The sequence below is a fragment of the Thermobia domestica genome, chromosome 12 (assembly GCF_964235325.1).
Source record: "Thermobia domestica chromosome 12, izTheDome1.hap1.1, whole genome shotgun sequence".
Classification (NCBI taxonomy): Eukaryota; Metazoa; Arthropoda; class Insecta; order Zygentoma; family Lepismatidae; genus Thermobia; species Thermobia domestica.
The window spans coordinates 185487532-185631710 of record NC_137465.1 but is presented as its reverse complement, the minus strand read 5'-3'; the positions used below and the strand labels follow the sequence as shown (position 1 = coordinate 185631710).

General features: G+C 35.7%; 1 protein-coding gene across 1 annotated transcript; it reads right to left on the bottom strand.

The window, feature by feature from the left end:
• Positions 1 to 55661: 55661 nt before the first annotated feature.
• LOC145666209 (uncharacterized) lies at positions 55662 to 132374 on the bottom strand. Its single transcript, XM_081733276.1, has 6 exons — positions 132161 to 132374; positions 67059 to 67564; positions 64632 to 64985; positions 63986 to 64163; positions 62348 to 62481; positions 55662 to 56052 (listed from the first exon to the last, which is right to left on the bottom strand). Exons 1-6 carry the CDS (start codon positions 132372 to 132374, stop codon positions 55717 to 55719), a joined length of 1722 nt encoding a protein of 573 aa, XP_081589402.1. The 3' UTR covers positions 55662 to 55716.
• Between the last annotated feature and the right edge of the window lie 11805 nt (positions 132375 to 144179).

Here is a 144179-nt window from a genome sequence, read left to right as displayed (position 1 = left end):
GTTTCTTATGTAATAATAATAGCCGACGATAAATAAAAAGCAAATGGGACATTTTATTGGAAAAGAAAGCTACGAAACTTGAAAGAAAAGGCTCTATAAAGTTTCTTCCGACTTTTGGACAAAATTTCGAAAGTTGATTATCATATATATGTTGAGGTGGGGGAGTTGTGGAAACCAGTTACTGGTAACGAAGCATCTACAAATCGACGAACTTTTGAAACTGTTAAGTTTATTTTACTTGATTTCGGTAATCTAATTGTTAAATTAAAATAGAAGGGATACGGCCTCTTCAGTTACGGGTCTGAGTTAAATTCAATGTGTTTCAATATTTGTTTGAATACAGTTAGTTTTCACGCAGCATATGTGTATATAACTCGAAAGTATAACTAATCGAAATCGAAGCCTTAATATAAAGGTCATTAGGATTTTAAGTAGCGATTTTTTTCCAGAACATTCTCAGCCAATCATAGCAGCGTATACATATGCTTGTATTATAACAGTGTAATAATCATCAATCTACTCTCTCGATGTAGCAAAATTTTTAAGCATTTGGTAATAGTCGTAATACAAGGTAGATTTTCGATTACTAGTTATATGTGTTCAGGGATGCACCAACCGAAGTGGTTTGAGAATCTGGATCCCCAAAAATGTTTAGTTTTTAAGAAAATTAACACAATTTCAAGGGGTAAATATACAAACTTATTTGGATTTTGCAGGCTACTCCGAAGAATCTTGGGTACCAAAAGAGAAATCTTCAGTGCGCTACTGCTTGCGTTATATTGTGTTACTCATTGTTTGATTTCGAATCTCTATGTTGGAAAGAACTGAATTGTTTTATGGACATAAGGGGGCCCTGAAAAAAATGCAAGGGCGGGTTAAGAATATTTGGAATTTCCGTCACTGCATCGAAGACAAATTAAATAAGGCACATACTTTTGTTATTTGTTGTGTAATATACAAGTTCTGCTATAATTAATAAAGAATTAAGATGAATTATATCTCAAGAATGAACTAGCTTCGATGGCCGTAGACTCAATGAAATAGATATGGATGGAATACTAAGAGATTTTACCAGATTGAAAGCCAGAAAAGCGTCTTTATAACATAATTTTTTTCCGTAACAAAGAAAACGAAAAATTAAGCTAATTACCACACTCGTATCCCTAGAAAATGCTGTGTAAATATGCTTTTAATGAAGCATAAGAGCATACCTCTGTCAAAATCAAACCTGTGTTAAAGTTAGAATTGATGCTCATGGGTTTTTATTTTATTTTGATTTTTATATTTCAGTTGAAGGGTAAGGGGAAAAAGAAACAAGGAATGTCACAAAACTGTATTTTCGAGAAAACGACGCTCTAATATTGTAAACCTCGTACAATATGAATAAATAAAAACACGTGTCGATTTATTTTCTGTTTACTGTTGATGTGCAAATTTGAAGCAAATCAGTACGGGACACTTGGGAAACACGAATTGCTTTATTTTACATATACAATATCTACACACAATTTCATTCGCTTCGGTCCACTCCTTCTTGCGCTTCTGCTGTAATATTTACTTTCTTCAGAGGGGCCTTGGCCCCAACACTACATTTCCGCAGAAACTAAAAACGCGTGTTCGCTTTTTTTTTTTTTTTTTTTTTGCCTATTGTCCCTACACAAAGCGTTGTAGTAATTCACCTTATCCTTTAGGCACTTCTAATATATATTTATTCGCACTTTTGATATTTCGTAATCAAAGGTTTGGAATGGTCTGTGCCCCACCCACCTGTTTTATGTTTTTTTGTTTTAAGAAAATACGAAATACGTATTCCCTCGATTTAATTCTACGGTATCTATGCATAATTTCATTTACTTCGGTCCACTTCTTCTTGCTTTCCGAGCGCCAACTTTCAAAATTTTGGGTTGGGGCTTCTGCACCCTAAAACCGTTTTTCCGTAAAAAGAAAATACGTATTCATTTATTTCATGTGTAATATCTACCTGCCAAATTTTATCAAAATCGGAGTGATACACTTGGGAAATGTTACATGTTAGTACTTAAAGAAAGTTATTGCTGTATATGATTTTTAATGACGATGTGATATATATATATATATAAGGTGCTAAGTAATGATTTATAATGTACTCAAGAGCGTTTTCAAAATCAGAAACAGTCAAAGTCTGAGTCTGAAATACGTTGATGGTGATGAGTTTGCTTACTTAATCATGCTTTTCTACCCAATGGGATTAATATTTCTGTGAGAATGAAGATACAAAAATGAAAAGAGTGAAGAGACACGAGAGGACATGCAAGTTGCTGTTTGCGCGGGAATATTAAAAGTGTAGGAAAACAACAATAATAATAATAATAATAATAAGTTGTAAAAAAGAAGTCAGCGAATTTCCTCTTTCTCAAAGACTGATCACTACCAGTGTATTTTTTTATTCCTTTGATAGGCTATATGAAATGCTTCCAATTTAAAGGAATTTGTTGGAATCATTTCTTCATCAACCACTTGTATCGCCAGGATATTTTCTTTTGTGCATACGTATCTAGTTTTGTGGTTTTTCTATCAGCATACATACCAAACGTATACACATATATAATATATATGTGTGTATGTCTGTTAGTGTATTTTTAATGTTAATTAATAATAAGCAGGGTTCGCAAAAACCATGGTTTTTATTGAAAAAACCAAAAAGCCAGGTTTTTTGGTTTAAACCAGGTTTTTTGGTTTAAACCAGTTTTTTTTTTTTTTTTTGGTTTAAATAATTTACTCTATGTATTTATATTAGATATGGACAGAAATGAGTTTGTTTCACCTTGGTGTTATTATGCAACAACAAGGTTATACTGGAAGGGGTTGCATAAGCTTGAAGCGGAATCCAAGCCGCTTCTCGGCTTCATCCAAGAAAAATTGTTCATTTCGACACGAAACCGGGACTAATTGGTCACAAATACGATTGCCGACTCACTCACGGACTCCTGATAAAAATACGTTGTACTGATCTTTACATAGGCCTACTTGTTAATATAATTGTCAAGAGTCATTTCAGAAGGACAAAAAGATAAACAGGTACACAAGTAAAAACAATATACAATTATAAATAAATCGGGAAACTCTCGCCTTAGCCATTGGGAAAATCCTGTTATTACTTTAAGTGTATTTGCATATAAAATTTTAAGGTCAACGTATCATAATCACTACGCTAAAACTGAGGTATTAAATTACAAATTTGGTATGTAAGTATCATTCAATAAAATTAAAACAGTCAAATCCAAGCTGATGTTGGAAAATATGTAGGCAGTTGATAAATTTTGCCAATTTCTATAAATATGTTTAAGCAACCTTGGCTTCTTTATAAAGCAACAGGCATTCATTACAATAGAAATATGTAATTTGGTTTCATTTCGTATGTTTAGGCTTAAAATCCTTATGAAATACCAAAGTTATCACGGAAAAGACTTTCGCTTAAAGGGACACCTCGAATCGCTACTTGGTTTACACTTGAGAGATGGGTTGTGGTTCGACCGAGAATTGAACACGGGACCCCTTGATTAAAAGGTGAAAAGTACATAAACGTAATGCAGATGGTTTGATATTTGGAGACGTCACCATGAAGTTCACACGATTTAAAGCATTTTTCGTTCTTTTTTTGTTTGGTATAAACCAGTTTTTTTTTAAAAAAAAAAAACAGCTGGTTTAAACCAAGGTTTAAACCATAGTTTAAACCATCTTGGTTTAAACCAGCCAACCCTGATAATAAGCAACCTTAAATTCAGAACTTCTATTCATTAAGAGAAGAATTACTATTATTTCAAAATGTTGTAGCGAACTATATTTTGGATTTGAAATACAGCATTAAACATATTCTTTAGCTCCATAGATCAATATTGAGAAATTCGCAAAGAAGTGTAATGTGCCATTACAGTCTAATGAAATTATGTTTTTAATAGGAGGGTGCCCGAAATTTTTTGCACCGACTGTACTTGATGTTTAACAAAAAATTTCTGGCTGTTCATATAATTCGTAATTTTATTTGTTATTCTATTTCAAATTAACATGGAAAAACTGTAAAAAATTCATTGGGAATGATAGTTTTGGGAATCAATATCTTTATTTATATTTTAAATTAGTTATAAGTCTTGCATATGTATATGTAAATGGATTATTACAATTCTTACGGTGTCAGTGCTATCCGAAAATATAGATCCACTATTGGACGAAACTTTCCAGATCAAATAACCAATCTAAAATTCGACAGAATTTTCAGGACCACCCTTCACCTCTCTTTTAGATACCTAGGTCCTTCTAAAATCTAGTTTAATCCAGTTTTTACCAAATTTTATTCGTTTCAAAGCCCCACCGCCAAAATGCTTAGTTTTGATTGGATGATAAACCCACGCTATGATATTAGGGCGCAATTATTCCATTCCAAGCCGGAAAATCTTGCTGACAACAGCCAGATTTCGATCGTCGAGCTTAAAAGGTCGCAACGGAGTGAGAAAAACTGCAGTAAAAGGTAAAACTAATATAATAGTCGAATAACTACCAAGCAGGAAGCTACGGAGCCATAATTTGTTAGTTTTTCATAGTAAAAACCGGACTGAAGAAATAAAAAATAGATGACGCCATGTTGTGCAGATATTGTTAGTTATGGACAGGCTTTGTAAAGTGCATCAGTTTGCGAGTTTTCTTAGGAATCTATAAACAGTTTCGGAGGAGTGGTGTTTTCTCCCTTAAAATATTCTTATCCTTAAAATTATTCCTTTTCTAGTTACGTAAGGCCTGCCTCACTACCGTTTGTGTTCGTGTATGTAGTGGATGTGATTTCTTTTTTGTATTTATTTATTAGTAACATGGCGGTATTTAATTTTGTGGTAGTCAGTCCAGTAATCACAATGCACGTGTAAATTTCAGTAAGGGCTCCTATCTGACTCCCAAATTGGGAGTACGGCTTCCAGCGGGATGAGTTGAACATTCAGTTTGTTCCGGGTTCCTGCCCCTTCAGGGCAGGGGTCCTATTGCTAGCTAATACTCCGATATGTCCCCTCAGGGCATCGATTAAATAGGTCGAGTAAAGAATATGATTTAGTAAATATAAGGGCCAGTTGGCCCTGTTCATTTCTTTCCTTTCGTTACCTTTCATAGAGCCGATTTAACATGGTGAAATCTGAATGATTTCTGTGTATATTTATTAGTATAACATGTATTAATGTAGTGTGTAGTATGAATGTGGCATGATGTGTCTTGTAGTTCGAGTAGTATGTGTATATTTGTAATGTAGTATCAGTGATAGTGATAATTAAGTGATGAAAGAGTGTGTTGGACAGTGTAGTATTTACTATGCGATAAATTTTTATTACTCCGTCATTAAGTGAACGTAATATAGTATAATAATTCCGTGTACAAGGTCACATTCAGTTGTTCAAGGGTTCATTATATCGTCGCTAGCCCTAGTGTCAAAAGTCAGTACTAACCGCCATTCTTCCGTCGAGGTGCTTAGTGATTTAGTTTTCATGAAATTGACCTTTCTTTCCAAAATAAAACCTAGAAGGTATAATTCACAGCCCATATGAATGTACAGTTAGGTCAAGTGACCTAAAATTAATATATTCTGAAAGTTTCAACATTCTGCATAGTCTAGAAATCTAAATATTTAAATAAATAAACAATACGTAAATTTTTAACAGAAGTCGGGCGATATGATGCTAGTTCTTCGCTTTGAAAATATATTAAATGTCCATTTTTCTTCGTGGCTGTAGAATTTCATTGTTGATGCAGAATTTTATAAACATTAGACATTATCGCAGATAATTCTATTTTCAGTGAACATACATAGGATTTTTTTTTTCTTTCGTTCTTAATAAAGCTACCAAGTATTACATAGTATTGTGTGTGTGGTAAAAAATAGAATTATTACCACATTTACCACACACACAATACTATGTAATACTTGGTAGCTTTATTAAGAACGAAAGAAAAAAAAAATCCTATGTATGTTCACTGAAAATAGAATTATCTGCGATAATGTCTAATGTTTATAAAATTCTGCATCAACAATGAAATTCTACAGCCACGAAGAAAAATGGACATTTAATATATTTTCAAAGCGAAGAACTAGCATCATATCGCCCGACTTCTGTTAAAAATTTACGTATTGTTTATTTATTTAAATATTTAGATTTCTAGACTATGCAGAATGTTGAAACTTTCAGAATATATTAATTTTAGGTCACTTGACCTAACTGTACATTCATATGGGCTGTGAATTATACCTTCTAGGTTTTATTTCGGAAAGAAAGGTCAATTTCATGAAAACTAAATCACTAAGCACCTCGACGGAAGAATGGCGGTTAGTACTGACTTTTGACACTAGGGCTAGCGACGATATAATGAACCCTTGAACAACTGAATGTGACCTTGTACACGGAATTATTATACTATATTACGTTCACTTAATGACGGAGTAATAAAAATTTATCGCATAGTAAATACTACACTGTCCAACACACTCTTTCATCACTTAATTATCACTATCACTGATACTACATTACAAATATACACATACTACTCGAACTACAAGACACATCATGCCACATTCATACTACACACTACATTAATACATGTTATACTAATAAATATACACAGAAATCATTCAGATTTCACCATGTTAAATCGGCTCTATGAAAGGTAACGAAAGGAAAGAAATGAACAGGGCCAACTGGCCCTTATATTTACTAAATCATATTCTTTACTCGACCTATTTAATCGATGCCCTGAGGGGACATATCGGAGTATTAGCTAGCAATAGGACCCCTGCCCTGAAGGGGCAGGAACCCGGAACAAACTGAATGTTCAACTCATCCCGCTGGAAGCCGTACTCCCAATTTGGGAGTCAGATAGGAGCCCTTACTGAAATTTACACGTGCATTGTGATTACTGGACTGACTACCACAAAATTAAATACCGCCATGTTACTAATAAATAAATACAAAAAAGAAATCACATCCACTACATACACGAACACAAACGGTAGTGAGGCAGACCTTACGTAACTAGAAAAGGAATAATTTTAAGGATAAGAATATTTTAAGGGAGAAAACACCACTCCTCCGAAACTGTTTATAGATTCCTAAGAAAACTCGCAAACTGATGCACTTTACAAAGCCTGTCCATAACTAACAATATCTGCACAACATGGCGTCATCTATTTTTTATTTCTTCAGTCCGGTTTTTACTATGAAAAACTAACAAATTATGGCTCCGTAGCTTCCTGCTTGGTAGTTATTCGACTATTATATTAGTTTTACCTTTTACTGCAGTTTTTCTCACTCCGTTGCGACCTTTTAAGCTCGACGATCGAAATCTGGCTGTTGTCAGCAAGATTTTCCGGCTTGGAATGGAATAATTGCGCCCTAATATCATAGCGTGGGTTTATCATCCAATCAAAACTAAGCATTTTGGCGGTGGGGCTTTGAAACGAATAAAATTTGGTAAAAACTGGATTAAACTAGATTTTAGAAGGACCTAGGTATCTAAAAGAGAGGTGAAGGGTGGTCCTGAAAATTCTGTCGAATTTTAGATTGGTTATTTGATCTGGAAAGTTTCGTCCAATAGTGGATCTATATTTTCGGATAGCACTGACACCGTAAGAATTGTAATAATCCATTTACATATACATATGCAAGACTTATAACTAATTTAAAATATAAATAAAGATATTGATTCCCAAAACTATCATTCCCAATGAATTTTTTACAGTTTTTCCATGTTAATTTGAAATAGAATAACAAATAAAATTACGAATTATATGAACAGCCAGAAATTTTTTGTTAAACATCAAGTACAGTCGGTGCAAAAAAATTTCGGGCACCCTCCTATTAAAAACATAATTTCATTAGACTGTAATGGCACATTACACTTCTTTGCGAATTTCTCAATATTGATCTATGGAGCTAAAGAATATGTTTAATGCTGTATTTCAAATCCAAAATATAGTTCGCTACAACATTTTGAAATAATAGTAATTCTTCTCTTAATGAATAGAAGTTCTGAATTTAAGGTTGCTTATTATCAGGGTTGGCTGGTTTAAACCAAGATGGTTTAAACTATGGTTTAAACCTTGGTTTAAACCAGCTGTTTTTTTTTTTAAAAAAAAACTGGTTTATACCAAACAAAAAAAGAACGAAAAATGCTTTAAATCGTGTGAACTTCATGGTGACGTCTCCAAATATCAAACCATCTGCATTACGTTTATGTACTTTTCACCTTTTAATCAAGGGGTCCCGTGTTCAATTCTCGGTCGAACCACAACCCATCTCTCAAGTGTAAACCAAGTAGCGATTCGAGGTGTCCCTTTAAGCGAAAGTCTTTTCCGTGATAACTTTGGTATTTCATAAGGATTTTAAGCCTAAACATACGAAATGAAACCAAATTACATATTTCTATTGTAATGAATGCCTGTTGCTTTATAAAGAAGCCAAGGTTGCTTAAACATATTTATAGAAATTGGCAAAATTTATCAACTGCCTACATATTTTCCAACATCAGCTTGGATTTGACTGTTTTAATTTTATTGAATGATACTTACATACCAAATTTGTAATTTAATACCTCAGTTTTAGCGTAGTGATTATGATACGTTGACCTTAAAATTTTATATGCAAATACACTTAAAGTAATAACAGGATTTTCCCAATGGCTAAGGCGAGAGTTTCCCGATTTATTTATAATTGTATATTGTTTTTACTTGTGTACCTGTTTATCTTTTTGTCCTTCTGAAATGACTCTTGACAATTATATTAACAAGTAGGCCTATGTAAAGATCAGTACAACGTATTTTTATCAGGAGTCCGTGAGTGAGTCGGCAATCGTATTTGTGACCAATTAGTCCCGGTTTCGTGTCGAAATGGACAATTTTTCTTGGATGAAGCCGAGAAGCGGCTTGGATTCCGCTTCAAGCTTATGCAACCCCTTCCAGTATAACCTTGTTGTTGCATAATAACACCAAGGTGAAACAAACTCATTTCTGTCCATATCTAATATAAATACATAGAGTAAATTATTTAAACCAAAAAAAAAAAAAAAAAACTGGTTTAAACCAAAAAACCTGGTTTAAACCAAAAAACCTGGCTTTTTGGTTTTTTCAATAAAAACCATGGTTTTTGCGAACCCTGCTTATTATTAATTAACATTAAAAATACACTAACAGACATACACACATATATATTATATATGTGTATACGTTTGGTATGTATGCTGATAGAAAAACCACAAAACTAGATACGTATGCACAAAAGAAAATATCCTGGCGATACAAGTGGTTGATGAAGAAATGATTCCAACAAATTCCTTTAAATTGGAAGCATTTCATATAGCCTATCAAAGGAATAAAAAAATACACTGGTAGTGATCAGTCTTTGAGAAAGAGGAAATTCGCTGACTTCTTTTTTACAACTTATTATTATTATTATTATTATTGTTGTTTTCCTACACTTTTAATATTCCCGCGCAAACAGCAACTTGCATGTCCTCTCGTGTCTCTTCACTCTTTTCATTTTTGTATCTTCATTCTCACAGAAATATTAATCCCATTGGGTAGAAAAGCATGATTAAGTAAGCAAACTCATCACCATCAACGTATTTCAGACTCAGACTTTGACTGTTTCTGATTTTGAAAACGCTCTTGAGTACATTATAAATCATTACTTAGCACCTTATATATATATATATATCACATCGTCATTAAAAATCATATACAGCAATAACTTTCTTTAAGTACTAACATGTAACATTTCCCAAGTGTATCACTCCGATTTTGATAAAATTTGGCAGGTAGATATTACACATGAAATAAATGAATACGTATTTTCTTTTTACGGAAAAACGGTTTTAGGGTGCAGAAGCCCCAACCCAAAATTTTGAAAGTTGGCGCTCGGAAAGCAAGAAGAAGTGGACCGAAGTAAATGAAATTATGCATAGATACCGTAGAATTAAATCGAGGGAATACGTATTTCGTATTTTCTTAAAACAAAAAAACATAAAACAGGTGGGTGGGGCACAGACCATTCCAAACCTTTGATTACGAAATATCAAAAGTGCGAATAAATATATATTAGAAGTGCCTAAAGGATAAGGTGAATTACTACAACGCTTTGTGTAGGGACAATAGGCAAAAAAAAAAAAAAAAAAAAAAGCGAACACGCGTTTTTAGTTTCTGCGGAAATGTAGTGTTGGGGCCAAGGCCCCTCTGAAGAAAGTAAATATTACAGCAGAAGCGCAAGAAGGAGTGGACCGAAGCGAATGAAATTGTGTGTAGATATTGTATATGTAAAATAAAGCAATTCGTGTTTCCCAAGTGTCCCGTACTGATTTGCTTCAAATTTGCACATCAACAGTAAACAGAAAATAAATCGACACGTGTTTTTATTTATGGGAAAAACACTTTAAGGGTTAAAGGCGCACCCCGAAATACTATAAAATACGCTATAGGTAGAAAAAGCTAGTGTGAAAATGGTGAAATTTTACCAATAGATAGATGACCTAAAAGTAGGAATCAATACAGTGAATTTCGAATGTTTCGTGTTTCTGCCCTCAAAGGTTCAATTTCAAAGACTGAAGTTAGCGCCCCCTAGCTACTTGCGAAACACGTATTGCCTTATTTTACATATACAAGATCTATGTATAATTTCATTCGCTTCTGACCACTGCTTCCTGCGCTTCTGCTTTATTATGTACCTTTTTAGGAGAGGACCTTGGCATCCACTCAGTTTTTCCGCACAAACTACAAAACACGGGTTAGCTTATTTTTGTGTATTGTTTCTTAACACAATTTCGTTGAGATTCTCTGTGTAATTTAGGCACTTCGAAAGTTACTCATTAGCACTTTTCATATTTCGTAATCAAATATTTAGAAGGGTCTTTGCCCGACCCATTTATTTCTTTGTTTCAGGAAAATACGAAACAAGTATTCCCTCATTTTACATCTATTAGGTACAATATCTGTGCACAATTTCATCCACTTTGGTCCACTTCATACTGCGTTCGGGCGTCAACTTTCGAAATATTGGGTAGGGGCTTTGGTCCCCAATAATTGTTTCTCCGCAGAAAATTAAAAAAAAAGCACGTATTCGTGTATTTTATGTGTAGTATCTAATTGCAAAATTTTATAAAAATCGGAGTGTTACAGTTGTATCAAATTGTATCAAAACCGACAACAACATTGATTTAACAGGGCGTCAATACTTTTTAAAATCATTTCTAGCACTTTTTCTTTCTTTTTGCTCGTTCGGCGTTTTCCAGCCATCAGCGCCCGGGACGACCGCCCCGCGCGACCCTTTCTAGCTACGGCTCTGCGGGAAACGGATCTGAGATTTAAGGAAACTAGTATAAAACGATTGACAATTTTCTTATAAATGGATATAAAACATTTTTAAACTTCTGCCAGTAACTTTCGGCTTTCATTATGTGAAGGTGGCCCAAAGACGCCCAACACTGCTTGTAAAAATTTTTGACATCCCATACGATCAATATGTATGATAATAGTTGAAACAACGTATTATAATAATTATTTGTAGATAGTCACATGTATTCTATGTACAATCTAAAAAACATTGTTACTTTTTCTTGTTTCAGTTGCTTTTTAATCATTGTTTGATTTCTTCATTCATGTTGTTTCTTCTAGCTTCCGAAAACGTGAGAAATCTCTCTATCTGCAAACAGAACAAAGTGCATGCACGAGCCAATGGTAAGCACAGCTGCCAACTGCGAAATGAGAACTTCCGGTGGTCCAACGCGCCTTGATGTATACAGAACTATACGATCGACAAGCTATACGCTCGCGACTGTCGCGCACCTGCCGATGAAACCCTGAACTGCAGTTATACAAAAAAAAGTTATCTCAGCACCGTTGGGACCACCAACGTCAATTTTTAAAGTTGATTTCTACGCACTAGTGGTGGTGAGAGGAGACCATCTAACACGGTTTCCCACTGGACGACCATATAGTGTCGCCTGATCGACCAGGTCGCGTGATGGAACGCAAATCGCCAATGTATGGTCGTTCCATCGGTATCAGGATAAATATATATATATATATATATATATATATATATATATATATATATATATATATATATATATATATATATATATATATATATGGAATATGGAACCCGGAGGTTCAATGCCGCGTTCACAAAAGCTCTCCACTGACTTCTATCCTTAGCTAACTGCATCCAGTTTCTACTGTGTATTCCAATCTCTACGAGATCCATCTTAATATATATACACCGGGTGTTCAGAAAGTAACTATGCAGTGCCATGTTGTGGTGTGCTAAGTGATGACTGATATGATTGTCAATTAGTAATATAACATTTTCCACTGTTTAACATATTTGAACCCTTTTTGTTCAGGTATTTGTATTTGTTCACAAGTTCGCTTTGATTGAAGACCAACGTCTTGTGTGACATCATTGGGATCCAGGTCACCATGCTGACAATTGAACAAATAGTGTTTCTTGTGGAGCATGTGTTCCGCAATAGAGACAAGTTTACCTCATCAGTAGAAGCTGCATTTGCAGCAAAGATCCCAGGAGTGAAGATGCCTAACCGCAATGCTGTGCGTAACCTCATCTCCAAGTTTCGAAAAAACGGAAGCGTTCATAATGCTCCAAAATCAGGTAAGATATCCATAGCCACATCCGCAGAGAAGGTGGCGGAGGTGCAAGACGTGATGCAACTGTGTCTTCAAGTGCAAGGGGATCACTTCCAGCATCTCTTATAACTTCCATGATATTAAATTTTAGCTTCGAGTTAATTTCAGTTGTTTTAAGTGGTTTATGGTAAATAAAATACGGTAAGTTATGAACTGCATAGCCACTTTCTGAACACCCTATATATATATATATATATATATATATATATATATATATATATATATATATATATATATATATATATATATATATATATATATACAGGGTGTTAATGAACCATACCAATTCTCAAACATGGACTCAACAAAATTCTTAGATATGCTCTGAATTAAAGATGGTTCTAAAGTAGACAAAAGGTAAAACTTGAGAGCAGTGAACAAGGAATGTTTGCGCAAGAAGTCAGAAGTGTTAGGAACTGCAAATTCATGGTACCTCATGTTCGGAATAATGCGTGCTGTTATGATTTGTTAGATTCATATACGTGAAAAAAATATTTAAAAAAAAAAATACTGCGCAAGATATGTATTCCGGATACAAGAAACCGTGGACCTTGTGGTTCTAACACTTGCGACTTCCCACCGAACATTCAGTGTTCACTGTTGAAAAGTGTTAGTTTTTGCTTACTTTGGAACAACCCTGAAATCTTAGCATATCTGACAATTCTGTTGAGAGCATTTCTGGAGATTATACCCTGTGGAGAATCCCTTGCAGACCTATTGCACATTAACGAAATACGAATTTCCAATTGTGTACGTGTGACTTCTTTTACACTGAGTGGACCGCAACTCTGCAGTTTCTCGAATTCGAAATAGCACGTGTTGAAATTTATTTTCCCACAATTTTGGACAAGCTTTGTAAGGAATCGCGTCTTATAGTTTAGCGATATAGTTCATCAACATCATTTATGTAAGTTCGGAAGGTAATGTTACCAAGTCGACAAGCATAAAAAATATATGTACATAATAATAAGAATAAAAATACCTGTACATTAAAATATATTCAAAATACTATCCTGTGCCGACACATTTTTGCCAGCACGATTTTCAATCTGTGAAGGCATCTTGGAAAGCCAGTTCAGGAAGTGCGTTTAAATCCATTGCACAAGCTGTTTTCACGTCGTCAATTGTTCTGTGACGATGTCCTTTCAGGGTGATTTCAAACGGGGAAGCAAAAAGAAGTCTGCGGGAGCCAAATCGGTACTGTAACGTGGCTGGTTCAGCGTTGCCATGCTAGATTTTGCCAGAGACGAAGGCACGTTGTCATAATGAAGTTTCCAGTCACCGTTGATGTCCAGATCCTTGCTCTCAGTCAATTGAGGACTTTTAAGTAAAATTTAGAGTTAACGACTATACCGAGAGGTACAAACTCATTGTGGACGATCTCCCTGATGTTAAGGAAACAGAATACACATGGTCTTGATCTTTGATTTGCTCATTCGAGCGTTCTTGGGGCGATGAAACACCGAATTGTGTCACTTACAACTTTGCCTCTTCGTTTCGTGTTAGTTCTGGAATATTCATATTTCATCACCTGTAATAACATTATCCAAAAAGTAAGGATCATTTTCACGTATTTCCAAAATGTCTTGGCAAATTTCCACTCGGTGAGTTTTTTGGTCGTCGGTCAAAATTCTTGGGACCAGTGTTTCTTTCAGAACTAATGTTCCGGGGGGGGGGGGGGCACTGCTGGTACTATTCTATTTTTGTTATATAATAAACGTATTAATTTGGTCTGCTCCGGGGGGCACTGTCAGAGCTCCGGAGGGGCAGAGCCCCTCCATAAACAGGTCTGGAAGAAACACTGCTTGGGACAAGCTTCGTGCACATTTTTCTCATGCGCAAATCCTTGGTACAATCTCGTGGATGAGAGTTTTTGGAATATTTAACATGCCAGCCATTAAACGAACACTCATTCGGCCATCTGTTTGCAAAAGTTCTTTAATACGAGTTATATTTTCGCGTTTGAGGAAATTGGTGGGCGTTCCTCAAATGTGATATTAGTGGGAATGTGATATTATACAATACATGTGATATTATCATACACTTCAAAAATAAACAGTTTATAAGTCCTTTCATATCTGTCCCAGGAAGAACTTGCTATTGAGAAACGGATCACTCAATAAAAGAGGTTCGTTACGAGAAGTTTTCATAATATCACACTGAGAAAAATCCGTTCTCCGGACAGCGGTATATTGTACAAATATACTGAATCCTCTTGCTTACTACAGAAATCAGTATGGAGCATATGTTATTCATATGGTATACGCACTACCTTTAGATTTTACATCATGCGGTTGCAGGATGTCTGACATTTAACAGTTTTCCGTATAGCACATGCATATACTTATGTTACATTCCTCAGCTATATGTTATATACGCCCATTTGTATGTGAGATCAAGACCACCTATATTATTTCATACGGAAAGGACGTATAGATGGAACACTTGTACGGAAAGTATTATAAAACGTGCGTTTTCAGTTATACGTCCGCTGTACGTTAAGTTCAAAAACTACAGGAATTTCGCAAGTAACCTACCTTTTTAAGTACGCCACCTACAATTTTTTTTTCAGTGCACAAATGCATGTATGATTTATAACATATAGCGTTCATTATTCCTTAAATAATGAGCTACTTGCCTACCAAGGTGTGTTCAGATCGGCCAATAGTTAACGCGAAATAAAGTACCACATACAAGGCTAACCGATTATATCGTTGGCCGAGCTCAGCCACCAAATATTGCTATATTTACTCTTAGGTGATGAGCTGCTTGTCCACTAAATTTGGTTTAGATTTGGCCACTAATCACAGAGAAACTAAGTTCCCAACACACACGCACAAACACATACACATATAGCTAGAGACAAGGGCGCCCATCAGGGGGGCAAGGTGGGGCGCTCGCCCCCTAGAGGAAATCGTACTTCGGAATATCGAAAACCCAATTGAATTTTTACTTTAGTTGAAGCAAAATTTGAACCTATATTTGAAATGTCGCGTATACTTGACCCCCTTGGAAACCACAACATGGGCGCCCTTACCTAGAGAGAATTATAAGATCTAAATCCGTGAGCTAAAAATAGTTAAATTTAGTTGCATCCTTTAAAATCAATTCTTGTTCGAATTGCATTGTCCATTTTTGTCTGAATTTTTAAGTAATAACAATTGTTCCCAAAGTGTCACCTTTGTGTGTTTATTTTCTATTTACCTACTTACTAACATATTTGCCTGACCCTTAAGTTTAATTCGTATTTCGTTCTGGCCCCTCAGTGAATTATAAATGCGCCATTACTGTTCTGGACTTCTGGACGTTCTGGGAAAAGATTAAAAATGGTCAGAAGATGTTCTAGAGTCTTAGTACACTGACAAAAGCCCTAAATCCAGCTCTGGGTAGACGTAAGGCCAAAGTTACCAGAAAGTGCTCACGGTAACCCAACGTAAAACTAAGGATGCAATTTCAGTGTTAAAAAGCAAAGAACTTATCGAGGATTTTTCAACTACTTGATTGAATTGGATTAAGGTTAGGAATTAGATTGCTTGGTTTTCGTCATCTATGGTCACATTAGTTCGTCACGTATGAGCGATGATATTCCTCAGCGAACACACTGCCCAAGGGAGCCAATTCTGGGAAGGAGGCGGGCCCCCCAAAGCTTATGTGGGCTCCCGCATTGTATTTATGAATATACATTATTTGGCATAATTTGAATGCAATTTCTCAAAATCCTCATATATATATGCCTTCTGCATCTGAATGCCCCCCCCTCCAAATTTACAGAAAAATCGGTGCCCTTGATACTGCCCAGGGAATTTGGAAGAAAGAAAGGAAGGGAAAAGTGGTCTGGGATCATGTGTGAGGTACTACCTCAGGATTTACCTGATGCGAAATGAGGAAAGCCCAGAAAAACTTCAATCAGGCTGGCTGGATTTTACTTTTTCGAACAAGTGTATACCCATCGGGAACCGTTCCCGGGATCGCTCGCATCAAAGACGAGAAGGTTAGAGACTTCGCTACTCGGTCCCACTTTGATTGTATTGGAATAACAAGTTTTCGTGATCAAAGTAATTCTAAGTTTAATTACTGTAGAATCCATAAAGAGAACAATAATTGGCAACTTCAATTATTATCAGCGCAATTATCAGCAATTTGTTACGTTACTTTTTAATAAACAAAATAAACATACATAAAAAATATGAGAAGCGAAAGTATAAAAAACAACTTATATGAGCATTTTTATGGTTTAACTTATTAATGATAACATATTTTACTATATAAATAAATAAATTATTCGAATCTTTATATCAGCGATATTTTTACTTTTTATTCTCGCTTTTCTTCTTCTTCTTCTTCTTCTTCTTCTTCTTATTATTATTATTATTATTATTATTATTATTATTATTATTATTATTATTATTATTATTATTATTATTATTATTGACTCTCCCTGTTGGTCTTCTGGCGAGTCCGTGCTTTTGATGTGCGGAGTCCAGGGTTCAATTCCTTGTGCAAGAACATTGAAATTTGAGCTCATTTCGGTGCTTTGGATTGTACCTATATTACTTGGTGCCAACTACTGTGGTACCTGAGTTAACTGTTTCACCATATTGATTACAAGGAGCCACGTAAGGACGTATATATCTAACTTGTAAGTCTAGAATTGCACGAACGTTTTTTTAAGGATCTACTTTCATTGTAGTCCTGAGAAGCTAACTTAGAACATGCTGCTGTTATGGTGGCCGCGATGCTCATTTCTCAACGTTGTACCACCAGCAAGTAATTCACAAGCGTAAAGTACTGTATGCTCCAGTTTGAATTCGTAAAGGAAAATAACTCGTAATTGTGGATTTAGGGTTTAGGTTTTTGGGCTTTCGGCATCTATGGCCATTTTGCCCGTCATGCATGAGGGATGACGTCCCATGGCGAGCACACTATCTGGGGAAAGGGAAGGAAGAAGGGATTGGGGAAGCAAGGAAGCGGCCTGGAACCTATAAGTCAGGTACCAACCTGGCATTTGCCTGGTGTGAACAAGGAAAACCCAGGAAAACCTCATTCAGGATGTAATGAAGCCTGTAAAAGCTTTTTTTTTTTACACTTTTTCGACCGAGTACCCCCACCGGGAATCGAACCCGGGACGACTCGCACTGAAGGCGAGAGCGTTCGCGTCTACGCTACGCGGGGTCACAACTTGAAATTATGTGTTTTTCAAGGGGCAGTTGGACATCAACCTCCTGACAGTGCTTCTTGATTGGGCACAGTACGCATGATCCCGGTTCATTAATTGGTTGCGTGGCAGTGGCAATTTTCCCACCACACTTAAAATAAGACTTGCCAGTCTCTCCAACCCAAAAGATGTTTTTTATACTATGCCACCGCTGAGTGATATGAGTCTATGATTGTTGACTATTTCAGTTACTATAATAGATAAATTACGATTTAAATGTTGGTAATATTGTTTACATTTTGTTTAGAGAACAATCCGCCGGCGCTCCTTGAATGGTCGGATAATTGTATCAAAGATTCAAAATGCCAAACATTGTATTTGTAAGTCCTCTGAACTAGCAAGAACTTTTCACTAGGCGATTATAAATAGTTTGCTTTGAAAACTTATTGTTTTTAAGAGGCAAAAATAAAGTATACTTTTTCAAAAATGAACGAACAACGTTCATACTGTGACGAGACTTTGCCAGCAAAAAACGATGATTCAATAATTCTGTCAGGATAATAAATGATACCACAGAATTTCAATTGTTTTTTCTCGGCCAGTACACACAATGAAAATAAGTAGGTCTGATAATAATCAACATAAGAACTTCAAACTTTTGCAAGTACTAACCAAGAGCAATAATATGAAAATCGCATTAAAACAATATCCATGACCAAAACCTGATTTTGATAACATGAATTTATGAACGAAACAGTGTAATAGAATTAAATTTATGCCAGGTTCTGTGTGAATAAATTATCCTTAATTTTACAGCATAAACTGGTCCTTGCTGGTTAAAAAAAACTTGATAATTTGTCAATAAAATATGACAATATTGCGAAGACAACATTGTTATGCTCTGAATAACAACTGCAAATGATTTTCTCGATACGTACTAAAAGGATATTTTGAAGTCTAAAACGAATTTTAACTTTTTTTTCCTTCGTCAAGGACATGTCCTATATCCGTAAGTGAAGAAGAAATTTCAAGAAATAATAAACACTGCAAAGTTTTATGGAAAACAACAAAATACGTAACTGAAACATGTAGCACAAGACTGATGAGATTGTCATAATTGTTCGCATGATCATTGGATTGTGAAGTTTACAAGTGTCCTAAAGCACGTGCAATAAATAGTGGTGTACCTAGAAAAAGAATTACGCATCAAATGTAAAAATATTTGGTGCATCAAAAGGAGAATGGTGTTTATCTGTTGTAGTCACACCCACTATTGCCACAATTACGTCAACTACATTAATTTGTTCATTAGGGACATTCTTATAACTTTTTTCTCGTTTGCTTCAATAATAGTAATAATAATAATAATACGTGTAGATGATGTAAAATAGAAGGACACGTTCTGCATGGCCATTGTTCCCTTCTGCTCACTGTGACTGAACGAAAAACTATTAACAAGCTGCTATATTGTTGTTATTGTCGTCACAGAATTGTTACTGACCTTACTCACAGCTTATTATTTGAGTGGATTATATATTATTGGACAGTGGACGTCTTCATTGTTTCTGGAAACCAGAAAGTGGAAATTTGGAAGAGTTCAGTTTTTATGACTACTGTGGAACTACCTATGATTCTTGAAACAAACTGGCGATTGAACTGCAGTCTTTCGTAGACTTTCTAACATAAAAAAAAAAATCCCACCAACGACATAAAAATTTCTCTTCTAGGTTAAATTTCCTGTATTATCTGTTCGGCCTTAACTATAAATCGCAATAAACAAACTTATATGCAAATAAAGCACGCTGTAGCTCTAAATCGCAATAAACAAAACTATCTGTAAATAAAACACGGTGTAAGCTCTAAATCGCAATAATCAAAACCATGTGCAAATAAAGCACGCTGTAACTCTAAATCGCAATGAACAAAACTATGTGCAAATAAAGCACGTTGTAACTCTAAATCGCAATGAACAAAACCATGTGCAAATAAAGCACGCTGTAGCTCTAAATTGCAATAAACAAAACTGTGTAAATAAAACACGCTGTAACTCTAAATTGCAATGAACAAAAACATATGCAAATAAAGCACGCTATTTCTTCTGTTGGCCTTGCGACGCTTGTATCTATTCACAAACTAGTTCACCACTTTTAATTATTATTTTTACAATCAAATAAGTATGTGAAACTACGGCATTAAAAAAATATGATACAGATTATCTAATATGAATATAATTGAATATGTTTAATCAAATAATACAAGAGTTATATTTAAGCATGTTCAGTAATTAGAACACCAATTTAACTGTGTATATGCTCTTTTTAAAGTGACAACGATGATTGACATGAAATCTTTACTTAGTGCTAACCTCAGGGGTGTGTCCAGCAAGTTGTTCTAGGTAGCGCCAAGACTTTTTCAGAGAGGTCGAATCTACATGCTTCAGAATGTGAAAGTAATAATAAAAGTCATACACAGACCACATACTAGTATATATTACATATAATTACTATTATTTGCAGTTAAACCATGGATATTGACTGTGCAAAATTAGAATCATAGGTTGTAGGAAATGTACGAATAAATTATTCACAAGAAAATTTTAAAAAAATGTTTTACGAAGTCCATTTATTTGGCTTCGCCTTTATATGTGTAAATAAAAGATACGAAACACTGCAATGAATTATCTCACTCTAAATTCTTAAATTAAATCGTGTTATGCTGCAGTTACTACTGAAACATTTATTTGTGAAATACGAACCAGGGTCAATACAAATTGAAATCGACCAATTTCCAGGTCAAAGATTGCTGAAAAAAATTATTTATTTTTGATTTTTTAAACCTAGGATTGTACTACATTTAGGGAATTGAAAACGGGTATTCATTTATTTTTTTAGCCGCGCAGGCTATTTTGTATAGGCGCATGAGCGTATTTTGCATTTTTCAGAGGCTTCTGTTAAACGCTGTAACTTTGTAGGTTTTAAAGATACTGAGTTCAAACAAAAACCATATGAAAGATAATGAGATGGACAACATTCTCTGTTCTGTGCACATTGAGACGTATTTTAGAATGTCGAGAAAAGAAGCTCTGAACATTGGGATTGGAAACCTAGAAATTGCCATTTTAGAATGTACATTTTGGAACGAAATAAATTAGACTCACCTTCAATTCTTTATCTACAGAGAGACTAGATAGTAAACAACGCCCCAAAGAAGTTTCAGATCTGAGAACCTTATACTTGAATTTTTGGAAATTTTTAAACTTTGCGAATTTTCGAAAATCGTGTATTTTTACCATCAAATATCTCAGGGTCAGAAATGAAAAATCTCAAATTGTATAAATGGCTCCCGACGAGGACTTCTTTATTTGGTTACAATTGAAGAAAGAATCCTGGACCGGAATATATATATTACATACTTGTTTACATTACTTTCACAATAGCCCTCATATATATATATATTAATTACATTTTATATCAGCAATAATCTTACATTTATTTAATAATCAATTATATTTTAATTATATAAATTATCATCGAAGAGGACTTATTCAAAAAATACGATCAACTTGTTAATTATTATGGTCCAAAAATAGATTCTTTAATTCAATATCGTCGGAGCTCATTAACTCATTAAACAAAAATACATTTACATATTAAACAACTTATTCCTTCAATTTGAGTTTAATCAAGATGATTATAAGAGAATTGAAAAGCACAATATTGATAAGTGAAGCGAATTACAAAGAAATCATAGCAATACTCAAAATAAAACGAAACACAAATTAAACAATACCATATTCAAGAGTTAGATTTGATATTGGATTTATCCAGGGAGCAAGGTGGCTCAGTGGTAGATTGCTAACCAGTCGTGCGTGGAGCCCCTGGCTCGATCCTCGGCCTAGTAAGTTCGTAGTGGACAACATCGTGCTCGTGGGGTTCCTCTGGGTACTCCCGTTTCCTACTACTTCCTCATTCCATAAATTCTTCCAATATCATTCACTTGCTTTAACCTAACAGGCATAATCATGGGGCGTTAAACTCAAAGGTGACATTTCATCGAATTTGTCCAACTTGCTACAACATAATAGTCTTCTGTTTTCTTCAGTAGAACAAGAAAAATGGGGTGGATATTTTGCATTTTCTTATTATTTTACAAAGGAGGTTTTGTTATAAAAAGCAAAGAAAGAAAGTAAAAAAACTGCAACACACACGTGCACGTATTTTGCATTAGAAAAGAGAAGTCATGAATGTACTGCTTCATTGGTGGAACCAATTATATTACTTTCTCCAGCTTTTATTCATCCGCTCAAACTAGTAATAGGACACCCAATTATCTAATTTTTTCAGAGAGTAACACGTGGCTGTCCCACTTCATGTCTAGTATTAGTCGGTCAATGTGTGAATCATCACATGCGAGATGCCATGTCTTTTCCACAAGCAAAAATGCCTTTTGTAAAGTTGAATGTGAAAGTGGTTGAAAGATCGTAAATTTGTATGTATTTCTCCTTTGTTTTCACATAAATGCAGGAAGAGTTTGATCATAATTTCATTTTTAAGTTATCACTGTTATTATATGTTATATAGGCTATATATATAGCTTGTTTGTTCAAATTTTCATTTAAAGTAGAAATGCATTTAAAGTGCATCAACAACATAATTTGTAAAAGATTTTTCATTCATGATTCGGAAAATACATGTCGTGTTTACTACAATGCAATTTAGGCAATTGCCTAAGGTGTCATTTTCCACATGCAATAATGGTCACATGCATTTTTTTTATTTATTTATCACGACTTGCTCCACATGTATTTTGAATTAATGTTAAGAAAAAAGAAAATGTAACCGTCTTTCTAAAACTACGTACAGTGGAAAAGAGCAGAATAATATTTGTTATTCGTGATCTCAAAATTTCTAAGTAATTGAAGAAAGATATTTGATTCATAAACTGACTTCCCTTTCCAGTTTATTTATTTATTTATTTTCTTGGAGGGAGAGAGCCGTGGGTGGGTAAAACTTTACAATAATTTTTTAATTCTTTTTTTCTGAATTTTCTTACAATTTTTCAATTTTTATACATTTTTGCACGATTTCTCTATGATACTAACTTTTCTGAGGGTGAAGTTAGTATTAAATGGCGTAAGTCCTATAATTGTGCAGCTAAATAATTTTTAGGACTTGTGCCGTTTAGGACTAGTGCAACTAGTTGATTTTTAGGACTTCTACACACTTGAGGGATTTTTTTCAATGTTCCTTCACTTGTTATAGTTCTGAAATTCTCCACTACCATCCAGGACAGCGGTACAGACCCGCAGCCAGGCCAAAAATGTAGGGTGCGATAGAAGTTAGTGTGTCCCGATCCAACCATATATATTAATGCTCAGATTCATAGCCTTTTTTCATAATCCTTTATTTCAGATAATTGGAAGGAAGAAAGGGAACAAGGAAAAGGGTGGGAAGAACGAGACCACAACACTCAACATCCAAAAACAATGAACAAACAAACAAAACAAAACGAAATTTAAAAAGCAAAAAGAAAAACGAGAACAACACCAAAACGAACTTGAGCTATCTAATCCTATCTAATCAATCATACATATTAATTAACAAAAACTTGATTACTATCTAATTCCTACCTAATTTTATTATCATATTATTTGAACTTTGTGGTGAACAAACACCGTGTGCGTGGGTTTCTTCGGAGTTCTCCCGTTTCCTCCCACTTTCTTCATTCCACCATTTCATTCATTACTCATCATCGTCTTTTTTAGCCTAGCCGGCATAAGCGTGGGACGTAAAACTTAAAAAAAAATGATTTTTATCTAGCTACTACTTAAATTATCATGTACAGTATAGTAAGTTAACAATTATTTAATATTTATCCAATACCTACATTTTTTTACTTTCGTCTTATTGATTTTAAAGAGTTCATTAAAATAACATGGGAAATTTTACCTGTTATTCTCTGATCTCCAGTCAAATAATTTCGGGGGGGGCGGTGGCTCAGTGGTAGAGCGTTCACCTCTGGTGCTTGGGGTCCCGGGCTCGATCCCAGCCCCCACCAAGTGAACTTTGTGGTGGACAAACACCGTGCTCGTGGTTTTCTCGGGGTACTCCCGTTTCCTCCCACTTTCTTCATTCCACCATTCACTCATCTCTCATTATCACCGTCTCCTTTAGCCTAACCGGCATAACCGTGGGACGTAAAACTTACAGATTTCATTTCATTTTCAAATAATTTCGGCATCTCCTTACTGCTTACTCTCTTACCAATTCTTGGTTCTCACATAATGATTTTCACCTCTATGTGTATTCCTCTCCTGTGTCACGGTTTCCCCTGTGCGGTCAATAATCAACACACCACTCACTAAACACTACATTTTTCTATAAAGCACTTAAGTGTCATATCGTTGAAGTTGGTTCATTGATTTTTTTTTTAAATTATGATTATGGCTTTTGTTAATGTAGCTGTATTATTCATTGATCTCGGTTCAGCCTGCACATCAAAAACGGACCGTGAGTATCGGCATAAGGCCCAGAACCCACTCGGAGCACTTAGTGCGGGCTCTGGTAAGTTGTGTCCCGCCGCCGCGTACACACGGAACGGAAGTTGCACGCTTTCGTAACCTAATCACGAAGCGGCTTCGAGATGATGCTCTATTTCCGAGTCTTCATCTCACAATTTGGGATATTATTTTATGTAATTGTTTCTATTACATGATAATGTATATTTTTTTCCCACATCTCCGGATTTGACACTCATTCCTTCACTATTGCTCACAGACACGCTCCCAGAGCATCCGGAGTTCCTTTCCAGTCAAAAGACTGAGAATGCTCTAGGCACTCACACACCATCATTCGAATCCCCCTCCTGGGGGCGTGGAGTCCCTGCATTTCCAGAAGTTTCCTTCGATACAGGAGGGAGAGATACTCATTCATTCCATTTTCCGTATTTCATGTCCATTTAGTTGATGTTTTCTCTGTGAAATGCTTTTCTGCATAGTATTTCTCTGCTACATCTACCAGGATTTTATTTTTGCTTTTAAGGAATTATTATCTATTAACCGCTTAACTTAAGACCACGAATTATTACGTTATTTTTGTTTTGCCCTAAAATTATGAACACGAATATATTCATGCAAAGAAAAAAGATCTAAATATTAATTTAAACGACGAATCCTTACGTTCGCCATACGCAGCTGAGAGAATGGGTGTTCGTTAGATGTCGGAAAGATTCATTTAACTATTTTTGGCGAATATTTTGCACTAAAGGCCAATGCTTATTGACGAAATGACTAAATTGAAATAGCATATTTACATTGTACCGAGAATTCATTTGTTTGTTATTTCTCTTTGAAATAATGGTAGTTTTTGCAAAACTGAATACAATAATTCGTGGTAGATTGATTGGAATATTGACTTATATTGAGCTCATTTTTCCCCACTGAAGTTTTGTCAAGATGGACAGTGAAAGTGACTTCGATTTAGAAGTTTTTCAAGGCCTTCCATACATTTCCGAACATTTCAAACTAACTCAAATGTATAGAGATTTTCTAATATCTGTCATTTTATTGCTATTAGCCTGCGACATTCTATTCAAAAATATTCTAAATAAATAAAAACGTATTAGAATATATACTTCTTTCCCTTTTGCTGAATATGCTAGTGTAATTTTGTAATGTTTATTGTGGAACGTACATATTCGGGATTTTAATATTTTTTGCAGGAAAATTTAAATCTCAATTTGATCAGCTTGAAGTTCAAGTAAATTCAACGAACTGCATAAAATATTTTAAAAGATTCGTTGCAGCTTCTTGTACACAAAAAATGTTCAAAAAATTAAGACTAAGAACAAGATTCATTTGCTTTTATTACGAACCAATATATTCGTGGTTTTAAAATAGGTGATTTTCAAGTGCCTAATTCGGGCCTAAATTTTGGACAGTTTTAGTAATGTTTGCTTCCACATACCTCTACCTTCAACGTAAAATAGAAATAACAAATAAAAAAAATATAAAATTTGGAACGACTTTTGCGAAAAAAATTATAAGTTAAGCGGTTAACCCTTTTAGGATTTTTGGTAACTTTTGTGGTGTAGTATCGTCTTTGACCACTTGTTTGGATTCTATAACAGGTATTTAAGCCGGGGTTTTTATTGGTCAAGTCAAGGATAGACCAAAGAACATCCCAGACGCGCTTTGGAACCGGATGGTCAATTTGGCGGCGCCAAGTGGGGCCGGAGGTGCGTGACTTCTTATTTTTTTTCTTAAGGCAAATATTAAAAAATTTTTCACGCCTTTAGATTTTTCAAGATATCAGATTGAAACTTTGCATATGGATTGTGTGTTCCTTTGTGTACATCTCAAATTTTCTTTGAGATCCCTATACGAAACCGGGGCCGGGCTCGAGGAGCGCAAGTGTTCCGGGGAAAAAATAGGTTTTTCCTTATTTTTCCGGTTCAGGTATATGATACGGACATGTGAGTGATACCGTTGGAAAGAGCTTGCTATGCTGAAGAAAATGGATTTTGAACCATGACTCTGGGTCAAATAGCAATGACGCAGTACATTTTTGAAGTACACACACACACACACACACACACACAAATATATATATTGTGATAAATTTAGTTCTTTTACCCTTTCAATGACGGATGACGTCCATAAATTATCAAACGATCCCTCTATGTCAAAAAAGGGCTAATATATATTTTCTTACATTCTACTTTCCTTAACTTGATATACAAATGCATTTGAGGCATCTTCCGTAGATTTGCCCTTTCTGAAACCTTATATATATGAAAAAACGGGTCAACTTCAGACTTTCAAAAATTTCTCCCGACCATAGTTTTTAAAATAAAATATTGAAATTTTTCATGCGTATTACGTACATAACAAAATATACTTAAAATAAAGATTCCTACATGTGTAACGGTATTGTATAATTTTTATATAATAACTTGTATTTATGGGCAAAATGTGCTTTTAAAATATGCACAAGCTGTTCAAAAGGAAGAAGAAGAAAATATAAAGAGAAATGGATGTAATTTTTTTCTGTTATTATGATTGATGTTCTGTTGGGATAGTGATATGATATGTTTTGTAAGTCGTCATAGCAACAAAAAAATATAATATATAGATAATCCATCTTGTGATATATACATGTACAATATTTAAAAGTGTGTAAATGTTTAATTTATTACGTACTACGAAATGAAGTGTTTAAATGGATTTTGATAAAACAGTAATATAGATTATATAAACATACGGACTGAGGTATATAACGACATATAAAATATGCAAAACAAGCACTAAGCTAATTACAATCTGGTGTTTTCATAGTAATACACATTTAGTGGCCGTTATACATGAGCCCAGGCTTCTGCCAGAGGGGCGCAAACATTTTGAAAAAAATCTTTTTTGAAAAACCTCCCAGTTTTAGTCGATTTTCCCGTTTTTTGGTGTACAATACGGACAAGCAAGTGGTACCGTTGAAAAGTAAGCTCTGTCCTAAAAAAGAGAGGTATGAAGCATGATCCTAAGATAAGTAGTAAGGAAGCAGCAGCTGTTTGAGTGAAAGTCTAAAATTTACCTAAAAAAGTGGAAATCCTAAAAAGGTTAATCGATGTGCCCATATGCTAGAAGCTTAGTTCATCGAGGCGCTTAGGATTACCTCCTAATAATTTTTCATTAATTTTCTCGGTAGTCTATAATTTGTTTGAGCCAATAGAATAAGTTTATTAGTTACTTTATGACCCTTTTGAGTAACATAATTAATATGCACTCCAAAATTCAATTTATAATCTATCATAATCCCTAAATATTTAAATACAGATACCCTCTAAATCTTACCTATTTTAATTATTGGGCCTCTTAATAATTTAGTTTCAAAAATCATGTATTTCTTTATCTTCTCAGAGACTTTTAGCTTAGACTTTCCACGCCAAGAATGAAGTAATTCGTTTATAATTCGTGCTGCTTCTCTTTCCAATTCTGTTCTAGAGTTTACTGAGATTATTACAGCCAAATCATCGGCAAAAGCAATTACTCATTCAGTTTCCTTTAATTGGTTTAATCTTTCTAAACACGACTGGAATTCCAAATCTCACGTCAATGGTTCTAAGATTGATCCTTGCGGATATTCCTTTTCTGCAGGAACTTTGATATTTCCCAGGTTCTCATGGATCTGCGATCAAGAAGCAATCCGTAACTATACTTACTAAATATCGTGATAAATTTAGTTCTTTTACCCTTTCAATGACGGATGGCGTCCATAAATTATCAAACGATCCCTCTATGTCAAAAAAGGGCTAATATATATTTTCTTACATTCTACTTTCCTTAACTTGATATACAAATGCATTTGAGGCATCTTCCGTAGATTTGCCCTTTCTGAAACCTTATTGTAAACTATCATCTTCAATATTCCTATGTCTTTGAATTCTATTTGCTATTATCCTTTCAAATAATTTTGAGATGTTTCTCAGAAGACAGATTGGACGGTAAGAACTCACTTCTGTTAAAATTTTCCATTATAAATTTTAAATGGATCCATGGATCCATTTCTAAATTCTTTTTTTAGAGAATGTTCGCAACTTATTTTCTTGGCCTTAAATATTTCCTCTGTGTATTTTAGTTTGATTTCCCTATATTAATTTAATCTTCTTTGTTTCGAGATTGTAGACCAGGTTGCTTGATAACATTTCCTTTTGGCTTTGACAAATTTTTTAAGCGATCTAATTTTGGTGACCAAAAACCATCATATGCCTTTTTAAGAGCCAAATCTGGAGTAAAAGCCTCTATTGCTTTTTTAAAAATATTTTCTTCAATTAAAGATACCAATTCATTCATATCTTTAAAATTGAACTATAATTGGATTATTGGAAAATAATTGGATTCAATTATTTCAGGCAATTCTACTTTTTTCTCAAATTTGCTCCAATCGATTTTATTTATATTTCTTCTTAATTTGCTCTTCGTTTGATTCATTTGCTATTTCAGTAATTGTATTGTATTAGTGCTATTTCAGTCACTTGTAGTTACTCTATCCTGTACCATCCAATATTTTATCCATATCTCTAATTGTGGAGAGCATAGTGTTATATCAATATGTGATGAATCCATGAGACTCACAATTGTTGGCTTACTACCCTGTTCAATATAACTAATCCATTTTGATTTACAAAAACCTATATTATTTCATCTTTATTGTCAGTTCCAGGGAATCCCCAAAGAACAGATTTTGCGTTAGCGTCCATGGTTTATTTGGGTTTTGTTGAATAATTTCCTGTATTTTATCAATAAAAATTCGAGTGTTCATGCTGAATTAAAAATATGAATTAAAAGCGAAGAAACGTCTTCCATTGTATTTAATTTCGACACAAATCAACCAATTATCATAATACTGGCCAATTTTGAGTATCTCAATTTCATTATTCAATACAGCATTTTCTACTTTTGATTTATTTCCTCCTATTAAAATCCTTGAAAATGCTAGAAAAGTTGTAAGTTTGTTTTTAGCTAACTAAGATTCTTGGGCAACTACGGTATCCACGTTATTTATTTCTGCCTGTCTCCTGAGTTCCATTGTTTCGATTTTTGATCGCTGAGCATTGTTTTACATTATTTTATGCATACCTCGTATGAACTATTGCCTCCTTACCTGATTTGCTGAAATGAAAGTAGACCCTGCCATGTGCGTTTACTAGTTTGTTTATATACATTTCTATACTCCAATAGATCCCTCGCCTTTCATAAACTTCATTCCCCAAATCTATAAGTTCCCAGCCATTAGCCGGAAGATTGTAGATTCTCAATTTCATTCTGTCTACTTCCTCAAGAGAGGATATGTTATTGTTTTGCCTTTTTCCTGCAAATCCCTTACAATTTGCCTAAAAGCTATTGTTAAAATTTGTCTTTCCCCCAATTTCGCTAATTTATACTTTTGATCCAAATTTTCGTATAGAGGTCTAGGGCGCAATATGATTGGATCATCTAGGAATTCTGTAGATGTAGAAGAAACTGCATTGTCCTATATGTTGTTCTCTCTATTTGGTTGAAAAGGTTGCTCGTTGCCTAATATAAAGGATTCATCTATTTTTAGGATATTGTCCAATTTTTCAGTCTTGTTTTTCTTATATATATATTTTTAACCTATTTTCTAAAATGGGTTGAAAATTCGTTATTACCTTGATTTTCCTCCACTTGAGGTTCTGTTTGTATTATTTTATCTCTAGTACTTGTTCATTTACTTTTCCTTCCTAAGAATTGTTCCAGTCTTCTTTTGTCGCTTTCTTTCTTACTTGGTGATTTATTCTTCCAGATTGTTTGTCTAGGAATGTTGTTTCTATCCATAATTGATTTTACTAATAATCATCTCCCTGGTTACCCTGTAAGATACACATTCTTGATTATCGGGAGTCTGGCAAATCTTGTGCCGCAATTTGCACGGAACACATACTTTTTTTAAAAAAAAATCTTTTTCATTACATTCGTCTCTTTTGTGCCCTAGACTACCACAATACCGACATCTCTGTTTTTCCTTATTTATTGCAATATTTTGCAACATGCCCGAACTCTTGGCATATTGAGTCAAACTCTTTACCAAACTTGGCATGGATGTTAATTGCTTAACACACACCTGAAATACTTTCCTGTATGTTCAACCGGGAATCCATGCCGAAAAGACGTATGCCAATCATATAGTCATTAGATAAGTTACCATACTTCACCATATTGTACATGATACTTCAATAATTTATTGACTATATTTTGCTGAAGCATGCAATTCTGAAGTAAAAGGTTTATTGAATATCTTAAATATGTTTATTAAATCTCTTGCTGAAGCATACGACTCTGAGAGAAAACAATACTTTAGGGAATATATCCAGTAATTTTTTATTGAATATCTAATTCCGGGATAATCTTTTATTAAATATCTCCAATAACATTTATTGTTGTATCTCTTGCTGAAGCATATAATTCTGAGACAAGATATTGAATATCTACAATAATTTCTATTCAATGTGAAGGATATAATTATGAAATAAAAATAGTATCCAATATCTCCAATAACTTTTATTGTATATCTCTTGCTGAAGCATAAGATTCTGAGACAATATTTTATATCTCTTACTGAAACATACAATTCTGGGACAATTCAGGAAACAGTTTTATTGAATACCTTCAACAATTTTTGATCTAATATCTCTTTTTAAAAGATGGAATTTTGGTATAAAAGTTTTATTGAATATATATTTCCAACAGTTCATGTTCAATGTCTCATGCTAAAAGATACAATTCTGAGATATATTCAATTCTGAGATGTACAAAGTTTTTTTTTTTCAATTTAACCAGCATCCTTGAACCACATGGACGAAGTTTTTTCTTTGCCCAATGTACTAATTTATTGTTTTATTTTTCATTTCAGGATATTGTTGCTCTCTTTTGTTACGTGTAAATTCATAAAAGATTTTTCTTAAATAGTTTTTTTTTTAAAAAAGCTAGAACATGCGAAAATCCATCATGCAATTTCTTAACATTTTTGATGTTTTCCCTGCATGAGTGCAAGCTGAAGTTATGGTTGAGGGCGCATCTTTTCACGCTCCAAACAATTATCAGACTGTGGTGATAACCTTTGTATCATTTTCCAATAACATACGCGATGTAAGAAAAAAAATTTAAGAAAAGAATAACCTAAAACAACAACAAAAAATTGTTAACAAACTTAGTCAAAATACAACAACAACAATGTAAGAACGGATTAAATGTCACAAATACTTTAAGAAAAGAAACGTACGTGTATTAAGATATGAAAATGATCTTATCACTTTCAAAGAATGGTTGACATATTATACGCTCACACATCATATTAATTTTATTTAGCAAATGCGTTTCCGAAACGGATGTTGCAGAGCAATGTAAAGAACGTTGCCAAATTTATACCTACTTAATAGTTAGAACCCACATAAAAATCCTTTGTTGCCAAATTCGGAGATCAAAATCTTCTTTTTGTAATAATGTATTATACGAATAGGCCCTATCACGGGGTTTAGGGGCCTGCCCTCCTAAATTTTTGCTTCCTCCCTAAAATTTTCATGGTAAGCTTGCAAATGAACTATAATATGGTGATGAACTACAATGTGGTTGGATCGGACCACCCTAACTTCAACCGGCCCACCCCTACATTTTTGGGCTGGCTACCGGCCTGTATACGAATGTGTAACAAACAAATTTATACATTCATAAAACCTTTTTAAGCAAAAAATTGAGTTTGAGGAATGTGTACTTGGAAGATAGTAGAAACGAGTTTAAAATTCTAACTTAAACTAAATCGATAAAACACCATTAGGAAGACCTAGGTGCAGATGGGAGGGTCGGTCGAGATGGAGTTCCACATCGCCATTTATAAAAAATATATATACCAGAGTTTTGTACTGTTTTGTACCAACAATAAAAAACTTTGTACCTGTCCAAAAATGTCCCAAATTTCATCTTTTAATGTAGAACGCCAACAGTCAACTCAGGTTTACTTAATAATTTACAAAAGAATTACACTAGAGTTTTGTACTAGTTTTGTACCAACAATAAAAAGTTTTGTACCTCTCCCAAAATGTCCCAAATTTTAAATTTTACTGTAGAAGTCTAACTAGATCTGTGAGTTTGACACTTGCCGATTTGCATTAAAGTGGTGTTATTAGATAGAAAAAGTTTTATACTGTTCTGTACCAGTCCCTATCTACATTTATCTACTATCTAAAAAAAGTTTCGTACTTCTCCAAAATGTTCTAAATTGCATCTTGTAATTCGGAACGCTAAGGTCAAGTTGAAGTTCCACATACTCCGATTTTTTTTTTCAAAATAGTCTCATTAGATAAAGAAAGTTTTGTACTGTTTTGTACCAACAATAAACAGTTTTGTTCCAAAATGTTCCAAATTTCATTTTTTAATGTAAAACGCCAACAGTCATCTCAGTTTTCCGCGTAACAATTTACCAAAAAAAAAATATATATATATATATACTAGAGTTTTGTACTAGTTTTGTACTGTTTTGTAGCAACAATAAAAAGTTTTGTACCAGTCTCGAAATGTCACTAATTAAAACTTCTAATTTGGAACGCATAAACAAATCTCAGTTCCACACACATCTATTTCACTGGAAATATTTCACTATATCATGATTGTTTTGAACTTTTTTCTAGTATTTGAAAAAGTTTTTACCTGTCCCGAAAAGTCCCAAATTGCATCTTTTAATGCGGAACGCTAAGGTCAAGATGGACTTCCACGTACCTCGATTTCTTTCAAGATAGTCTCATTAGATAAAGAAAGTTTTGTACTGTTTCATACCAACAATAAAAAGAACTTTATACCTGTCCCAAAATCTCAAATTTCATTTTTTCATATATGCTGTTGACTGTTGGCGTTCTACATTAAAAGATGCAATTTGGGACATTTTGGGATAGGTACAAAACTTTTTATTGTTGGTACAAAACAGCATAAAAGTAAAACAGTACTCAGGTGGTGAAACAACTGAGAATCAATATTGTATTGTGGACTGCATTTTCTCTTGACGTACTGTGCTTAGAAGATAAACAACATTGAAACGTGTGTTCTTGTGACTCATAACTTGTGGATCTTTTGTTGTGAACTGGGTAACATTTCAAAACGTTGTTGTGTTTTCTGTTTTATAGTGGTACAATTTTGAAAATGCCTAGGAAGTGTAAAAATGATCCTGACAACTTCTATTATGTGCGTGGACGGATAACTCCAAAACCGAAGGTCACTAAAATAGCACCTGTTGTGGAAAAGCGTATGAATTGTATTTTTCATCGTAAGTCGACGTAAACAAACCCTGGGCACCGAAATTCTGTTGTAAATCCTGTGCAGTAAATCTAAGAGATTGGTTACGTGGCTCTCACAAGTGTATGCCATTTGCTACACCAATGTTATGGTTTGAATTACGTAATCACGAACACGACTGTTACTTTTGTCTGTCAAATGTAAAGGGAATAACCTCCAAGGGTAAACGATCAGCTAGAAGACCGATACCCAGATCTACTATCAGCTAGAAGACCCATCCCACATGGTGAAAGTTTCCCTGTGCCAATGCCGCCAGACGTATGGACAGTAGGCAGCAGTGACGTTGATGAAAGTGAAGATGTTATGGATATTCAGAGTGCTACATACAGTGCACGTACCAGAGAACCACATTTGATAACGCAAGAGGAACTGAACGACCTTATTAGAGACTTGAACCTACGCAAACGACAAGCTGAACTCTTAGCTTCAAGACTTCAAGGTTGGAACCTTCTTGAAAAGGAAACGACTGACATTTTACCATGAGAGACAACATGAATTCCTCAAATTTTACAGCTATAGTGATGATTGCATATATTGTACTGACGTGGAAGGACTGATACAGGCATTACAAATAAAGTATAAAGTCGATGAGTGGCGTTTATTTTTGGACTCGTCAAAGGCAAGTATGGAGTGTGTTCTCCTCCACAACGGTAATACGTACCCTTCCATTCCAATTGGATATTCCTTTCATTTGAAAGAGACATATCACAATGTGAAACTCCTTTTCGACATAGTGAGGTATGCTGAGCATCAGTGGAACATATGTGGCGACTTGAAGGTGATTGGTTTGGTGTTAGGGTTACAGTTGGGCTATACAAAGTATTGTTGTTTCCTGTGTGAGTGGGACAGTAGAGCAAGGGATCTGCACTACACACAAAGAGAATGGCCTACTCGTACATTCCTCACTCCCGGAATTAAGAATGTGAAAGAGAAACTTCTTGTTAATCCCAAGAAAATTTTTATGCCTCCCCTGCACATTGAATTAGGCCTTATGAAGGTGTTCGTGAAAGGGTTGAAAAAGGAAGGACAAGGATTTAAGTATCTCCAGGAAAAGTTCCCAAAAATATCAGATGCTAAACTAAAAGAAGGTGTATTTATTGGACCCCAGATACGTCAATTCATGAAAAATGATATATTCGAATCAAAACTGACCGAGATTGAACGTAAAATCTGAAATTCTTTTAAGAGTGTCTCAGAAAACATTCTAGGAAATAACAAAAGTGCGAACAATGTGCAACTAGTGGAGGAGTTGTTGTCAAACCTGCGCACTATGGGATGCAAAATGTCACTGAAAGTGCATTTTCTGCACAGTCACTTTTTTTTTTCGAAAACCTAGGAGCTGTCTCTGATGAGCACGGTGAGACGTTTCACCAATCCATTCAGACCCTGAAGCAGCGGTACAAAGGAAAATTTGGTGTCAATGCTCGCAGATTTCTGCTGGAACTTGGCATGTGACACGCTCCCCACACAGGCCCATATTCAGGGGGTCTAGGGGGCCGCCACCCTAATTTTTGGCTGCCCCCCTAAACTTTTCACGGTAGACTGGCAAACGAACTATAATATGGTGATGAACTATAATATGGTTGCATCACCCCCCCTAACTTCAGCCAGGCACCCCTCTATATTTTTGAGCTGTCTACAGGCCTGTCCCCACACCACACAAGAGGCAAGCTTCATAAGTGTTTCTTTTCGTTTAAGTGCCCATGTATAAATGCAGTGATTTCAGCCGCGAGTTTTCCTCACTTACACGTAGAAACTTTGTAGTTTTCATTGTTAGGGGCATAGGAGTTTTTCTCAGTTTGACATATAAAATGTCGCATTTGTTTTTTTTTTTACAAATCTCGCATTTTGGGCTATGTAATTGCGCATTTTGTCGCCAAGTATATTAGTTTACAAGATTAAATATACAATGTTATATCAACTCTAATACAGGCTTATTATACGTACTTCATCAAGTTGCGGAAAAAAAAGCCCTTGCCCCTATTCATTGTTTGTCAGTCTAATATGAATGGAAATGCCCACGAAATACAAAGATATACATTTTCATTATATTTCTGAGATCCAGATGTGCAACGTATATAACTTTTTTCAATATCACGTTTTTACATCAAAGTGACAATATTTATTAAAATTCATACATTAGAAAAAACAATTTAATATTTATTTATAAATTTATCAACAACCAGACCTGATACAGCATATCTAACTTCACATTCGTAACCAGAAGGTCAAAAACTCTAAAGAACAACCTACTTTCATTCAGGAAAATTGAAAAAAGTGAAAATTTTGTAAGACAGTGTAATTACTATAAAAATTTAAAGCTATATCATAGTTCAAGGAACTTACATTGAGTTATAATAAAATCAAGATTATTACACATATTCGAATAAATGTTGGTAGATTCCTCAAAGTATTATCGATAGTTTTGTAATTATTTCTCTAGTAACATTAATGAATAAGCCTGATATCTGTTGAACAAATAATAAAGTTTTACACATTTTTTTTTTTGATAATTGAATCTTATCTTTACCAAAACTACGCGAAAAGTGGAATAATAGTTTGTTAGTTCAGTAGCTTCAGCGGTGCTCATCTCCTCAAGTGTTTGGGTACGATTCCCACAAATATATCATCCCCCTCGAAAAAAGTAGTAGAGGAAAACGGAGTTGATGGTGAAAATATTAATCATGCTATTTTTTTCACAGCTAGAATCGTAAAAGCATCATTATCATATAGTTTTAGATTCGATTGTGCAATTTTCAATGGAAAATTCTCCACCCACCATCAAAAAGAATCTGCTAGGCGAAAGCTGTTTTCTAAAACTCACCTGTAATCATTCCTGAGTACATGGCATGCATTTTTTTTTTGTACCAAGAGACTATAGATTTGATTCACAGTAAGATGAAAGCATCACCGTAATACGAATTCCACTTAAACTATAGGTCCATGTCTCATGTAGCCTCGCTGTTCAAAGTGGACGTTAAACTTTGATGAAGAAACAAATAATCTGATCTACTCTATACATCTATGGGAAATCAAATCTCACGTATCGAAGAGGAAACAAAAACTTTTCAGTCAGAGAGACATATCTATACGTATATAAATGAAAGCGACTACGTTTGTGACTTAACAACTCTTGAACCAACCGACCGATCTCGATCAAATTTTCAACAGAAGTGGGGTTTGGGCTGGGATGGTTTTTATTGTTTTACTTTGACGGTGCAAGTGACGGGGAGCGGATGGGGAGATATAAAATATGATCGAAAATAACCGATATTAATGTCGAATCCATAGTTTTCGGGGTGGCTAAGACGAATAGTGTCACTTCCGATCCCGTTCAAATCCAAATTCACCCCTTTATGTCAAAATGAAATATATTCTTCCCGTGCGAAGAACGGGTATTCTGATATATATTCAAGGGATAATTTTGGAACAGGGAGGCCAAAATCAGGTAAAATCACCATGTTTACAGGAGAAATGAGTTGATGTTACGTAAGTATAACTACTAAGTACTAACATAACATAACCTAAATTAAGCTAAACTACCCTAACCTAACCTAGCCTAAACCATCAAAAACACAGAAAATATGGGAAAAAGTACGAATTTTAAGCAAGAATTCTGGTTCCCCAAATCCAAATATACTAACCTAACCTAAACTTAACTAACCCATACTAACCTAACCTATCCAAACCATCAGAAAATACAGAAAATATAGCAAGAAAGCACGAAATTTAAGCAAAATATTCTGGCCTCCCACTTCCGAAAATGTGCCTATATATATATATATATATATAGATAGATAGATAGATAGATAGATACAGGGCCGGATTTAGGGGGTGCACCGGAGCACGTGCACCTCCCCCCCTCCGTTCTGAACATACACAATCTAAAGTGAGAAACTGGCAGTGGAAATAGCTTTACTTTCCTAAAATTTCATGTCATGTTTCCGTTTCTGGCTTAAAAGAAAACGGTTTTGCTACACATAATAGTTTAAGTCAGTTCCTCATACACATTACAGATGCGTAAAGGCATTTTTTAAAAAATAAATTTCATTCAAATGTACTGATAGTTATTGGTGCACCCCTCTAAAACGTTTGCAAAAGTGTGAAAATCATACCTAGTATGGTGTGGGGCCTCCTTTTGCGTCCAAAACAGCTTGGATCCGACGTGGAATGGACGTATACAGCTCCTGAATCGTGGTGTGTGGAATTTTGTACCATTGTTACTGTAAAACATGCTCCAGTCCTTAAGGGATGCTGGTCGAGGGTAATGATACGGAACACGCCTTTCTAACTCAGACCACAATGGCTCAATGATGTTCAGATCTGGTGATTGTGGGACCCAGGGGAGGTGTGATAGCTCCTGGCCATGCTCCTCAAATCATTATTTCACCGTTTTTGCAGCGTGACAGGGTGCCAAATCATCTTGGTAGATGCCATCACCACCAGGGAACAATATTAGGGCAATGGGTAGAACCTGGTACTCCAAAATGGTCTCATACGCCTTAGCATTCATCATTCTATGCAGAGCTATGATGGGACCTGCGGAAAACCACGATATCACTGCCCATACTGTAACAGAACCACCCCATGCTTTACAGTTGGGAGCAGACAGTCTATTTCATAGGCCTGCGGCGGTGTTCTCCATACGTAAACACGACCGGTTGTTGGAAACAAGGTGAAGGTCGATTCATCGGAACACATTACGTGTTTGCACTGCTCATGAGTCCACGCCTTGTGGTCCTTGCACCACTGGATACGCTTCTTCGCATTTAATGCTGTGACCAGGGGTTTGGCGATAGAGGCCCTGCCATGAATTTTCATTTTATGAAGTTTCCGTTGCACTGTTTTCGATGAAAGCGGGTTCTGTAGGTCGGAACTGAGTTCAGACGTAATTTTCATTGCAGTTGTCTTCTTTTTAGCTGCTACAATCAGTTTTAAATGCCCTCCGGTCCCTATCTGAAAGGATTGTCTTTCGACTGTTGTGCTTTGCAGACGTCGTTTGCCCATGAATTGTGTATGCCCTCGTGACATTGGACACAGTGCCTCTGAAGCTCCAACAAGACGGGCACCAACAATCATGCCTCTGTGGAAATCTGTCAGGTCGACCATTTTATCGCACCACTTTCACACCACGACACTCACAGGTGAACTAGTTACTGCTGACGGAAGAGGAAGGTCCACATGACACATTGAAAACAAAAAAACAAAAAACGACAGGCAACCGCAACACGTGTTGTACAGTGGAGGGCCAAACTTAAGTGTCCTATATGAAGTGCTTTTAGATTTTTTTGTTTATCCCCAATATATATATATATATTCAAATACAAGTAGGTGTTATATATTACTTGGAAAATAGTATAACATCTATGATTATAATTAAGGTTCCACTTTCAAAATGCTGTATAAAATGATCAACTGATCAAAATGACTTCAAATTTGAACTGAATACACTTGAAGAAGGGGCAAACGGTATGGCATAAGAAAACATTTTCAATTTTTGTTTTAAGTCGATTGAAGAAGATCGCCCACGCCTTGAGTGTGTCGTCTGTGGGGAGCAATATTCCAATGAAACAATGGTACCAAGAAAGTTAAAACGTCATTTTCATATTAAGCATGTCAATTCAAAAGATAAACCGTTGGTGTATTTTAAAAGAATCATGTCTCAAGAACTCTTCAAGCCAAAATTTTCACTAAACAAGTTAGCAAATCTGATAAAGCACAAGAAGCACGCTATGCTGTGGGTGAAATAGTTGCTTAAAGAAGATGAATCCCCATACAACAGCTGAGTTTGTAATTTTGCCTGTTCCGAAATTGTAAAAATAATGTTTGGGGAAGACTTCAAAAAACAAGTAAAGAAAATTCCTATGTCAAACAATACTGTTAGTGCACATGCATATCTAATAATATTGATCTCAAATTATAGAATTATTCCATTAGGTTGACTTTTTTTCTATGCAGTTGGGTGAGTCAACTGACGTCACAAATCAAGCACAGTTAACACTCATGATGAAAGCATTATTGAACAGTTTTTATTTTGTAAAGCGCACTCCCAAACAACTAAGGGACAAGATCTATTTGATTTAGTAAATGATTATTTTGATGCAGACGATTTGTCATGGAAATCTTGTTTCAGTATTTGCACTGATGGTGCTCCTTCTATGACAGGTTCTGCAAAGGGATAAAGGTATTAGCAAAGCAAAAGAATATGGAAATGATATTTACACATTTTCTCCACAGAGAAGCACTTGTTTCAACATCACTTATTCCTGAACTTGCAAAAGTATTAAATCAAGTGTTAAAAATGGTTAATTACATAAAACCAAGACCTCTAAAAACAAAATTATTTCAGATCTATGTTCTGCAATGGATTCAGAATACAGTCAGTTGCTTATTCACACAGAAGCATTGCTGTAGTCCTAAAATTTGCAGAGGGTATACGCTGTTTTGTGATCATTCGAGCAACCCACATTATGCTTTATTTTTTGTTTAATTATGCTTTATTTTTTTCCAAATTATGCTTTATTATGCTTTATTGTTAATTTCAATCATTGTTTAAAATTAATCGTGTATAATGTATAATATTTACTATACGTTAAATAATCTAAATATTTTGATCTATTTATTAATATGTTATGAAGCAATTTCTTTTATATTTAATGAACTTTCTACTTAATGTACTGTAAAGAGATATGCTTTGCTCGAATCAGTCTTTTCTATCACTTGTGGGCACCTTAGAGGTGCATATATACAGAAAGAGAAAGTATACAGAAAGGTGCACAAAAAATACAGAAAGTGCTCAAGTTCAAGAGGTACACATAACAATATAGTGTGGAGTTCTTCTGTATTATTTATTGTTGGCGGAAAGTTTTCTTCTTTTCTTTTTTCTTTTCTCCACATCAAAGGATTACACCGAAAAATTTAAAGAAATAAAAATAAGCTTTTCATTGCTACATTGTTATGTTCTCAGTGATTTTGCATTGTAAATATTTTTTTAAAAATATTAATATAGTATATGTTAAACTTGCAGCTAAATAGAATTTCCAAGAATTATGCTATATATTTTAAATTACGTTTCATGCTTTATTTTCTAAAATTATGCTTTATTATGTTTTTAAAATTAGTTTCTTCTGGACCCTTAGACAACCACAACCATGTTCAACATACCAACCATATGTATAAATTGCTATTATGCTTTTTATGCTTTTTATGCTTTTGGGTTGCTCTAGTGATCATGTATGATTGTCACCAAAACATAGAAGGCACTTTTTAATGAACAATGTAAAACACATGTATTAATTCAATTAAAATATAAAGGAATATTACTGTTTTATAGTTTAAAAGTATTTCATGGTATTCTCTTGATGACACTTCTTACTTAAATCACCACTTCCCAAAACTTCCATCAACCATTCACGGCACCATTCCATCCATTCCTGCTGAGTGCGCGTGCCCTTCACTCCTCCGTCCTATGGCTCCGGGTCCGTGTGTTTTAAACCACAAACCCATTTATCATAATAGGCATTAGCAAGGTTGGCATCCAAAAAAAGCAGTCCACATCCGAGGGTTATCTTTCTACTGTACTCTATCGTAGGTTTTAAATGTCGGGTGATCGGACCAACACAAACCCCACATAGAGGACCAGCCCTGCTCGCAAGTAAGGTGGTTGTCTCGTGGTCGCATATTGTAAAGATTTTATACACTCAAAGAACAGCTTTTCCTATTCCTTCTGTCAGAAGAAAGTGAATATGCCGATTTTCTCAGTAATGATTCTTGGTGCAACAAAGTTGCTTTTCTTGCCGCCATATTCCAAACATTGAATGCACTGAACAAAAACATACAGGAAAAAAAAACGAAAATATACTAACCTCAAGTAACAAAAAAAGTCAACTCATGCTCATTTAGGAAGCAACTCTCACTTTGGGAGGACAAAATTAGTAAGCAAAACAAATGTGACATTTTTGAGCTTACAAAATGCTGTAAAATTGGCACAAACCTCTCAAAATTCATTTCAAACACATTGTCTGTTGTGTACCAATGTTGAGAAATATTTTCCTACGCTTGAGTGGACTTCACTTGACTAGGTGAGGGACCCGTTTGAGCCTTCTGTCCTACCGTCAGCAGAATTTAATGTCCGGGAAGAAGTGAATTGGTCGATGTGAGGAATGACTGAGGTTTGAAGCTCCAGCACTTACAGCAAGACAGGGCATCATTCTGGATTTCTCTCCGGCAGCCCTATTTTCACAAATGCTGTGAAAGTTCTCATTCCCTTTCTACATCCTACTTAAGTGAAGCTGTATTTTCTGCAATGAACACAATTAAGTGTAAGAAGAGGTCACAACTGTTATCTCCGGAACACGAGTGAGGGTGTATTTAACAACTATCGGTCCACAATTGAAGAAGATTACGAAAGAACATCAAGCTCAAGTTGCACATTAATTTTGCTTCGTGCACCACCTCGTTTTACTTATTTTTATAAAAATTATATTAGACCTATTATTAAACAATTGTAACCTTTAATTAATATTATTGAAAAATTGTTACATTACTAATATTATTGAACAATTCTAACTTTCATATAACATTTAAAAATTGTAATGAATATTAATCATGTTAATAAATTTTAAGTTCCATACTGTGTTACTTTTCTGTACATTTTTAATGTCAATGTAAAAGTATTTGTCATTATTATGACAATTATTGCTGCAGACTATTTCGTAACTTGAAATTTTAAAATATCGCTCAATCCTTTCGACAAAGCAAACATGCATACAAGTTACATACATTTGTGTTAAAGGTAAAAGAGGTTAAAGAGGAAAGGTAAAGGTAAAGGAAAAGGTAAAAAGGTAACGGTAAAAGTTACAAGAGATTTGTTTGTTCGTTCGTTATTTAGTGATCTTCCTTCTTAGTGAAAGGTTGGATGCAGTTTTCGAAAAAGAAAGTGTATTTTTAAAAACCTGAGTTCTATTTCATTGCAATTGTTTCCTATTTTTAAATTACAAGAACAAGTCAAAAATTATCTACAATTTTCATTCTACAGTTTATTTATATGAAGCTAGGATTATACTATGCACATCATTTTCTACATAATCTCCCTCCTTACTAATGCACTTGGCCCAACGGTCAACGTATTCCGTATTCCTTCCCAATAAAAGGTTTTCGGTTGGTCGTGAAGCCACTTTTGCACCGCATTTTGCACGTCTAAATCTGAGGCAACCGAAGCTCGTCGTGGATGATTTGATGGACAGAGTCCTGACTGATGTTCAAAGCAACTGCTACCTCATCAATAGTGATTCGCCTATCCGCCAGAACCATCTCTCGAGCTTTCTGAATGTTGTCATCTGTAGTGGAGGTTGATGGCCGTCCTGCTCCCTTTTCATGCGTTACACTTGTTTGATCATTTTTAAACTTCTCGAACCACAAAAACACAGTTTTACGTGATAGTACACTTCTCCCATATTGCGATGATAGTCTGCGATGAATGTCTGGCCCTTTGACACCCTCCGACCAGAGGAATCGGATCACTGCTCGTTGTTCCTCTTTGGTGCAAACTTCTAATGGAGCAGCCATAATATATCTGCAACAGAAGGAAGAAAAATGGAGAAATTAAGATCACACTTTCACACCATTAAACAGTATAACAATAAAATATGCGAGGACAGAAGTCAAAGTGCGCAATGTAAGAAAAGTTATGACAAAAGTGTAGATAATTTTTGACTCGCCCTCGTAGAATGAAAAATAAGCATAATGATTTAGCACAGGAGAAAAACAGTTATCGAGTTTCTCCTCTGTGAGAAGATCACTAATCACAGAAAAAATACCACGGTATTTTATATTTACAAATAATATTTCCAATAATAATATGTATGAGTATGCCGCGAGAGTTCAAGTTACACCCGTAGTGTGCCTCAAGTTGAAAATGGTTGGGAAGCGCTGTAATAATATATAGAATGAAATAATAACAAAATAAATAAATAAATTGAAACAATAACGAAGATATAACATATCGAGATACTATCGAAACTAAGAATTTAACATAACATATTTGGTAAAATGCGAGCGCGTGGAACATTTCCGACACTTGTCATAACCTAAATATTGCAAAGATGATCACGGCAATTGGCCACAAAAACAGGATTGTAACGAACAAAAACTGATTTCTCAACGCTTAAAGTTGATTTCAGGGCCTCTTGAATTTCATATCCTTGGCAGCGTCCCTAAAATTAGATAAGAAATCACTGACCACTATTATTTTTCTATAAGTATGTCTACGGCGTATCTGCTGGCCATATAACCACACCACTGCCTTTGTAATTAGTACACTAAGCACACAGAGAACAAAGCATAAGTCTAGAATATAATAAAATGTATACTTAGCTAATTATTTTTCTCTGAGTTTGCTCATAAATGATTCAGTATTTTAGTTTCTTCTTCCGAGTTTTATTCGAGTACAATCTTTCTTTGTCTGCTCCTTCATATTTTAGGGGGTGGCTTTTATTCAAGCTACTACGGTATATATTTTCCCATGCTTCTTGACCCCTATAAGAACTCAGTAATTTTCATTGAAGTTTTTGTAACCGTAGTATCAATTTTGTATATACTTCATAACAGAATAGTACAGTCTAATAGATGACATTTTTTTTTCTCCATTTGGTTTTTATGATTGGCTGAGGTATCCTGAAATACCGGTGTTTGCCGTCAAAAAGTTAATGACACGAAATTGACGAACTTATGTAAACGAAAGACAAATCCAAGTTCCTTTTAAGTACAAGAGGAACTCAGTCATTAAGCTATTATCACCATAAAAATGTAAAATTATATCATAGTTCAAGGAAAATACATTGAGTAATAATAAAATCAAGATTACTACATAATTGAATAAATATCGGTAGAATTCTCAAAGCATTCTCGATGGTTTAGTATTATAATTCGTCTAGTAATATTAATGAATAAGCCTGATATCTGTTGGACAAAAAATAAAGTTTTACACTTTTTTTTTGATAGTGATTGGATGTTCTCTCTACCAAAACTACACAAGTAGAATAATACGTACACGTAGTTTGATGGTCCAGTAGCTCCAACGGTACTCATTTTCCCAAGTGCTTGGGTGCAATCCCCAGAAATATATTCTCCCCGTCGAAAAGAAGTATTAGAGAAGAGCGGATAAGACAAAAAGTATAGACCAACTTGGCTGCACAAACGCTTCCTTTCGGAGTTATAGGCTGGAGAAAACATGAAAAAATGAACTTAAAAGGTCCATAACTCCAATACTATGGGACCTACCGTAGTCGGGTCAAGACTTTATTTAGGAACTAGTATGTGCCCTATCCAAATATCCATGTTTCAAAATCCTGCAGCGCATCCGGAACAATTTTTATAGAGGTAGTTGTGAGTACTTCAATTTATAAGCCCGTAATCAAACAGCCTCTACAAAAATTGTTGTGTGAGTACCTTAGGATTCTGAAACATGTATTTTTGAATAGGGATGCGCACGAGACAAGATTTGAGGCTGTCTCGTCTCGAAAATGTGCTGTAAAAGTGATGTATCGAGTCGAAAAACGTAGGTCTATATTTTTCTATTGGAAGAGCTGTGTCTCGACTCGAATTTTCTCAGGAAAATTCTGTCTCTACTCGTCTCGTGCACATCCCTATTTTTGAATAGTGCACATATTAGTTCCTAAGTGAAGTTTTGATCCGATACAGTAAATTCCATAGTTTTGGAGCTATGGACCTTTAAAGTTCATTTTTTCATGTTTTCGGCAACCTATAACTCCGAAAGGAAGCATTTGTGCACCCAGGTTGGTTTATACTTTCGTCTTATCTTGGCGTCAATCGCCTCTCGAATGTAGTCGGTGTTGTTTTGAAACTCCCTGTATAAAAATGATCGAAAATGACTGATATTAATGTCGAATCCATAGTTTTCGGGGTCGCTGAGATGAACAGTGACACTTCTGACGCAGTTTAAATTCAAATTAAGCCCTTTATGTCCAAAATGGAACGTACTCTCCCAGATCGAAAATGAAATGAAATCTTTAAGTTTTACGTCCCACAGTTATGCCGGCTAGGCTAAAGAAGACGGTGGAATGAAGAAAGTGGGAGGAAACGGGAGAAATGATACAGGGTATTTCCTTGTACCAGATGTTTTCCTTTTTCTTTAACATATATACCAAATAATGTGAGAATTGGAATGGTGCTCTCCACATTAAAACAATATGTAAAAAGTCCTAGTAAAGTAGCATGTTTGCAAAAAACCTACGTATCAGGAATCTCTTGAGCTTTATTCGCCATAGTTGTAAGGATTTTAAGGATTGAAGTAAATAGAAATCTAAAGGCATTTAATTATTTACTGAATACTGCGGATAAAGCAGTTATCTCCAGACAAACTGCCAGTTCTTGCAAGATCACCAAAGAAATATGGGATTATGATGGAAGATGAGCTAATTCCGGACGATTTTCGTCCAGAAGAAATCATAACACAGGACGCCTTTTCAATAGTACTAGGAGAAAGTGTTGGCCTTGATTGTGGTTGCTGACTGTTCATTTCTTTTGTCTTACGATCACTAGTGTTGAATAATATAGTATAGTGTCCACTGTTTCTGGCCTCTAAAAAGTTGTTCAAATATTTTGTTGGGTCAACTTTTGTGGTAACCATGTTTCAAAGCGATTGATATAAATGACACGGGTATCATTTGGGGCTCCAGGGAGTGCAATTGACACCTTGAGTGCGAGATTTATATACAGTTGATCAATAGGATAATGATATAACAACGAAAACATGAAGCTCTACCTACATCACAGGATTGTGCCCCTTCCACAACAAAATCTGAAATGACGATGTCTCACTAATCTAAATTATTTTTATCCTTGATTTTTTAGTATGTTGTACTCTACAGATGGTATTCCTGGTAAAACTTGATAAGCCCTATGTAGACTACTAGGTGCCCGAGCTGGAAATTGATAACTGTAAAAGGATTTTTTTAAAAATATTAGCTCAATATTCGTAGTTAAAGTGTATCAACAATTCGTAGTAATTTATTCAACGGTTTTAACAGCGTATTTTCAATCACATTCTTAGTTCTTCATTAAGCCTGTTCATTATTTTGGAAATACATAAGATGTATGGGTTGCCATGGCAATGGTGTGTTAGGGCAAACCCTATACTACATCAGGAGCAGTAGAACTGGAGTTTGCAATAAAGTGGGTAAACGATGGTAGTCAAGTACGCCGATCCTGGGGGGAAGGGGGCAAAGCTCATGTGGGCCTCCCTGTATTTTTATGAATATGTATTTTTCTTCTTATATGTATTTTTTATGAATGGGCCTTCCCAAAGGTACAGAGAAATCGGCGCCCTTGATGGTAGTATAGGGTAAATTAGAGGAAGAATCTGAGTGAATGTCAAAAGGGTGTTCTCGAAATCTGTGTTATGAAGCGGTGAGTACCGCTGTGCACACGGAGTGCTGCATTTTCTTTCGAGACACCTGCAATATGAACAATTTCGGAGCCTGCATCCTTTGTTCATGCAGCGGAAACCCAAGCACAATTTGAAATATTTCTGACTTACGAACCTTAATTTGTTGTGGCACAGACGCCAAACAACTTCATTTCTGTATTGATCTTCTTGTCGATGAATCGGGTGGTATTTCTTCAAAAATTCAATAGTGAATTGTTCAGAATAAAATATTCGAAGAAAGTTGCCCTTTGTTAAATCAACCAATTCAGGTCATATTCCATCGTTAGTTTTCTCTGTTGTGAGCATTGGTTTTTGCCACTGTTTCATTTACTCCTATTTATGTGGCAGTGTTTGCATTAGTTAAAAATAATCTTATCAGATTACCAGCGAGGAAAAGACATAATCCTTCTTTGCAAGGAAGGATAACTAAATCTGTTACCATATTTGAAAAAAAAAAGCCTCATGAAGACATTTGCTTCCAAACAGTACAACTGATCATTTACTTCCGAGCTGTTCATGGAAATTACACTAAGTTCCTACAATTTATTCATTTTCAACTTTAATTATTACAAAGTTGATAAAAGAAGCATTTATGACTCTAAAAGACACTAATAATGAAATAATTTTAGAAAAGGGGATTACAAACCACAGGGCCGGCCTTAGGTAGTGCGGGGCTCAATTGAGAACATTTTGCGGGGCCCCAGGTTTACAATTAACTTGCACCAAGGTCTGTAGAACCAATATATATATATATATATATCTTGGTTCTACAGACAAATGGTCCCAATCGGGCCCCCGCACCACCTATATATATATATATAGGGCGTTTGAAAACAATACCGGCAACGTTTTTTAGGGGATTCCTGACACCAAGATAAGATAAAAGTATTGACCAACCTGGGTTCACAAATACTTCCTTTCGGAGTTATCAGCTGCCGAAAACATGAAAAAAGTGAACTTTAAAGGTCAATAACTCTAAAACTATGGAACCTACCGTAGTCGAGTCAAGACTTCACTTAGGAACCAATATGTGTACTATCCAAAAAATATGGGAATTTGGCTACGGGTATATGATTTGAAGTACTCACCAACTACCTCTATAAAAATTGTTGCGGAAGTACCGCAGGATTCTGAAACTTGGATATTTGGATAGGGCACATACTAGTTCCTAAGTGAAGTTTTGACCCGGCTACGGTAGGTCCCATAGTTTTGGATCTTTAATGTTCATTTTTTCGTGTTTCGGCAGTTTGTAACTCCGAAAGAAAGCATTTGTGCACCCAGGTTGGTATATACTTAATGTTTTATCTTGGTGTCAGAAATCACCTCCGAAATGTTGTCGGTGTTGTTTCGAAACATCCTATATATATGATGTTCGAAGCTGAGCCGGTTCTTTGTGATGTTATGGACAAAGGACCAATTTGAGAAAAGTCTTTCAATTTGCGCTGAAGATGCTAGGATGTTCAGTAACTTCATAGCAAATTCCGACAACTCCTTATGTTGCCGAGTAGCGAAATACCAGAATGTGCGTGGTGTTGTAATTCCCTTCTTCATAAGTTCTTCAAATTTTCCCCGATATTGCTGGTAGCTAGTTATTCCTGAAGGGCCGAGGTTTTCCAACAGAAACTCCTCTACTTGTTCGTGATGCTTTTCTCAGACATTGCAGAAAGTCGTCACAAATGGAGACCACGAAGGTTTACCATTGTTGTATTGCACAATAGTTTCTCCCACGACTTCTCTAGCCTAAAACTTTTCTCGATTACAAAGGGTTTAAAACAGGAAACATGATGAAATGGGTTTTGAACAGTCACGCGTGCAAACCGTATTATACAATGCTACTTTACAAAGCCAATACAAAATTCCCAGTTTATGCTTACGGATTAAGTTTTGCAAAATCCAGCTAGATTCCATACAATTTTAGGAAGATTTTTTTAAAGCTCAGCGCGTAGAACGTTTTCATTTAATTTGTAGACCTGTTTCTAATTTTTTACTTACTATACGTTCCGGTATTTTACGTAAATTACGCGTTTTTACGCGTATTTTACTCATCGATTATTTTACGCGTCACGTAGAAAACCTTTTTTACGCGTAATTACCCAACCCTGGTTGTAGATCTACATATATAGGTCTAATATATATATATATATATATATATATATATATATATATATATATATATGGTGCTTTCTCTGCTGGTCAAGTGGTTAGCGCGTGCGCCTGTGGTGTACATAGTCTCGAACCCGATTGCCGGTGGGAGAGCACACACAATTTAATTTCATAAACACTCCCTTTCATTAGTTTTCCATCTCCTAAGAACAAATCCTGGGACGTCAAAGATAATCGAAATGTGGAACAAGAACACCATAGACAATATTATTTTGCATGGGATGCCATTATCAGAAGTCACCTAGTAGCTTTCCGTTTGCAACCATTTAGAAATACGAAAATATACACGATTTTCAAAATGGCTGGAAACCGAAAGCAGATAGGTGAGTCGTGATAGCGGAATCTCATGTAAAATAATATTGTCTAGGGTCCTCTTGTTCCACATTTCGGTTATCTTTTATCTATTTGAAGGCATCACATAATTACTGTAAAACTAGTGGTATTTTAATTTCACTGTGATTGGGCCTCTTAAATAGTGCGTGAAAGTTAATAGATTAAACACATATAAGGTACATCCTATCCTAATCCTAACTACTGTATATATAAAACTACATGAGCTGACATAAATTATTGAGCACTTCCTGTAGGGATACAATGATTAAATTTGGCATGACTGTAGCTTTCCGGAACTAACCCACAGGAAAATTGTCAAAAGTGAATATTTTTAATTTTTAGGGAGTCTAAAGAGGGGATGAAGAATTTCCCCATGTTATTTAAATGAGACTTTTTCTGGACCTATAATCTCATGTTTTAGGTACTTAGAATTGGAATAAAAACTTCAAATTCGGTATGCTTGTACGTTTTCGTTAGCTTTACCTAAGTGAATCATCAGAAATGAAAATTTCTAAACGTAAAGTGGTTTTATGGGGAACTGAAAAATCTTTCCAATGTTATTTATATGGGATGTCTTCTATACCCCAAAATGTTTAGGCACTTCCGGCAAGATTAGAATGATGAAATTTGGCATGATTGTAGCCTTCCAGGACTAACCGACAGAAAAATTGCCAAAAGTAAAAAATTCCAACTTTAGAGTGGTTTTATAGGGAACTGAAAAATCTTTCCCATGTTATTTATATGGGACACCTTTTACACCCTCAAATTATTGAGCACTTCCTGCAGAGCTACAATGATTAAATTTGACATTATTATAGCTTTTCGGGACAAACCCACAGGAAAATTGCCAAAAGTGAATATTTTTAATTTTTAGGGGGTCTAAAGAGGGAATGAAGAATTTCCCCATTTTATTTAAATGAGACTTTTTCTGGACCTATAATCTCATGTTTTAGGTACTTAGAATTGGAATAAAAACTTCAAATTCGGTATGCTTGTACGTTTTCGTTAGCTTTACCTAAGTGAATAATCAGAAATGAAAATTTCTAAACGTAAAGTGGTTTCATGGGGAACTGAAAAATCTTCCCAATGTTATCTCGTATATGGGACGTCTTCTATACCCCAAAATGTGTAGATACTTCCGGCAAGATTAGAATGATGAAATTTGGCATGATTGTAGCCTTCCAGAACTAACCGACAGAAAAATTGCCAAAAGTAAAAAATTCCAACTTTAGAGTGGTTTTATAGGGAACTGAAAAATCTTTTCCATGTTATTTATATGGGACATATTTTACACCTTCAAATTATTGAGCACTTCCTGTAGGGCTACAATGATTAAATTTGATATGATTGTGGCTTTTCGGGACAAACCCACAGAAAAATGCCAGAAGTGAATATTTTTAATATTTAGGGGCTCTAAAGAGGGAATGAAGAATTTCCCCATGTTATTTAAATGGACCTTTTTTTGAAGTATAAGATAATTACAGCGCTACCGTATTTGACAACGAGGTATTGCTGACCGCTTTTGACCCGCTACATTCACAACAACGCACATTCACCGTATCTGTACGCATCCCTGGCCTGCTCGAGATACCTCTTTCCAGATGGCGTGACAGGCGTAGTGATGGGCAGTGGGAATATTCCCGGTGGGAAGGAATTTAAAAATGGGAATATTCCCGGGTTTTTTCCCTGGCCTATAAATTCCCGGGAAGGAATTTATTTCCATTTCTTTAGTTAATCTTCCAAATTATAAGAACCATATGACTAATTACTTCTTTTAATATATTATGATTTACTTCCAGGTTTTAAAGAGCTTGGATTTTAAAAAAATTAAAATTATTTGACGGTACTTTATATAACTAACAATATGATTTTTTAAGTTCTATTTCCATTTGCACTGAAAAGTAAGGTAATTGTTTAGTATTGGGGGGGCCAAACCTAGCAAAAAGTAGGATGATTTATGGAAGAAATGAGTTGATAGTGATGTTCAAGTAGTCATATCGAAATTTTTTTACGCCAGTAGGGGATTTATACAAAACGGAAAGGTAAGTGGAAGTGATTTATGTGAGAAAAGAAAGTGAATTTTTGGTAACGAATATAGAGAACAACGTGCCATGCGGGGCTCTAACCCGTCTTCATTCGCGAACGCTCGCTCTGCAATGCTGTCTGAATTTAATGTTGGTAACGTAATTTAACGTATGAAACCATAAAACTATCGCATTGGAATAGAATATCGCAAAAAGTAGGTGCAAAAGCTGGCCCCCAATGCTAATGAACAGCCAAAATTAGCAAAGTACTAATTTACAAATGTACTTTGGTAATGAAAAGGAACCATTTTGTAAAGTAATTTAGAATTATATGTAGAAATAGAGATGAAGTATTATTAATAAACCCTGAACCACCATTAGTAATAGACGTCGGTCTGTCTCCTCTCTCTGACTCGAATTTCTGAAGAGGTACTCGGACTTCTTTTACATGTTAATTAACGTATGGAATTACGAAGAATAGGTAGAATGAAAGAACGTGTATGGCAATGTTACGTGCTAAAATATAAAGATAAGTAAGTATCTTGCAAATTTTGTAAACATAAATATGTATGCGCAAATGTTGATAAATTGGTGAGACATGTATCTTCTAGCATTTACCCAATCTAATTGCTTCATAACATTAATAAATGTAATGTGTTCATAACACCAGTAATAGAGTCAAGTTGAGAAAATCCACTTACATATAAATTTAAACTGTTACTATATAATTTACTATATAATTTTTTCACACATATTTAATTGATAGAACATATTATAAATAATATACATTTATGCGTACTTTCTAAATATAATATAGTGTTAATAAAGTAACATAGTACCGTTTAGAATATACATTTTAAAGAATCCTCTGTGGACAACAGTAATAATATGATGTGATATAAAAATTAATTGAACTTTGAAATCATAATATAGTAACGGAATGCAATTTTCTTTCTGAATGAACATAAATTCCCGGATAAATTCCCATTTTGGGAATCTTCCCGAAAAATATCTTCCCGGGAATTTATCCATCACTAGACAGGCGTACCTGACGCACGACGACCTTGGCTTCCTAATCATTTCCTACACACTGCAAATTTCGTACTTTTGCGATTACTCCTTCTGGGTGTTGCAATTTTAATGGCGAGCAGTTTATAATTATTAGTTATCCAGGCGTAGCCAGGATTTCATTTTGGTGTGGATCCAGGGGTTCTCCCACGGAAAGTTTTCGGCAATGGGAAAATTAAAACGCAATTTTAGGGTTTCTTTAACAACTTTACAATTTTCAGGGGTCTGGAGCTCTCAGTGTTTGGTAATGTTTGATAATTTGGGGGCTGAAAACGTAATTTTATGTTTTATTTCAACATTTTTTTTTAAATTTCGGGGTGGAGGTTAATAAAACAAGTAGTATGACTCTGTCGTTTTCAGATATGATATACTAATATTGTAGACAGTGTTGGCAAGGTAATTTACTTGTTACGTATTTTACATAAATTACGCGTAATTTACTAGTAATATACGTCATGTAGAAAATCAGTTTTTTACGCAGACGTAGAAAACTATATTTCTTTCATTAAAACTAAGATAATTTTGAATAATCGGTTACATTGTAAGCTTGGGTTTCTTATTTAAGCATTAAAACATTATTATCTTCTAAAATTATATTGAAAAGTAATGATTTTATGCCAAATCATAGTAATAAAAGATAATTTTGGATAGCCCCCCGCCGGCCCACTACTACTTTCCACCTATTAGCACACACACAAGCACAACCACCCAACATACAAGCACACACATTAAAAATATACGTTGGTTCGGATATGTTTGAAAGTATCAAGTAACCTTTTGATTATAACAATTTATTGCTGTACCTTTGCAGCTTTTAATATAAAACTCGAAACATTTCAGTATACTTTGAAACTAATATTAGAAAAGAAAAAGAGATTGACAATTAGGCTGATTTTACCTTCATATTACACACTAACACACACACATAATTGATACGAAAAATTTTGAACAGAATATTGAAATAATGAAATTTTAGAATAAACTGATTTGTTTTTCTTCCACGTCCCAGCGATACTATATATACCACTTCACTTAGCACTGGGACATATTGAATTTTCGATGTAAAAGTTATTAGATTCTCATTTTAAACACACAACTGAAGAAATATAAAAGCACTCAACAGAACATTATACTACATTTTTCGAAATGAACTCATTTATTTTGCTCTTTTCTTCCAAATCCAACAACAATACTAAATATATTAGTTCCCTTAGCACTTGACTATCATTTGAACTTTTAATGTAGAAATTTTTGATGCTCATAATAAATAGACAAAACTGAAGAAAATACTCAACAGAATATTGAACTACTTGTTTCTTCGTTGTTTTTGGAAAGAAACATTTTTTCTTTCTTCCTAGTTCGAATACTGAATATATTTCACTTGGTTCCAATAACACTGAGTAGGCCTATATCATTTCATTTCACACTGTTAAAAATGGTTTCTTAAATTCGAGAAAAAATTCCGTATTTGAGAACATCCGTTTCTTATCTGTGCACCGAGTAATACATTCTTAAAAGTGAGATTTCGATTTTCTCAAATCAATTCGAGAAATAATGACTCAAATACGAGGAATTATGTCTCATTTCTGAGGGTGCAATTGGTTTCTTAAATTTGAGAAATAATGTACTTTTTCTTAAAATTGAGAAAGGAACATCTCAGTAAATGAGACATATAACCTCAATTTTGAGAAACACATTTCTCAAAAAAATTTGAGAAGTGTCTTTCTCAAAAGTGAGAAACGATGCACAGAAACGGGGTTCTCAAATACGAGAAGAAGGGAAAGGATATAAACAAAATATAAACATGCAAAAAAAAAAACACTTTTAGTACATACAGAATTTATATTAAATGAACATGTTTAAAATATAGCACATTTAAACCTTTGTTTCAACGCAAGAAAATTACCTTCTTTAATAACGAAACATTTGTTTTACAATAAATCAATAAAATAACCAGATAAATTCTAAGAAAATTATATTCTTTGATAACGAAACGTTTGTTTTACAATAAACCAAAAAATAAGCAGATATATTCTAAGAAAATTATACTATTTGATAACGAAACGTATGTTTTACAATAAACCAAAAAATAAGCTGATTTGTGATTATGTTGATTTTTCTTTAAGAAGATGAGTTTCTAAAGCAAGTTATTATTCATGTTACCATCGTATGTTTAAGTTCACACAGATTATAGATCAAATAGAGTAATTCGTAGCTGTAAATTATTAACAATATACAAAAATCACACACACAAAAAGTTACTACTATGTACCAAAAACGACTTCAATCGGTCGATTAGTTTTTAGATTATGAACTTATGAAATAACAGATAAAAGGTATCAACCACTTTTGTTTCTGACTCCACTATGCTTATCTTTGCAAATGAAATAACTTTGTTTACAGCCATCATATGTGCTCTCGACTACATATATCTTAGGAACAAAAGATTATTAGAACTCATTTCATGTTTCAATACTAGTATAAAATACGGTTCACAACCATCATATGCGATTTCGATTACATAATATTACACTATCTTAGAAACAAAAGGTTGTTGGAGCTCATTTCATGTTCTAATCAGAGGCGGCTCGTGAGGGAAGTTATATCGGTAAAAATAAAGTGTTTTATTGTTTCAAACAAAAGAAGGAAAGTTGCCTAGTGTTCTAATTGTTGAGAGCAAGAATGACAACAGGTAACTTTTTTCACTTAGTTCGAAGCGATAAAACATTAAATTTTACCTATGTGATTTCCCTTACAAGCCGCACCTGGTTTCAGTGCAACGTGTAACTTATGGTTCACAACCATAATATGTGATTTTGAATACAGATTTTGAATACCAAATCTTCGATTACAATACTGACATAACATCTTACAAATATACTGACACAACAAGAGAAAAATTCATAAAAAGTATACCTATATTTTGTCAATTACTACAGCGTATTGATTAATCGTCCTTGGTACATGTTTTGTCTCTTACGTACTTCTCTCTTCAATGGTTAGAAACAATCTATGTTTCAACTCCTGAACACAAGAAGGAACTATTCTTTCCCCACACTTGTAGAATGCATCGTCCAAAAATAGCCACACGTTCTTGCAATATGGTGAAAATTCTAAATTCAAAGTGTATGTAAGTTTGAAAACTAAGTCTACAGCTTTCAACACAGAAGTTGCTGGAATGATATGGTCCTCAATGATTACGAACACTTGCTGTGGACGCACAAGATCTCCTATAACAAGAACAAAGGGCTGGGTTCTCTTTCCATTCAAAAGTCTTTCTTCCTCCATGAACCGTTCCAGTCCAGCTCCCACCTACCAAATATCGAATAATAAATGTTAGTATTTTTGTAGGTAAATCTATCGTTAGTTTAAGTTAATAACATTATACAAAATCTGGAATGTTCGATTTTTTTTTCTTTTTGCGTGAGGGCATATTGTGCATGAATTTCTAAAATGTTTTTGATCATAAATTGAACGTAATTAAGGTTATTGCAAACAAATGGAATTCTGTATGGAACATAAGATTTTTTTTTTTTTTAAGTATCATTATTGTCTGATCTTTTCCATCGTCTGATAATGAATGGCAACATTTTAACTTACGGAAATAAAATCGTATTTATTTTGATTTAGGTAAACGTTTCACGTTTATGATCAGAAACAAAGGGACACAGCAATGTTAACAAAATGGTGAAACAAAATTAGTGTGACGAAACGTAAAGACCCCCCCCCCCAAAAAAAAAGACACGCGGTGGACACTATATTCACAACATGAAGTAATATACAGAAAATTATCAGTTTAATGGACACACCTGAAAACTAAAGATCTTTCGTTGGCAGTCGAAGCGTCCAGCTACTGTTGTGGTGTTTTAGTACAAACGCTGTACTACGCAAGGAGCAATAGAAGGGCAGTATGCAATGAATTGAGCAGACGTTCAATGTTGAAAAAATGAAATGAAAAAGAAATCTTTCAGTTTTACATCCCACGGTTATGCCGGTCAGGCTAAAGGAGACGGTGAGTATAAGAAAAGAATGAAATGGTGGAATGAAGAAAGTGGGATGAAACGGGAGAACCCCGAGAAAACCCATGAGCACGGTGTTTGTTCACCACAAAGTCCACACGCCGCGAGCTGGGATCGAACCAGGGAGGTGAACGCTCTACCACTGAGCCACCGCGGCCCTTCATAGTGTTGAAATATGCGACCGTTCCGATTTCCCAAGAGGGCAAACTTTTTTCGCTCCGCTATGTCGTGCAAGCGTAACGAAAGTGGCAAATGTGTGTGTGTGTGTCTCGAGGCAGAATATCCCAGGTAATGGTGGCCTACAAAACTGGATAAACCACATCGGCGAAGAGGAACAGTGGTTAGAAGAAAAACATCAGTGACAGGTACCGGTCCCATCAAGTATTTACGCGGACTATTACTCAGAACCTTTGTACAACTGCGCGGCAAGTGACGAAGGAACTCAAGCAGCCCTTCCTACAGCCTTATCGACAATCACAGTCCGCCATGATTACATTACATGAACATACAAGGTTGGATTTCACTGGCGAAACCATTGATAGAGGACCTAACATTTTAAAACTGCGCCAATGCTGCCGCGAATATACATAGACAGTTGATGACTGGAAACGTATGATATGGTCGGATGAGTCATCGTTTATCTTATTGCAAACTATAGGCTATGTTTATGTCTGGGGACTCCCTCAGAAAAATATGATCCACAGTATCTTCAGCCAATCGTGAAATATGGGAGCAATATGGCTGCATGAAGCTGTGGGTAGCAATATCCTGGTTTTTAGTTGGTCCTGTACTGATGGTTACTGGGTGTGACTATGTCGCCATTTTAGGAGACCACATGCATCCTATAGTCCAAATATTGTTTCCAGGCAATGACACCATATTCCAGGATGATGGTACGCCCATGCACACCTACCCTGGTCCGGTTAATCCCTGAACATAATTGAACATCTGTGGTCAGTTTTGGATACACAGAACCCCGCGCAGATTTCTACCTCCATCCTCTTTCACGGAACTGACTGATGCACTGCACGCGAAATGATCTAATACTCCATTTTTTAAATTTATAATCATTAATGTTTAAACCGAAAATGGCGATTTATACCACTTTTGGTTTAAATAGAAAATAATGAACGAACACTGAACAATGTTTGGGATTCTGAGTCAATTCCCGAAAACCGCTTTTCGATCTCTCTTACCGTTTTCGTCCTATAAAAATTAATATTGAAACCGAAGTAGCAGCGAATTTCTGCCATTACTGGTTTCAGTGGAAATATAGGGATTAAGGTGGGTTACTTCCTTGAGACCATGTGTCGGTTTCCGAAAATCGCTTGTCGCTAGCTAACATGGTTTTTGAGTTATACCTATTACTGTTGAAACCAGAAATGTTCGATTTCAATCACTTCTAGTTTAAGCAGAAGGTTGTTCAACGAGGAACCTATTCCTCGGACGCTGAATCGATTCCCGAAAACCGCTTGTCGATAGCTGTTACCGTTTTTGCTCTGATACCTGTTCAGAGGCAAGCAGACAGAGTAAGTGCGTTTGCACACGACAACGATAATATCGGTGGTCCCACCGATAATGTCGGCGGTGAAATCGACTTCAATGTATTCAAATCGTAGCTTGCACACGCCACCGATATTATCGGCCGTTCCTCCGACACGCAGATGCTGTCGGCCAAGCCCCCGATACTGTCGGCGGTACCGCCGACACCGATTTTGTCGGGGGCAATGTTTTCTTATGATTGGATGCACACGCCACCGATAATGTCGGCCGGCCTGCGGGTTAGATGAAGAGGGTGACAAGGCGCTGTGTATTATTGTTTTTTTCTTTTCTTTGGAATTTTGTTGTTTTTCCATTTTTTCTATTACAATTGTATAATATTATTATTATCTTGTCCTATAAACAACTTTGGAACAGATTATTATTTTTTTACAGTCTCTGTTTTGGAGTAGCTAATTCCCTTTATTAAATAAATATAAAATGTGGGAAGTCTGAAGAGTACTGATTTCCCTCTAAATAGTTATCAAATAGAATATAGGAAATTTACATAACCAATTTCCGTTGATTATTTTCTACTCCCTTTTTTTTCTTTCTCTCTCTGTCTCTTTGATTGTATCTTTTTAAATCTACTAATGCATTTAAGTTTTATTATATTCTGGAAATTAATTCAAGCGTAATTTTCAAAGTTTGATACTCTGTGAACATAAGCATATGGAAAAATCCTGATTATTATTACTTTTTTTTATTTACATCAGAATTGTGTGCACACAATTTTCCCGGTCTCACTCGATAAGCAATGATTGAATAGAATATTTATTGACAAGTAGAATTATTATTATTATTATTTTGAAACGAACCTAGGATAATCAAACGTTCTTTTCAAAGCTCCCGAGGACAAGTGACTCATTTGGCATTCTCTTGATTGTGATCTCAAAAACAGGGATGTGACTCCACGCTTCACTTGTCGCACATCTTTTCTCTAACTTCCAACGCTACCCCCATTTTTAAAAGAATTTGTGGAATGGCAAATGGAAACAAAGACCAAAGCTATGTATGCAAGTTTTCCCTCTTCCCTTTGTACCGGGATCGACCACCTGATAGAGCTCCAGTTTAGCTATAGTGAGTGGGTGAAAAGGTTGTGTGTTCTTACCTTTGTAGTTTTGCTTACAATTTTAGAGATGGCAAAAATTTTTCCGTATGATATTTTAACCCTTATCGAACTTGTGGAATGCAGACCTTGCATATGGGATAAGACAACAGACTCTTTTAAGGACAAAAGCAAAAAGCATGGCGAGAAGTTTATGGAAGCCTTGCCGAGGATTTTGAATTCATAGACAAAAAGAAACGAGAAACTACAGGTATGTATGGACCAAGTAAAACAAAATAACTAATTCAAATCTTATCATTTAATCTACTATAACATTAGTGTTAATTGCATGGAAAACAAAATAATGTACATACAGGTACATACGATATGTAACAGTGTTTCAACAGAAATTAACCTAATATAGTTTGCAATGTCTCACAGCAATAATTCTCATCGAAACGAAAATATTATGTTTACGAAATCTACGTATTTAAACGGCACTGTAAAATCTAAACATGTTTAGGCATATTTTTTATAAGTTTTTGTACCGTCCTTCACACCTCTTCAGAACAGTTTTTGTAGTCCTTGTTTTAAAAAATAATTTTCCCGATTATTAGAACTTTTGGTTTCATATATGGAGAAGATTTTTAGAAACACAGTGCAGAATATATTGTGTGTGTCGATTACTTCGCTCGGTCCCACTCGACAAGGAATGGTAGATAATAGAAAGGGGAAAGGGCGGAAGATTGCATAAATAATACATTATTTATTGTAAAAATCTAACTCAATGCAGGTGAAGAAATCAAAATAGCTGTGAGGCACTACTTGCTTGGGATGTGAAATGGATTATGTGTAGATTGTAAGCAGTACAAAATTAATAATTTCCAGATATAATAATAATAATATATTCCGGTTGTGCTCCTAGTTTATATCTGTATGTTGTAAAATTTAATATGCGTTCAAAAGTTGTATGTGAAAATACATTTCATTTAAATAGTTGTTTGAATAAAAAGCTAAAATTATTCGAATAGTTATATTAAGATAATTATTCAAATATTCTAATATGTGAAAATTACTTGAGTTATGGTTATTCGAATAAATTTCACAGCTCTGGTAGTAACTGAGGTACTCAGAATGCAAGTGCTGGAAGTCCCAAAATTAGAAAAATCGTAAATTTAGTTTCAGAAAATTATCGAGTATGAAGACTTTTGAGAGAACTAGTCAGAAGTCCATAGTCCAATGGCTGCACTATACAAGACCATTTTTTTAAACCTGTAATTAGTATAAGCCTAAATATCTAAAACAGCTAGCTGGACTCATCTTTTCTCTTTCACGTCCTGTCCAATACTAGTCTCAGCGCCGACATTATCGGCCACGTGTGCAAACTATCGCCGACACCGATATTGTCGGGGCTTCCACCGATATTGTCGGCGACGTGTGCAAAGTACGCCGACACCGACACCGATATTATCGGTGGTCCCACCGATATTATCGTTGCCGTGTGCAAACGTCCTAACACAGGCGTTCTGTAAGACTTCCTATATTTATATATACCATAGTTTGGAAGTCAAAATTCGCGGGGAAAGGGGGGGGGGCGTAATGCATCTATGATATTTCACTGATTTTAGCTGTTCCTATAAGTAATGATTTGCTACCCTTAAAGAAAATGTAGGCACTATTGGAGTGTGTGTATGTGTGTGTAAATTCACCCCTTTGTTCTAAGCAAATTTAAATCATCATTGGAATCACATAAAGAAAGTACACAGTAACTTTTGTCTAATAAATTTCACTAATGAATTTCTTTCGTCTAATGAATTTAATAAATTTCACTACGTCATCCTGCAAAGGGCCTAGCGGAATAAGCATGTGAAAACTGCCCCCAAGCATATCTGCACCAAATTTACAGTATCGATTAACATTTATGAGAAACTCAGTTTCCAAAAGTTTCAGCCCCCAAGCATTTTTTCAGGGGTGTTAGGAGGGGGGAAGGAATTTTTTTCCTGAACGCCTCAACCGACTTACATAAAGAAAAAAGCTGTTAGGTGTTCTCCCTTGTTTTTAATGGACTGCCACCCCAAACAATAGGGTAACATGAGAATGTCAAAGGAATCTACATGCCAAATTTCATTAAAATCGGATAAGTTTTACGAGAGTTATCGTGGAGCAGACAGATCGACACTCGAACACACACATAAAAGCCGATCAAGTCGAATGATGCTACATTCATCTATGGCTTGGCATAATTACGAAATGAATTAATGGAATGCATGTTTAGTTATGAAATATTAACCTTGAACTACAATTAAACACTCATTTTAATCGTAAACATTTTGATGGTTTCTTATCATTATCATCTGTACGTGACTCAGAGAATCTTTACTTTGGTTCGTGGACATCGTATAATGGTAAATGTTATTTTCAGTCTTTAGGAAAAACAGATTACACTTCATTAATAGCAGAATCACCCAATTGAGAGTATTACTTCAATTCACCATCTGGAGGGTTGATGATCTGCCACGTCACACAATGTGGCCTATTAAATAACCTTGGTCCTCATATATGAAATTATTTTATTTAACAGGTAAGCAGAGGCCACACATTATGTGACGCTGCAATGTATCAAAACTTCAACTTGTTTTGTTGGAGAAACACATTCTCTGTTGTGTTTACTTTTATTAACGAAGTCCCCTCCCCCCCTATAGACTGAAAGCACTTGCCATAATGTGAATCCACGAACCAGCACAAAAATTATGTAGTTATCGAAGCCTATAACACAAAATTAATACAACAGGTGCTGAGTGTATTTCAAGGTTAGTATTTCATGATATGATAAAGCTTAACATTATAGCAAAAAGCCTGTATGTTCTTGACTGTTAGCTACTTGGGAATGAACTACAAACTACATTATAATCGTTGATGAATAAGAATTGCACATCATTTCAAGGAAGAAACTAATTTTAACATACACGTGTATGACAACGAAAATAACTTAGTTACTTACAGGTATGGTGTTAATAAAATGCTCCAATGAATCCAAAACTGTTGGACGTTCTTTCACATGTTTTCGTCCCTTTCGTCTGGAAATCACTCCTTGAGGTAGAAGATAGGGTAATAATTTTAGTGCAACGTTCGTTTCTTGAAAGAAAGAAAATAAGGAATGTCAATCTCAGATAGCAAATCTTGCTGTATTTTTTTTCTATTTCAACAGACTAGATGTTAGTTCATTTAGAAAAGGTGTACATAAACTTCTGTAACCGCATAGTATTCTATAAACAATTGTTTATGAATATACACCGAAAATAAACAATACAATACAATACAATATTAATTTGGATCGCCATAGAACTGATAAATAGAAATAAATAAATAATAAGCCCAACGAAAGATTTCAATTTAAGGTGGCCTTTTAATGGCCACCCAGTACTAATCAATTGGTTTAAACTAAAATATAGAGAGGAGAGGTTCGAAAGGGTATCGCGCAAAGAAGAAAGTTTGAGAAGCAATTGCCAAAATAAATAAATTAAAATCCTTAAATTTCTCGAAAGCGCAAATGACCAAATAACATCAAAACTAATTCTCCAAATTATATACACTATTCACTAATACACTCAATGTCTTGTCCGAGAACCTATTAGAAACAAAATTGAGCATGACGAAATAAAAATACCCCTCCAGAGACGGCTATTGAGCTTAACAACACAATATAGTATAGGTGATAGTATATATATTCACCAGCTTAATATTGTACAAAATATTTAGGGTCAAATTTCCAAATCAAATATACAAATGTACATTAACAGCTGTCACGCATAAATTACTACCTTCTGAACAAAACATTACAGAATGGACAATGTGCTCTATAGGTTTGGATTTACGAAAATCTAGAAGTGTGGAATAAATTTATCGGATTATTTTTTCACAAGTTTATTATTATTATTCAAAATACTAAAATTCACAGTAGTTTCTGTTCATTCTCTCCTCCAATGGAAAGATAAGTTGGCAAACTTCAAAATTCCGGAACAAACCCTAAAGAATTAAATAATGAAAACAAAGCATGAAAATAATGAAATTAAAAAGGTTTACAATCTCATCGACTAATTTTGATAACTGATTCGAGATTTGTTGCTACTTCTGCTTCTCAATTTACTGAAATTTGTATTTCTGCATTAAATTCATAGGTACTGTATTAGATGTTATACTGTTCGGCGGAACACTGTTATACTGTTAATGACTAGATACTGGAATTAATGAATTGTTACGTGAAATTGTAGATCATCTTGCAGCTGAAATAACAGAAGAAACCATAATACATGGATTGCCTTCTGTAACACTGCTAATCGCTTTACTGCGATGAGTGTAATACACTGCGAACAACTAAGGAATTTATCAACAGTTGTTAAAAGAATACAATTACTTCCTTAGAAACTGGTGTTAAGCGTTGCTAAATTTTTATGTTTCAGAATTCACTGTAACTGGCTTCATGTATTTTACGGAGAGGATATTTTCGCACTTGAGATGTTCTTTAACCCTATTCTTCATGTTGCCGGCCACATGAAGAAACTCGAAAATCCAGTTTCTAAACATGTTCCTATTGTGTACTACTCATGCCAAAACAATTAAAAATACAAATGGTACTTACTTTCTGTAGTAATATCCGTAGTTCGTCCATACTTCGCAAGGAAATCTGAAGCTACGTCTTCTGCTGCTTTCCGACCACAATTTCGGGCTTGTAAAATTAGTTTGTCCGCAATTAGCCCGAAGTCAAGAGTGAGTGCATTAGATCGTCCACCAAATAAACACTCGAATTCACTATCAATCTGAAGAAAAAAAAATCATAAACGAACCAAAAGGAAAACAGATATGCAACAACACATACTTAAAAAATGCATATAAGAATGCTTAATAAAGCTACTTAAAAATGTTGACACACCATTGAAGGGTATATGAATTGTTTCTCAGCATTCTGAACTTCAGAAAATAAATCACAATCTGTATTCCATTTCTTATAAAATTGGTATGATTTTAAGTGTATATTTGCGTTCGTACTTTGTTATTTTTTAATGAACTCCTCTTACAACAAAACTACTATATATTTTAAATTTTGACACCATTTATACCATCCTGCGTTTTCCCTTTAAATACTGATAATCACCTATTCTACTCAACGCAATTCATTCTCATTACACAATTTAGGTTTTGGTGTTTAACCGACGCCAAAGGAAATTGCGGGCCATCGAATTGTATGTCAACATTTTAAGGTACAAACGGAAATTATTTCAACATACCACTGCAGGCAGTAATATCCTTGGCCATGCTGCTATTATTTCTTCTGTACATTTATAGGTGTGAAGAATGTTTTCTCTCCTGTAATTGAAAGTGTCCCTCATATAAGTGACAACTGTTTCTAGGGGTGATTCATTTTCTTTCATCCACTGCTGTTTTTGAATGCATTCCACCGCTGGCGTCTCATTGGACTGAATGTTCATGTATGTAGCTATACTATTCTCTTTTACTTTCCGTGGTATTCCCAGGTCTTCCTTCTCAACAGTCGACAATCGCCGAAACCGGAAGTTCTTCAATCGTTGCTGTATTAATCCTGATGCTGATGTTCCTTTTGTAGCAGGACTAAACCATTGTTCCTGAAATAAAAATATATTACACTGTTCGTCTTATATGACACTTTTCTGGTGAACTTTCTACACATGAATTACAATAATAAATAAATAAAAGCGCCAGTAACATCAACAGTTATAATGCTTTTAAATACTGAGAGGTTGTATTACTTGATTAATACGGTGTTGGGCCACTGTTACCTTGAGAGCAATCTTCCCTTTAGAAATTCAGAAATGTCTTCCATTTTACATCACTGTCATCCACCCCGCTTAATTTACTACATTCGATGATCTGTTACACCACTAGCAACGGCCAGATGCAGGCGCTGCGCACGCTCCTCAATGGTACTTACTTACGTATCTTACATGTCTCAAACTACAGGTGTTTGCATTATTTTGATCAACGTCTATATACTGTTCGTACAAAGTTTAGAACGGAAAAACTCAAAACTCTCCCAGTCAACGTTAAGTTTGTGATAGGCACTATTCTCTTTCTTAGTTTTCTGTGGGTTTCCACTTTCCTCCCACATTCTAAATGCCACTAGTTCTTCATAATCATTCACTTTCATTTGTCAGTTCATTTTTAAACTTATCAGTTGACATTATACACAGCTGGCTTGCCGCGGTGACTCAGTGGTAGAGTGCTCACCTCTGATACGTAGAGCCCCTGCTTTGGTTCCAGTTCCCGCCAAGTGGGTTTTTATGGTTGACAAACACCATGTGCGTGGGTTTCCTCCGGGTCTTCCGTTTCTCCCCACTTTCGTCATTCCACCATTATCATCCACTTCATCATCACCGTCTCCCTTAACCTCGGTACATAATCGTGTAAAATCTCAAAAATTATTATCCCACAACGTATTAAAAAGGATAAAAATACAGGGTGCGGCACGTAAAACCGGCCCGTAAAGTGAACATATAAAATGAAATGTAATGTATTGAATATGATTAACTACAACACATAAATGAAATGTAATGTATTGAATATGACTACTCACCTTCACAGCAGGTGCTGAAAGTGTCCTCCGCCCACTTCAACACACATGCATCTTTAATTCAGGTGTGCAGACAGATGGTCGTCTGTTCCTGGGAGCATTTTGAACCGATCCTGTACGCCGCCATTTTTCAATCAATTCCTGAATGGTGCTTTTTGCTGGCACAGAAAGTCCTGGAAATTTCTCCCGAAACAAATTCTTTGTTTTCACAAAAGATCCAGTGAGAATGAACCCTTCAACAATGGCAACACGCTCGGATATCGAATACGGCATTATCACACACTGACACTCACCCGGCTTAACACAACGAGGCCTTTCTCTCAACTGGTTTCGACAAGTTTCACCGGCTGCAGCTGCACGTGACTGCTGCAGGTCACGTAAGTCGACCCGACCTCGACACGCCATTTCTTGGTAGGAAGGTAGATTATTTAAGTGTTGCCAAAAACACAATATACCAGAATATTACGACGGGCCGGTTTTACGTGCCGCACCCTGTATATTTTATATATATACCGACAATACACAGAAACAGTTACAATATAAATTGGTAAAGGTGGTCCTTGAACGTTTGCCTCTCTCTAATCTACAAGGTAACTCCTGCGCTCCTGTTACTGTAGTTAAACATGTTTTGTGAAGTCGCATGCAAAGTCAACACATTTGAACTTCAAAATAGTTTGAAGAACTCATAATTAATGTTTTCATATGCGGTTCTAAACCAGTGGTTCTCAACGTGGGTGTTACTAATAGCCAGGGAGTGTTCTCGTTTCCAAAGGGAGTTCTGAAACAAAGTTCTAATAGTCTATTTAAGATTGCATGACCTATTAGTCTTTTTTTTCTTCATATTATGCGACAAAAGCTATTATACATTTTAGTAGGCTTTTTACAAATAATAATAATAATTGAAGCGTTTTATGGTTCTTAAACTGCTTTGCCCTAGTCTTACATTCAGCCTTGTGTATGGGTGAACTGGATTAAGATGACAGGAGCATCAAGACAATCGCATTCACCCAAAGAATGCTACGGTCGAAAATGTTAAGAACCACTATTTTAAACTACAATCATCAATACAAAAGATATATTTCTAATAAAAGCCAAGTGTGATACTCACAAATCCACTGCCACTATTTCCCTTCAATATAGGGAACGATCCTATGATCAATTTTGCAAGATTGGTTTTTTGCTTTGTAGTTGGCTGACAGCCGTATTTTTCAATAAAAGCATCTACTTTAACTCGGTTGATACTGTACTTCTCTAGAATATTAATCCCTTGATCATTATCCATCTTCTCAAGCAGATCTGGACATTTCCTTTCCAAAAGTGTTCTTAAGTTTAAATTTAAATCATTGTCTTGCTCCTCAGGGGAATGCGACGGAGTTCGGCTTCCACATGTCGACGTTTCAATACTACTACCCTCATCATCACAAGGAGACGAGGAAACGTCAAAGGTTGAATCTGTGTCTTCGTCTGTCAGTGTTGTAGGTGGTGAAGAACATGATGATGATGTCATTTCCTGCCATTTCTTGCGGAATTTTAAGCGAGGACCTGCTTCAGGAATTAACGCTTTAATTGTTTCTTCATCTAACAAATAAAAGCTTTCGTCGTCTATTTTTTCACCTAAAATGAAAACACATACAGTGAGCACAAATGGAAGCTTCGCAACGTAATACACTGCAACTCAAGAGACTGAATCATTAAATTACACCTGTATATCACTAATATTCACAGCTGCTTTTCCCTAGGAAGGTACGGTGGCTACGCGGTTCAGCGATATTTATTATACTATGAAACGTGATGTAGCAGGTACAATATTTTATTTTACAAAAGAAGAGTGCACTTTCAGGAACTTGTTTATGTAGGACGTGGAGGTACGATCATGAACCGCTTACTTCTGGCGCGAGGAGTCCATGCTACGATCTGGTGGACATCAAGTCCGTGAGTTTTCTGGAGGTTCTGCATTATTTTTAAATATACTAGACAAGCAGAATAGTTGTGCTACAACCTTATTATAACCGCTCCACTCGAAACTAAAACGGTGGTTAGCAAATTTGCAAAGAAAAATACAAGCGCGAGGAAGATGACAAGGGGTCATGAAATGTAGCGTCAAGTTTTTTCTACATTTGGGTACTTAAGTCAGTATAATTTTAAGTAAGAAATAATGCTCCCTTTTGCGTTATTTCTATCCATTAAAATAAACAATGTTATTTCAGACTTTGTTACGAGGAGGTGGGGGGAACCATCTGATATAGGAGTATTTTTATGTTTTTCATTGGTATATTTTTACCCTGCTAACTAAAAGTGTATAAGTTTCAAATTCACGGAGGGGATACAATTTCCCATCAGAAATGCTCCTAAAACAAAATGACACATTCAAATGATCACTCCTGAGAAAAACAACCACCAACCGTACGTGCTGGATGATCAGGAAAAAAAATACCCATCATTCTTTCAAACAGGATGTAGGCCCACTCGCTTCAATAGATAGCATGTATGATACATGCAGAAAAAAACTGATTTCATATCAGATCAATTCGTCTATAGGTACGAAGACATTGATATACAAAAAGCGAAAAATGTATAACTGGACAGAGAATCGAGTGCGCGTCTCCGGTTTATTGTGCTCACGCGTTAATCACTAAGGTAACCGGTTCGCTTCCAGATCACCCTTACACTTTTTGAAATGAAACCCACAAAAACTGCACCAGGAGCTGCGGTGGCTCAAAGGTAGAGCATTCACCCTGGTGCGTGGGGTCCCTGGTTCGATCCCAGCTCACGCCAAGTGGGCTTTGTGGTGAACATCCACCGTGTGCGTGGGTTTTCTCGGGATTCTCACGTTTCCTCCTCACTTTCTTCATTCCACCATTTCATTCATTCTCATCATCAGTCTCTCTTAGTTCCAGGGCATAATCATGGAACGCTGAACTGAAGGATTTCATTTTTCAAAAACTGCCCAGGCGTATTATAATCCTATATTCGTTTAGTGGGTACAAGCCTAAAATATAAAACTGTAGAATCCATTAAGATATTCATTACACCATGAAACGTGACTCAAAACTTTTAAATAATAACTTTTTTTATTTGTAGGTACACTAAAACGAAGAGTGAAGTTTCGGTACCTTATTTACGTAAGAGGAAAGGATATGGGGCAGCTGTCACTCACCTGTCGCGAGAGGTCTATGGTTCGATCTCATGTAAGTCTCTGACAGACAACATTGAATTCCTGGGCTCTCTCGATGTTCTCCAGTTTCCTTCTTTTTTCTACAAACGTAATAATTATTGTCCCATCTGTCCGTTAGCCCAAAGGCAACAATTCCTATTTGAGTGTAACGTCCAACGTTTATGTCCCGATGTTAAATGTTAATAAACAAAGTAGTAAAAATAAAGTGGGAGTGAATGATAGAACCACGGGAAAACCCACCACACACTGTCCACCAGAAAGCTCACTTGGCGCTCAGCCACCGCGGCCCCGAGATAAGCGTCACTCCAAAGAGTAGGTCCCGTCGCTCATTCCCTCGCTGTTATACACGCCTTTACAAACTAAACGAAACCAAGTTGCCTAATCTATCTGTTTGCCTGAATGCCTATTGTTTCATTACAGAAGCCAACGTTAAATTTGATTCAATGTATTAATAACTGTTCGGAAATTTTTTTCGATTACACCTCTAGCTTGCCAGTTGGACTTTTTAATATTTTTGGTTATCTAGCCTATATACTAAATTTCTAATTTAAATTTCATCATTCATTATCCTTTTACGGTTCACTATCTTTTCTGTCTGTTTCCGGCACTGCTTGCAAAATAATATATCAACAGACTACCTTCCGCGTAAAATTTACCAGAGTTGTCACCAGGAGGCAATAGCTTCTCTAGATCGCGGAAAGCATGTACACAAATAACCACAAGTAACAATACCTAAAAATAATAGTCTTCAAACGCAATAGGCAAGATCAAAACATGTGTAACCATATGGTAACAAAAACTCGTTAAGGGTTATTTATATAAACATAATTTGTAGCGTACTGATTATAGTACAGTGCCAATAAAATAAATTTTATATGCATAGCATTTGCTTATGAATAATCACATTGGCATTACTAAGGTGGCAGTTTCCCGAAAAAAAATATATTCCGTCGAACTCGATACTGAAACGAAACTCACTGATTCCATCTCAACGCACGTCAAACGGGTGGGTCTCTCTTAGACTTAGAGCTCAATCTTGGAACGTTAAATTAATTAAAAAAAAAAGCAATCTCTTAAGTTCTACGTCCCACAGTTCTGTAGGGTACGCTAAAGGAGACTATGATGAAAATGAATAAGATAGTGGAATGAAGAAAGTAGGAAGAAGCAGGAGAATCCAGAGGAAACCCACACACACTGTGTTTATCCATCACAAAGCCCACTTGCCGCGAGCTGTGATCGAACTTAGGTCCTCACGCACCAAACGTTCTACCACTGAGCTACCGCGGCCCCTACGTTACATTAAGAACAAATATGCACAGTACTGTATGCAATGTGCAAATTGACGGAAAATGTCAGGGATTTCCCCCCCCTGAAAAAACAAAATTATTCCTGGAGAAGAAAATTGTTATCGTTGGTATTGATAACTTTTCAAATTCTCAATATATAGTATACGTGAGTGATGACTGGGTGCATATATGGGTGAAATTAATCCCGTCCCTGGGAAAAAATGTGCAGATTGATTATACGGATCCACATATTTGTAAAATTTATAGAAGATATTTGTATTAATATTTTAATGGAGCAGTGTGAAAGTAATCGAAATATGACATGCTCTTACTTGTGAAATATGTATTTACGTGTATATATTAATGAACGTGAAACCTAGTATGCACTCATTCGTCCATAAGGTAAGTAGTGGTAGATTAATGAAGGACAACGTAACGTGCAAGGAATGTAACGAGCAAATTACTTTAACAAAAAAGTTATCTTTCCATCGTGAAAGCAATTGTTCTCTAGGGTCCTTGTTCATGTGTATACCCACAATTACTGACGCACCAGTTCCCTACGGATGCATTCGCGCTAGGTACCCTGCTGTGCTCGTGCTTTGAGTCGGTTACATAGCATTCATGCTTTTAGTGGCCACCTAGCACAGGTAAAATTGTTTTTGCACATGACCTCTTAAACTAAATCTGCACCGGGAATGTAAATGCACACTTCAATGTAACAAGCAAATGAATTTAACAAAAATATATCTTTGCATCGTGAAAGCAGTAGTTTTTCAAAATCCTAATTTAAGCGTATATCCACCATCTCTGACGCGCCTGATCCCTACGGACGTAACCTAACGTTACAGCATGGGTTCCCATGCTGTGCTTTTGCCCTGAGTCAGGTAGATAGAACTCGTGCTTTTTAGAGACACCTAGCACAGGTTTGCTGATGTTTTTGCACGAAATTTCTTAAAGTGAATTTGCACCGAGGAATGCAAGTTCACACGTCATGCTGAAGGTAGAGAAAGCGAATGCAGAGAAAAAGTAGTATATATTTCATGAATCTCTGTATGGATTTGTATAATCAATCTGCACGAAATATTCAATTCGCATACTGACCTGCCTATATGCTACAAATAACGGAGTATGTTTAGTACAAGGGATCAAGAAGCACGTAAAAAACACAAAATTTACAGGAGAAATGAATGATGCAAGTACTTAGACGTAACATAACGTAACCAAATCTAACCCAACCTAAGCTAACCTAAACTAACCTAATATTAGAAGAAATAAGCGAAATTCTATATTTTTTTGGAAAATTATGAGGGATCCCTACACTAATATAACAAACTAAACTAACCTAACTCAGGGGCGTATCCAGGGGGCGATCGCCCCCCCCCCAGAAGAGGCAACTTTCTTATTTTATATATATAAATAAAACCCATCCCAAAGTTTGGAGCCCTTAAAAGTAGCAGTATGACAACACACCGCCCCCCCAGAAGTCGGTCCTCGATCCGCCCCTGACCTAACCTATCCTAAACTAACCTAACCTACTCTAAACTAACCGAATGTGAACAGAAAATACCAAAATTGTAACATATTTTTAGAGAAAAAAGCTGGACCCCTTCTGCTAAACATATGCCCAAATAACCTGCATACATTATGTCATTAAAACCATTACTGATACAAAAACAAACAAAAAAAAACGGCGCTAATCTATGTTACGTGATCAGTACAAAGCACCTCCGCATTGCAATTCCATAATTATAAATCACAATTTTTTAAACGCTGCTTCTAACTACACAGATGACATGTGTTCTTTGACTCCGTACATAGCTATTTTGCAACTTATAGCGAAGGGGAAAGGGTGTAAAACATTGACATGCCTCCTCATTCTATTGTAATATAGAAATCAACGTTCCCTACGGGGCTCCATCCCGCCTTTACTTGTTATTACTGCCTCGTTATTATGTGCATTGAATATTTAGCCTGATAAATGTAGGAGCTAACTTGATTACGAACTTATATGAAAGGAATCAGCATTTTACACCCTAACGACTATACACTGTACTTTGTTTACAAAACACTGAATCACATTGATACCAGAACTTCAGGTAAGTAAACAACGAGCTGTGCATTTTGTAGTTACTTAGTATAATTTATACTTACGTTCGAAAGCTGGATAATACAGTTCTAAGTTGAGTGTAACTAGAGCTTCTTCTATGAAGTTCATTTCTTATTTTCACACACTTTATCAACTCTTCACTCTCTTCGCCGCTGTCGTCCATGTCACATGATGTGTACCCATACGCCACCTCAGCCGCATCACCGTACTGCGTACTCATATACATTCGCAGTTTGCTACAACTGAGAACTTTTATCTTGTTTCCTGTATAGTAATTATGCCCTAGCAATATTACACTCTAATAAAACATCGTATTATTATTTCGGTAAGATTGTTGCCGTTACTGTTTAAATATCTATTGATGTTGCAAGTCACGCACTATTCCATTCTCAGTTTTAAGAAATAAGAAAATCTCATAAATGGGAACCAGGAAATTTGCCTTGAGCTCACAAATGAACACACGTTTGAAAATAATGAGACATTTTGTCTCAAATATGAGCAAAAATTACTTATTTTGTTTTGAACACGCATTTTTCTCATTTCTGAGCAAGGAAATTTTTAAGAGTGCAAACTTAGCCATTATTTTAATTGTAAAAAAAGTGTTACATGCCATTTCCATTATAATTTAGTACAATTCGAAAACAATACTCTTAATCACACTAATATTCATAACTTGAGTGGTCTTGTAATTTGAGGGTGTAGTATATTTGAAGTAGTTTCTTCGAACGTTCGAAGCTGAGCCGGTTCCTTGTGATGTTATGGACAGCCCGATATTTGTATTGACTTTGTAAAGTAGCATTGTATAATACGGTTTGCACGCGTGACTGTTCAAAACCCATTTCATCATGTTTCATGTTTTAAACCCTTTGTAATCGAGAAAAGTTTTAGGCTAGAGAAGTCGTGGGAGAAACTATTGTGCAATACAACAATGGTAAACCTTCGTGGTCTCCATTTGTGACGACTTTCTGCAATGTCTGAGAAAAGCATCACGAACAAGTAGAGGAGTTTCTGTTGGAAAACCTCGGCCCTTCAGGAATAACTAGCTACCAGCAATATCGGGGAAAATTTGAAGAACTTATGAAGAAGGGAATTACAACACCACGCACATTCTGGTATTTCGCTACTCGGCAACATAAGGAATTGTCGGAATTTGCTATGAAGTTACTGAACATCCTAGCATCTTCAGCGCAAATTGAAAGATTTTTCTCAAATTGGTCCTTTGTCCATAACATCACAAGGAACCGGCTCAGCTTCGAACGTTCGAAGAAACTACTTCAAATATACTACACCCTCAAATTACAAGACCACTCAAGTTATGAATATTAGTGTGATTAAGAGTATTGTTTTCGAATTGTACTAAACTATAATGGAAATGGCATGTAACACTTTTTTTACAATTAAAATAATGGCTAAGTTTGAAATGAAATGATATAGGCCTACTCAGTGTTATTGGAACCAAGTGAAATATATTCAGTATTCGAACTAGGAAGAAAGAAAAAATGTTTCTTTCCAAAAACAACGAAGAAACAAGTAGTTCAATATTCTGTTGAGTATTTTCTTCAGTTTTGTCTATTTATTATGAGCATCAAAAATTTCTACATTAAAAGTTCAAATGATAGTCAAGTGCTAAGGGAACTAATATATTTAGTATTGTTGTTGGATTTGGAAGAAAAGAGCAAAATAAATGAGTTCATTTCGAAAAATGTAGTATAATGTTCTGTTGAGTGCTTTTATATTTCTTCAGTTGTGTGTTTAAAATGAGAATCTAATAACTTTTACATCGAAAATTCAATATGTCCCAGTGCTAAGTGAAGTGGTATATATAGTATCGCTGGGACGTGGAAGAAAAACAAATCGGTTTATTCTAAAATTTCATTATTTCAATATTCTGTTCAAAATTTTTCGTATCAATTATATGTGTGTGTTAGTGTGTAATATGAAGGTAAAATGAGCCTAATTGTCAATCTCTTTTTCTTTTCTAATATTAGTTTCAAAGTATACTGAAATGTTTCGAGTTTTATATTAAAAGCTGCAAAGGTACAGCAATAAATTGTTATAATCAAAAGGTTACTTGATACTTTCAAACATATCCGAACCAACACTTATATTTTTAATGTGTGTGCTTATATGTTGGGTGGTTGTGCTTGTGCGTGTGCTAATAGATGGAAAGTAGTAGTGGGCCAGCGGGGGGCTATCCAAAATTATCTTTTATTACTATGATTTGGCATAAAATCATTACTTTTCAATATAATTTTAGAAGATAATAATGTTTTAATGCTTAAATAAGAAACCCAAGCTTACAATGTAACCGATTATTCAAAATTATCTTAGTTTTAATGAAAGAAATATAGTTTTCTACGTCTGCGTAAAAAACTGATTTTCTACATGACGTATATTACTAGTAAATTACGCGTAATTTATGTAAAATACGTAACAAGTAAATTACCTTGCCAACACTGTCTACAATATTAGTATATCATATCTAAAAACGACAGAGTCATACTACTTGTTTTATTAACCTCCACCCCGAAATTAAAAAAAAAAAATGTTGAAATAAAACATAAAATTACGTTTTCAGCCCCCAAATTATCGAACATTACCAAACACTGAGAGCTCCAGACCCCTGAAAATTGTAAAGTTGTTAAAGAAACCCTAAAATTGCGTTTTAATTTTCCCATTGCCGAAAACTTTCCGTGGGAGAACCCCTGGATCCACACCAAAATGAAATCCTGGCTACGCCTGGATAACTAATAATTATAAACTGCTCGCCATTAAAATTGCAACACCCAGAAGGAGTAATCGCAAAAGTACGAAATTTGCAGTGTGTAGGAAATGATTAGGAAGCCAAGGTCGTCGTGCGTCAGGTATGCCTGTCACGCCATCTGGAAAGAGGTATCTCGAGCAGGCCAGGGATGCGCACAGGTACGGTGAATGTGCGTTGTTGTGAATGTAGCGGGTCAAAAGCGGTCAGCAATACCTCGTTGTCAAATACGGTAGCGCTTCCAGCAGGTTTCGCAGTTCGATCGGGATCGAATTGTTGCATACCGTGATTGGGGTTTATTGTATCGAGAAATCAGTGCCAGAGTAGACAGAATCCGTGTACTGTTGTACGTGTGTGGAACCAGTGGTACAGGAAGGCACAATAAAGCGACATAGAGATGCTCAACGTCGACTTGAGACTACAGACCGCGAGGACAGACGCCTAACCGCATTGCCCTAACAGACGGTACGGCCACATGAAGACGTTGACGCAGGAACTAGGGGGATTTTACGACGTCCAGTGTCTCCACGAACCATGCTGTGTCGTTTGGTGGAGCGGGGAAACTTTTCTCGCCGCCCATTGCGGATTCCTAAGCGGGTACAACATAGGCGTGCGCGCCTGACATGGTACGAGCACCATCATGCATGGCGTGTAAAATGGAATGCCGTACTCTTCTCCGATAAATCCCGCTTTGTGTACAGCATTATGGTCGACGTATACGTATCTGGCGGCAGCGTGGCACTAGACTTATGGACACCTGCATCATGCACCCCCACACAGGCCCTTCACTGGGCATCATGTTGTGGGATGCCGTCGCCTTAGGTGTTCGTTCGCGTCTTGTACACATTTTAGGGACATTGAACAGCCAACGGTATATCACAGAAATGCTCACCTATGTTGCTGTCCCATTAATCCACGGACTGCGTCACGTCATTTTCCAACAGAATAACGTGCGACCCATGTTGAAAGGAATATGCTCGCAATCCTGGAAGCTAAGTTTGTACCCCTGCTTCCGTGGCTCGCACGTTCGCCAGATCTCTCGCCGATTGAACATGTCTGATCCATGGTGGGTCATCGGTTGGCTCAACACAGATTTCCTCCTCCTAATGTTTAGGAGCTTTGGCGCCGAGTGGAGGCCGCTTGGGACGCCATACTTCAAGGAAAAATCGATGGGCTTATTCTCTCCATGCCTTGACGTGTTGCAGCAACCGCCCGTAGAGGCTGTACTAGCCACTAGCTTCAGGAGGTTCTGCAACCCTTCTACGCACGTCAGATGTCACAGTGCCGACCTGTTAGTATTCCAAAGTTTTGCATTTCTACCTCATTTCCTTCTGGGTGTTACAATTTTAATGGCGAGCAGTTTACTGTAAGACGTGTTTCAAAAATTTAGTCAAAGTTACAAACAATCCTTATATTATGGAGAATGACATCTTAATGCGTCATAATAACTATTCATTTACTGGTTAGGGAGAGGTCATACCTTCCCTTGTGGAGTCCACGGATGTACCTGTATTGCAATATGTTGTTGTATGTACTTGGCAAATGGGATAGTAGAGCCAAATTAAAGGTACCATAACCACTTGGCCGGGTGCCCCGCAAGCATTAGGTACCCCAAGAACAGAAAGACATGTATTAATTACATGTATTAGGAGCAAAATTTAGTCATAGGGACTACAACACACTTGTTTACTCTGGGGCCTAATATGCTGTTAAAATGGCATTGTAGAGTAGATTAGACTGGACAGTAGAGTAGACGGCACTTGCGCGAGGCCTCCTTAGGCTCGGGGCCCGATTGAGAGCAATCGGTCCAATCGGCTTAAGGCCGGCCCTGACAAACCACATTCACCGTGAAGCGCAAACAGAATTTACCAAAAACAGTTGTTTCTCTCAGCCATCTATGGAACAAAATTACTTAATACCACGATTTTTTCCTATATTGTATTTGTAGTGTATTAAATTACATTGTTTTCGGATAAGTAAGTTATCCATTACGTTTGTTACACAACTACATAAGACATTATGTTAAATAATAATAATAATATCTCTACGAATAAATTAGATTTTTATTTAAAAATTAAACAGAACAACTCTTGTATTCAGATATCTCGAGATCTGAAAGTCTGATCCTCAGAAATTCCTTCAGATTCATATTCCTCGTCTAATTTACAAAATACATGAAAAATGAGGTGGGGTCCAGTTTGCTTCCCTGCTCAATTTATGTTCGGATATCTCGAGTTCCGAAAGTTTGATTATTAAAATGTCTTCAGAATCATATTTCTCATGGTCTAATTTTAAAAATACAGTGAAACCTGTCTTTAGCGGAATCGAGCGGGACTTGCAAAAATTTCCGTTAAAGTCAGGTTTCCGCTTAGTGGAGGTAGACCTTTCCTTTCTTAAAAAAAATACATGCTTTTAAAGGGGCATTCTGAGAAAATATATTGCTGTACGTACACTGTTCGATTACAGTACTTCTTTCTTCTACGAATAAATACCCAAAAAATTAAAATGAATTCAAAATATGCTATGCACACGTTTTCTTTATTTTTCTAATAGCCAAGCAGGGTTTTCTGTGTACATTGCTCCTTAGCTGCTTGACTTTCCGCATACACTTTAGTCTGAGAAATTATACTAAGCGAATCAGAATAATTTTTTCGTAAGGCAAATTTTTGCAGTTCCTTTAAACTTCTGAGAGAATCTTGATATGTATTTATTCTACACTCCTCTCGGAACTCGATATCATATTCCTCTTCTTCCTCAATCTCGTTTTCTTCTTTCCGACATTCTGTATGATTCTTGATCAAGTTCCGGGGATTAAGGACGATTTGTGGGGGGTGAATATCCCTTAACGAGTTTTCGTAACCATTTGGTTACACATGTTTTGATCTTGCCTATTGCGTTTGAAGACTATTATTTTTAGGTATTGTTCCTTGTGGTTATTTGTGTACATGCTTTCCGCGATCCAGAGAAGCTATTGCTTCCTGGTGACAACTCTGGTAAATTTTACGCGGAAGGTAGTCTGTGGATATATTGTTTTGCAAGCAGTGCCGGAAACAGACAGAAAAAATAGTGAACCGTTAAGGGATATGAGTAGTGGTTGGGGAAGGTCAACACTGTCATTAAATATTTAACAAAAGAAGGAGCATTTTATCGCAAACAGTGTAATGCATATGTCTCACAGAATGTCTAAACATCTTCTAAACGCTGTAGTCTGAAACTCAAAATTTTCCGTTATGTGTTTATTTTTCTTTCCGTTGTCCGCGTAACACAGTTTCCTCTTAATGAAGGGAGTTTTAAATGTTTTGTTCTCCAAAATTCATGGGACCGTGAAATATTTCCGTTTAAGACAGTTTTCCGTTTAATAAAGGGTCGGGGGCGCGGTGGCTCAGTGGTAGAGCGTTCACCTCTGGTGCTTGGGGTCCCGGGTTCGATCCCAGCCCCCGCCAAGTGAACTTTGTGGTGGACAAACACCGTGCTCGTGGGTTTTCTCGGGGTTCTCCCGTTTCCTCCCACTTTCTTCATTCCACCATTTCACTCATCTCTCATAATCACCGTCTCCTTTAGCCTAACCGGCATAACCGTGGGACGTAAAACTTAAAGATTTCATTTTTTCATTTTTAATAAAGGGTCCGCTGAAGACAGGTTTTACTGTATATGTAAATCAGGTGAGGTCCAGTTTGGTTCCTTGCAGACCAAGGATTTTGCTATTTTTGTAGGGCCGATTGGAACTAGTCTATGTGTTGCTTATTGAATTACAATGTCATGTTAAAAGTTTAACTATGGATTATTTATTTAATCTAATTTATTTTGACAAGATGTCAGTAATGTTTGTTGTAACAAAAACTACAAAGCCTAATTAAAACTTTTAAATGGAGAATTGTTGATGTTTTATCGGTTTTTTAAACCATATTACATATTTCTTCGTTTTTCATTGCACAAGAAACAACTTATTCACACTGAAAGCAAGAGCAATTCATGCACACTTCTGACACAAAGCTAGTTTGCTTTAATAAGGAACGAATGAATATCAAACAGAGTTGAAATTTACTCTTTTGTCCATGAACGAAAAGTACATACGTACGTTCTATTGGACCACAACTTTCACGCACGCGGATTGGATACCTTGCCTTAGATTATGTTTCAGCATTAATATTACGTTAAACAATATGCACAAAACAAGAATAACGCAAGGAAGTAAGTTTTGCACTCTACCGGTGAAGGACAAAATTTACAGCTAACGTAAAGCTAACAGGAAACTTGGCAGCTAACGTGATATATATACACAAGGGAACTCACGAATAATTGAAAATGGAATAATCTTTCATTTAGTGGCTTTTTGTGTCAATGTTTTGGCAACTCTGGGTTCTGTACACTTTAATAAAGAGATGCGATGCTGGTGAATCCCAACAATTCACTTCAAATTTTTATTACAAAATTTACCAAAAACTGTTTTATTTCAATTCTAACATGATGTTTGAAGATGACAGAGGTGCTCAGATATAATTGCTAAGACTACTTAGGTAGGCCTATATTTCAGAAAAATATGAGTAGAGGGTCTTGTATTTATTCGGAACTCAACTTTGCCGTAGTGCATTTCGACGTTACCTTCGTCACTTTGATCTTCAAAACTATCAGGGTCACTTCTTTCGCAAATAATATTTCTCATTGCACCCCCAAATTTATCACTTAGGTTTGAGTGATTTATACCAGCTTTAAAAAATGCAGTTATTGCAGAAGTTCAAATACACACTTAGCTATAGGGGTGACTGGTAAGCCCAAAGTGAATACAAGCCGTGATAAAGCAACTAAAAGTTGAATTAAACACAAAAACGTCAATGCACCAATAGATTGTGATTTCAATTAAGATTACAAGAAAACACAGCAAGCCAAAGCGTGTAGTGTGATTTCTGCAGTAAGACAAAGAACTGGTGGAGTAGATATCATAGCGACTTTTTTCTATTCCACGATTAACAAATGCTCGACAAAACTGAAAATTTCGACATAAGACTAACGTTGAAAATTGGCTAGCCACCGTTCCCATTATTAGGACTATTTTTGAGCATATGTTGACATATAAATACCAACAACGTGTATCGGCCGTTAGGAATATTTTGGCAAATAAATGCCATTAACAGGTATCGGCTGTTAGGGATATTCCGGCAAATAAAAGCCATCAACAGGTATCGGCTGTTAGGTATATTTCGGTATATAAATGCCATCAACAGGTATGCATATCGGCTGTTAGGGATATTTCGGGAAATAAATGTCATCAACAGTTATCAGTTGTTAGGTATATTTCGGTATATAAATGTCATCAACAGGTATCGGCTGTTAGGGACATTTCGGGAAATAAATGTCATTAACACGCATAAGTTGTTAGGGATATTTCGGCAAATAAATTCCATCAACAGGTATCTGCTATTAGGGATATTTCAGCAAAAATAAATGCTATCGACAGTTATCAGCTGTTAGGGATATTTCGGCAACTAAATTCCATCAAGAATTACCATTGAGAATCGGTTATGTAAACAAAGTAGTTGTTCTATAGTTGAAATATTTTAACTCTGCAGAAACAGGTGTATTGGTTATGAAGAAGTCGGGGAGGTCACATAATCATATCCCTATTGATTTTTTCTACCTCTTGGATTATGCAAACAATGGTTGAAAAGAACACAATGTTCTACCTGACCATTTAAATTGTTCACATATTTGCTGCTGATTTCGGTTCAGTAAAGAATAAACTTAGATTCTTTCATCAAGATGCGAAAGCACCACAGTTTGTGATTTATCCATATTACCAACCGCCCAAAATTTCTAATACAAACCAGAAGTATAACAATTCAAACCCTTCCTTGATACGGATTATAGATTTCACAAGTATCCCGGTCCAATTTTTATTACATCCCAAAATTACATATTTATAAAGCTACTTAGAAGAAAGCGAACATTTTTCTTAACTGGCAAAATAAATTTGTGTTCTACAATGCCGTACCATATAATTTAGACGTCTCGTAGGGGAGATATTGGGATGAAGAATTGTCTATACTTTGAGGAATGGTCTTGCTTGATGGTCTGTGCACTCTGCAACTTCACTGGATTTAAGCCCCGGTCGTTGTCATTTTGATTTTATTCTGAGTTTGGCATCCCCCAACGTAAGCAACCAATGCTAACAATATTACTCACATCCCACAGGTGTATGATGCCATGGGCCCAAAGTTTCTTGGGGTTCTCCAGGATCTGCACCGTTAAAAATTTCCTTGCTCATAAATGAGAAAAACGCATGTTCAAAACAAAATAAGTAATTTTTACTCATATTTGAGGAAACATGTCTCATTATTTTCAAATGTGTTCTCATTTGTGAGCTCAAGGCAAATTTTCAGATTTCCATTTATGAGATTTTCTCATTTCTTAAAAATGAAAATAGAATAGTGCGTTATTTGCAATATTATAGATTATTAAAAAGTAACGGTAATAATCTTACCGAAATAATATTACTGTTTTACTAGGGAGTAATATTGCTAGGGCTCAATTACTATTCAGGAAACGAGATAAAGGATTTCAGGTGTAGCAGAGTGCGAATGAATATGAGTATGCAGTATGGTGATACATCTGTGGTGGCGTATGAGTACACATCACGTGACAGCGGTGAAGGGATGAAGTTAGAAGTTCGATACCACTGGACTTTTACTTTAAAGTGTGAAAAACCGAGTTAAGGGTTGATGAATAGAGAGATTGGACTTCATAGAAGAAATATTAACAAACATGGACATATAAGCATATCAACTTTCGAACGTAAGTATAAATTATGCTAAGAAACCGCAACAAACACAGCTTGTTAGTTTACTTGTTTAGTTCTGGTATAATTGTGCTTGGGTGAATCGTAAACATACTACCATAGATTAAATGATACTGTAATACATTCGTTAGGATGTAGAACGCTGACCTCCATTAGTAGTCAGGTTGGCTTTTTTAAGTACACTCCGCATCAAAAAAATTGCGACAGCTACGCCGTGCAGCTAGGCCACCCAATATACATCTTCTTATCCGATAATCGTGTTTGTTAAAGAGATTCCTTTTCACTCCTCCTTTCTTTTCATCCATACTAAAATCAGCAAACAACAGGAGCGCAATTCTAATTTCAAAATATATACGTATTCGTATCGATAAAATGAAACAATAAAAGTGAGACGAAACAAGATTCATAAGTTGATGTAGAGAGAAACTTAAACACAGACTTAATGAATAATTGAAACCAATGGATGTCTGTTAGATGACGTACAGAAGTAAGTCAGAGAGAGAAAAGAGGAGAGAATAAGAAAAAGAAAATGGACCACAGACAAAAAAAAAAAAAATTGAATTTAAATGTAGTAAGAAAAGAACCTAACATTATCAGTCTCCGTTTCCAGAAATCCAACAGTAATATGGAAACAACATTTGTTTTTTCTATATATATTTGTTCAGGACTATTCGAACGTATATAGAGGATTCTTGAAAAATTCAATAAGTCACTTTCAAAATGAATGAATGAACTTGGTGGTCAAATTAGGTACTCGATTCCCAGTGAAACTATAATACACATCCAGATAATGTCACGAGTTTAGCACACGTGCTTTTCTTTCTACGTGATTCGGTTTGTGATTAAACGTAGTGATCCGAAAAATATTATAATAAACCTAGTAGGTAGCGTAGGCCATACCTTCCATTCCAGACTACTAATGCAAACTGAACAAAAACGAAAGAAAACAAAAGAAACAAGAAAAGAAAAGACAGAAAGAAAAAATGAGTGCAATTTTATTGCTAAATTTCTATCAGAAAGAGTCTATATTAAAAGTCCAAATTGTATCATAATGAAAAAATTACAAATGTTCAAAAGAAAAATTGGATGTTCCTTATAGATGTAGCAAATTCGCATTTCATACACAGATAAAACAAAATGAAATATAGGATGGAAACCAATTTTGTATCAAACTAATATAAATAAAATCTTCTCTTGACATAATCAAAAAGGGGGACCATTTTCTAATCATTTCTGAATATTTATCTGTTCCGAACATCCACTCTTGATTTCACATATTGTGGATATAGCATTGTAATTCGCAATGAAAGAATGAACACGCTAGAGCTCAAAGGGGTCATCATGTCAGTCAGGCGATGTGGATTAGCTTATTGACCACCTCTGGGTCGAGGATTCGAACTCGTAGTGGTCTGATGATTCGATTGAGAGTCTGGGTGGATGAATGAAGAAGCTTTCGTAAAGTTAGAACATTTCATAAGAAATGTGAAAACAGGTGCGAGTATTCCTGTACTCCTTTTGATGGACAATCATTCGTCCCATATTACCTTAGAGGCAGTTAGCGTACTCAGAGGAAATCATATTAGTCTGTTAGGATTTCCCACACACACAAGCCATCGCATTCAGCCTTTAGACTTTGTTGTGTGTGGTTCATTGAAAACTGCCTATAATCGTGCTTGTGATGATTACTTGATTGACATCCAGCAGGATGGTCACAATAAACCACGCAGTACAGGGTTTCAATGCTACAGGGTTAGTGCCATTAAATTGTCAGACTTTCAATAACTCTGATTTCAAGCCTTCGTTGACATTCAAAAGGCAATATGTTCCTGAACTCACAGCGAATGAAGCAAATTAAAGGAATCCTACCGAGCATTTAACAACTAGAGTGTCTAACTCAGTACCTGCATCATTTGTCTCAATCGAGTATTGTTGAACCTAAACCTTCTGTAACAAATCTTGCTCCTTCTTAAAAAAAAGAGAAGAAGAAAGAAAGAAAAAAAGAAAGGAAAGAAAAACTCTGAATCTGTATTAACTCTTGAAAAACTTAAGTCTCCCAGTTTTGAACTCAGTCCATCTCATGGAGATCCTGATACTCATATGCAAAATCATAAGTTTAGTGTATCCTTTTTTTTCCTAGAGCAGTTACGAAAGGAAGGAAGCAGTGAATGCAGATCCTGACCGTCAAATGTAAAAGCATGCATTTGGTCTATTCTTTCTTCCTAGAACAGTTAAGGGAGGAAGGAAACAGAGAAAAAGTAACCTTCGTTGCTTGATGCCAGCACTCCTGCCAAAAAAAGAGAATCTGAAAGAAATAGAAGCTTAGAAAGAACCCAAACTCAATAAAAAGAAGATAGACCTACCAAGAAAAAGGGAGCAGAAACGGAAATTTAAAGAAACTCCTCATAATAAAAAGAAGAAATGGATTAAAGATTTATTTTCTGCTGATTCCTCTGACTCTTCCATATCGATGACTTACTTCGACGAAGACGACGACGATGATGTTATTTGAGAAGAGGTTTGTGTAGTGTGTAATGAATATGGTAAAAGAGTAGCCTAATGTGTGTGAAAATTGGGCTCATGCTGCTTGTACTGGATTGTCTACAAAACAAGCAAAAATCAAAGCATGCATTTGTAACTTTTGTGCTTGAAATGATATTGAGCTTGTGTTCATATTCTTGCATCCTGCAAAATACTGTGTTTGAAATAAAATAACCAGTTCGTTTGTGTTCTTGGATTTGCCTCATCTTACTCACATGAGAGGATAAGATGAAAGCAATCTGAAGGCGATAAAAGGAAATAAAAGTTCTTCGTAATTTTTGAATTTATCACCATCAAATACTTAACAGGGTGAAAGAAAACTCTAACGATTGTCCTAAATAGAAAACCCAAACATTCCATCAATACAAGGATGAGCAAAGTCAATTTGCCCTTTCTTCCATTATGGACTTCTGGAATTGTATTCGTTATAAGCTTTTGCTTTACACTAACTTTAGCTTCTTTCTCTCAATGGACAACACAGACATCGTTGGAAGATGGTGGATCATCTTGGAAGTACATATGTGGAAAATATTTACTGAAAGAAAACCTTTGAGGGATTAAAATCTATAACAAGTATTTTGAAGTGTTGAGCACTTTTCTCATGTATCAGATCAATCAAACCTATCCTCACATTAGCGTAGTAATTAACTGACTATTTAATTCATCACTATCAATTTCTTCGTTGCGCAGTGTCTTTGAAATTTCGTTTGTTTGCTTTCTCATCTCGACTTTTTCTGTCCGAATTTGACAGATATAAGTGAGAAACACCACCAAGTCATTCAAAAATTGATCAGATGTCAATGACGCTGCAATAATGGTTGATTATATTTAGTCATTAATTCGTAATGATAAACAGACTTATCGTAAGAGAAAAGGTACCATACCCATTTATAATGTATGGGTGTTCATGTACAAGAGTCTAAGTATAAATGTAAAATAATCCTGGGTTCGATTCTCGAAGGAAGTTCATATGGTTGGGATTCCAAGTTAAGATGTACACTGTAAAAAGTAAATCCGTAACGTTCATCCAAAACCTGGATGCAGCTGAGCTGCATCACAAAATGGATGAACATAAGTTCATCCACTTTTAGGTTGAATGTGTAACTTTCCTAAAGGATGGAGGTTCATCTGGTTGGTTGAATATTTAGCTGTCCTAAAGGATTGAAGATTATCTAGCTGCTTGAATTCTCATGCAGGACAAAGGTTTATCTGATAAATTGAACGTTCATCCTCGTGAAATTTCTAAGAACGGGTTGAACAATTAGCTATGTTGAAGTTAACACTAAACTACAGAGGATGAATGAAGGTTCATCTGAATATACCCACAGCAGACCCGTTGATTACTCCTAATTTTTCTTCGTTACTTTGACGAATATTAAATAGGTATATAATGCTCGAAACTTTTTCTTCTGACCTAGATTTGATACATATGCCTACATATTTTATCCTTAAATTAGCTAGACACCAGACTCGTATTTCCGGTCGCCATGGAATATATATTATAGGTTCCACGTCTCATAAGACTCGGTGCTGAAAGTTGGGCTAAATCCCAATTCATACAATTAACCTGAATTTTGTATATAATTATATTCCTAAGTAAGCGTGAATATCAAATGGAATCCTTTTCCTTATTTCCATTAAAGTGTCTACTATTAAGACAGCTAGAATTCACTATTTTTTGATTATAAGGATATTTTAATTATGTTCAGTTCAGTGCTAGACCTTAACTTTCTTAATAGGAGCCTTGTGTCACTAGCCACTTCTTTTGTCTCTGGTTAGAAATTGTTGCTTTACGTAGAATTTAACCTATGGAAGCTAAAATTTTGTAAGAAAATAAAACTTAATCTACACCCACAATTATTTAAAGAAACTTCTGTGAGCAACAACAAACTAATTTCATGCCTTTTGGTTTTAAAAAAATAGTGAACATTTAGAATATTTCTTTATTATTATACACTGTACACGATTTTTAAAAGTTATTTACCCTATGTAAGATTAAATTACATTACGAAAGTACTAATTATCACTCGCAAAATTACAGCGGTAATCGCAAAATGGCAAGAACACGCACGCAACTTTTCGTATGATAAAAACTAGAAAGAAAACACTGCCGTTTAGATGGACGATCGTAATGTAGTTTAGCGTCCCAGTCAGTAGTAGTAATGCCTGCGTAAGTTGTCTCATATCAGTAGTTTAACTTAGTGTGTTCTGCAGTGGCTTTCTTTTATTAAATAAATTCAAAGACACTGGAGGGGTCATGTCATAATATAGAAGGGTGTAAGGTTCTTTGGTAAATTGTCACAGGAGGTCATAAAACTTGTATTTTTAATGAAGGTGAACTACATCACGTTTAAAGCGCGACTATGGTCAACATGGGTCTCTGAGAATCAGATGTTGGCCCCACAGCCCCTCAGATGAGATTATGATCCCTGCATCTTAGGGCCCCTGAACCTTTTTGGTTCCAGCAGCCCCTGCACCTTTTGGCCACCTCCGATCCTGAAAAACAGATTTTGGCTCTTGCATCTTTTGGCCCCAGCAGCTCCTGTACTTACGACCCATGAGCTTGTGGTCCCTAAGAAGTAGATTTGAGGTATGTATCTTATGGTCCCTAGCTTCTGAACATTTGTGGCTCCCGTAGCCCGCGAGAAACAGACAATGACCCTTGCATCTTGTTGTCCTCAAGTTTATGGCCGCGATTGTCCCTACATTTTATGCTCCAGCCGCCCCTGCATCTTATGGTGCTTGCCACCCGTGAGAATAGTATTGTTGGAATTTTAACAGCTAGTTATAATAGGATAAAATATTATTAATATTATTCGAATAGGCCAGCGTTTCCCAACCGGTGTGCCGCGAGGAAATGAAAACAAAATTATTAATTATATAGCAACCAAATTACAAGACAGGAAAAATGTGTATTTTTGTTTCACATTACTATGAACCTCTACAATGGAAAAAATACTGTAATTGTAATATATTAATGTATATACATACATTACTACTACACAGACTGTATTTCGAAACATAATTTTATTAATATTTAAAAATTATGACGTATATTAACCATGTTAATAAATCATAAGTTTCACATTGTGTTACTTGTCTGTACATTTTTAATGTTCAAAAATAGTATTTATTATCATTGTTATGACCATTATTACTTCTTTATTGTTACAGGTTATTTCGTAACTTGAAATTTTAAAATCTCATTCTACCCTTTCGACAAAGCAAACACTCATACAAATTACCTCCATCTGTTTTAAAAGTACAAGTGATTTGTTTGTTCGTTTGTTATTTAGTGATCTTCCTTAGTGAAAGGTTGGATACAGTCTTCAAAAAGTAAGTTTATTTTTAAAAGCCTGAGTCCTATATTTCATTGGAATTGTTTTCTATTTTTGAATTAGAGCTTGCTTCAACAATATTATATTACTATTACCATGACACAAATAGATTCCCTTGATATTAAGGAATGTCTAAAGTTTTTTAAAAGTAATATGTTATTTACTTCCTCTTTTAAGGCTCTCAAGTGACAATGTAGGTAAGGATACATACAAAAGCTAAATTTTAAATTGCAGTATCACTGTATAACCGACTACACTTTAGTGCCTTTTTCAGTGGACCGAACACGTAAAAATTGGATAATGACAGGTCTGGATTGTATGGTGAGTGATGCAGCATCTCTTATTTGAACTCTCAGAGCAAATTCTGCGTCTGTCAGGCGAATGAGGACGTGTCTTATCATGTAACACGATAATACCTGACGTCAGCATTTTAGGTCGTTTGCTTTTGTTGAACTCCCGAAGACGAGTCAGTGTAGCACAATAGCATATGGCATTGATGGAGTCTCTCGGCGACTTCAAATCGAGCAGAAATGGTTTGTTGCAGTTAAAAAAAATATGGATACCATAACTTTGCCAGCTGCCGGGATTTGAACTTCTTATAGCACGTTGACAATGGATGGTTCCACTGCATACTGCCGGATTTGGAACTCGGTTCAAAGTGGTAATACGATTATTTATCCGGAGCCACAATATGGTAAGGCTTCAATATTGCAGAGACTCGTTCATACTCTCTTACTCTTGTTCATATTCTCTAAGCATCTATTGCACAAACTGCGCACACATTTTGTGTTTCTCGAGGTGTTTAATTATTCTTTGAATTGGTCCATAGCTCATATTCAGTTCCGGGGATATCGTTCGAATATTCATGTATTTATTTTTTGCCAACACACTCATGCACCCCAGTACGATTGTGATCTGTGGCAGCAACATGCGCCCGGCTCGAACGGTTGAAGATCTCTTGTTTTTCGACCTTCCTGCCTAATCCACGATGATCTTCATCGATACACATGCCTCTCCATAGAGGTCCTTCATCTGATAGAAACCATCAGCCGGTTGACATCCCTCAGGACTCAGAAATTGGATGACTGCTCATTGATCCGACTTGGATGCCTTTGGTAAGGTGAATACCATATTTTAAACCTTATTCCTGCAAGAAAAGGAAACGTTTCACAATGATTACTACATTAATACAACAAGTAGATCTACTGCCACTATAATACGATTCTTTCGTCAATTGTTTCTACCAGAGATGCCGAACGAATTTCATTTGATCACTCCTTATCAATTGAAACAGTAGAGATTTAGTTAAAATTAAATCATCACAGTAGTTTTAAACGAGTAAATTGCCTGCACGCTAGCTACATATATTGGCCCCAGGCTGGCAAAGCGTAGTGCAGGTGATGACATCTCTTAGCGTAACTTTATTATTGGGAATTAGGGCGAGGCACTGAAATGTGAGTCCTTAATAAAAAGGCTTATTTTTATGTCAGTGATCAAGAAGCCACACAATCCATGTCGAGAATATATATATATATATATATATATATATATATATATATATATATATATATATATATATATATATATATATACAAGGCCGGATTTAGGGGGGGGTGCAAAGGTACCCTCGCCCCTTCGTTGTGAATATACACTAGCTAAAGCAAGAAGATAGTAGTGAATGTTGCAAAATCAATAGTTTAAGTCAATTTTCTGAAGGTTGAAGGAAAAGAATTCATCGAGAGCAGACACTTAGCATTTCCAAAGGAAGTCCTCATTCACATCACAGATGCCTAAAGGCATTTTAAAAAATTAAATTCAGTTCAAATATACTGGTAGTGCACCCCTCTCAGAGAATCCTGGATCCGGCCCTGTATATATATATATATATATATATATATATATATATATATATATATATATATATATATGTTTCTTTTGGTTGCAGGTGGTGATAATTGATATGATCAAAAGGGTGCACATTTGTGAAGCAGTCAACGGTGAACACTTTCGACATAGTTTTCAGTGCCCTCATTGGTTGCGTTACTTTGTTATTAACCTTAACTGATCACTTATTTGCAATTAAGTGAATACATTTGTCTTTTTTGGAAATATTATAAGGTAATGAAACTTCGATCAAAGGTTATTTTTGTTTCAGATTTTGCTAGAAGTAAAAGAGAAAAAATTCTAAACCAGGGGATCGAATCAAGGACCGCTTTACCACTGAGTCACCGCGGCCCCAAAAATAAAAAGGAGCATAGCATAATAGTATAAACCCTGGTTTCAGCTTGGCGATATATCTTGAACTTTAAAACAAAATAAAGGCGTATAGAACTTCTTAAACACATACACTGTAGCTATTGTTACTTACATGTTAGTTTCTTGATTCTTATCCAAGTATGCTAAATATAATTTCCTGAGAGCTGGAAACAAATACTAGGGTAGGAATGGTGAAATATTTAGAGATAAGTAAGGCATATTTCATGCTCCTTTCATAGTTACTAAAAGCTTATCATTTGTAAGCAGTAGAAATGTGGACATTACGAAAGAGCAGCACGATATCTGAAAGTTAAATTGAATCTTGTAATCTTTAATGTTTCATGTCAGACAAAAAATGTTTCCCGTGAAGGAATTTGTTTGTATTACGTGATAATCCCTCGATTTATATTGAAAGTGGAAGTGGTAATAGATTTGTACCACTCCCTGTTTTACACTGAGAAAAATCCGCTATCCGGTATGCTATACATATATATGGAATCCAAGTGTTTACTACGGAAATCTGTATGGATTATCCATATGCTACATACGTACTGCCCTTTTACTCGCTTAGATGTTACAACATGCCGCTGCAGGATGTTTGACATCTATCAGTCTTCCGTACATTACATACGTATATACCTCAACTATATGTTAGACCTATATACGTTCATCTGTATGTGAGATATTGACCGCCTATACACTGTTCTTTCATTCGTACGGAAAGTACGTTTATTCAAAACATTTATACGGAAGGTATGTATAAAATATACATTTTCAGTTATACATTTGGTGGAGAATGTTACATAAGAACGTGCGTGAAGTCCGAAAACTACAGTATTTAAGCATGTAACCTACGTTTTTAGTTACGCCACTTACGTTTTTTCTCAATGTAGTTGAGAAATTATAGTGAAGATGTCATAATGTCTTAGCAGGTTTACTGTTTTTACTCTGTAGTGATCAACGTTAAAACCGAAAGTGGTTGAATCCTGTCACTTCTGGCTTGAATAGAGGATTAAGAAAGGATATAGTACTTATTCGTAGAACACTAAATCAATTCTGGAAAACCACTTCCTGCTGTCACCTAACGTTTTCGTTCTGTAAAGATTATATTGGAATCGAAAGTTATAATGGATTTCTGCCACTTCCAGGTTTAGTTGAGAGTTAAGAATTGAGCTGAAATACAGGGTGGCCCAAAAGTAGGTATATATTCCTGTACTGATCAACTCATTGCTTTTTATATCATTTCTTATTGTGATCCATCAGGTAGACTTAGTTTCTTTATTGTTTGTTCTTAATGTGTTTTTTACTTATATCTTAAACTCGGAACAGCCGAAGCAAATAAACCTATAAGCTAGAATGTTATACTTGATCAATGCAGGGGGGGCACGGTGGCTTAGTGGTAGAGCGTTCACCTCCGGTGTTTGGGGTCCCTGGTTCGATCCCAGCTCGCGCCGTGTGGATTTTGTGGTGGACAAACACCGTGCTCGTGGGTTTTCTCGGGGTTCTCCCGTTTCCTCCCTCTTTCTTCATTCCACCATTTCTCTCATCTCTCATCATCACCGTCTCCTTTGGCATAACCGTGGGACGTAAAACTTAAAGATTTCATTTCATTTCATTTTGATCAATGCAGGGGATGTATACCTACTTTTGGGCCACCCTGTATATTCTTGAGACACTTAATCGACTGCAAGAAAGAGCTTTTCGCTATCGATTACCGTTTTTGCTCTATAATGATCAACGTTAAAAACGGAATGGTTGATTTCTATTACTTACAATGGATGGATCACCTTCTTCGACGAAGTCAATTCTTAAGTTTTGACCCTTTACATTTGACCAAAAATAATATTGATTCATCAAGAAGTTCTTGAGATATTTGTCTCTCCCGAACAGACAGATATATGGACAAAGAGGATGAATGGATAAAGCAGTTTTGGTAAATCAAACTTAAACATGAATGTATCTACCTGGAATAAAAAAAGCTAATGAGTATGTTTTAACAATAGTGATTATAGGCACATTTAAACAGGCTCGGACTGGCCAGGGCAGGAGGGCGGGAATCCCTGCCGGGGCCCTCTATATGTATATAATGAATATTGAATAACATGGAAAATAAGATAAAACATGTCTGATGTGTTTCAGCATAGTTACTTGTAGTTTGTTCCGTTCCTATAGTTCGGTGGCCCAGCATTAAATGTAGTCTTGACAACAGTACATTTGTATATTTGTATTTTTGGGCCATAAGATATTCCAAATATGTACTTGGCTGATTTTTACTATCTGAAGAAGAGAAAGAAATGTTTTAAATAATATGATTGTCAATATATATAAAGATATTCAAATGTTTCAAAAAATAATAAGTCTTTGGATACCAGGTTGTCAGGGACAACCAGAAATATAATATAAACAAATGGAATGAAATAAGGAACGGAATGTGTGTTATTTAATGGCTCAAATTTAAATATAAAAAGAACCAGTTATATTTTATCGTTGTATATGATGCCGGAACCCGGGATGGAAGGAAGAAAAAGTTGATATTTTATCGTTGTATCTTGGGGTCCCATTATTGGACTGAAACTGTTAGTATTATAAAGTCCTGTTTGGGGCTCTTTTCTGTGGCCTAGTAAGAATATATTTCAACAATATGGGGCCCCAGCATCATATTGTCTAAATGTGTGTTGTAATACTTTGTGAGGCTCCTAAATGCTACATGGGAAGGGAAGACGGGCCCTCAAGTGACGCTCCTGCCGGGGCCCTATACCCCAGTCCGAGACTGCATTTAAAATGTAGAAGTGGAGCTGTTTGGCCATCATTTGAGACGTCTTAGTAGGTATAATACCAATATTTTATTGCTGCTATTCATATTATTGATATTATTGATATTTCATTACTATTGCTGTGTAGTTTTGTCAAGCTACAGATCTTGTCACGGTTATTTTGCTTAAGCACATAAAAACCTTGGTGTTCATTGGACTGCCAAGTTTTTATACTATTTCCCTTCCTTGTTCTCGGCGGCAATAATAAATACAAGCAAGCTATGTCTTCAGAAATAAGCTTAGAAACTATCTCGGATTGGAGCATTGGTTCTGAAATTGAACTAACATATGTTTCTACCCAGGGGTAAAGGTGAGGGGGAACACGGGGGACGCCGTCTTCTCACTCCCAAAAAATATGTACGGCGTCCCTCCAGTTCCTAAGAAATTACAATGGGCAAAGATAGGCAGGGGGAACGGCGTGGCGTCATGCCGCTACCTACTGTCTTCCTACTTTTTCAAATCCACTTTTACCCCTGTTTCTACCCTAATGTTACAGATTATGTGACAAACTCATGTCTTACAAATTCATGGGAATTAAAACAGAAGCTGCTGTTTGCTCCTTTGTGTTCATCACGTCCACAAGAACTAACCTTGGAAAAGAGTCTCATAATTAAACGAACTAAAATACTGCAATCAGGTTTGAAATTGGTTTTTGTTTAACTACAATTCAATGTTTTTAAAAATTTTTCCAGGGTACTGTCCCAACGTCTCTGGGACGGATAAAGCTAACATTTAGCCCTCTGCAAGAACAGAAATTGGCTCAGCACATAAGGGACTTGGGCTCCATGTTTTACGGTATCACATGCCAGCAATTGATAAACCTTGCATTCGACTATGCAGAGAGAAATCAGATACACTACAACTTCAACAGAGAGAAGAAGAAAGCCGGGAAGAATTGGGTATATGCAGTTTGGAAAAGAAATAATAACTTAACGTCGTACTCACCGGAGGAGTGCAGCCTTGGAAGAATAATTGGCTTCAACAAAACTCAATGCACGATATTAGAATGATTAAGTGTTGCTTGTTCTTGACAACCACACCATACACTGCACTTTGGAGGCAGTACTGTATTGTAGGGATAATTACATTACCTTAATTTCCCTTCCTCCGCATGCAAACCATATGCTGCGGCCTCTTAACAAGGGGTTCGGACCTCCGAAGACTGACTTTGCAGCTGAATGTCATAAATGGATGGTCAACCACCATTGATCACCCGGGGAGAAATAACACAAAGTGACATTTCCGACATCTTCCTCATTGCATACAAAAAGGATTGCAACAATTGAGAAAGCTAGGAGTTCGTGCCAAGCTACAGAGATTCATCCTTTCAATCCTGAAGTCTTGAGCGATACAGACTTCCAACTTTCGGCGGTGACCGATCAACAACTGTGCTCTGCTGACAGCAAAGAGAATGGTGCAACAACATCAGATGTTCCAGATGAACCAGTAGCAGTACATCTTTCAGCATGTCTACCCCTCTCTAAACACTCAGGTGTACAGAAGAGAAAAAGAGCAGGGAGGGAGTCTGAGATTATGAAGTCGCCGATATTCAAAAACAAACTTGTAGCATCCACAGAATGAGCTTGCAGGAGGAATACGCCTAAGGATTAAGTTGATGCCAAGGGTGAAGAAAGATATTGTGTTTCTTCAGATCAACCAAGATCTTCATCCGAGGAGATTTTTTTTTTTTTTTTTTTTTTTTTTTTTTTTGATTGCTCAGACGCGCCTCTTCGGTTTCGGCACCTGAAGATTTAAACCGAAACGGCCTATCATCATTGCAATCTTCTCTTCCTTCTTTCTTTCATCATTCATTTTCCTTTTTTTTTTTTTTAGAGCGGGGACAAGGACAAGGACGAGGGCGAACCACAACACATTGAACAGACTAAACAATCAAAACAAAACAAAATAAAATAAAATTTAAAGAAAAAAAAACAAAAAAAACAGCAAATCCTTAGTACTAACTACTATTCTCTAATGATTATTTAAGTCTTCTTTAACTAACCAAACTAATCTACTCTACATTCTGTCTCAAGTCGAGCTTAACATTGATCCTATCATAAATATCATCATTCATTGCTTTTTGCCTATACTTAGCTCATCCATGTGGTATTCCCTCTTCTTCTTTGTTTCATTTCGTTCAGGTTTTCCCTGTATGATTAGGTTTTTCACCTTTGTATATAATTTGATTCTCTCCTGTATGTTTTTTATTAACTTACCACATTCTCCTACAAAATCACTAAACACACACTTCACTTATCACTATTAAGCACTATCCACACTGGTATTTATAATATTACACTTATACACTATCACACTCCTGTGTGTGAAACACAGTTTAACGTCTAATTTCACTATACACACTACACTTGTTCCGTTCCTTTCGTGCATTCTTCGTTAAATCTTGTCTGTCTCATGTAAGATGATTTTGTTTTTGATATATGTTCCTCGGTTGTTTTACGTATGTCCACGGTCCCCAATACAACGGCTTGGGGTTCAGGACCCACTCGGAGCACTTAGTGCGGGCCGTGGTCAGTTGTGTCCCACCGCCGTGTGCACCGGAACCGAAAGCGGCGCGTACGCAACAAGATCGCGGACGGTCACTGTTTTCTTTTACCCGAGTTCATTTGTCTCATTTCTTAATTCTATGAGATATTAATATGCTGTATGTTAGAATGCACGATGACCCACCACCGAAACACGAAATTCACTCCGGCCCGACGCATCCGGAGTTCCAATCCGGTCTGTCCGGGGATGTGTCGAGCTCACTTTTACTCCCGCGCATCCTTCCGGGGCATGCGGAATACCAGCAATCCTGGAGGAGACCTCCGGTCCGAAAGGAACGCCCCATACACACGTTCACACATTCAAACTAATTCATTTATATATCTGTTAATTTCTTATTGGTTTCTGTTTGCTAGATTCCTGCTTTGTTTTTTTGCTGCGTTCAGAAAATTCAGCCGTAATTCTATTCAGCACTTTAAAGTCTTCCTCTTCGCTAATAATGTCCTCTAATCTTCCTGTTCTTATATTGTTCCTCTCGTTCATTCGGTCTTCTAGTAGGGGACACCACATTACATAGTGTTCCGGAGTTCCAAACTCACCAACCACAGTTCCCTTCTTCTTTTAAGCCAAACCTTTGAAAATATTGGCCATAGGGCCCATGTCCCGTGAGGAAGTGGACAAGGCCTGCAGATGGTTCAAAATGGTTCCATTTTAGTCTTTCACTTATGTTTGGGATTAATTTATGTGTTCTTCTTGCCTTCTCTGATTTATTCCAGTCTTGTTGCCACTTTTCTAATATTACTTGCTCTATGTCTTGTATGTTATCTATTTCTTTCCCTATTAGGTCCTGTACCCTACTTTTGTTTCCTTTTTTAAACCAATACATTGCCGCCCGTTGGATTATTAATAAATGCATTGGTTTTAACCCCAACAATACAGCTAGTGCATTATGGGGAGTAGTACCAAATGCCCCGCTTAGTCTGATCATTATATTTCTTTGGGGTCTTTCTATTTTCAGTTTTAGTGCATTGTTTTCTAACAGCCTGTGAGCCCAAACGCTGGCAGCATAATTCATAGTTGCCCCTAAAATTGAGTCGTGGTATATTTTCATTATTTTTCGTGGAAGCTTATATTTATTACTTGCTATATTTATTAGTTTATTGGTAACTTTTTGTCCTTTATCACTAATGTAATTTATGTGATGTCCAAAATTTAGTTTATCATCTACCTGAATGCCAAGATATTTGAATTCGCTTACTCTTTTTATTTTTTCTTCTCAATTTTGATGGTTGGGTCCCTTGCCAGTTTTGTTCCGAAAATCATATATTTGGTTTTTTTCTTGGATAATTTTAGTTTACTTTCTGAACTCCAATCTTGCAATATTCTTATTATTTCTTTTGATTTTTCTTCTATTTCCCTTCTTGTGTTTGCTGATGTTGTTACTGCTAGGTCATCTGCAAAGGCTATTACTCTATCTACGCATTTATTTTTGTTTAATGCTTCCAGGCATGGCTGGAATTCAATGTCCCACATCAATGGACCTAGAATAGATCCCTGTGGGCATCCTTTTTGTGTATTAATGCTTATATCTCCATTCTCTTCTTTTATTATTATTTTTCTGTCTTGAAAATAATCTTTTATTGTGTTCACTAGGTATTCTGGTATTTTTAGCTCTTTTAGTCTTCGTACCAGCGAGGGGATCCACAGATTGTCGAAAGCCCCTTCTATATCTACAAACAAGGTTAATACGTACTTTTTTGCACTCCTGCGATCCAAAATGTTGTCCACAAAAGCATTTAGAGCGTCCACGGTTGATTTGCCCCTCCTAAAGCCGTATTGCAAGTTATCTCCTTCAATATTCCTATATTTGTGTAATCTGGAAACTATTGTTTTTTCATAAATTTTGGAAATATTACGGAGGAGGCATATTGGTCTGTAGGAGCTTACATCTGTTGGATCTCTGTCTTCACTTTTCATTAATATTATTAATTTTGATTCCTTCCAAGAAAGCGGAAATTTCCTCTTCTTTAGTAGAGTATTGCATAATTTAGTTAGATAATGTATCCATATTTCTTTCTTCTTTTTATAAATTTCATTTTTTATTCCGTCTAATCCAGGGGCTTTTCCTGATTTCAATTTCTTTATTATTTGTTCGATTTCCTCATTTGTTACTAGGTCAATTTGGTCTTCATGTTCTTTTCTGATAATTTGGTTATAGTCTTCTCTTAGTTTTCGTTGTTGATCTGTTTCTTCATTTACGTCATCTCTTGGAAAGAATTTATTTGACAGTTTAAGCATAGTTTCTTCTCTTGTTTTCGTATATGAATTATTATTCTTTAGTGTAGTTAGCGTTATATTGTTAATTTTCTGCATGATTAGTTTGTAGGGAAGCCCCCATTGATCCAGTTCTATATTATTTTTTAGAAATAGTTCCCAACTCTTCTTTTTAGCAGCTAATAATTCCTCTGTATATTTTTGTTTCGCTATCCTATAATTTTCTAGTCTTCTTTCTTTAAGTATAGAAGTTATTGTAGATTGGTAGCTTTTTCTTTTTGCTTTTGCTATCTTCTTTAGTCTTTCTAGTTTTGGGGACCAAAAGTCATTATATTTTTTCTTTGTCTTGACTTCTGGAATTGATTCCTCTATAGATTTCTTTGTTTTATTTTCTATATTCGAGGAGAATTACTTCTGCCCTGGACGTGATGAGCAGTACACGGAATCCATCACCGAGGATTAGGTGCAGTGTCATGCCTGCAGGAAGTGGTGGCATGAGGCCTGTTCAAATTTTGAGAGCCTCGATGTTTTTAAGTGTGACAGCTGCTAATAATCATAAAAATATCAGGTTTTAGATGCATAATTTCATTATAATGTTTCTATTTGTTTCTTTTGCGCATATAAGTTTCTGTTTAGTTTAAAGGCAGTGCCAATTATACTTTGGTATAATTTGGCAATTTTCAATTTTAGTTTATAATTTCACTTTTTAGGTCTAGGTTAATTGTAGGCTATCTCGTGGTTTCCCTCATTACCATGAATTAGTATACTTTTGTTGTTACACTTACATTTGTATCAATTTATTGCAAAACCAAAAACACTTACAAGGGACATGTTTCGGTTCGAACGCGAGGATCAACATAAAACTTGGTAGATATATACAGGACTAAATACTGACCACTGTGTGGTGTGTCATTACCGTGTAAAACACGTTTTTCGCCAACAGCGCAACCTATCCTTTGAAACACTAGCAGTCAGATTCCACGTTATAGGTGGTGAGTGAAGATCAGTCAGGTGCGTCAGTGCGTGGTAGAAAGCCCGAATTAGTGTTAGGTGTGGTAGTCAGTGTGGAAAAAATGGGGCGTGCTGCTGGCATTAACCCCCTTCATGTAGTTGAACTGTTAAAAGACAAACTAAAGCGCAGATTTAAGGATCAAACATCAGTTGGAGCGGGCGATGAGTCATTTGCGACATTTTGGTGCAATTTAATTATCAATGAGTACGAAAATAAATTAGAAATGATACACACATCGACACTCGACAGAGATGATAAAGAAAATGTCACGGCACAGAAAGATATCTATGATAGCAGTTCAGAGCGGAATGAAGACAGCAGTCCAGAGCAGGAAATGAAACTCCAAACAGTGAAATGTAAAATAATCAGATTATTTGATAAAGATCGTAATCGTTCGTGAAATAATGCCTGCTTGTTTCTGAAGATTTTCAATGAAAGTCGGCTCCGTTTTGAAATGCGATAAGCCAACTTCTTTTATCGCTTGGAGAGCCCAGCACTGTAAATACCAGTAATGCACTGATGTTCCATGCTCTCACGCCTCGTCAAATAAGCTGATGATTTCGCACTTCATTGTTTGGAGTTTCATTTTCCCATTCCCTTTAAATGAAGCGGAGTTCGTAGACAGCGCATGTTCATAATCCAAAATAAGTTTGCAGTTACTCAAAGAAATAATTTTCTTGTGTCGTGTCAGAAAGTTCTTGTACGAGTTGTATTCTCCTTCATGATAATCTTTGTGTATATACTTCGAACTTCCTCGTCCGTAAACTGCAATAAAATATCTGTTCTTTTCAGTTTTCATGCTGAAGATACGTCGTATTCGCTTTGACTAATGTCTTGTTCCCGCCCTGGACTGCTGTCTTCTTCCCGCTCTGAACTGCTATCATAGATATCTTGCTGTGCCGTGTCATTTTTTTTTATCATCTCTGGCGAGTGTCGATGTGTGTATCATTTCTAATTCATTTTCGTACTCATTGATAATTAAATTGCACCAAAATGTCGCAAATGACTCATCTTCTGCTCCGACTGATGTTTGATTCTTAAATCTGCGCTTTAGTTTGTCTTTTAACAGTTCAACTACATGAAGGGGGTTAATGCCAGCAGCCCGCCCCATTTTTCCCACACTGACTATCACACCTAACACTAATTCGAGCTTACTACCATACACTGACGCACCTGACTAATCTTCACTCACCACCTATAGTGAAGAATCTAACTGCTAGTGTTTCGAAGGATAGGTGGTGCTGTCGGCGGAAAACGAGTTTCACACGGAAATGACATACCATAAAGTGGTCAGTAGACCAAGTTTTATGTTGATCCTCGCGTTCGAACCGAAACATGTCCATTGTTAGTAGCTCTTTTCGTGCTTCTGTCATAATTTTCTTTAAATTGTGTAATACCATTTTCATTTACTGCTTTGTAATAGTATTATTCTCAGATAGCAAATGCGTACTCTTGAAGGACACACTGCGTACTCTTAGAGGCATAGTACTTCAATAGTGCGCAAATGCACTGTTTTATAATAATGCATTTATTGTTGTAAGTATTGCGTCACTGTTTTTATATTTGCCTTCAATTTTGAACTTAAGGAATGAATAAAGATTTGCGTTAAAAATGTTCACTCTGTTTGACTTCCCTTTTCTTCTTTACGTGTTTAAAGACCAAGTGCGTACTCTTTGGGGAACTTCCCCTACATTATTAAATATAAAACGAAAAATAAAACAAATGATGTAACGCTGTGTTAGTGGGGCGTTACATATTAATTTTAATATTACTTCCATTGAAATTGCGTAATTAAACAAAGCAAAATTAACTATCAAAAGGCCAGAAACAAATTAATAATTGCAACCGGTGGAAAGTCTGAAAAGGAAAGTCATAAAAAAAACTGTTCATTTCCGAGGATTACAAGAATTCAAAGGTCGTTGTTAATTAGCTATCCGCACTGAAATATCAAATACAATCTACGTTGATACAATCTGTATTAATACAAGCTATAAGACGAACAGTAGGAACAAAAGAAAAGGAAACATTAGGTTAAAGTTATTACTTTTATTTTATGTTCTTAAAAAATAACAAAAGCAATAAAATATAGCTAGTGTTAAAACAGTCTATCTTTCATATTCCTAACTTTTGTTAAAAAAAAAAACGAAATATAACAATTTAATAATTGAAGTGTAATATCAAGGTGAAATTATTATTTTAACGATTGAATAAGAGATAAAGGGAAAACTTCCAAAATCTTACGATAGGTGGTGTTACTAGTCTGGAGTCTCTTAAGTATAATAAAGTTATAGTTTCAGCTGCTAGGGTAATTTGGCGCTGCCTTTTGAAGAAAAAAAAACACCCGTATCAAGAAATAAAAATCACTGGTCAAGTAACAGCACAGTAGAAAATAGTTGATCGAATATTATAATTACAATTCAACTATGGTAAAAAAAAACAATAACAATAACAAAGTAACTGATATAATGGGTATGGACAGCCTAAAAAATATTTTTTAAAAGTGAAAAGACAATTTTAAGTCAGTGATTTCTAATACATTGAAGCCAATGGCTGGCTGCCCAAGGTTTCGCAATTGAATTTTGGAAAAGTGTTTTATAATATATTAAAGTCAACGACTGGTTGCGCTAGTTTTTGTAATTTAATTTACTGTAAATAAACGCAAGTAAAGAAAAACTCACTAAATTCGGATAATCTAAAAAGAAAACTCTTATCTTATTTCTCATAAACAACAAAATCTTTGCTAGATTTAATAGATTATTTAATATAATAATTATGTTAATAATCTAGTATTCTTGAATCAGCCATCTTACGATTTATTTGTGTTCAATTTATATTTTATCATCATTAGAATATTTATTTTCCCTAAAAATATTTATGTAATTATAAAAAGATTACCAGTTCATATATATTGTGTACTTTAAACGTGTTAATTCATTTAAATTTAGCACAGAGTTGTAATTTTAATCTACAAACAAAAGGGTTTAAAAATAAATAGAACCAGCAAAGAATCCGATTCAGTACCATTGTTTCTAAAATTAATTATTCCTTCAGTGTTTCGAGCTCCCTCGTCGTTAAGCGGTTAACGTATGTACCTGAGACATGGGAGACCCGAGTTCGATTCCCTGCGGGAGTTCATGTGGTTCGGATTGCACGTTAAGTTGTAGTTCCACGTTTCGTATAGCCTCGCTGCTGAAAGGGATGCTAAACTGAAAATAAAATAAAATCCTTAAGTGTTTTACACTCGTGTTCTTTGCCCCTAATTCCAAGCATTACATAAGGAAGGAATAAAGTATATGGTAGAATCAAAGGAGGTTCTCCTTTCGGGATAGGCCATATGAAGCCAAAAGATTGGTAAGATGTAATAGTTTACAATTTCTAGACATTAGAGTAGACAGTAAATGATGAAGTCAGTACCGTGATTCTTTCTCCTCTAACCTATAGAGTTCTTGATATATTCGTTATACAGAGACTGTATGAACATCTGTGCAGCGTTGGAAATAAAGAAAACAAAATTGTAAGAAAATGGTTATTATAGTCGCATGCTATTATTATTACATTGACTCACAGAAAAAGTTAAGTATCTGTACGGAAAGATCCAACGTCGATCTAATTTCGTATACGTATACACTATTGGCGGATATGTAAATAACTAAAGTGATCAATTGTCCGTGACAGAGCGGCCCCCAGAGAGCATTAGTGTTCTCACCACATTATTATCTGATTTTAATTTTCGGAGTTACCAAAATTTGGTCACGGGTACCTTGGTCTAGACCCCACACCAAGACGAAGCGTTTTTTTTTTTTAAAATTCGAACCAGGTGGTCTCAGGGGGGAGGGGCGTTTACCCGGACATGTAAAAGTACTTATCACTCTCGTGAAAAACATAAAAGTGATAGAATTGCCAATACGTCTCAACTTTTCGTTAGGGGGGGTATTTTTTATTCTGATGTTGGAAACACATATGGACAATATATATAGGTTATATAGGTTATAGGATATACTATGTTCTTCAAGGTTATGTTATAACAATTTAACATTTTATAGAGGGAGCTCGAAAGATGGTTTAAAATAAAAACAAATACGAAATAGCGGTCTGTTTCTTTCACTTACAAATCCAGCTTAAAATAAACAAGATAGGCAATCCTCTAAACTCAGACAAAACAGCAAATGTCTTTTCGAAGGTGCTACTACACAGCGCGAGTCTTCGGACTTTACGCTTCTATAGGTTGATGCAAGTTAAATGGATGCAGCAGAGAAATAATGTTCAAGGTTTCGCGAGACGCTTTGCTTTCTGTCTTTCATATGGAAGCATGAAAAAAAAAATCAGAATAAATTATAGGAAATTTTAAGTTTAGAATCTTTACATTACAAAATTTTAAGTTAGTAATTTAGGCTTAATGACTTAATACATATAAAATTCTAAAGGGTAGACGCTGTCTACCCTGTCTCCCCTCAAGCCTCGTCACTGCTTTATTTTCAACCAACTGTAAGTAGATTCACAGAGGTTTCCTATTTCTACTACCACAAGAGAGCAGCAGCTACAGAAAAAGAAAAGATTAAATACGAATTAACTTCTGCCATCTAGTGACTTGGTCTAGAAATATTACGATCTGATGTTGAGTGTAAAAGAAATTAGAAGTTTATTCGCTAGATAGCAGCACTACTTAACTTTATATTTATTGTTTCCTTTACTTCTTAAAAATGTTATTTTATTCCTTACATTAACACTGGTGTCATAGCTTTTACCTATTGCGTAGGTACATTCAACACGAGCAACTTTTTATTTTTTAATTTTTTTATTTTATTTTATTTTATTTTTATTTTTTTATTTTTTTTGAATTGTGTACTATGGCATGGTTTGATTTAATCTGATAGAAGAAAATCAATTACCTATCGTACTTAACAGATGTAGAGTAAACGTAGATGTTACCTTAACGCAGCGCCGTAACTTAGGTTTGTCTGGGTGAGGGGGGGGGGGCAAGCAAGCATTAATACGCGTATTTGGACCCCAAGAGAAAAGTTGTATTTCTAATTCTTGGTTCCCCTCTTTCCATCTTTTTCTTACTCTTTTATGGGCCCCGCAGCCTGTGGGCCCTCCCACACGGCAAGGTCTGCGAAGCCATTAGTTATCCCTTGACCCGTTCCATACGTACATGACAAATTAATTAAGGGGACAATATTGGCAACTCTCAAAGCCATACGAGCAACTATTATTTCTAGGGCCCCTAATAGTAGACTTTTTGTAAACTGAAATGGTCCCACAACTCATTCTTGTTTTATTGACCTTTTGTAAGCTGTTTTGGTTATGCAATGTAAGTTAGTGAACCTGTGTGATGCTTCATTTATAATTTCATGTTCGTATCGTATAATGACTAGGGATGATTCCATACCGGGACCAAATGCCTGAGGAAAACCTATATATCGTTTGAAAGCTCTTGCCATAAGAAGTACAAAACCGTTTTCAAATCACGGGCAAACCCGGAACTTGAACCTATAAGGGGCCAGTTTGTTCGTGTTTGTGACCCTATGTATGGCATATTCGACTAAAGTACAAATGAATGTTATGAAGCATTACCCGTAAGCACCTGAACTCATCATATTCCTTTTTGGTTTGTTGCTAGAATGTGACTTGGGCAAGGGTTTGATAATATTACTTTGGACCCAGACGTACCCGTTTGGTCAGTGTTGCCAACGAATTGTAAATATGGCAGATGGTTTCTGTACTACTGCATGTATATCAATGAAATGTGACATAAACATCAATCGTTACTGTGGAGGTATTCCTCTCCCAAGGCCCCCATTTTGGCAGTGTTGCCAACCAGTGTAAAAATGAGAAGTTGTAAAACAGGTTATGTACAATGAAACGTTTTTACACGAAGCTTGGCAGAAACATCACGCAACATTGTAGCAAAAAGACGTTGAGTGTGACCCTTTTCCCAAACATTCTAGGTTGTCAGTGTTGCCAACAAGTGTAAACATCACAATGTTGAAAATGGCGTGAGAATCATTTTAGGAATGTATAGCTAATGTGACAGAAGCATTATTGGACAATGGAAAACATAGTGTGAGTGTCCTTATCTCCCTAGCACCCCGGTGTGACAGTGATGCCAACTAATGCGGACATTCAAGATTTTCGCATAAAGTCTAGTGCATTGACGGACATAACTGACAACATTGGTGCTTGTGAGTTCACACTAACATACTACAAACCTAGTATGGGTCACAGTCGGTTTATGTTCGTTGTAGGGTCAGGTTCCGGGTTTGCCCGTGATTTGAAAACGGTTTCGTACTTATCATGGCAAGAGCTTTCAGACGATATATAGGTTTTCCCCAGGTACTTCGTCCAGGTATAGAATCACCCCTAGTGTGTAAGATTTTTTTTAATGAAATGGGCTTCCCCTCAAACCACGGGGAGCTTCCCTGAGGGAGCTGTTGCCCCCTACCCCTCCACAAGTTACGACCCTGCCTTAACGACACTTCACTTAAGCAATAGAATTACAAACTGGAGAGTATTAGATATGGCAACCTTAAGCGATCATAACGTGATTATGTTTGATATTAATAGTAAAGAGGCAAGTAATATAACGAATTCATCAATTGACACACTAATTTATAATACCTAAAGAATAGACTGCAAAAAAAAAAAAAAAAAAAAAAAATGGAAGAAAATACATTTACCATACATTGAGGAGAATGGTAATGTGGATGCAATAGCTGAAAACATGGGAAAAGAGATAATAAATGAGTTCAAGAACTCAACAAAAGTTAAAACAAAGTTAGAAATACAACAGAAATCAAAACACTTCTGGAATGGGGAGTTGCAGAGATTGAAAACTGAAACTAGAAAGGTAAGAAAATTATATCAAGCAACGTGGGATGTTAATCTAAAACAACGGAAATTAAATAAATACCAGAGAAATAGAAGACAAATACCAGAACAGAATTAAAAATGTTAAACTGAATAGCTGGAAAACATCTTGAAACAAATTTAAACTTGGATATATGGGTTGAACGCTATAAAATTGTAAATCAAAAGATAAAAGAGCCGACTACACTCTCTACCCTTAAAATGGACAACGGAGAACATACAGGCGATTGGGAAAATACAATGAATTACCTAATGACGAAACTTTTACCTATGGACGACCAAACACAAGATTACGAAGAGCATAAAGCCACAAGGAGCCGGATGAAGATCTTACCGAATAATGACGAAGCAATTATGGAAACCACAAATGAAGAAATAAAAGAATACCTAAAAGTGCTCAAGAACAAGAAAGCAACAGGACCCGATAAAATAAAAGCGGAAATATTGAAGGAATAAATGGACGAATGGGCACCATATTTGTCGAGACTATACGATTTATGTCTATACAGCAAAAAGAAATAAAAAAAAGGAAACAAGCAAACTTGGTGATCATAAAGAAAAGTGAAGACAAAAAAAAAAAAGATCCTAAAGCATATAGACCAATATGCCTTTTGAATATAATCGGTAAACTATTCGAAAGAGTAATAATAAAAAAAGTATAAACAAATACAGAAAATTGGAAGAAGACATCTTATAACACGGCTTTCGGAAAGGAAGAAGTACAGAAACAGCCATGAGGAGGCTATTGGAGCTTATAGAAAACGGGAAAATAGAAAAAAAAAATACCAGGTAGTGATATTCATAGATTAAGCGGAGCCTTCGACAACCTATGATGGCCATCGCTCTTCCAACAATTTAAAAAGATGAAAATACCAAGAACATTGTATCAACTCATGCTAAATTAGTGCACTGACCGAAAAATAACATACACTCTTCCTAATAAGAACATAACTATTCAAAGTACAAAAGAATGTCCACAGGGATCCATATGTGGACCTATTTTATGGGGTATTATGGCTGAGCCATGCCTCAGTTATTTGGATAAATTAGAAGAAACTGAAGGAGTAGTCGATTACGCCGACGATATTGCAATTGTAATGTCAGCATCCTCAAGAGCGGAATTAGAAAGAAAAGGAAATAAAATATTAGAAAAATTACAGAATTGGTGCAGAAGAAATAACCCGACACTTTCGGAAACTAAAACTAAATACACAATTTTCGGGCAAAAATACAAAGAGACCCAATCTTAAAAATATCCAACAAAAAAATAGAGAGAGTCAAAGAATTTAAGTACTTGGGAGTGTACATCGACGATAAAGTTAACTATGCAAAACACATAGAAGAAATATCTAATAGAAGGAAGAAGGTGGCGCATAAACTACTGACTATAGCAAGAAGAGACTACCAGATCCTAAAAGGAACCTTACAAATTTACAATAAAACCTTAATCATGCCAGTTCTAAATTAATGTGCTAGCATATGGTGTCAGATACTGTTTGTAAACACCAAATGTAGACAAACTATAAATAGAGTACAAAAAGGTGTATTAATAAGAACATTGGGAGTAATAAAAAACAATGTTAGTAGAGTCTGTGCAAGTGCTTGCGCAAGAACAGCCAATACACTACCAAGTTCTAAGACGCGCAATCAAAAATTGAATTAAAAAGAAAGAAATTACAAAAATCCTCGAATTTTTTGGAGAAATTCCGAAAAGTAAAAGCGAAGTAGATGCAGTCATAGAAAGGAAGTGGCACCAAGAGAGAGAGAATTCAACAAAATGGCAAAAACTGAAAGAATATATTCCAACGATTCAAATACGGAATGAAATAGGAGAACTAAATAAAGAAATCATGGAAGCACTCTCTGGTCATGGTCCCTTTAAACCCCATCTAAAAAGGTTAAACACTGAGACAAATCAAACATGCATCTGCTGAGAAGACCAAACACCAGTACATGTAATTTGGGATTGTACAAATTACATAAGAAGTGAAGATGTAATAAATATTAGAGGCGATTTGAGGAATGAGGTATGGGACAACATTACAAAGGACAACATAAATTAAAAAAAAAAAAAAAAAAAACTTTCAAACATTAGTGCAAGATGTAGTGAGAAATATGTGAACAAAAAGAAAAGAAGAAAGAAGACGGACAGTGTAATATGAACTGAGACATTTGATAAAATTGAAATATGAAAAAAAGTAAATTCCTAGAAACACCCGGAATTAATAAAACTTCACTTTTTATATGTTTATTGTTTTTATATTTATTAAGTGTGTGTGAATGTGGAAAGTGATAGTGTAGTGCGACAACAAAATAAGGAGGAAGACAGAATAACATATAAAGATGGAAGGAGAACCAAAACACAAGGCATAAAAAAATGAACAGTTGCTGCACTGTGTCCTTTGTCCATAATTTTCAATGTTACTTTTCTCTTATATTTATCTTATTTTATTTTACTTTTTTCCAGGAGGCGGGATGGAACAAATGAGGAAAACCCAATAAATCGACAAAGATGAAAAAGCGAAAAAAAAAATTACTTTCAGACAATTTAATGTATTGATCTATGTTTCTTTTTCCTACAACTTTAGTTTTCTTGTAAAAAAATGAAATAAAGAAATTTTTTTTAAAAAAATAATACAATAAAATAGAGAAAAAGGGCATGGTATAAATGTTATGCACCATGCTAATAGAAAAATGCCTCACTTCAACTTACTGAGGTATAAAATAGCCGAAAGAAAGAGATAAGAAAGTATCAGAGAGGGGACAAAGGCAGGAGACAAAGGAATCGGCCAAGTGAAGGCTATTAAAAAAAAAAAAAAAAAAACTATCGTAAATCACGAGTGCTAAAAACTTTCATAAGCATACAAGTGCACAAGGGCGAAGACAGAGGGTATTCGGAGCTGTATTAGCCCTTCCTCCCAAATATGAGAAAGACATTCAAAATATTGGATTAAAATATAACAGAGAAAATATAAGAAAATAATTTGTTCTGAAAATATATTACCCCACGAAATAAAATCTATGTTCGACCTTGTTAATACGTATAATCTTTGAGGTCTACCATTAAAAAGAACAAAATTTGATTATTTAATTAAAAGCAAAAGCTTGTTATTCATATCAAAATAATACTAAAGGTCTAAACGGAAATGTTCTAAATCAAAGTTTTGAAGTTTTAGTCTAACCCTGTTTGGGAGAACGCGATTGCCTTGAACGTTCCCCGTTATCTTAACCTGACTCCCCTATAAAAACAAAGTTGAAAGTAGGAGTTTTGTTTTATTAATTTGTCTTACATTAGCCATTTTTTCCCTTAATTCCCCCTCCTAAAAATACAATTTTCCTTTTTTCTTTAAATATACTCTTGCCCTCCTCACTTCCCTCCCCCCCAGAAAAGTGACTATCCCAACAAGTGTCTCTCTAACTCAGGATTTCTCAACCTGTGGGTCGCGAAGATAAGTGGAAGAGATAAGTATAATTAGAATCTAATACCAGAAAATATTTTTTAAGTATTATTTTGAATTTTGTTCTGATAGACATATTTTTATTTTTATGCATACTGTTAAGAACAGCAAAAAATAGGCCAACTGATCATTTTCAACTGGTGCAGAGGTTGAAGGGAATCTCTTCAGGGCCACTCTTTTACGGTCTAGTGTTTTTCCTTGGCACGATGACCCATAAGCGGAGGAGACAGCGATATTTAGTAAATTCTAATTGTTGTTCCAATAACATAGAAAGCACTTTTAAGTCACCACATACCAACCATATCTGTGTTCTCAATACCTTATTTTCTTTATCATTAATTTCGGACTCTCATGCATTTGTTTCAGGTGAGTGGAGCGGCCAATTGGAATGGATGCTTTTGTATTGCCGTTATGAAGAAGGACAGTTTTCGGGCTGTTTTTAGATGAATCAAGGAACAGCTCGCATTCACATGAATTATATTCTATTTTACACCACCTATCCCATCAGTCCATGAACTTCATATTACAATACACAAGGTTTTCCTCTTCAGCAAGATATGGTTCGAAAACTTTTTCATGAGATCGGTACCGAGAAAAAGTTGTACCTGGAGGAAGTAAGTGTTAAATTTCAATCGAGACTCTAATTCAGCAGAATCCTTAGGCAGACCTAGATACCTAACAGTTCATTCAATGCCCTCTTGAGAAAAAAAGTTTGGGTTGTGCATCCAAGTCATTGTCAGAATCATTAGAAACCACCTGGTTTCCTTAGCACGTTCCCCTTCCGAATCCAATGTAACTAGTGGGAGGATATGACACAGGTATGCCAGTATTACGTCAACTGGACGTATTACAGATGGGAGATATGGGTATAAAATGGCATTCTTGATCTGCAAGGCACACCTTTCTGGTTATTTAATATTCTTATATAAATGTATGATTTACACTGTAATTAATAATATGCAAATAGAATTAGTATATACTGAGCCTGATCTTAGTTATATTTAAAAATAATTAATCTGTTTCGCAGACGGTGAGAATATACAAAAGAAAGACAGAGAGGAAAGACCCACCAATGGAAGATCTACTGGCTGCAGCAAGAGCCGTGAAAAGAAATAACAACCCCATATCAATACGTAAAGCTACTAAAGAATTTCATGTCCACTAAAGAACATTTTCAAGATTTTGTGCACGCGCTACAGATGGCGAACTACAGTCCGGCCAATGTTCATTTACAATGGGTTACTCAACATATAACAGAATATCTTCGTAATACTAGGAATAATTACTAGTGTCATACTAAAACAAGCTTCGCACATATAATTTGGACTCACTACAAAAGAGGTTCGCGATTTTTCTTACAACTATGCAAAAGCGCTAGGATTGAAATTCTCAGAAAATGAAATGAAATCTTTAAGTTTTACGTCCCACGATTATGCCGGTTAGGCTAAAGGAGACGGTGATAATGAGTGAAATGGTGGAATGAAGAAAGTGGGAGGAAACGGGAGAACCCCGAGAAAACCCACGAGCACCGTGTTTGTCCACCACAAAGTTCACTTGGCGGGGGCTGGGATCGAACCCGGGACCCCAAGCACCAGAGGTGAACGCTCTACCACTGAGCCACCGCGCCCCCATTTGAAATTCTCAGAGTCGTGGAATGAAAAGGCCATTGCTGGCCCAGACTGGTATCCGGGATTTCTGAAAAGACATGGTGATCTTGCTATAAGCACTCCCCAAGTAACCAGTTTTGCACTATAAACAATGTCGACGAAGGTCCAAAGAAGATTGCGATTCTTCCTCAGAGGACGACGATACAGTGTGTTTAGTTTATGGCGATCCATACAGTGCAAGTACATGTAGCGAGAAGTGGATTCAGTGCATTCGATGTACGGAATCGACCTACGAAAACTGAGGGAAGCAGAACTTGTTTTACGTGTGTATTAACTGTGACTCTGACGATGACCTCCAGGTATCGTACTTTGTAGAAGCAAAAGGATAAACATTTTCAAACTAGTTTGCGGTGCGTACTGATAGAACGCAACTACATTTTGTAATAATAATTATTACTCCTCTTCTAGCTATACAGTAGTACTATCAGAGCTATACAGTAGTAGTACTACAGTAGTACTATAGAGTAGTACTATCAGAGTATTTGCAATTCATAAACTACAATCAGAAGCAAAGTAAATGCAATTGGCTAATTTTGTGTAGGCCTATCAGAGATGTAGGCTATGATTTGATAATTTTGTTCATTTTGTTATGACCTTTCAGTTTGTAGTTTTGATTCCTTAGCTATGAGTTAGTTCTGTTTTCATGGCAGTTTTGGTTTTCCTACAAAGCTTGATGTAACAATAAATCTTTTATGTTGCGAAAATATAAGCTACAGGACCTCCTACTTTCTTTCCTATTTAACTAATATAATTTCCTCTTTCATTTAATCATGTTTTAATTCTCTTTCAGACGCTAAGTATTTAATACTGGTAAATATTTATTTACAGTTTTTTTTTTTTGCATTAGTAGTAGTCGCATTAATAATATCTACCGATTTCTGGAAAGTGCCACTAGAATAACATGTGACACTTTGCCCCATATATTGTGACAACTTACCCCGAATATGGGGTACATTGTCACAATTGTATTGATCATAAATAGGACCAGTTAGTTTGCTATCTATGATAGTAAACTTAACATAGACGATAATTTCGATAGACGATAACATAGACGATAATGAATGGCGGCTATTCATAGACGCATCAAAGCATTCTTGAAATATATTCTGCGTAAACTTCCACAAATCGCTGAAACTAAAATTAGGTAAAAACCCTTATTGGCACTCAAATTCGCTAACTCGTCAATGATCCTGAATTTGAAGCAGTGTTACAAAATGAGGAGAGGATTTTGCATGAGATTCTTTCCGATTCAAAGTGGTGACAAAAGTTTTGGAAAACAAGCGGTTAAGGAAGTAGAGGTGCACTGAATACCTTCTACCAAGCAATAGGGTGTAATATATCACTAAAAATACATATGTTGCATCCCACATAGATTTTTCCCAGAAAATTGCGGATCAGTTATTGATGAACATGGGAAAAATTTCTACCAAGTTATATCTATGATGGAGAAACGATATCAGGGCTACTGGAGCAACCTCCGGTATGTAAGGTCCTTGGTTCGATTCCAGCTAGTGCCAAATGGATTTTGTTGTGGACAAACACCATGTGCGCGGGTTTTCTAGGGATTCCACCGTTTTCTCTCACTTTCTTTATTCCACCATTTTCATTTATTTGTCATCTCATCGTATCCCTGAGCCTAGCCGGCAGAAGCAAGGAACGTGAAACTTAAAAGTTTTCATTTTTTCCCAAATCGTTTCCATTCTTATTGTTGTTAGATATTCAGTATAAAATGTCATCTGAGCGGTTATGTGGTGATTGTTAAATAAATAAAATAAAATAAAATAAATACGCGCCCTGAAAAAAAAAAGAAAAGTAGCTAAAGATAAAAAAAATACTTTCCTCCTAAAAGTCTTTCCTTAAAGAAATAAAACTTGTAAATTAAAAAATAGGATAATCTCTGGTACAAATTCTTTTGTAGGTCACAGATATGTATGAACAAATGAACTTGCGTAACATTAGAATAAATATTAAATATATATACACCTCTTAGACCAACCACCTTAAAGTGCAATCCAACTTATATATATTTGAAGCACTTACCCGAAGAAAGAGCAAAACCCTTTAAACGGGACAACGGACCAAAAAAAAAAAAAAAAAAAATTATGATTTTAGTAGGGTTTGCTTTTTCTGTGATCCTGTGCTCCTCTGCTTTAGACAAAGAAGAAATGACACGTCGTGTTTGTAAATATAGTCCGAATGTGTTTTGTTATATTTTCGGTGAATTTGTTCCTAAGTGACAACGGCAATGCTCTTCGAAATTTGCTTTAAAAACATATTATGCTTATTTTCATATAAAACTTTGTGATCAATCAAAACCATAGGCTCCACATAAAGTACGCCGTTTTTTTTTTTTTTTTTTTTTTTTTTTTTTTTGTTGAATCTTTGAGAAATTGGAATAAGGAGAAACAGGTGTTTGTGCCGTTTGGAATTCCTATGATTTGTAGCGACCGAAGAATCATACTGACGATTGTTACTTCTGCTGTTGTGAAACTGTTGGCCTCAATGCTAGAAATAAAAAGGTAGCTTACCCAAATATTTAATCAGCTATAGGGCCTGTGGTTCATGGTTCAGACATTTCTATTCCAAAACCTTCATCACTGCTATAGTGTGTTAGTGATTCTAGTTTGCCAAGCCAGAAAAGTGACGTAGAAGATGACAACTTTGAACCGCCAAGTGGTTCATCTCAGCCTATACTTTTTCACAAAATGATCTTAATGATTTGGTTCCGGACTTAAATCTGTCGAAGGAGTCAGCAGAAGTTCTTAGTTCTAGTCTTCACAAAATGAATCTTTTGGCATCTTGAACGTCATTTGCCCGGTACAGATAGAGAAAGAATTTTCACCCTATTTTGTACAAGAATCTCTTATGTACTGTTGTGATGTGTTGGATTTGCTTAATAAGTTAAATTTTCCTCTACTTTCCACTAGCTGGAAACTGTTTCTTGATTCTAACTAAAGAAGTTTAAAATGTGTCCTTTTACACAATGAAAATAAGTACACATCTGTACCTATTGCCCATTCGATTTCAATGGAAGAAATTATGAAATTAATTCTAAAGAAAATTAAATATCAAGAACATGAGTGAGAAGTGTGTGATGATTTCAAGATTTTGGACATTTTATATGAAAGCAATCTGGATATACGAAGTTGCCATGTTTCATTTACGAGTGGGATAGTAGGGCAAGAAGTGAGCATTGAGTAAGAAGGGGATGGCCATTATGGGTACTTTGGAATCCAGGATCTAAAAATATTGCCTATGAACGTCTAGTTCGTTAGGACAAAATACTTCTTCCATGTCTTGACATTAAGTTGCAACTCATTAAACAATTTGTGAAAGCACTTGACAAACAGGGACAATGTTTCAAGTTTATATATAATACATTTCCATCCTTTTCCTATGGAAAAGTTAAAGAAGGCATATTTATTGAGCCCGATATACGAAAACTTATGGAAAACAGAGATTTTAAAGCAACAATGAATCCAGCTGAGAGAGAGATGCCTGAGTGGCATTCAAAAGAGTAACAGAATTTTCTCGGTAGCTACAAAAGTCCAGATTATAAGAACATTGTAGAAACTATGTTGTTGAAATTTCAAGATCTTAGGTGCGACATAAGTATTAAGATACATGTCTTGCATTGACATCTGGATTGCATTCTAGACAATCTTGATCTAGTAAGTGAGAAGCAAGATGATTTTACTAGGATATGAGAGATATGCAGCACAGATACCAGGGGACGTGGAGTGTTAGCATGATATCGGACTATTGCTTGCAGAAAAAAGCGTTTGAAAAATAACTGAAAAGTGATTGTTTATCTTACAAATTCATAAGATGGAGTTATATATATCTATATCTATCTATCTATCTATCTATCTATCTATCTATCTATCTATCTATCTATCTACATATATATATATATATATATATATATATATATATATATATATATATATATATATATATATATATATATATATATATATATATATATATATATATTCTCTCTCTCTCTCTCTATATATATATATATATATATATATAAGAATGAAAATATTTTTGTAGGCCAATGTATTTATATTCATTCAGATTTACATATCAGTACAGACATCTGTATAATTCCTTCGTATTTCTGTTCTCATATAAATATATAGATACAAATTTTGTGGTTTGGGGTTGAATTTTCAAAGTCAATTTGCGGAAAAACCTAGGGTGGTGAGAAAAAAACAGACTTCATTTTCGGAATCAGCGAGTTAAGAACTATTAAATTCACCTATCAAAACGAAAATAACTTTCAGATGGTTTTCATTTGCAGCCGTGTGTAATATATACTTCTTGCTGTTGTACTGTGTGACTTTGGTTAGGCGATGTGATAAGATTTATTTGGCTATATTAAAGGAAGTGCTAACCACTTTGTTTTATTCATTTGCTTTTTGTTTCTATTTTTTACTTTTTCTTTCATTTTTTTTTTTTTTTACAAATAAAGAGTACAAATACACTCAGTCAACAATGGATGCGAAGTACTACTTTGAACACACACACAAACAAACTATTCTTATTGTATTGGTTTATTTCTGAAGAAGAAAGAAGTTAAGCATTTATATTGGTTTATATTGGTCAATTAGTTAGCGCGAGAATTTCCTTGGATTTCCACGTTTTATCGAAAAATTCCGTTTTCGCTAAATTTGCTAATGAAATTTCCCTAGGTTAGGGAAATTTTCCTCAAACAAGAATACTGATTGACACTCCAAAATATAAAGCACTTCAAAACGTATACTCAGCACAGATAAAAAAAAAAAAACTATTTGGTAAATTAACACAGCCTCTTGTAGCCATGACGCACTCGAACGTTACTCAATAGGAGTCGACGCGAACAAAAAAGCAACTAAAGAATGAAACAAAACCTTGATAAGCCTAGTTGTAGTCATTGACTACGAAATAAAACTGGTGTGAACCAGATAGACCAATACTACATTACTGTATGTTGGTTAGTGATAAGCATGAAAGAAAGCAGATACCTATGCTAAAAAAAAAAAAAAAAAAAAAAAAGTATAGGTTTTATTAGTTTAATATATATGTTCCACAAAAATAATACTTCTTCTGTCGTGCTTTTCAGACGGGTGAGTCTACCTTTACCCACAGAACATCCTTTAGGTACAAAGATTGAGACGCATTTACAAGAACCTCTTTGTATATATCAGAACGAGCTATATAATATCATAGTGTTTCATGTTTATATAACACCACTTTATCCATACATTTTAATTATATGAATTACCCTATTAAACGGTTTATTATATTAATGATTATGAGTTTTCGTGAAAACGTGACATAATGGTCAAATATTAACATATTTTCGAAATCAGTACCCCGAAATCCATTAGAAAAAACAAAATATCCCGAGCATCATTTTGATCGCAGAACTGTGTTATTAATAAAATTTTTCACTTAAGCTTTCTGCAATCTCCCCTTCAAGTTTCTGTTTTTGTATTTTTGAATTTTCCTTATTTCGCAAATAACGTTTGTTTATCATGATATTGAAGTCTGTTATAAAAATCGAGACAACCGTTAGCTCAAGTTGTATGGTCATATTTAATACATGGATGAAAAAGTGCCTTGTACCTTTTGACGAAGGAACAAGACTTGAAACCCCAAGTAATTCCAGCCAGAGAAGATAGATAGATAGATAGATAGATAGATAGATAGATAGATAGATAGATAGATAGATAGATAGATAGATAGATAGATAGATAGATAGATAGATAGATAGATAGATAGATAGATAGATAGATAGACAGATAGACAGACAGACAGACAGACATACTCCAATATAGATATATTTATTGTAACAGTTTCCTCAACTATCTACTTGGCTCCATCAGACACTAGTTGGTGAAACTTTACATGTTAATAATAATTTTTACAATAAATGGACTAGTTTGCTCAGGGAGTAGTTTAATCAGATTTATTTACTATCTTCATCAAAAACACGAGACATTGAATTGTGAAAATGAGAAACGTGCAGTGCAATGCCATAACACAACACATACATAGGTACTTAGTGGGGAAAAATGAGATTTTCTTCCGTCCAGGAAGAACTCTGGAGGTAATTAAGATAAATGATTGCCCTGTTAAGACATAAGGTTCCTACTGTGCAGAAAATGAGGGTGCTTACAATGAGGAACGATTGGTAATCAAGAAGGTGTGTTTCACGTTTTTTTTTTTTAAATTAGTATACAATTTATTTATTTTTTCTTTAAAAAAAGCACATGTTTCCCAAACTCATGGGAACCAATTGCCTCTCCCTGTTCTCTCCAAATGAAGCCCCTAACCTGCTTCAAATTAGGGATGATCATTATTAAGCGTATATCGGTAGAGGGCGAGAAGTAGCGACAACGGCATGTGCAATAGTTTGCGAGGTGGGTTGTACGGAACGTCTACTTCGATGGTATTGAGGAGTAATTGGATGTCGGGTCTCGAATCTAGTAGTAATGTATGTACACCAACAGTAAGGCTTCAAGGTGAAATAGATGGAAAATACTTTTTAAACGGGAAGTTGTATTCTGTAGGCTAGTCGTATGGCATGTCGTTTCAGTATTTTCAGCTTTTTTCGTAGTGATGCTGATGTGTAGCTAGCCATACAGTGAAGCCATAAGTCAGAACTAGTAGTATATTAGTAGGAATACTTTATAGGCGTTGAAAACGGTATTAGATCGTTGTCCCCAAGTAGGCCCGTTGCTGGGGAGTAGTGCTGTCGAAATCGGTTTTTGAAAAAATCGAAAATCGGTTTTTGAAAAAAATAAGATTTCATAAAACCGAAATGTCGGTTTTGAAAACCGCTTTTGCGGTTTCGGTTTTGAAAACCGTTTTTGCGGTTTCGGTTTTGAAAACCGTTTTTGCGGTTTTGGTTTTGAAAACCGTTTTGCGGTTTCGGTTTTGAAAACCGGTTTTCTTAAAAACCGAAAACCGCAAATGTCACAAAAATTCGACAGCTTTACTAGGGAGTGGCTAAAGGAGCAGAGTTCCTCAGCAACCTACTTTTGCCCGCAGGAACTTTCAGTTCTTTTTTGAAATGTAGGCCTATATAAAGGTAAGATTACCTTAACTATACCAAAATAGTTTGGACCTCCTTGTCTTCGTATTCTGGCTATAAGCCTTTCCCCAAGTAGTACCGGTAAGACGTTTGAGGAGCTTAATTCTATCCTACATGAGTTTTTTAAAATCACATTTTCTAGGTAAGCTCACCATGTGGTTTTGCAATTCGAAAATGATACCATCTACAAAACAAAAGCATATACCGGTACTTCCAGCTTTGTCCGCAAACGTATTATGCGATTACATGCGGTCCTTCCGAAAATTTTAGCCCTATATTTTTCAAGAAAAGAGTGGGCTTGTATTCGAGTACGGTACATTAACTTTCTTTGAAGACAAGTTTAGAACTTCCAACGTAGATGGCAGCAACGCTAAACCCGCTATGTATTATCCGTTGTACATACTACCATCTAGTGGCGCACAAATGAAGTTCACCAGCTGTTGCAAAGAAACACTAGTAAAAAAAGCTTTTTTTTAATATTCATTAATTTTTTAAAAATGAAATCTTTAATTTTTGACTCCCACGTATATGCCTGCTAGGCTAAAAGAGACGGTGATAATGAGAATTGAATGGAATTGTGGAATGAATAAAGTGAGAGAAAACAGGAGAGCACCGAGAAAACCCACGCATACCTTGTTTGTCCACCACAAAGTATACTACTTGGTGCGAGCTGGGATCGAACCACGGACCTCAGCACCAAAGGTGATTTATTTTTAAAGTTTGAATTCAATGATAATTCAGTCTACGTAAAATCGAGAACTTGGTGCATTGGAAAAGTTTTACAATATAAATACGTAATCTTTTATTAAAACCCATTTGAATTTAAAATATGTCATGCCAAGCAGGCCCGTAGCCAGCCCAAAAATTTAGGGGGGGCCCGGTAGAAGTTAGGGGGCCCCGACCCAATTATATTATACTTCATCACCATATTATAGTTCATTTGCAAGCCTACCGTGAAATTTTATGGGGGCTAGTCAAAGTTTAGGGGGGCGGCCTCCCCTTGCCCCCCGTGGATACGGGCCTGATGCCAAGTAAAATTCTTTATTACTTTTATAGACTGCGGCTATAATTGCTTATACGTGCATAATAAATGCTTCTATTCGATACAGGAAAATATTTTCGCATCTTATTTTTCAATTTTTTAAAAATTTAATTATTGTTTATTCTGAGCAACCATTGTAAGTCTACGTAAAATTAAACTACGTAAAGTTAAATTTCGAACATTCATATCCTCAGAAACAATGCCACTATAGGAAAAGCAAGAAGGTATATTTTACGCAGTGAAATTTGTGAAATTTTCGTTTGAGACTATACAAGTCATAAATGTGCGTGTGGAGTTAAGGAGGATTTAGGATTTAGATTTCTGGGCTGTCTGCATCTATGACCGTGTTAGCCCGTCACGTATGAGGGATAACGTCCCTCGGCGAGCACGCTATCTGGGGAAAGGGAAGGAAGCAAGCGACCTGAAACCTATAAGTGAGGTACCATCCCGGTATTTGCCTGGTGTGAATGAGGAAAACCTCGTTCAGGATGACTCACCTGAAAAAGCTTTTGCACTTTATCGACCGAGTGCCCCCACTGGAGGTAAGGAGGTTCACTAGACCCAAACCCTCTTAAAACTTCGTAGTTCTCAAACAATATAGTTGCATTTTGTTTGTACCAGTTACTCAATTTTGGACCCCGCCTGCTGATGAAAGATATCTGGATGCTCGCCGTTTTGCAAACAAAACCCGGAGTTTTATTCGTATTTCGTTCTTCGCAAAATTTTATATTTGCTTTCATAAATGATTGTAGTAACACGTGCTACTTGCTGTTATGCAGCGGTGAAGCAAAATCCTAATTTGAAAAGCACAAACAAGTTAGGCTCAAAATATATTTACCAATTTACCAAAATTATTTTGTTTACACATACAAAATCTTTAAATCGAAAACATTATTGAACACCTTTTGTTTTTTTCAAAATTGCTTTTTTACGATTTGCTACTTCGCATACCACGAACTTGTTATGAAAGATTTTGGTTTGTCCAGATGTTCTCTACTTCTACTGAGCAGTGTTGAATTCAGACATTTTCACCCGGGGGGGGGGATGTCAACTCCTCGGGGGGGAGGGTTGTTTTTCTGTATTTTTGCAAGAAAGCAGCATATTTAATAATTCCATTCACATACACATCTTACCTAATATTGAGACTAATTGCTGATAAATATTCAATGTGAGATTATAATTAAAAAAAAAAAAACAATCCTTTGATTTCATCTAAAACGTTAAATAAAGACTGGCAAAAATATTTTACACTAAACTTTAACTGCTATTTACAGTAGCTATTTTTGTTATTATTTCCTATATTCAGTAGTTACTGTTTGTTACTAATGTAGATTTTTTTTAAAAATATTTAAATTAACTCAAATATTTTTTGTCCTAAAACAAACATATATAGGAATATCTTATCATATATAGGAACATATATAGGAAAAGTTATCATTCTTTCTCACACTTCTGATTCTAAATCAAGCATATTAGCCTTGGTTTCCTCACTGCATACACATCAATAGTTTAGTTTACGAAATCTTCAGTAGGATTAGTGTCGTGTCTTGGAAAATCAGCGCTTGGCGCGAGAGTATACGATGGCACCCCCGTATATATGAGTGAAGTCGACAGACCAGCCGCGAAAGGTGAGTAAATTTTAAAAAGTAAACCCTGCTTTTCATAAATTTTGAGCACTTTTCATTACTTTTTTCCTTTCATTTTACATATGTGCACATTTGTTTCATTCCTCTGTTTTTCTTCTCTTTTTTTTTCACTCCCGAATTTTGCACCCCTTACTCCGGCGCCCAGGGCCGTCGCCCCGCTTGCCCCTCCCCCATGACACGGCACTGAGCAGGATCTTCATCACCTTCAATAGCAATTTTTCACTTATATACCTCTATCATATTGATAAATTCTATATAAGTCTCTAATCCAGGAGGGATAACTGTTCCTCCCTGATCCCTCTAAATGACGCCCTCTGAATCTCACCCTTTAACTGAATTATTTTTAATTAAAGAAAGGTGTGTTTACTTTAACAATCGTAAAACACATTTACGCCCGTTACTTCCGATGCGAGAAATGGGATTTAGGCGCTCTATTCCAAATAATGCAGGAACTGTACATTTTTAAGAACTGAAGTCTGTTGACATCAGAGATCATATGGAATGATCAAAAGATCTTCCCTATCTTTCCTTTCCTATCTCAATCTGTGCTAGTACTACCTACTAATATATAATATAGGGCGAGAGTATTTTTTTCTATAGTACCTACTAAAATACATACCTTTCTTCAACAGTTAACAATTTCATGTTCTGCCAAACTCGGTCATAGCGTTAAGAAATACAAGTTTTATTGACTATTTGGTATTCTATCTTAGATGTTACATGTTTAATATTTATATAGAATGGGTCTGCGTCATTTATATGTATATTGAGAGATCGGATTTCGTGTGCACGTGCAAAGAAAGAAAGCAAATAATTGGGTGAAGTAATTTCTACATTTTGTGACTGAATTTTTTTTAGTTTCTCCGGCGGGGAGAGGGGGGGAGGAGAGAATGAAGTTCTTTCGGAGGGAGATTCCCCCCGGGCTACCCCCTGAATTCAACCCTGCTACTGAGTCGCACTATGTAATGTGATGGAGTATAAGTGACTAAATAATGTAAAGTAATATAAAAATAAGTAGCAGTATAAAAAGATTATGAATAATACTAAAAGCAATGTAATTGAGCATATAGAACCCATTTGTAATGAAAAAAAAAGAATTTTAAATAATAGTAATAGGTTTGATTGTAAATAATACAAGTTAATCTATCGTGTTATAAATAATATAACTAATGTAATGGATTATACAATGGTTTATATATAATGTTAAATGGTTTAATGGGGTTTAAATAATTAGAAGTTGGTTTAACCTTTGCGGAGCCCTTTATTAGTTGCATAGCACAATATTAAAAGTAAAAGTGTGGAAGACAGAATATTGCTACCCAAAATATAGACGAGAAAATTATAGAATTCTTCTCGTTATCATGAATGTCTTTGTTTACAAATCGTAATGAGCGATATCCTTTGTACAACACAATCAAGAATAATAAAGTACTTCTTGTCTCTCTCTCTCTCTCTCTCTCTTAAATTTTTGTTTTCGCTTGTCATGAGTTTTTAACATTCATTTTGAGTGTTTCTTTGAAAATGATTCCTGAATGCTAAATTGTATGAAGCTAGAAACTGTACAATAATAGTCTATTTCAGCTCAGTTGTTCCCCTCAAAACTGGATCTGGGATATACTTTTGATAGTTGTTTGAAGTTTCAATTCATTTCATGTGGTCTAACTACTTCCATTATACATTCTTTGATGCTCGCTGGCTAGCAAGTGAGCTTATAGTGTCTTTGGTCATTCGATTCCTAGGATATTGAGAAAAATCCGTTATCCGGACAGCTGTATATTGTACAAATATACGGAATCCTTATGTTTGCTACGGAAATCTGTACGGAGCGTATGTTATCCATATGCTCCGTATGTTATCCATATACGCATTGCCCTTAGATGTTACATCATGCCGTTTGCATGATGTCTGACATTTAACACTCATCCTTATATTACATACGTCAGTTGTATGTTATATATGTATAGTTGTATGTGAGATCCTGACAGCCTATATACATTTCTTTCGTTCGTACGGAAAGTACTTTTGTTCGGAACACTTATTCGGAAACTACATATAAAATATACTTTTTGAGTTATACATTTGCTGTACGTAACATATAAGATTTACACATCTGACCTATGTTTTTCCGTACACCACACTCATTTTTTTCCTCAGCGTACTTCGATGGTTCTGATTTCACCTTAAACTGTAAATTAAAATTTTAAAAAAAGGAAAAAACATTGCGGTGACAGTGGATCGATCACAATACAAGAATTAATGGCAGGTTTACAAATATCACGTTTCTGCTTGTAATGGTATGACCTGAGCAATAATAAGTTCCTAATTTTTAATCTTCTACTAGATAATAATAATAATAATAATAATAATAATAATAATAATTATTATTATTATTATTATTATTATTATTATTATTATTATTATTATTATTATTATTATTATTATTATTATTATTCCTGAAGATTTGATAGTTCAAGTATTGAAACATCCGAGTATTTAAATATCTGAATATAACAAAACGTGTGTCATCGCCGATCAATCGCCATCAAAAATCCTAAAGTAAAAAAAAATTTCTCGACGTGGATTCGATCCAAGTACCTCCAGATTATTAGTCGAGCGTCTTGATCACCGAACCACGAGCATTACGCGGTAACTATTACGTCTTAAGTCTGGTTACGTTATGTTTCTTTGCTTCCTTTTGCAAAGTTGTATGTTATATTTCTTCGTTTCAAAACGTCTTTCGTATTTCTTTTATGATGATATAAGTCTATAATCTTCGGCATAGTTTATATTAATAACTTGAGTTGTTCTTAAACCTTTGGTTCACAAGTTTGTTTCTTCTCCACACGGAACTACAGATATGACAGATTTAATTCTCATACTCTGCATTTGTTTCAAAATAGTCGCCATTACCTGATCAATGACTTGTGTCCGACACGATATAAAGTGGTATGATGAAATCAGGAAAGACTGGAGTAACATGGAAAAGAACTGCAAAGATTGATGATTGTGGAAAAATAATTCAAGAAACAGAACATTCATCCAGTAGTGGATAGACCGTGCTTCAGTATGTTAAATATAATTTCTTTTCAGAATATAATAAAATCTTTTGAGTTGGTCTCTACTTTACTTAACAAAACCAGTCTATTCGAGATTAATGTCATTTTGATTTGTTAATTCATCATTTAACATCTTGTGTTTGTAGGGTAAATAGATTGATTCGTTTGTTTGAAGTTTAGACGATAACGTTCCTTTTACAGCAAGGCTAAATGGAATCTAGACCTACAACTTAATGTGGGATCCGAATTACATGAGGTCCAAACTAATCCAGTCAACGATTGCCAAGAAACGCTGATTAGAAAAAAAGAAAAAGAATTATGTCATGTTGAAATATGATACAGCTGTGAGGGCAGTACCCGAAACGACATAATAAACCTCCGGTCTTGGTGTCCCTGGTTCGATCCCAACTCGCGCCGTATGGACTTTGTGGTGGACAAACATCGTGTTCGTGGGTTTTCTCGGGGTTTTCCCGTTTCCTCCTACTTTCTTCATTCCACCATTTCACTCATATTTCATCATCCCCGTCTCCTTTAGCCTAACCGGCATAACCGTGTGACGTAAAACAGAAAGAAGACATAATGAACATTCACGATTGTGCGGGAGCAGCAGTTAGTTGTCAGGGGTTTAAAGGTAGTTTTGCTTAAACGTCTCAAGAACTGTTGGGTCTAGCAAAACACATTTCGAGTACAAAATTAAAGTACGTGAAATTCCTTACAAAAATAGACCCAAACACTTTTCATTCGTAGGATCAATAGCTTAGAAAACAGTGGGGAATAAAAAGTACATATTTCATATAAATTCTTATTATATGTGTTCACGTACCCTTCAGAAAAAACTCATGCTTACACAACAATATACAAAGGCAATATACGATTTTGTACACAAACACACTAAAGCACGGGATGCTGCCACGGGCCACTTTTGTACGAGTCACTTGCGGTTCGCATTCCACCTCTTGCTTAGCCTAATGCTCCGTGCAAACGTAACATCTGTGTCTAGTATTCGTGCGTTATATTGACATTAGCAACTACACAGTGTACGACAATGGCTGAAAAGTCCAGGGAGTAGAACACGATGTTGAAGACTGTTGTTATAAAACAGCTACCGTAAACTAGGGGTACTTTACACCAAGGTGACCAGACGTCCCGTTTTAGCCGGGACAGTCCCTTTTTTCCAACCGTTGTCCCGTTTTTTTTCTGATTCTCGAACGGAACGCCTAAATGTCCCTTTTTAAGTAAAAATGACCAAGTTGTCCCGTAATTATTATTCAAAATATAAATCGTCAATGCAAATTCTACTCTCTTCCATACCAACACTCGTTGCCAAGGTTTAGTCGTATCTGGAACTTCTGAATTTTCAAATGGGAATTGAGTGTTCGTGGTTCAAGTGGGAATTGAGTGGGAATTCTGAGTTTTCGACTAGTTAAAAGAATTGTTGGGTAGAACTTGCAATCGGGAACCATTATTTGTTGTGTGGTACACAGTGTTCGAAGTGGAAAAAAAGCAAAGGCATGTTTTGTTACGATTTTGACTCGACATACCGACTATCGAAATGTTGAAATACAGTGAGGGTATGTTGCCTAAAAGATTGCATTTCTATTTACATAATGAATCAAAACCATGGGAGAGCTATTCCATAGTTACGGGGGAAGAAGGGCACGGAGGAACTTTGATCCCTCGCCAACAACTTTCTAAAAATAATTAAAAATATCCTCTTATGTTGAATTATAGAGAATTATACACGAAAATGCTCAAAAATCCAATTTTTATATTAATAATTTCCTGCGGGAAAGCTCCTGGACTCCCCATTCGTTTGAGAGGTATTTCAAACCCCCGGAAGAATCGCTTCCACAGCAGACACCCCCTAAATCCGCTCATGACCAAAACATGACATTTATATGAATTAAGAGAAGAAGACACACACACATACATACGAAAGAAACAATTCAATATGGCATATCAAAATATAAACTGGATGAACTTCTTTGAAGACACTTAATTTTAAGAACAAAAGGTAGGAAAAAGATAACAAAAATGTCGATGTTGTCAGCTTAGTAATTATTTCTACAGAAGAAATCTACTCTCCCGTGACAGTATGTCTTGATCACTTAAAATCCAGAGGCGGTATGCCTTGATCACTGAAAAACCACAGGCGGTATGGCATACCACCGCATACCGTCTCACTTCGACATGGTGATACACGTAAAGTTAGAAACGGTGTGTTATCACTCTTACTTGTGTATTTTGTAAATTGAGAACACTGCTGAGTCCCAAAATTCAATCTGAAAGTCAGATATCCCCCCCCCCCCATAACCGATTCGTATGCGTCCCGTTTTCGCAAGTGAAAATTCTGGTCACCTTGCTTTACACCTGGTGGGGGAATTTTGCACCAACATTCTTTTCTGTTTTTAAATTCCTGTGAAGACTAAGCCGTTACACTTAAAATGACACAATCTCTGAGTTTTGAGTTCTCATAAATTCTTCCATCTACGGAGAGGGTTCGAAAGAAATTCATTGCGCGGTGTGTGCACAAAAGCCGCTGGAAGAAAACGAAGCTTTTCGAGAAAAGTGAAAATCGCAGGATAATTTCATTAATTAGCAATATGTTAGTTAGCATTTTAATTTGTATGATGTAAGTGTTAATTATGCACTTAATGCTGGTTAAAATTATGTATAAATCATTTAGGAGCAAACACATGTGAAAGGATAGGAATGAATTTTATGAAGTGACACATTATAGGAAGGTTAAATTGCACCGTGCCATGATTGGTGCAAAGTAGACCCATGACATTTTGATTTCCACTTCAACAGAGATATATACATGGTGCACTGTTACCCACAATGCATCAACAGATGACTTTTTATTAGTATGAAGTAAAAACTGCACGCATCTTGAATCCAGGAAAATAAAAAACTAATTATACCACGAGGCTGCAAATATCAGGGGAAAAATTCCGAATTCTTAAAAATCGTCAATCTCAGTTGTTTTGAGACAATACTTCTGGTTCGTCATTCCTCCTTATGTTAATTGCAAAGCAGAGAAGTTTGATTATCTTTCAACAACTGGTGGACCAGCCAACACCAGATACAATTGCTCTAAAAGTGGATGGTTCGGTGAAACTCATACATTTCAAGTTTGGTTTCAGTCAATCATGTTACCAATTTTAAAGCGTAACGATTTTTTCTACCTTTTGTTTCTTGTTTATGTTAAAAAAAATAGCATACTTGTATTCTAATGATTTTGGCAATAATATATGGTGAATAGTTAAACTTTTGGAGTATATGTCGCACGTTTGTGCTAAGAAAGTTCTGTAATCATCTCCGGAAAGCAATTGTGCAAAGTTAGACGAATCGTGTGGTAACTTTCCACAATCTTTAAACAGATATTTAGAAAAATGTGCCAACTTCAGTTCTTTTCTATTGTAATGATTCGATTTAGCTGACACTGAGCTACCAATAACGTGAAATTTACGCATTTCAACTACACAGTTTTCTCAGTAATTAAAGAAAACTGCAAAACGCAGTGCAAAGTGTCCCCAGTTTACGGTACCTTGAAGTCTCTTGCGATTAATTGAGGCCTTTTTTCTCTTTTAAAAAAATCGTACCTCAAATCCCTTCTTGCAATACTTGCCTTCATTAACACCTCAATCACTTTTTCTTCTCTCTAAAAACTTCTGCTTCCCATCATGTCTTGCAATACTTGCCTTCATTAACACCTCAATCCTTTTTTCTTCCCTCTAAAAACTTCTGCTTCCCATCCTGTCTTGCAACACTTGCCTTCATTAACCTTTCTATCTTCTTTTCTGATTTTGTTCAGATTGAACTTCCGATCAGAAAGCCTGAGAAGATAATAGGAAAAAAAGAGAGAGAATAAGTAGATTGATTAATGTGCATAACTAGCATTTTTTTTTTTTTTTTTTTTTTTTTTTTTTGGTAAATAACTGCTAGAGTAGTAAACTTAAGCTGCACAGTATGACTTTCCATTAACCACTGCAGTTATTACCCTTTTGGGTGCATTTCCTGTGTTGTAATGTATGCCAGAAAATTTGTTGGAGCTAAAAATTAGACTGTCGTACTAATTAAAGAAAGAAAACATCCCAAAAATCGTTATTTACGGTGTTCAATGTAATATCATAATGAGATTCGTATTGAAAAAGACAACTCTGATTAAACATGCATCCTGTAACTGGAGAGAGGAAAAAAAACTAATATACAAAGAAAATTCTACATTATATATCATATAAGCACAACGTAATTTTATCAGCCGTGTGAAGCTGAAACAATCTATAAATAACCTCGAAAAAGTGAACAGCAGCTATTTAGCTCCCTTTAAATGGCGGAAAGTTAAAGATAAAATGCAAAAAAAAAAAAAAAAAAGGTTATCATTGTCCGGGAAACGGGCCCAACAGCCAACGAGAACCAATTATTACACTGTTCAAACATTTTTTCACTTTTTTTTTTTTTTTTTTTTTTTTTTTTTTTTTTTTTTTACAGAAACGAAAGTAGGCGTTCTTATATTGATTTTTGGCCACAGAACGTGAAAATCGCACCTAAAATTATCTCCTGGCTCAGGTTTCTGAGTAATTTAGCGTTTTATATTTTGCACATAACGCTTTGGGATATTATAAGTACACGATTTGAAATTATTGTTTTACACGGTACAAAGTGTCGTTCTTGACAAATATTTGTTGCATATTCGACTTGGCAACGTTGTACGTTATCAACAGCTAGTGCGAGCGTCTCATGAGTCACATGAGGCAATGATTGCAAGTTAAAACTAGCTCCAGTTAACGTCTCCAATCGTATTTGTTGCGTGCTTCAAGCAGTAGTTTGGCATACTGTTTGTGTTACTGGTGAACCAGCAGTTTGAAAGTAGTGAGTGAGGGCATTATCGCTGTTGTACATATTGTTTTCCTTGCGAAGTGTCAGTGATTCATGGAAAGTGTAGCAGTGCCCCGCGTTTGTAAAAATTCGGTTGACAGTGTGTGCTACATATGTGCGGACGTAATTTGTGGTTCCATGAAGTGGCCATTGACTGCTGTAGTGTGTAGAGCATATTTACTATACTTTGGGTGTCGTGTTGGAGACCAGGATAAATCATGAGCTCCCCACGTTTGTTGTACGAGTTGTTCATCTACTCTTAATGCCTGGATGCATGGGAAGAACGTTTCCGTGCGCTTTGCTGTGCCCGCCATTTGGCGTGAACCAACAAACCATAGTACAGAATGCTACTTTCGCATGCTACCCTGCTTGAAGAAAGGTATAAATACGAAGAAGAAGAGGAAGATCGAATATCCAGTGATACCATCTGTCATTCGTCCAGTGGCCACGAAGAATGATTGCCAGTTCCCGATCCCTCGGCTACCATTCCGACGAAAAGTGATACAGAGAATGAAAGTGAAGGTGAACCTGCTCTACGTACCCGTGACACTGATCCTTCATTTGAGCCGAAAACCAACTATCCTGAACCACACCGACTCACACAAGCGGAGCTTCATGACCTGATTAGAGATTTGGAACTGCCAAAGAATAAAGCTGCGCTCTTAGCATCTAGATTACAGCAGTGGAACCTTCTGGAGGATACAGTTAGGGTATCAACTCTACGCGATCGTCAAAATGATCTTGCAAAATATTTCTGCTGCGCCGATGAGTTAGTATTTTGTAATGATGTTCCAGGTTTGATGCAGAAACTGAAGATTCCGTACAAAGTAGAAGATTGGAGACTGTTTATAGACGCCTCCGAAGCAAGCCTTAAGGCTGTGCTCCTGTACAACAGTAAGGATATATCAGCACCAATCTCTGTTCCTTATGCACCCCTAGGTAAAGAAAGTTATCCCATGTTGGAATGCTTTCTGGATCTTATAAAATATCGTGAACACAAGTAGTTAATTTGTGGTTATTTTAAGGTGATTGCAATTTTGCTTCGTATACAAGATGGCTATACAAAGTACAGTTGTTATATATGTGAGTGGCATAGTCGTGCAAAGAATGTCTATTACACTCAAAAGGAATGGCCGAGACGAACAACTTTGTTGCCAGACGAAAAAAAAAATTTCAAATGTACCCCTCGTTAACCTACAAAGCATTGTGCTACCACTATTGCACATCAAACTTGGGCTCATGAAGGCACTTGTGAAGCCCATGAACAGGAATGAACATGCATTGGCATGCTTGTGCCAAAAGGTTCCGCGCCTAAGTACAGAAAAGATTAAGCAGGGAGTCTTTATTGATTCGCAAATACGCAAGCTATTGCACGACGAGGTGTTTGAATCTATTCTCAGTGCTGATGAGCTCCATGCTTGGCATTGTTTCCGCAATGTTTGAACCAGATTCTTGAGTAACCACCCAGCCGGAAATTACAAAGAATTAGTAGAAGAATTGCTATATGCCTACGAGAAACTGTAAGGGACTGGTTCGTATTATAAAGTTAATCTTCTAAATAACTCAACGCGTTTTATCACTTTCTTAATTGACTTTTAATATTTGACCATGATAAGTATATATAATTAACTTTTCTGCACATATAACAAAATATATATAGACCTTCATACACACTTATCTACTCGTTAAGATGTCTACGTATCTGTACAATTATTTATATCGTTGCTATAGTAACAAAAACTTATATTTTTGTTACCGATTACAAAATAATAATCTCGAAATGTCTACATGTCTTTCTTTTTCGTTGTACATTTTATTGCTCACATAATTCGCCTCTGATTCCTTTCTGTAAATAAGCACAGATTGCCAATGATACATACAACGTTATCGTTGTAGATGTCGCCTCGAACGGGACTTCCATAATAGTTTTACTATGAAGGAAAGAACCCTGGGTTAGATATCATGCAACATTTACCTTTTGAATAGCCCTCATATATATAATATCACCTTTAATACACATATTCTACTTTTCCATTTATATATAATATATTATAACATTACACATTCTTATATTTGTCAATATATCTCAGTATTAATAACGATGAACTACAATTATCATAAGTAAGGCTATTCAAGAATTAAACCTAACTGGTACTTTCCTTCTAGGATATAAAATTAACTATTCCTTCATATACAAACAACACTATTTACAAACAAAGATCTTCATAATATTAAATATTGATAGGAGCAGAAGTCAACAAAGTTGGGACATATAAACGCATTGATGGTCATCATTTAATACATTAATAAACTTTGGAAAATTAAGATTCGATATTCATTATTCTTACTCTTTCCATATAATAAGGTGCATCTATTTGAATATCTGTCATTACTTTCATAAGTTTACATTAAAATTATGATCTTTTATTTTTAAATATTCATAATATTCAAATAAGTAATTATAAGATAACTTTGCAAAATACATGAAACACAAATTAACATTTCCTTCAGTTAATACTATAAAATGAAATTGCAACAAGACTAAGGAATAAATTCAATAATACTTTCAGTTAACTGCCATAAATTCACTTCGTCAATATTCCGTAAATAATGAGTTTTACCTATAATCAAAATATTTCATAATTACATATGTTTTCAACGTACATTTTAATCATAAATCGACTGAAGAACATATTAACCATAGACGTAAGCAAGGGTCAAATTAATACAAATCCATCGGACGCCTTTTTGTCAGTTCAAGTTATACGTTCGAAGGATTCATTTAAGGAACATTGTATAGCACAATCTTGTGTACGTGCTTGTCTTTCATAAGATGATACCATATTTTGATTCCTATTTACGAAGTTCCTGCCATCTGCAAATTGATTTTGTGAAGATCGGCGATAATTATTATTATTCCTACTGCAATTCCTGTTGTTATTTCTGAAATTCCTAGTTCCATTTCTATAATGGGTTGCGTTTGATTTCCGGTACCATTATAGCTACTCATTCTAGTATTGAAATTACGAACATTAGAATCATTTTCAGGTTGTATATCTACATTTCGAACAGATGCATATTGTGTCTGATTACGTGCATAATTACCCTGACCTCTATCCTGCATCTTATTGTTATTCTGAATTGCAGATTGACTCTCATAACTTTGAATGAGCATAATTAAATGATTGAAATTAATGCACTGAGCCGTCATTAACAACTGTTGTAGTCTAAATGGCAATAAGATCCTAATTGAAGCTATAATTCGGGATTCCGGATGGTTCGGATTTAATGATCTTAGCTCATGATATGTTGATACTACAAATTCAGTAATACTACGGTGTAACTTTAGATTGTAGTGGTTCGTTCGCAAAACAGCATCTCTATTTGCTACCATAAAATCGTTTTCATAATTCGTCAAAAGAGCATTCTTAAAATCTGAATACGAATGAAGACTACCTCTAATAGCCTTAAACCATGTTAAGCAAGGTGGCAACAAAATATGCGGTAATATTTTTAAGAATTGAGACTCATTTACACCGATGAGCTCACATTCATCCTGGAATATTTCGAGAAATGCCCTAGCGGGTATATCTCCTGGCACGCCACTAAACTTTGTGAGCGACTTTACTTCGCTAAACCGCAACTGATTACCTGTAGATGTCTTCATACCTCTACTGGAGATGCGTCTGCGCTTGGATGTTTGCCTCACTTGTTCTTCTCCGCCACTACTCTCTGCACCACTTGATGATCCATCAAATTCCAATGCTGTTCTTGGATGATGATCAGGTACCCAACCTGTGGCTACAGGACGACTCATGCCTTCAGTATCCTGGAAAGCATCTTTCTTTGATGAAATTAACTTCATCTTGCAGTACTCTAATGTGGTTTTCATGGGCGTTGATTGTCGATTTTAAAACATCCATGGACTGTTGTATTTCTGTGCTTCTTTGTACAACCTTTTCTATTTTTTTCCTCGTATTTCCCGAAATTTTCCACCACCTATAGGTTCATTTGATTTAGTTGATGTTGCACATGCTCCCATCTATTTTCATTACGATGGTTCAATTTCATTATTTTCTGATCAAAGTCATTGGCTAACTGATTTAATTTCTGGTCCAATTTTTCATCCACATGTTGCCTTTGCTGGTCCAATTTTTCATCCACATGTTGCCTTTGCTGGTCCAATTTTTCTTGAATCTGCTGTGACTGGTTTGTTATCTGTTGAGCCAAATCTTTTAGAATGCCTGCCAAATTGTCACTCGGAGTCAATTCTGGATTCACACTTTGTCCATCAATCATATTCGTATTTTCCGTACTCATGGCCATATTTCGTTTAATTACTTTTCCACTTCGCAAAATAGTGATGTTAAGGTCTCGTTGAAATGCCGTTTTTACTAGACCTTCGAAACGACACTTTATATAACTCCCGTGGTGAGGCACCAATTTTTATAAGGGCCTGGTTCGTATTATAAAGTTAATCTAAATAACTCAACGCGTTTTATCACTTTCTTAATTGACTTTTAATATTTGACCATGATAAGTATATATAATTAACTTTTCTGCACATATAACAAAATATATATAGACCTTCATACACACTTATCTACTCGTTAAGATGTCTACGTATCTGTACAATTATTTATATCGTTGCTATAGTAACAAAAACTTATATTTTTGTTACCGATTACAAAATAATAATCTCGACATGTCTATATGTCTTTCTTTTTCGTTGTACATTTTATTGCTCACATAATTCGCCTCTGATCCCTTTCTGTAAATAGGCACAGATTGCCAATGATACATACAACGTTATCGTTGTAAAACTTGGGTGCAATATGTCACTCAAAATGCACTTCCTCCATTCCTACCTTGATGTCTTTCCAGTGAATTGTGGATCTTTCAGTGGCGAGCAAGGAGAGCGATTTCACCAGGACATTTCTGCGATGGAACAACATTACAAAGGGAAGTGGTCAGTTTCAATGTTAGCGGATTTCTGCTAGATGATTCCAAGAGATGCTCTAGATGTTCCTCACAAGAAACAAGCAAAGGAACGGCGTGTTTAAAACATATACTTTAAATAACTTTTACCAATACAGTTCTTGTTCTATAGCGCTATATGCAAAATGTTGAGTGCTATTACAACGATAGTGTGCCAGGAGGACGTTATACGTTTGATATTCATATTCAGTGTCCAAACATTTATAAGAGATAGCTATTTTTATTTCCGTAATTATGTTAATGTTTGTTACTTTTACCTTTACAGTTTCATTATCATAGCATTATATACAAAGTGTAAGTTGTGTAATTTGTACTAAATCTGAATTCGGAACACGTATTTAGTGTGTTTTTCGTTTTCAGCGCCCAAAAATTATAAGAGACGGATATTTCTATTTACGTAATTATTTCAAAGTTTGGTGACTTTTACCTTTACAATTTCATTATAATAGCGTTATATGCAAAAAGTAAATTATGCAATTACCATTAAATATGAGTTAGAGGCATATCATCATTGTCATTTTATTGTTCAGCGTCCAAGAAATTATAAAGAATATCTATTTTTATTTTCGTAATCATTTCAACCTTTTGTGACTTTTACCTTTAAAATTTCATTATTATAGCGTTATATGTAACATGTAAATCGTGTAATCACAAGTGAATCTTAGCCAGGGGCACATTTTTATTGTCAGTTTCGTGTTCAACGACCAAAAATCAATAAAAGATGGCCATTTACATTTCTGTAAAAAAAAAAAATTCACTGTTGCACAGTGTATCTAATATAATAAACATTATTATAAATTGCGATAATAATTAAGTTATTGAACAGAGAAGATAATCAAAATTATTAAAGGAATACTGAAACAGTAAAGCCTGTAAACTTTACAAGCCATGAAATAGGAGCTCATAGGCATACAAGCAACATTTGTCATCATGGCCGATGAAGTGCACCGAACACTTCCCTGTTTCAAGAAGCGATGAGATGGGACGCAATGTAATGGCCATAAATCAAACGAACAAATCCCTCAAATGCACGAAGGATCATAAGCCGACAGTCATCACAACCACACTCAGAAAATGTCATAATGCCCATAGAATTGGTTTAAAAAAAAAAAAGCTACATAAACGAACAATTTCCTTAAATGATCAAACGGGTATAGCCCTCACACTTAAGATATGGGAAAACGATCGCAAAATCAGTTATGAAAAACACAAATCTCTTAAATGGACGGTCACAATCCTTACAGTCATAACTCCGCACTCAGGAAATATCAAAACGCCTAAAGAATCGATCAAAATTCCCACACAAATGGACAAATATCCCGGCATGTTGTAACAGACTAATTTTGGTCTTGTTCCGTTCCAGCGAAATGAAATAAACCCTGACATCTCTTTTGGTAGCTCCGTTAAGGAGAATTAATGTTTGTTGTTAGGGAATATGAGGGTTTATGCTAAGATAAGTGACAAGATGGCACTGCAGTTACTTACGTATTCTTAAATTGAAATATCTAAGTTAATTTTAACAAATCTTCCTTCTGTGAAACATTTTAATACAAAATCTTTAATTCTTTCACTTTAAAATTCTTAATGTACAGAATGCGTTTGCATTTTCAAAACATGCTTTATAAAATTTATAATTATATAAATGTAGAAGAAGAATAACAAAATTCGGAGATCCAAGACTACCGTAGAAAAAATTTCAAGTTACAGTACACCGCCAATGTACAGGGGATAACAACTAGGGAACCTGGAAAGCGTGTGATAGCGGCATCCTAAACCGATGAATTTCAACTGCAAGTTTACAAGTCACCGTCGTTGTGGTTGCATTTGATTGCATCTGCGGTGGGGAGGGCCTAGGTTGTAGGAATGTATGTTATAATACCCACAGCCATAAACCCCGAACTCAGAAATGTCAAAACACACACATACAGTAGATTCGATCATACCCCACACAAACGAAGAAATCCTTCATAAGAAAGAACAATCGTAACACCGGACGGTCAAAAACCCCGCGCATAGCAACGGTCACAATTCCCACATAAATAAATAAACCCCACATACAAATGGACAAAACGCTCACAGAATTGGACCAAAACTCCACAGAATTGTCAAAACCACTACATAAATCGAAAAATTCCGGTATACTTGCTAACGATCATGGTTGGATATACTGTAAGTTTCAGACGATGAAAATATAGAAATAAACGCCCCACAAAACGCTCATTATCCGATAAAAGAACCAAAAAATCTCAAAAAACCCAGAAGGAAATGTTCAAGAAAAGGGGGAAGGATGAAATCACCATGTTTTGACCGTAGGTGTTTTGACAGAGTTTTGATTGAGAGGATTATGACTGTTCGTGCATATCGGATATTTATGTTTTTGTGGGGCTATGACCAATTTTGTGGGTATTTTGACATTTCCTGAGTATTAGGGTTATGATCCTTCGTGTATTTGGGGATTTGTTCGTTCGTGTATTTGAATGATCTATTCATTTCTGTATAGGTTATGATCTAGAAGGTAAAAACTAGTGAGGGCTAACCAGAACTCTGACTTTGATAAGTATATCATGAGTTTACTATAAACTTTCAAAAATATATAAATAATAGCTTAAATTATTTTTTTCACTCAAAAAACTAGGGAGCCTCGGACCCTCGGCCCCAAGCTAGATCCGCCACTAGTTATAATCAACTCGGTGGGCATTTTGACATTTTCTAGGTGTGAGGGTTGTGGCTGTCGTGCTAAGACCTTTCAGTCATTTACGAGATTCGCCCATTTATGTAGGAGTTATAATCGTGTGTGCAGTGCCGTACCGTGGAAAATCAAAATGAAATCTGTGAGCTTTACGTCCCACAGGTTATGCCGGTTAGGCTAAAGGAGACGGTGATGAATGAAATGGTGGAATGAAGAAAGTGGGAGGAAACGGGAGAACCCCGAGAAAACCCACGCACACGGTGTTTGTCCACCACAAAGTTCACTTGGCAGGGGCTAGGATCGAACCTGGAACCCCAAGCACCAGAGGTGAACGCTCTACCACTGAGCCACCGCGGCCCCCGTGGAAAATCAGTGTCCGGAGCAGGAGTATACGGCAGTGCCCCTCTATATATGACTGAGGTCGACAGACCAGCCGCGAAGCGTCACCATCGTTGGCGCGAAGCGTAAGAAAATTTTCGAAAGTAACGGTGGTCTACATTTTTTTTTCATTCACAAGAACAAGTGTTACTAAGTCTAAATGTGCTTGTCCTGTTAAATTTAAAAATGAAATCAGAATTTCCCCAACAGGCACGGTTTTCTTGTGACAGTCATTTGTTTCTTCATGTTTGCACGCGAAATGGACCATATTTTCTTAAAATATCCTTGTGATTGTAGCAGCATAGCTCAGCTGTTTATTAACATAAGCTTATAATGTTGATGTCAGTGGAAGGACAAAGGTCATATCATATAGGAGGTTGTTGTCATCTATTCCATACGAAGGGGAAAGGGTGTAACTAAATTGTGTAAAATGTGGAAATTGTACATTTCCATTCCTCATTTTAACAATAGATTGGCAAAGTAAAGGGAACATCTTATTTTGCCGTTTTCGTCCTTGTTGTACATTAAAAAAGAACACAAATACGACTACAGTATAAATATCACTTCTACTTACGTAAGAAGTTGTAGGCCTGAATGATGATTTTCGCTTGTATTTAGTTTTCGGGATGTCTCTCTTCAATGTCCAGCAGTAATCGGCTAGCATTCTGGAACTCCATTTGCCCTGATACCTCTTCTCCATTGTAGAAATTTGCTGGTGGAATCGCTCGCCATGTTCATCACTTACTGAACCAAGATTTAGCGGGGAAAAAATTAAATGAGAGTCTAAGAAGTGAATCTTTAAAGACATATTGCATCCTATAACTTGGTAGGAATTCCCAAGATCATTCACTATTTCACGATAGTTTTCTGCTTTATGTTTTCCAAGGGAACCACGACAGATACTTACGAAGGATTTCCACGCTTTGTCTTCTAGGTGATTCAACAGCTCTGCAAGCTTGTCGTCATCCAGTAATGATGTGATTTGATGTGATGATGTGATGGTGTGTCGTCATCCAGCAGCCCAACAAATATTGCTTCTTACAGTTTTGCGTCGCTGACTTTGGGAAATTTAGATTGCAAATACATGAATGCAGGAGAAGTTTCGTCAAGTGTTTTTTACAAAATTCTTCATAAAGCCCAATTTGGTATGCAGCGGTGGTAAGTACACTCGTTCGGGATTCACCAATGCGGTGTGAGACACATTTTTGCTCCCAGGAGTAAGAGTGTCACGTTTATGCCATTGCTTCTTAATGTAGTGCGACTTCCTATCTCTGCTGTCCCATTCACGTAAGAAACAGCAAAATTTTGTGTATCCCAGTTGCAAGCCAAGAAATAAAGCTATGACCTTTAAATCACTACAGATATTCCAGTTATATTTTGTGTACTGAAGTTTACCTAACAACAATTTTATACTCTGATATGTCTCTTTCTTGTCAACTGCATGGGCCACAGGTATTGATGCATATGCAGAAGCACCGCTTTCAAACTAATTTTCGAGGAGTCAGTGAGCAATCGCCATTCATGTGGCAGTTGTTCATGTCCAAGAGCCTCCATAACTGCACTAACATTATTACAGAACACGATACCATCCTTTGTCGAAAAATATTCTTTGAAATCACTATCGCGACTACGATACACGCATATCCTTGTTTCTTTGTGTAATAGATTCCAACCTTTTAGCCTCGAAGCTAGAAGTTCGGCTTGCTGTTTAGACAACTGTAAATCCCGAATGAGATCATTGAGGTCTGCTTGAGTTAGTAAGTGGGGTTCTGATGTAGAAGCCTCGAATGTAGGATCACTTTTATAATGAGTTTCTTCCTCAGTATGCACTGCCTCGAAGTCAGAATCTTCACTTACGGCCACAAAATCTGGACACTTAGGCACAGGATACTCTTCACTATGTAATACATGCCTCATGGCAGATGGTAAATTTGGATATGTAACGGTATGTTTAGTTTTATTTTTTGTAATTCCTTTTATGTTTGTTAAAGAAAAGTAGCAGTCTCTGAAATGGTCTTTTTGTTCCCTCCAGATCATGGGAATTCCAAAAGGCATATGATGTGTGCCCTTTTTCCATTCTGTGAGAAGCCGCACACATGTCACACAACATATATTCGGAGCCCATGGTTTATCAAAATCACCCGCTTTGCAGCCAAAGTAAAGCTCGTAACACTTTTTTACAAGTGGCGTAAAATTTCGCCCCTGAGATTTAAACGTTAGTTCACCATAAATGTAGCAGAAAATGGATGATTCAAACACTTTCTTGGCATTATGCAAGTTCTTTTTAACAACACATGACATGAAAAAAAGCACTCCACTTACACACAGTATTGTCAGATTCAGAATAACAGACTTCCCGCTCAAAGCCCTGAAATTTCCCGATCGCTTTCAAAATTTCCCGCCAAGAAAGAATATCAACCTAATTAATCATTAATTTATTAATAATTATGTTAATAATTTCAAATTAAAATCAAATAACAATGAACAATGAATCAGAAATACATTTTTTTCCTGTGGGAGACGAAATCTATTATAGGGTCATCTTTCTATCTGTAGTTTATTTGGTATAGAGAGAAATATACACGTGTGTGTGTGTGTGTGTGTGCGTGCTACTTCCAAGCATTATATTCTTCCCTCCTCTTCTTCACTTCACCTTAATATTCCGTGAATGACTAGCCACATCAAATATAGTAAGCAAAGGGCCATAAACCCTCTCTCCCTGCTTTCTTCTTGCAGAAAATGGATATTGGCGCGTTCAACTATCAGTTCCATTTGGTTCGATTTATAAACATTTCTTGTTGTTCTGGTTCTTTTGATCTTTTGACATATTCCATGTACACAAGAGTTAGAAAGAGACGACATGAAAAGGGGAAATATTGACAGAATTTCCCATTTTTAACACGAATTTCCCGCATTCACATCAATGCTAAGAATTTCCCGTTTTGCGGGAAATTTCCCGCCATCTGACAACACTACTTACACAGGAAAAAAACCTGCGAGGCTCACTACACGACCACGAATGTCTTTCTGCTAAAACAGGTCTGATCTTGATCGACATTTACAGTGTTGTCAAGCCCACAAAAACAAATACTTTTGCTCCATTATTTTCCTCTTTTTTATTGCACAACAAACAAACTTTCGGAAACTCGAATACCTATATACCAAGTGGGTCTCATAAGCTATGTAAGTTTATCACTTTATCGGCCGTCGTTGAGGTGCGGCAAGAAGTAAGGGAGGAATTGTGCAATTGAAAAAAAAAAATAAAATAAAAAAAAATACAATTTCCACAATATTTACCTCAGTTCAATTACCTACCACCCCCACCCCCATGACATTGATAACACAAATCTTGCACTAAATGAAAGTTTTATTCTTTCCCAGTAATGTGCCACTTAAATTATTCTTCTACATTAATAAACCACTGCGCTATGCCAATTCAAACATATGGATGTTTCATGAAAATACGTTTCATTTCATATATAAGGGTGAAAAAACAAGTGAATGTCCAACAAAACGGTGCCTAATGGAAACATTTTGATTGCATTTTTGAATTCTGGAGAACAAACTGCCTCAGGATCAGCAATCACTTCTTTGGTGAAAAAAATCATGTTGACCAGTGATAATTAAATAAACCAGGGATGCAAATAAACAACAAAATTTTACTAGCCCGAGAAAAAAAGATACTAACCTACATCCCACAATAGAAATCATTTAACTTACTTACCTTCGGTATGATATTAAATACTCGGACGCACCGATGAACCACTTGCTCTTGCACACACACACACACACACACACACACACACACATATATATATATATATATATATATATATATATATATATATATATATATTCTTCACGAATTTTTCGGCCCCTATTTCGACGCCCGGGGCCGTCGACCCACTCGCCCTCCCCATGGCACGGTACTGCGTGTGGGCTTTTTGGCATTGACCGGAATGAGGACTTTGCTCAACTCTCGTTGGTGACACATGCGAATGCGACGATGATCACGATCAAGTCGCAGCAATGAGATTAAGGATGACCACAAAGTTTCGGTTTCAGCGAAACCGGTTCCAGACCTGGATCCGAAAACCCAGTTCCAGAACCGGATCTTAGGAACCGGTTCCAAACCTGATCTGAAAACCAGATTCTAGAACCGGATCTTAGTAACCGGTTCCAGACCTGATCTGGAAACCAGGTTCTAGAACCGGATCTTAGAAACCGGTTCCAGAACCGGATCTTAATAACCGGTTCCGTATCTGGAACCGAAAACACGGTTCCAGACGATCCGAAAACACATTTCCAGACCTGGATCCGAAAGCCCGTAAAGAACCATAAAGGAGGCAGAAAGTTCACCTTCAAAATACTGCAAAGGGGGCTACGCTCTTGTGCCCTTCCCGCCCAGACCCGTTTGGTCAATCAGTGTTCAATCAGTGGGTGTTTAGCCAAATGAGTTTGCCTTTTGCCTGTTTAGCCAATGCGTTTGCCAGTTATACCGTTTGTTTAGGCAAATGAGACAAGTGGCTGCCGCCTGCCTGTGGCTTCCACCATTTCATCTAGCACACTGTTCACAGCCTACCAGCAGCTCGGGTTTAGCGTAGGGATGGCCACCGGAATTGGTTTCAGACCTGGACCCGAAAACCCGGTTCCAGAACCGGATCTTAGGAACCGGTTCCATACGTGGACCCGAAAACCCGGTTTCAGACCTGGATCCGAAAAACCGGTTCCGGAACCAGATCTTCTAGAACCGGATCCGTTCAGAGATACGATATATTTCCCAATGATTCAAATGTTGTTGCTATCCTTTCGAATGCACCAATTGCAATATACTCTATGTAATAATTTGGAATTTAATTTCGGTGCAGGCATTGTAAAGTGTATGGATTAACTGTCAATAGATTGGAAGAACTTAAAGAATGTTATTGTTAACTAATTCATTACGTTTAAGTTAAAAAGAGATTTTACGTATTCTAGTGCTAATATTATCTTGCGTTTGCTCCCTTGGCCAACACCTTCAGCACAGCCCATAATGTGACGTGCTCTCAGCCTCGAACACAGTGTTCGTAGTTTGAGGAAAATTTCCCTAATCTAAGGAAATATCGTAGGTAAATTTAGCAAAAAGGGAAATAGGGATTTTTTGGTAAAACGGAAATTCAGGGAAATTCTGGCACTCTTTAACTGACTAGTATAAATGCTTAAATTTTTCCTTGTTACTTAGAAATAAACAAATACAATAGCAATAATTTGTGTGTGTGTGTGTGCGGCTGGTTCAAAGTAGCATAATTAGCATCCATTGTTGGCTGACTGTATTTGTGCATATGTTTTGTAAAAAGAAGTGAAGGAAAAAGTAAAAAAAAAAAAAAAAAAAAAAATAGAAACAAACCGCAAATAAGTAAAATAAATGTGGTTGGAGGTTCCTTTAATTTACCTTAATTAATCTTATCACTTAACTTTCGTAATAGGAATTGGATACTCATCAAAGTAGGGAAAATTTGATAAGAAAAGGGAAAATTTTGAGTCAGTTGAGGGAAATTCTCTTAAGGAAATCTACGATCACTGCTCGAGCAGTAAAAAAATCTCATAGTATCGTGATATATGAAATGAAAAATGAGTTTTACGTTCACGGTTATACCGGCTGGCTAAAGGAGAGGTTATGAAGAGAAATGAGTGAAACGGTGGAATTAAGAAAGTGGGAGAACCCCGATAAAATCCCACACACACGGTGTTTGTTCACCACAAAGTTCACTTAGCTTGAACCAGAGGTGAACGCTCTACCACTGAGCCACCGCGGCCCCCGTTGCATATAACTATGTACTAGAAAACTTTATTTTATGACCACTAGATTGCATAATACCTTTAACAATAACTTTCCTTGTCATTAATACAAGAATTCTATTATAGCCCCAAGATTGAATTTGTGTTTACTTTTTCTAAAAATAAAAATGTGAATTCGTCTATTTCTTATAATAACACTTTACTTAATATAGTGATACCAAATTACAGAAGCTTTGATGAGACATACTGATTACTTCGTTTAGCGTTTTACTAAGTTGTCACCGGATGTTGTTTATGAGTAGGTTTCTGTTTTAGTAACGTGTCACCGGGTGTAGCCTACCTACTTGCACGCATATTTTGTTTTTTTTAAAGCATGGATGTTGATCTAATATTGCTATTCTGAGAGGTTCTTTTCTCAGACCATGATAGAGAAAATAAGAGAAAATAGTAATTTTCTCAGGGATTATATATATGCAGAAGTGACTTGACTATTAAATGCAGCAAGTAAATTTATAGTTCACAAGCCATTTTTCCTAATTTACAATTAACTGTTCAAGTTTCCTTGCTTGTTTTAACCTTACAATTTTTATCCGTTCTGCCTCGCATTCTGAATATGTATCACTATCAAGTATCTGAAACTGCTTCACTATGAAGTTATGTTTTATTTTTCAATAGTAATACATGACGAATCTAAATGTATGAATAAAAATAGGTGAATACACCCGTATTGTAGTATTTCACCCGATAATAATATTTCCACATTATGTTTCTGTTGTGCAGGTGTCCCAGAGCCGACCAGTGGTGCCAGATCTAGCATAATGATGCTAGATCTAGCATAATTTGCATATCTTTAGCATCTAGCATCTTGCTTTTAGCATCCAGCCCAAATCTAGCATAATTTCAGCAAGTTTATCAAAAAGCCGCAAAACCTCGAGATGAGAAAGAAGTTGGTAGTGCGAAGAAAAAAAAACAGCAGAAATATATGCTCTCCCATTGATTCATACATTCGGTAAACCATACAGGCAGTCTTCTTGTTCGAAGCAAGTTTGAAACGACGCGAGGTCATCCCTTTGCCTTTACCGATGCCTTTAGAGAAGGGAAGTGGTAGTAAAAACAATTCAGTGTTTCTGAAAATGAGTTAGAAAACGAGTTATATTGGAGACGGTAGCTTCTTGGCGTTAAGATGAAACATATAGCACGCAAATGCAGGTGACTCAAATACCTTTCGCCATGTTTCACCCAGTCCACCCCACAGATGCATTTTCTTTTTTTTTCTTTTTGTAGCTCCACCTAGGGTTTTCTAATCCTTTGACTGCGAGGTCATTTTCTTACAAAATGAAAAAAAAAATCAAAATGTGAAAAAAAAAAACTTCTAGTTTCCAGAAGTTTTAATGTTTGTGTTGGAACTTCAACCATCTTTTTTGTTTGTATTAGGTTAGTAGGAACAACAAAGGAAAAAAAAAAAAAAGAAATTCTTTTCTATATCCTGAGTTGTTGTTTTTAATTTTTAGAGTTATGATTTTCTTTAAAAACTCCTGTGTAACGGACCAAATTTTGGCCTCACTCCGTTACAGACATTTTAGCGCTTCAATAAATAGTGTCATTTCATCTCCCGTAATAGTTATTTACATAAGAAGAAAAATTTAACTTGGAGAATTATTCCAAAGATGTTTTATGTTCAGAAAGGCCATAAATCTATATCATTCTAGAAGAGATTTCGATTATTTTAACATTTAAAATTATACTTATTATTTAATCTACTTCCTTAAAATTATGAATATCTATATAAATATCTGATTATTGTAATACATTACAATATAATTATGT

Excerpts from the sequence above, each read along its gene's own strand:
- LOC145666209 (XM_081733276.1), bottom strand. The coding sequence starts at position 132,374 with ATGAAGTTAATTTCATCAAAGAAAGATGCTTTCCAGGATACTGAAGGC. Across the intron at positions 64,986-67,058 it reads GAAATAGTGGCAGTGGATTT|GAACAATGGTTTAGTCCTGC; the intron begins GTGAGTATCACA and ends TTTTTATTTCAG. Across the intron at positions 64,164-64,631 it reads GGATATTACTGCCTGCAGTG|ATTGATAGTGAATTCGAGTG; the intron begins GTATGTTGAAAT and ends TTTTTTCTTCAG.